The following is a 144,179-nucleotide window of genomic DNA, read 5'->3' as shown; positions in this document are numbered from 1 at the left end:
AAAAAAAAATAGGTATATTGTGCTGTTTGCTGTTTGATATTGCACTTCAGCAAAGGAGCACCACCAGCTGACAGTAATCAGGCAAGGAAGAGCAATTAGGCAGAAATTGCCCAGATTGTGCCTGAGCTTAATGAAGGTAGAAAGGTGAAGATCACTTGTAGTTTGGTCAGCACATCAGCAATGTACAGTACAAAATGTACAACTTAGAAAGTAGGAAGTATTAGAGAGCTCCACATACTAAGAGATCACTTTTAAATCTAAAAAGAGATCACTTGTTACTCAGGAGAATGGGAGACCAGTTTAAGCATTGGGGACTCCCAGTGCCTCGTTTGCCATATATCAATCAGTGGATTAAGTGACATACAATGAAGAAATGTACTGTGATCTTTAAGATTATGGAAAACAGGTGGGTTTAGAGGAATATGATTGCTCTAAAGAAAAATAACTCAGGAAGCAAGTCCAGGGAATAGGGACATTGTAAGGAAGTGATATAGCAAGATGAAAGTTTTCTTTAAAAAATGATTAAAACTACATGATCTGAGGGTTGCCAGGGGGAGGGGGTAGGGAGAGGGTGGTTAGGTTATGGACATTGGGGAGGGTATGTGCTATGGTGAGTGCTGGGAAGTGTGTAAGCCTGATGAGTCACAGACCTGTACCCCTGGGGCTAATAATACATTATATTTTAATAAAAAATTAAAAAATTTTAAAAAAAGGTACGTGAGAAAATATGGCATAAAAAGATAGGTGACCGCAAAACTTTGCCACTTAAACAGAACTTAGAGGTAAATCATCTCAGTTGCCAAATGAAGTGACATAGTGGATCAGAAGGAGTGTTTGGAAATCACAGGCAAAGATTTTCAGCAGATTTGACATTTGGTAACTGTGAGACCACAGGCCTGTTATTTAAAATTTCCAGCTTTCGGTTTTCTTACCTTTACAATGGAGATAATACACCAAACTCATGAGATGATATTTAAGCCAGCTAATGCTATGCCTGGCACATAGGAAGTGGTCAAAATGTTGGCTCTTCTCTTCACTCTCTTGGCTCATAAAATAATAAATGGTCTGCTAACAGATTTATTCTTTTCAAGTCAAAATAATAAAGTTCAAGCTAGAGGAAATAGAGGAATTTGGAAAAACATAAAGTAAAAAAATGTATAAGATTCTGCCTGTCTGTTAAGGAGCATTTAACTTTTTAATGTCTTCAAATAATTTCCATTTGCTTTTCACAGTTTTTTTAATTATAGAAAGTATTTTTGTGATTACATATTTTATATATTATATACTTAAAATTTTTCCAATAATAGAACCACATTGCTTCAATTAGCATTTAAATTAATTTTTTATAAACTCATTGCACTGAAATAGTTTTTCTCTACCTCTTGCTTTTATTTACCTACTCCATTTTCTTCTTTTGTATAATATGTTTAATCTTTCTCTGATACTGTGATTTCTAAAAAGAAGTATATATTCTGTATCTCTCCCCTTTCCTAGCAGAGTTCCTAAAACCCTTGGAATTTCCTAAGGGATCACAGTGATAAAGATGTCTTAATATTCACAACAAACTCCTTATAATCATACCTGAGTTTATGTTAATGAGGTTATTCTTCAAAAGAACTTAATGATGGGGGCTTATTATCAAGGGAACCAACCATGTGATTGGAAAGTTGGAAATGTAAGTCTCACCCCTGTGATCTCAAGGAAGAAGAGCTGGAAGTTGAATCGATTGCCAGTGGTCAATGACTTAATCACTCGTGCCTCTCAAATATAGCCTCCATAAAAGCCCAAAAGGACAGGATTTGCAAATCTTATGGGTTAGTGAACGCATGGAGGTTCAGGGAGAGAGATTTGCTCAGGCAGCTTAAGAGCTCTGCATTCTTTTCTCCATAAGTTGCCCCATGAATTCTTCCATCTGGGTATTCCTGAGTAATATGCTTTCATAATAAATAAGAAATGTAGTAAGTAAAATTGTTTCTTTGAGTTCTAAAAGGCTGTTCTAGCAAATTTATCAAACCTACAGAAGGAGTCCTTGGCAACTCCAATCAGTAGCCAGTGGGTCAGAAACACAGGTGACAGTTTGGACTTGTGATGGGTGTCTGAAATTGGGGAGTGATATCCAGTGGGTCCAAGGCCTTAACCTGTGGGATCTGTTGCTGTCTTCGGGTAGAAAGCATCAGAATTGAGTCAAATTATAGGCTACCTGACTAGTGTCACAGATTTGCTCAGTGTGGGTAAAAAAATCATAGGAATGGGTGTGAGAATTAGACCTTCTCATTGTCTCTTCTCTTGACTCTTATATCATCATTGCTTTCTACAATTATTTGTAACACTTTCATTCATATGATCCTCAGAATTTTGATCTATCGTTTCTATTTCCCTTAGTATGTACATGCAACAGAGTAGAAATTAAGAAATATTAGCTTTTATCATTGTTATTGTCTTTATTTTTTTTTCAGTTTCTCTCTATATTAGTTATCTATTGCTGCATAACGGATTACCCCCAAACTTAGCTGAAAGCAACAATTACATGTTATCTCACATCCTCTGTGAGTAAAAGATGCTGAAATGTCATAATGTGACGCCTCTGGCTAATGGCCTCTCATAAGATTGCAATTAAGCTGCCATGTCAGCTGAACTGTGGTCTCATCTGAAGGTGCAGTTAGAGGTAGGAGAATCTTCTTCCAAACTTGCACATGTAATTTATGGAAGACCTTCTCCCTTTGTCACAGGGACCTCAGGGCTGCCTTGCTGTATGGCAGTTGCCTTCCTTCAGGGCAGAGTCCGAGAAAGAGCACGAGTGGGCACCCAAGACAGAATCTGTACTCTTTTCATAATCTAATCTTGGAAGTGTCATCCTACAATATCTTCCATATTCTATCTGGAGAAAAGATTCAGTAGTTCAGCCCACGCTTAAAGAGACAGGATTACACCAGGGCGTGGATATCAATCGGAAGTAATAGTGTTAGGAGCTATCTTAGAGGCTGTCTTTTATCTTAAGTTTCCTTTTGATATTCACAGCCTTCCTTAATTGAGGCCTTCAGCGTCATTTTAAACTCACCAGGCCTCGGGATTGCATTCTTAACTCTCTTTGAGCCACCCTCTTCACTGGCAAAATATTTACATTTTAGAAGTTAGGTCAGTTTGAATATTTCTCCCGTGAGGAGGAGAGAAGTTTCTATTACCTTCTGAATTAAAATTTAAAGCCCTATGACAGAATTCAAGATCTTTGAAAAATCTACCCCTTGCTTTTCTAGCTTCATGTCACGATCAGTGTCTCATCATCTCTGCCTCAGACATGGTCCTGGGGAGCAAGAATGAGCACAGAACTTGAGGCTGGCTCATGATATTGCCTTATACTTTCCTGTGTTCAAATTGAACAGTTACAAACATATAGGTATAAAAATCCCGATATTCTTCAGATGAAATCTTACCAGATAATTCCTCAAATCTTGGTAAGTGAGTCTACTTTAAACATGCAGAAGTCACTTCCCTGGACATAGGTGTCATTTCAGAAAGCCCTACAAAGTCAAACCTTCAAAACAGCAGATGCGACTTTAAAAATGTCCTCGATATTTTCTCAAATGTCCTAAATCTTTCCTCACACAAAAAGTACTTTCTTTGATGTAACTATTGAGCATACCGTATGCCCTAGGATCACTGCTTTTGACTAATTATAAAAGGAATCATGGAAACACTGGCCCCACGTCACGCAACCAGCGAGTGACGGACCCGGAACCACAAATCAAGTGATATATTCAGACCCTCTCCACTCTACAGCACTGCGTCCTGTATGTTGTTACAATCTGCATCTTATGGAAAACACTCCAGGATTTGGGTAGATGCTTCATTTTTTTCCTCAGACAGTTTATTTCTCTTTAAATCAGTTTAGAAACAAAAAACAATCATAAGTATTCCAGTTTGATGCCAACTATCTTTTCAATTAGTTTTCAACTTCCCAGTTGATAAGTTCAGTTTTTTTCTAATTTGGCTTGTGGGAGGGAAATCATATGTATTCCATTTGTTTCTATATTAATAATGAAATTCCCATTTGTGAAATATGTTTAAAATAAAGAGTGTCTAAAATTATAAAGGTCTGAAATTAACTATCAGTTTAACATATAGCATTCTGAGTTTAGCAATTAATTTAGCATACAATACATTTGTAACGAGAACAAAAGAATTTTTTTTTAAAGAGGCATTTAATCCTGCTCATGTCTATACATGGAGAAAAAGAAGCAGATTGAATAATGAATACATTCACACTATAAATTTTAAAATCCATGGTGAATAATCCCTGTAAAATTGTTTTTCTCTCATAGAAGAGTCACAGAGCATCGTAAATGTTTTCACTGGATGGTAGTGTGCTGAAAAGTTGTCTGTTGTTTTGTTTTGTATTTTAATTTATGATTGTTTCCATTCTCCATCAGTATTTTCAGATAATGCTATTGGAAGGGGATTTCATTGCTTGTACCAACATATGGCTGCCTTTCCAAACAGAACTGGAGAAATTTTTTAAAAATGATCTATGCTTCTTCCTGCTGCAAATAATGTCCTTTTGCCAATCTTTACTAGAGTAAAAGGTGTGAGTGTGGGTGTGCATATGAATAACTAGAAGCAAAGCTATAGGTAAATCAGCATATGCTGATGCTGTTTTAAAAAAAAAAAAAAGAATATGTTATTTTCTTTTTCTACTGGATAAGCCAGAGAAGAATTGCTATCAACATAAAGATGGTTAAAATGTAATGACATGCAGAGTTATCTCAGGGGGAGTACAGCCAGTCTTATCTGTCTATCTCCAGGGGAGTATATGTAAACTAAGCATAAATATTTTTATGTGTGGCAGATTTTTAAAGCTAATTGTTAGTAAACCATGGCTCCACAAAAAACCTCTAAGGGGCAATAAACTGCTCCAGTATTAAGAGCATTGTAAAATAAAATTTGGCTTGTGTATATAATATATTCAAAGGGAATTGATGGAAAATATTGTACCAATAGCATGAAGTATTTAGTTTGGTATGAAAAGATTTTAAATACACATTATAAGACCAAAAACTTGGAAGAAAAAATGCCCAACTAAGAATGAAAATCGAATAATGGCCATCTTTACTAGAGGGGAAAATGACACTTACTTTCACTTTGCCAATTAATAAAATAAACATATGTGTGTGTGTGTGTATGTTTTTAGGAATAATGAGGACAAGATCTCAGTTAGCTGAACAGGATTAAGATTAATTTTAAATGTAATGGGGAAAGGATTTTCAGATACCCAGATCATGCAATCTCTCATCTCATAAATCACCAAAAAGAATAAACCTACATTTTCATGGGTTGTCTTTTTGCTGTCAAACAGCTACTCAGAAAAAAAAAAAATATAAGCATAAACCTCATTTCAATTATTTTTTAATAAAGATTTTGAAAATTAAACAATGCTAAATGTCACATAAAGAAAAATGTATTATAACTACAGCATTTACTGGATGATACACACATGCCTCAGTGATGTATTTCAAGATTATTGTTCAGTATAGTTCATTAGATAGAGCACATCATAGATTCATGGAAATAAATCATGTTAGTCATGACTATTAAAATTAACTGAATTTAGATAGCAAGGACTTTCTCATTTTTGTCTCCCTGTCTTTTATAAATTTGAATTCTATGTAATATTCTACACTTCTAAAGTATGGACAATTTATTGTGGTTTTATGACTCTTATTGAATTTTCCTCTGGGTTTAAGATTTTAAAAAAGTCCCCTGCAGTTGAATACTGAAATTCAGGTGTCTAATATTTGTAATAGCTTATATTAATACATTGTTTAAATACATATTATCAAATTTACAGTTGGAAATAAAATTAATGCAGTGACTACAACAATAACAACAACAAAAAATCTAGTTGTTTTGTAGAAAGTCCTTTGCTAAAGGGTTCAGGGGTGGAATATGAAATTTAATGAGTGTAAATGTCAAGTCATATGTGTTCAGGGAAAGCACCAAGCTAAGTTCAATTTAAATGGCAATGAATTAGTTAACGGGGGTGAAGAGATAAGGATAAATAACTAGATCCAACATCCGAATTCTCAATGCATTATACAGGAACCAAGAAAGCTAATAAGAGGCTGACTTTTACCAAGAGCAATATTTTATCCAAGAATATTGTGCTCTCTTGTTTCATGGGAATTAGACCAAATCTGGGATATATGGTGAAGTTTTGCTGCTTCATTTTTTTTCAGAAATATATAATGATGTTTAAAAGTTTTTTGTAGACACATTAATTTTTACACATAAAAACTCAGTATTTCTCAAAAATGCAAATAATTCATTTGATAAGAATTTAGTATGTAAATTGACCTAAGACAAAAAAAAAATGTTTTAAAAAGTTTTATTAAAGAGATTTCTAAAAACATGAAACCAGGTATTTTGGTGTTAATAGTTGAAAGGTATTTAACTTCAGTTTCTTATAGGCTGTTTTGGAATGTTGTATGCCTACCTTTTGGCCAAATAAAAGCAAAATTTAATGTCTTTGAATGGGCCTGTAACATTGATTATCTATCAGAAATGTAATACTCTACATATATATATATATATACACATAAGCATGTGTGTATATATATATATAAAATATATATAACTAATTAATGTAGTACCAAAGTTTCAATAGGCTTTTATAGTGATATTCTTTCTTGTTTTCTATCTCCTGTAATATGAACAAATGAATCTTGTTTTTATCTTGTTTACTGTTCTTTCTCAGACTTCTAGAACAGTGCCTGACACAGCTGCTTAATAACTATTTGTTGAATGAATGATGAATGATTGAATAAATGAATGGGGTCCTGCTTCCTTCCATATTGCCCAGGTATTGATAGATAGTCTAGATTTTTTTTTTTAATTTGAACAGAGAAGGTTTACTATAAAAATGATTAATAATTTATAGGAGATTAGCTAAGAAGGAATAAAAGAATACGCTAAAGAAAACTCTGGGGCTGAGGGAGACTAGGCAAGGAAGGAACAACCTTCCAAGAAAGTGAATCCTCTCCAAAGTTAAAATTCAGACTTATAGAAGAGAGTGTGTTTGTAGCCCTGTGGTTGAGGAATAGTTGACTAGGTTGTCCGATAGCAGAGTTGGTGGGCAATTCCTGGGCAAAGGCTGTCTGGGATGCCAGAGAAGTGCTCTGGGGAGCTGCCTGCTGGCGGTGATGCCAAACTAACTAGGAAGCCATAACCAGGAGGTCAAACAGGAAGCAAGCTGGGGAGGCTCTGAGTTTAGATTTCCCTTGTGATGGACTTTCATTAGTAACCAAGTGTGCAGTTATTCAAAGCATGGAAGAGAAGTATGCTACGGGTATTCTGTCCATCTAGGAAGCTAGAAATTAGACTGGGGTTAGAGTTTAGGTACCAGCATTTGATTCCTTTTTACTGTGTTCCAAAAGAACCTCAGTTATCTGGCCTCGGTTTTCTTGTCTGTACTTACAGTTCTTTAAAGGATTAAATGAGATAACCTATGCAAATGTCTAATATAGTATCCGCCCATAATAGACCTTCAATTTTATTATTTTTCCCTAGCCCCCTTGAAAAGTCTATTCACAGTTTAAACCAGTAATCAGGATATCCTTTCAGGATATCACTTCATGCCCCCATACCCTGCTTAGTAGCAAAACAAAAACAAAAACAAAAAAGTTCTAATTCTAGAATAATCCCATTCTTTCTTTACCATCTATGGAAAATGTGAGACAAGTAGCTAAACAGAAAACAAGAAGCTTCCAAGATCTCTGTGACTGAGCACTCATTACTATTTCTACTTCTTAACTTTTCAAAGCACTCAATGCCTATAGTCTAATTTGATCTGAAAACCCATTCTTACTGGAATCAAAGAGGCTGAATTATTGTTCTCATCTGAAACATGAAGAAACCCCTAGAACCCTAGAACAGTGAATGACACATCACAACTTGTTAGTAACCATGAAAAAAAGAGTCAGTGTCATTCTGATAGCTGACTCCATCACTTTGCACAATTATTATGTAATGAAGTAGTATTTTTATTTTACTTTAAATTCAATTAATTAACATATACTGTATCATTAGTTTCAGAGCTAGAGTTCAGTTCTTCATTGTTGCATTTAACACGCAGTGCTCATTACATCATGTGCCCCCCTTAATGCCTGTCACCCAGTTTTTCCATTCCACCCCCAGCCTCCCCTCCAGCAACCCTCAGTTTGTTTCCTATAGTTGAAAAGTCTCTTATGGTTTGTCTCCTTCTCTGATTTCATCTTATTTCATTTTCCCCTCCACTCCCCTGTGATCCTCTGTCAGAGATTTTTAATTTTTGCTATGTTTTTCTAGATATCTACCTACTTGCTTTCCTCTGGTACTAGGACTTGTTAAAAATTACATATGTAAGGAAGTCCAACCTATAAAATAAAGCCAAACTGAACTATTGTAGTCAAGGTAGGAGTGTGGATACAGTGACCAATTCACTGGATTTCCACTTCTCATCTCCAAAAAGGGGCCCCGTAGGTGAGAGGAAGTATCTTGCAGCTTTAAAGAATACCATTTCCTTTCACATAATAAAGCTTGCTAAAATGCTGTAAAACAAATAAAAAAGAGTACCTGCCAACTTCTGTGGCCCCTTGTCTTATCTGGCTTTCCTCTGTTTGAAATCTGTACTTTGCAATAAAGCAAACTGTCCATTGATGTCGGTGTATTGGTAAAGATTACTAATTTTTTATATTACCTTGGGCAAACCAAAATTAGATCTGCCTTCCTGTTGCTAGAGATGCTGAATGCACACTTATGAGAACAGCCATGTCTCAGACACAATATAGAATGGACAAATAATTTAAACCTCTTTTCATGCCAGAATTGCTATATAACTGTTTTTGGCCTATGATGGTATTAATTACAAGTTATTATTTTTTAACTCTTACTGTTACCTGTCTTATTACTTCCTGACTCTTTCTGCTTGCTTTCTAACTCCCCAAACCAAAACCTTATTCTCTGAATGGAACACATTTTTTTTTTTTTTTTAAATGAGTCTCAGTCCTTAAGTGGTTAAGCTGCACCTCTGGGATCTCACAGCACAGTATCAGTCATCTTATGTCAAGAAAAAAATAATGTCTAATATTTGACAGAAATAAATTACTTCATATGGGACAGCTACATTTGGTCTGATACTTGTTGTCAGCTTTCACTGGAAGACGAGGCACTAAGAAATAGATTTCATCAAATTCTGAGATGGGAGGAAATGAAATCTTAGCAAAGAAAACAAGTTATGCCTCTGAAATGAATTGTATGAGCGGGAAGATATATCAGGTGAAAAGTGAATGTTAAAATCATTTACCAACAGATGACATAAAACATTTTGGACAGATATTTAAGGGTAGAAAGCCCTGATATTACCAGTCTATAAAATATTCATGTATTCAAGAAAACTAAATGATCTCTAGATTTGGGAATTGCTTGTAAACATTTTCTGGTTTTAGCAGTATTTATTTTTTTCTTCATGATACTCCTACTTTTTTTTCCCATGAGCTGCCTATTTGATATGGGATTTTTTTTAAAAAAGGTTAGTAGTGTAAATTTAATCCCTTAGCTTGAATGTATCTACAGTAACTTCTCAGCGCTTGCTCACCCGCATCACTGCAGGTTTAAATAAATGGACCATATGTACTGTCTTGCATCAGTAAAAAATGAAACATCATATTTGTCAAAAGAGGAGTAGAGGACCAGATAGCTTAGGGGATTAAAGGTGGGCAATGGAACCTTTCAACTCTAAGTCACTTCTTGCCATCTGTTTGTGGTAGGTTAACTTGACAGTAATCATTACTATCTAAAGGCCGCTGAGTTGTCTCCTACTTGTCAAAGACATGGCAGTCTTCATCTAGCTCTTGTTAGACAGATGTCCATATTACACAAAACCAGTCCTGATTAGCAGCCAGTGAATTTAGCCCCTTAGGGCAATATGAAACTTTTCTAGATTCGCCAACAAGGAGAAAAAAATGCTGTTTTGGGTGCTATCCACAGACAAAATGCCTCCGACATTTTGTCTTTGTCTTGTCCAAGGAAGATCATTTGGAGGTGAATATTCTGCTCTGTTAAGTCTATTTATTTATTTATTTTTTAATTTTATTTATTTGACAGAGATCACAAGTATGCAAAGAGGCAGCAGAGAGAGGAGGAAGCAGGCTCCCCGCTGAGCAGAGAGCCCGATGTGGGGCTCGATCCCAGGACCCTGGGATCATGACCTGAGCTGAAGGCAGAGGCTTTAACCCACTGAGCCACTCAGGCGCCCCTCTGTCAAGTCTATTTAAAATAGCTGACTTCCCAAAGTTAAAAGACCCTAAAAATGCAGTTTGCAAAATTTAAATAGATGGATGTATGTGAGTATTAATTACACCAAAAAACACAGTGGATTGGGGAAAAAATATATTCCTTGCACTCTCTCATTTCCAACCTTATATTTTTTTTTTTAAGGATTTTATGTATTCATTTGACAGACAGAGATCACAAGTAGGCAGAGAGGGCAGAGAGGCAGGCAGGCAGAGAGAGGAGGGGAAGCAGGTTCCTCGCCGAGCAGAGATCCCGACGTGGGGCTCGATCCCAGGACCCCGGGATCATGACCCGAGCCGAAGGCAGAGGCCTCAACCCACCGAGCCACCCAGGCACCCCTCCAACCTTAAACTTTAAGAAGAAAATATTACATAAATTTAAAAATGTTTAATGAATAACGTATATACAGAAAAGTCTGAAAATGATAAAAAATTTTCACAAAGTTAACATGTGTTAAAAAGTATCTTCATTAATACACATACTGTGATCAGCATCCTCAGGAAACTTTCCTTGTGATCCCACTTATCTCAGTTCCTACCTTCTCCCAAGAGTATCCTACATCTCTTTTCCATTACTGTTGATTTTTTGAGTGATCATTAATACAATTTATTTCTTGAACAGTTTTGTCTGAGTTTAGGGCTAAAAACTTACTTGATTACAACTAACAAAATAAGCATGTGAGATATGCACATTTGAAGATAAGATTTATAACCTTGAGATTTGGATTACCTCTGGCCAAAGTTTATTAAAGTTTACACATGTATTTACAGTGGTTTCATGTAATATTTGTCTGCAGATGAATGTGCCGAAAAGGGAGGGGGACATTGAATGCAAGGCCTCAGACCGTAAAAAAAAGTTGCACAGAAACATGATGAAAGAAAGTGAAGTACAATTAGCCCTGCATTAATGGTGGTATTTTACTTCTAACCCTTAATTACCTTATATTTTAAGGTGGAACATTTTAACTCTTCTGGGTTTTAGTTACTCCAAATATAAATGGCAATGCTAACAACTTGTTAAAGTCACTTCTTACTAAGATCTATGATTCTAGGAAGATAGTTAAAAAAAAAAATTTTTTTCCCCCACTTTTTGCTGTCTTATCACCATCTCTACTACAAAGTTGGAGGATTGGTCTCTTTTTATCTTTACATAAGTAGAGGTGGGAGATGGGGACTTCTCATGATACCTGTTTCGAGCTGGGGAATACCAGATGTGGGGATGAATCTCTCTTTATGTCAAGGTCACAGCTGAAATGTCTATTTTAGCCTATCTCAAGCCATGAGGCAATGCTAACTTTGTCGTTCTTAGCAAATATCTTTGAGAGGTAGGATACAGACTTAATCTTTCACATTATACAGATAAGAAATGAAATCACTGAGCACTCAAGTGATTTATGAAGCAGCAGGTAAACGTTAGAAGAGGAAAAAAGGAAATATGGTCTCTGGTCTCTTCTTTCAGAATTCTTTTCAAGGGCTTCCTGCTGCTCTTGGACCACATAGGCACTTTCGATAGCCACCGGAATGAATATTGCAGAAACTGTATTCTGTAAAAGGTAGAATGTGAAAAGACAAAGGGGCTCTTTCTTATTAAGCCCTTGACCTCTGGTGTTCAGTTTTCCCAATATTAAGTGCATGGACAAACAGCTTAATGGCAGAAATGTCACTGCCAGAACTTTAAAGAGGTTAATCAATACTGAGCCTCAATCAAAATTTTACCATTATGTTTCCAAACACTGGAGTCCTCATGGAGACTTTTACATATTCACTGAAATGTTTTTAGAACATAGAGGTCGGGCTTTTTAAATTGTTCAAGTGTTGCCAACCATCAGCAGTTCCCTGTAGATTATAAACAAGGAACAGAGCCACTGTCCTCCTATTTGATACTTGTTTTCCCAGAAGAGAGCTGGAGCTGCTGGCTGAAATGTCAGAATAAAACAAGACTTGCCTATTTTTAGCTTCAGCTCATACAGTTTCCTTCCTCTTTAATCATATATCAAGATTTTTAGACCAGCCACCTTTTGAGAGGCCTCGAGTTAAGGAGAGCTGAACTCAGTAAATATGGAAGATACTTTAATACAAATTATTGCAGTATATAGTAACATATGTTTTTAAATAATTATTATTATAGAAACATGCGGTTTTGTTGTTACTCTTTAGGATTTTGTTTTTTACTATCTTGACCAGTGTGTGTGAATAGATCCTTGCTCACAAAATTGAGCATAATGTAAAGGGTTCCACAAGAAATTAAAGAGAAAAAAAATAGAAAAATGTAAGAGTTTATTGTCCTAAACAGAAGCTGCATCTCAGGCAATATCCTTGCCTCCTCCGTCCCATCACATGACCAGAGAATATGTAAGAAAAGGGAGTATAATCAATTTCTAGATCCAAAGAAGAACATGTTGGGTAGTAGAGAGTAAGAATCGGAGATGTTTCAATTGCGTTGAAATATCAAGCGATCCAGTGGGAGTAAATAAGCTTACAGCAGTAATTAAATCGTAGTAATATCTCTTATGTGGGTAGATAATGATTTGGTGAAAATTTAAGTATAGGTGACAGATTCACCTAGAGGCATGAAAACATTAGATACTTCATCCATTCACTCAACAAATACTTATCAATGCCTACTATGTGCTAACATCTTCTCTAGATCCTAGGAATAGAGAGAGCAAATGGTTGTGGAAATTGTATTTTAGTGGGGGAAAATAAATAATGACCAAATAAATGTATAGATCAGACAAGTGCTAACTCCTGTGAGGGTTAAGGACAGATAACAGAAGTGATTTTAGCTCAGAAAGCATAATTGTGGAAGTCTTGTTTGATAATTGTCCAGTGTTGAGCAAAGGACCTAAACGAAGTCCAGGAGTGAGCCATGTAGATATATCGGGGAAAGGAATGTTTCAGGCACTGGAATGGAACATGTGAAGTCATTGAAATGGAAATATACTTGATGGATTTCAGGAAGAATCCAGAGGGCAGTAGTTACAGTGAGTATTCAGGATGGAGGTAGGAGGGAGCCGGAATAAACAGTACCTTAGAGGTTATGAAAAGCATTTTGGGTTTTATTTAGAGATGAGAAGGTTTTAAACTATTTTAAAGTCTCAAGGAAGGAAATTTGTAATCAGATTTGCCTTTTGAAAAGATTTTTCTGCTTGTTCTATGTGACTAGATTGTTGGATTCCCCAGATATAAAGCAGAGAGACCAGCAAGGACATAAATGTATCAGTCTAGGCAACAGATGCTGGTGGTTTTTTGACTAGGTGAAAGTAGTGGGAATAATTAGATGAAGCTTGATTCTAGATATATGTATAGAAGGAGATCTATCTGAAGATGACAAATTGCATGTGAGGTGTGAGAAGGAAGAATCAAGAATGATGCCGAGGCTTTAGGCACAAAGTAGTAGTAGGATGGACTTGCTATTTATATTTACCCAGTTAAAAGAGAGTGTAAAAAAAAAAAAAAAAATGGATTTGGGGACCATGGGAGGGGCAGGGTTCATGGGAAGTAGGATTTCAAGTTTGAACAACTTAAATTCGAGATCCTATTAGACATCCAAGTAGAGATATAAAATCAGTGGCTAGATATATGAATTGAGTTCACAGAACAAGTCACGGCTAGTTTTGTAAATCGATGAGTCATCAATCTATAGATGGGCTTAAAGCCATGGATTTGAGTGAGTTCACCTAAAAAATAAGCAAGACGGTAGTCTGAATGAAGTTATTTATTAATAAATCCATAAATAGTAGGTTATCTTTAAGCCCTTTGATTCCTTGAAATCTAATAAAAATGGTCTTAACAATCAACTGGAGATATATTTATAATATATTTGAGGCTTAAGGTCTTGGAAATCATTTCTTTGGTTTATCAAACTTCAGACAATGAGTTATAGCACCATTATCTGGACTTTACAAGAGATCTGCTTAGAGCATTTTTCACTTAGTCTTGTGTACAGAAATAGAACATTGTCTTCCGTCCGTTGTTCTTAACCCCATTTCAGTTGTGTGACATTCTTTCATCCATCCTCAAAAGATTGCTTATCGGATAGTGCACTGCCTTTACAGTGAAATACTGATTAGTTTGTGGGAGTATTTTCTAGAGTTGATAAATCAATGTACAACATTCCATTTTAAAAGAAAGTTAACTGTCTAAGCCAGTGTTTTTCAAAGCACATTCCAAATAACATTAATTTCCAAGGATTTAAATATGGAAAATGTTAAGTTAAAGAGGTTTCTATACTGTGTGACTTCTCAGAGCCTTTAATAAATTAATGTGCCTTGAGTCTGCAGAAAATAAGAGAAGCTGTAAGTAATATTTGTCATCTCCAATTGGTCTTTGAATCTTTTTTTAAAGTACAGGTCTTAGGTCTAGTGTCATAAGGAATAAGATTGTTCAGTGGCCAAAGTGCATAACATTAAACTGTTAAGTATTCATTGATTTTGGACTATAAAAGTGACAAATAGCTTCATAAGCACTACCAAATGACAGATGCTATGCTTTATATAAATTATTTCTTTTATACATATAAGGTACATACCAAAATTATTCCCATGTTAAAGATGCAGGAACAAAACTGGAAGAAGTAAAGCAGCTCTCCCAAGGCCACAGAGCTAGCTGACGGAAGTGATACAGTTTAAACCTAGATCCTTTAAGTTCAGAACCAGGTCACCCAGTCACTGGTTCTCAGATTATGGTCCCTGGATCAGAAATATTAGTATCGTCTGGGAAGTTATAAGAAATGCAAATTCAGTCCCAGGAATCAGCAACTGTGGAGGTGGAGTTCAGTACTTTGTATTTTAGCAAACCTTCCATAGTAAGTCGAATACTGTAGTATAAGAACACCTACCTTAAATCATTGTAATAATTGGGAATAATAGTATGTATAGTAGAGAATCCTAAGGTCACTGGGTTAAAGGAAATAATCACCTATTTGTTCGAAATTAGAGATCTCAGCTTTTTTTTTTTTTTTAAGATTTTATTTATTTATTTGACAGGCAGAGAGGCAGACGGTGGGGGGTGGGGGCGCGGAAGCAGGCTCCCTGCTAAGCAGAGAGCCCGATGTGGGGCTTGATACCAAGACCCTAGGATCATGACCTGAGCCAAAGGCAGAGGCTTTAACCCACTGAGCCACCCAGGCACCCTCAGCTTTTATTATAAATCAGAAACACTCATGGAATTTTTTTTACTTATTTTATTTAGACTAAATTAGTTAACATACAGTGTGTCATTAGTTTCAGATATAGAGTTCAGTCATTCCCACTCATGGAATTCTTAAAACCCGGAGACAATCCTCTAACACCTGAAATCCTTAGGTGAGGCAAAAGTTACAGGTGATTTTAATGCATTATCAGAACTGAAAGAAGTATAGAAATTGATGGGGGCCAGTCACTTGCTATTCTATATCAGTGCTTCCCAAAATCTGATGTGTTTGGGAATACAAGGGAATATTATGAAAATTGGATCAACCCACTAATTCTGGGTGGTTGCCTAAAATCCTATATTTCCATCAAGCTTCATGCTGATACCCATACTGTGTCTGAAGACACACATATTGAGTAGCAAGGATTTAATTTCTCCTTATAATTTCTTATTTTCTCCACCATTACTTTATATTTAATGACTGTAAAATTAAAAGCTTGAATTTATTTAGAAAATAAATAATTCCTCTAGAGGAATTAAATTAAATTAGAGAAATAAAAAATTCCTCTAAATAATTCCTTTATTTAGAGGAATTCTAAGTACTCCAGGCACAATAAGTTAGCATTTTAGTTATTGTTTCTCCCTGTTACATGATTGCTGACCAACCATCTGTCTGCCTAGGACAGGTTTAGGAAGTGGGTAAAGGATGTTCAGTGCTAGACAGGGCAAATCCCAAACTGGGATGATATTCTCATCCTGCAAATGTATGTACTTCCAACTGTTAAGGAGGCATCCTATCCTAACCTAGAAGTACATTCTAGTTCAATGACTACCCCTAGTGTTGCACTGTATATAGGAAGATATGGGAGAGAATTGGATTTACAGAACCAATTTACCCAGCAGTCTTGGGATGACCTTACATCTGTCTAGTGTTCACAGACTAACTTGTTGTAAGTAGAGACACAATCTGAACTCAAACCACCTGGCTTTCAAGCCCTCCGTCTTAACTACAGTCATAGGCCATCTCCTCCTCTAATGCCTCAAAGTGAATTTTCTCTAAAGTCAGATGAATATGGTTCGAATGTGTTAATAATTGACCTTTATCTTTTCTATTAATTTTTGCCTCATCCTTTAAAGATTGTATCTTGGAAGTTGCTGTATATATTTTTAAACAAATAGAGGAAATATTTGGTATATATGGGTGCACAAAATACTCCTGTTATGCATGATCCAGAAAGTATAGAAACCACCACCATCAGTGAACCATCTCCTCCCCTCCCCTCCCCTCCGCTCCCATTCTCTCTCTCTCCCCCTCTCTTTCTCTCTTATGTACATATATGTGTGTTTGTGTGTCTGTCACAATCCATCCTACTTCTAAGGCTCTTCTTTATGAACTTCATTCATTGGCTTTACCTAAATTCTATAAGTTGCTCATGTGGCAAGCTGATAAATGAGCATACCTTAATATCAAATATGAAGTATTGGAAATAGAATTAGTTCAAGGGAGTTCTAGGCTATTTTAAGATATTTAGTACAAAGTTGTTTAATATTCTGATATCCTATCTCTATCAGCTCTTAAGATGTTCCTAAGAATTTTAGTGACACGAATGAGTTTAAAATCCTATGCATAGAATCAAGATTTGAAATGACCCCAATAGGAAGCAAAACCCTTGAAATATAAATATTTCAAAATGTATACATTTTAATATATATTTAATATATGCTATAAACATTTTAGAAAAATAATTTAAATTGTAATTCCTTAAATAATTCTTCAAAATCCACATTCTATTTATTGCTGCAGAAATTTTCTACTAACCCATCAATGCATTATTTGATATATTTGAAAAAAACACATTGTAAATTTAAGCAAGCTAAAATATTAATTGAGAGTATCCTAAAATGGACTTTCAATTAAGTTCTCTCTTTTTTTCTGTGCAGATGATAAAAATTACATTATTCAGTATGACTATTTTTTAAAGTTCCTTTAAACATCCATCACTTAACCAAATAACAGGACAGTTCCACTAGAATAATTTTCAATGCTGGGTTAAAATGCTTTTCTAGAAAATTAGGGTCTTTCTATTCAACAGCAGTGAAAACAACAACAGTACTTGAGTACTTAAAAGGCTCTGTGCTGTGTATTTTGCATGGATTTTCTTAATTACTATTCACAACAGAGCAATGGTCCATTCTATCTGACCATGTTCTCCTTGACACACTTGCTGGTCTTGGCCTTTGTGGCACCCCTACTCCCTTATTTTCCTCTCTTCTAAAAGCAACATCTTAATGTCTTTTACAGACTCCTCTTCCTTCCTCTACCCAAAATTCTAATTCAAGAATTTCTATGCCTTAATTCCATGTGGTGGATTGAACAGTCCCACGAAAATTATTTGTCCAGTGCCTAACCTTTTGTACCTGCAAACATGAACTTCTTTGGAAATGGGGTCTTTGCAGATGTATTTAAGTTAAGAATTTCAGGTTGGTATTGTCTTGGAACTAGGATGGATGCTAAATTCAATAACTATTGTCCCTATATGAGAATGGAGAGGGAGACTTAAGATAGTGAGACGATCACACAAAGACAGATGCAGAGATTAAAGTTATGCTGTCAGAAGCCAGTGAATGTCAGAAGCCACCAGAAGCTAGATGGGGCAAGGAAGGACTCACCTCTGGAGCCTTCAGAGAGAGCATGACCCTGCCAACACCTTCGCTTTTGCCTTCTGGCCTTTGAAATTGTAAGAGAATAGATGTCTGTTTTAAGCTGCCCAGTTTGTGGTAACTGGTTATGAGAACTTTGAAAACTAATAAATATACCCCTTGCCTCTACTTTTCTTTCTTCATTCTGTCTCCAGCTTCTCTGACCTTACATACCAAGTATATGAGGCAGAATCAGAAGTTCTACTTATTATATAAACCTTTCCCATGTGCTTTAGATGTCTATCTACTTTGTGTCTCTACTTAGCTGTCTTCTTAGCACTCAAAATTGATATGTCTCTGAAAGCTCTTAATTACTAAGCCTCCCAAAAAGAAAAGCCGGTTTTATTCTCAGTCTTATTTATGTCTCTTTGTCATGAACCTCTTCCCAAGTGTCTAGAGAAAACTAGAATCATTCTTCATTTTCTTTTGTCTTAACTGCCCCTACCCCTGTTTCTAATTTGTCAACACTCTTATGATTTATAACTTAGAAACATTTCTCAAATCAATTCATTTTTCCTGATCTCCATTTTTTTACACATATTTTTGTTTTTACTGCATCTTCCTTTCCTTATTGATTTTCCTAGTTTCTTTTCTTTCTTAGGAAGCTCTTTCATATACAGAAATCAAAGAAATCATTTAAAAATACAAATTAGATAATATCATTACTCTGTTTAAAATCATAAAATGACTTTCTTTTGTACTTACTAGAAAACCCATAGTTTTTGTCATTGCCTATGAGATCCTATATGACAAGGGCCTTGCTTATTTTGTACTTTTATTTTTACCACCCTATCTAGGTAAGACTGCTTGAATCTGCTAGTTTTTCCATAGCATTTATCACAATATGCATTGACACACTCACATTTACTTATTTTTTACTCACTGAACTATAAGCTCATGAGAGTTAACATGTGTCATTTTTATTCACCAACAAATTCCTGGAATCTAGGACAGTGCCTAGCACTCTGTAGTAATTTTGAATAGATGAAATAATCAAAAAGATCTACATACCCTTGATATATCATTTGTTAGTTTCTCATAAAGACTGTTTAATTACAGAACTGTAACAGATAGTGCTCCTGATGGCTGCCTACCTATATCATTAATCTGTATTTTTTATTAGTATTTGATACTTACTGAACACTTACGTTGTCCCGGGTATTGTGCTAAGCTCTTTGTCTGTATAATATCATTTAATCTGTACAATAACCCAGTGAGGTAGATAGTTGAATCACTTCCTTCTACAAATGAGAATTGTTATGCTTAGAGAAATAAAGTGGTTTGCCCAAGACAGCACATCTCTTACAGGCAAAGTCAGGTCTGTGGCAGACAGACAGAGTCCACACTCAGTGTGACTGTGTCATTTTCCAAGAAGCTACTTCAAGACAACAGTGGTCCTTTGAAAGCTCTTTTTTTAATCATTGATTTTCCTACCAACCAAAGAAAAACTATATTCAAAATTAGACAACAAGACAAAATCCTGATATTATTAGAGCATTTCCCTGGGAAGTCTTAGGGTTGGGAGTTGATGGCTTTCTTTCCTTGGAACTGTTTTAAAGGAAATTCTTACTTGCAAAATATATTATCATGATTATCCTTTAAATACAGGGGCATTCACAGATTTTGTTAGATGGACATGTCAACATAAGTTTTCAAAAATAGATACAAATAAAATGCTTCAGGTGTCAATGACCAAAGCAGAAATGGCAAGGTTTGGATTCAGCCAAATTCCTTAATTGCCATTAAGTCCCAAGTTGATTTTTGTTACATAGCTCTGTTGACATATTTACTCGATTCACGTGTGATAGTTAATTTTATGTGTCAACTTGGGTAGACTATGGCACCCAGTTGTTTGGTCAAACACAAGTCTAGGTGTTTCTTTGAATGTTTTTAAATATGATTAACATTTAAATCAGTACAGTTTGTGTAAAGGAGATTACCGTCCATAGTGAGGGTGAGCCCCATCCCATCAGTTGAAGGTCTTAAGAGAAAAAAATTGAGGTCCCCCTGAAGAAGAAGGAATTCTTTATCCAAAAACCTTTCAACTCGAGACTGCAACCTCCCTCCAGTCTTCTCTGGTTCTCAGGCCTCCTAGCCTGCCCTACACATTTCAGACTTGCAAGCTTCAACAATGATATAAACCAGTTCCTTAAAATAAGTCTTTCTCTCTATATATCTATACATCCTGTTGGTTCTGTTTCTCTGGAGAACCCTAACAGACCATGTAACACACATGTGAAGGGAAAGCTTCTAATAGTTTTACTTCTCTTTTTATTTTATTTGTTAAAACAGTCACAAAGGTGCAGTGAGTTTTCAGAAGAAGAGAAATAGAATTCACCTCTTGATAGGGAATGTCAAGGTTCTGGGAAAGCATAGCAACTCCCAAACTGGTGATTTTGCCAAGGTCATTTTTGTAAAATACAACCTGACACATGCCTGATTTGTGATATCCCCCTCTGTTATTAAACCAAATACTTCAATCTTATTTTTTCTTTTCAAGGAAAATTCTACCTCCTCTATGAAGGCTTCATTGATCAGCACTTTACCTCATTGATGTCATTTATCATCAAAGCTATTTGGCATTTACATACATCCTATACATTGGGCTCTGTAATCAGAGGTCATAGTAAAAAAAAGAGGGGGAGGTCTGGAATTAGGCAGGGTTCAAACCCACCTCTACTACTGAGATGATAAATTAATGAATTTCTCCAAGCCTCAGTTTTCTTGTCTATGAAATGGTGACGTGATAGTACCATTGTATGGTACTGTTATAAAATACAAAGGAGGGTACATTAATAAAGAATTTTGGGGGAGCACCTGGATGGCTCAGTTAATTGTCTTCCCTCACCTTGGGTCATGCTCCCACGGTCCTGGGATAGAGTCCCACGTTTGGCTCCCTGCTCAAAGAGGAGCCTGCTTCTCCCTTTCCCTCTGCCGCTTTCCCTACTTGTTAATTCTCTCTCTCTTAAGTAAATAAATAAAATCTTTAGGAAAAAAAAGAGTTTTTTGTAATTGTACCTAACATTTGTTGTTTACTTGCACCATATGAGGTTAGCAGCTCTATTCATTATGTGATTCAAACTGCATAGCAACAGAGGTCATTGTTATCCCTATTTGATAGGTGAGAACCTTGAAATCCTAAGTTCATAAGTTACGGTTTGTTATTTTTTTCACCAGATCATGATGTCTCACTCTTTTTATTCTCACTATTATGCCTACTTTTGTATCTTACCCATTATTGCTAAATAAGACATATTAAATAAATTAATATTCAAATTTTTTTTAGCTTTACTGAGGTATAATTGAGGAAAAAATGTAAGATAATTAAAGTATACATTGTGATGATTTGATACATTGTGAAAACATCCCCACTATCTAATTAATATGTTCATCACTTCATACATTTATATACATATACATAAAAATATGATAAATATTTATATTTTCTTTCCATGAGAATGTTTAAATTCCACTCTCCTAGAAAAGTTCAGTTATAGAGTGGCTCAGTTGGTTAAGCATCTGCCTTCAGCTCAGGTCATGATCCCAGGATCTAGGATCCAGCCTCACATTGGGCTCTCTGCTCAGCAGGGAATCTGCTTCTCCCTCTCCTTCTGCCTGTGACTCCCTGTTGTGCATGCCCTCTCACTCTGTCAAATAAATACATAAAATCTTTTAAAAATTTCAGTTATATAATACAATGTTAACAACTATAAAACTATGTTTTATATCAGATCTTTAAAATGTACTCATCTCGTATCTGAATGTTTGTACACTCTTACCAACCTCCTCTTATTTCCCCACCCTGACAACAACTTTTCTACTCACTGTTTCTATGATGTTTTCTTTTCTTTTCCTTTCCTTTCTGTTCTTTTCCACTTTTTTCTTGTTTTTTTTCTTTTTTCTAAGATTTCACATATGAGTAATGCCATGTAGCATTTGCCTTTTTTGTCTGGCTTATTTCACTTAGCATAATGTCTCAAGATCCATCCATGTTGTTGCAAATGGCAGGATTTCTTCTTTTTCGTGGATGAATAATATTCCAGTGTGTGTGTATCAATGTGTGTGCATGTGTGTGTATTTCACACTTTCTTTATCAATTCATCTATTGATGGAAGCTTAGATTATTTCCATAACTTTGCCATTGTGAATTATGCTGCAGTGAACATGGGTGTGCAGATAGCTCTTTGATATACTGCTTTCATTCTCTTTGGATAAATACTCAGAAGTGAGAGTGTTGAATCAATGACAGTTCTAGTTTTAATTTTTTTGAGAACTCTCCATATCATTTTCCTTTTGACTGTGCCAATTTACATTCCCACCAACATTACACAGGTGTTTGCTTTTTTTCACACTCATTCTAACACTAATTATCTCTTGTCTTTCTGAGGCTAGCCATTCTAACAGGTGTGAGGTGATATCTCATTATGATTTTGATTTGTATTTCCCTAATAATTAGTGATGTTGTGGATCTTTTCATGTACCTGGTGGCCATTTGTATGTCTTTGGGAAAATGTCTATTAGCTTCCTGTGCCAAATTTTAAATTAGATTATTTGGGCTTTTATGCTGTTGAATAGTATGTGGTATTTCAAATCTTATTAATCACAAATTGCAATTCATATCAATCATAAAGTGACACAAAGTGTGTTTTTTGTATTTCAGATTCTAGTAGATGATTTAGAGGGTTTTTTTTTCAAATTTTTTGTTTAAATTTTTGTTAGTTAGCATATAATGTAATTTTGGTCTCAGGAGTAGAATTTAGTTACTCATCACTTACATATAGTATCCAGTGCTCAACACAACATGTGCCATTCTTAATGCCCATCACCTATTTAGCCCATCCCCCACCCACCACCCTTCCATCAACCCTCAGTTTGTTCTCTGTAGTTAGGAGTCTTCTCTTATGGTTTTCAATGCAAATGCAGCCACTCTGGAAAACATTATTGAGGTTCCTCAAAATATTAAAAATAGAGCTACCCTACAACCCAGCAATTGTACTACTAGGTATTTATCCAAAGAATATAAAAATACTATTTTGAAAGGGCATATGCACCCCAAAGCTTCTAGCAACATTGTCAACAATAGCCAAATTATAGAAAGAGCCCATATGTCTGTCAGCTGATAAATAGATAACAAAGATATGGTGTACACACACACACACACACACACATACACACACACACACACAGGAATATTACTCAGCCATCAAAAAGATTTAGAGATATTTTAATAGAAATCTTATTGATCTTAAGACTTGATAAAGTCAGTAAAATGAAAATAACTTAGCAATTATAGGCATGTCTGGTGTCACCTTTCACTCCAGACTTGTCAGTTAGTAATACATGATATCTTAGTGTTATTATTGGAATTATAAATTTTGCTATTAAATTTTCTGGGTTTTTATGAACTAATACTTTTACAGCAGATAGATCTATTATACACTCTAGCTATTGTTCTATATTTAAATTAAATGGCACAGTATGTGGTACAAACAGTGTGTTAATGGGGAGTTTTAAGCAGTTATCTCAAATTTCACTTGCTCTGCTGAACTGGATCCTGAAACTTTGAAGAAGACTGGATAAGGTGTCAGTACCCCGGGATACTAGAAAGAATTTTGACTCTGAATTGACTTGAAGTCTTTCAACATAGCTGAACTATGTTGTATGTGAAATGTGTAAGTTACACAATGTCTAAGGATCTTCAAAGTTTTAAAGTTTAAAATTATAGATAAATAATGTTGACTACAGTCTAAGGCAAATCCTCAGGTTTTTTTTGGTTTTGTTTTGTTTTGTTTTGCTTTGTTTTGTTTTTTGTTTTTTGTTCGGTCAACATAGTGTTTCCAAATACATGAAATCATCCTTTGTTTGATGCATACAACAGTGAAACTTACTAAAACAAAATCATAAACACAGTCCATCCTAAAAAATAATGAGAAGACTGACAAAATTGTACCAAAAATTAGACTCAAAGCACCAATTAATTAGAATAGATCACTTAGCTCTCCTGCTATAGAAAGAATATGTCTTGGCCAGGTTAATGCTAGACCCATTTACTCATTAACATTAACATTTTTGTCCCTGCATTAATATGAGTTTGAGTCCCCAATTCTGAACAAACCATAGTCTTTGCTTTCTTATTTCCTTTCTTTCTAAGAAAAAAAAAAAATAGATCCATCATAACATGGTATATAATGTCATAATATTGAACTTCAGGGATATAGACTTTTTTTTAACATATTAAAATGTGGGTGTAGGAAATGTACTAGTAGAGTTGCATTGCTAGTTTAGAGCTGTAGAATATAAATTAAAATTATTTCCCCAATTCAGTTAAGTGAAATAATAGTAGAAAAGTAGTAGTATGGATGTCTTCTAATAATATAGCAGGCTAGATAATCAGAGAAGTCATTTTACAATAAACATCTAGATCTTTCTTGGGAATGGAAGTGACAGCATGTGTTATTAATGAATTGCTGGGCTAGCACAAGATAACAGATACCTTTATGGGCTGTCTCTACCAAACATGTAAAAAATATTATACATCTCAAACCAGGTTTGTGAGGATATGATAGATTTAATCTAAGGCAAAATGCCTAAAACAGTGCTCATTTCAGGAAACTAACTCTTTTTCAAAAGAATTTTATTATTGAGGTATAGTTGACATACAATGTTATATAAGCTTCAGGTGCACAATATAGTGACTTAACAGTTTTATACATGTGTAATGCTCACCATAATAAATGTAATTACCATCTGTTGTAATTACAGTATTATTGACAAAATCTCATGTGCTGTTTTTTCATTTTTAATTTCATTACTTATTTGTTTAATAATGGAAGTTTGCACCTTTTAATTCCGTTCACTTATTTTGCCCTTTCCTCAACTCCCCTCCCCTTTGACAAGCACTAGTTTGTTCTCTGTATTTATGAGTCCATTTCTGTTGTTTATTTGTTCATTTGATTTGGGTTTTCTTGTTGTTTGTTGTTGTTGTTGTTGTTGTTTAGACTTCAGAGAACTAACTCTTTGTCCTGTGACAAGGTGGGGCAGTTGAAATTGAGACTATTTTTTTTAAGTGATATATAAGGTCAAAAGCAGGCCACCCCAAAGTGGGCCATTTGGTATGAAGACTATTTTGATTTATAAAGCAGTCAAAATCCAGGAAAGACTCAGGAAAGCTTCCTTACCTCTCCCTCAACTTTCAAAAGTGAATTTAGATAGAGGACCTGCTCCAGGAAGAGAACTATCACCATTAGATATCTATATTATGATAGGAACTAGGTATGGTAGATAGGGAGGAACCTAATAAGACCTATCTAATCAAAGTCCTCTCCTATTCTTTATGCAAATATTGGTTTACCAACCTTTACTCTTTTTTCATTCTGAGGATTGTAGTCCTTCCCTTTGAAGTTACAGACCCCTGCTCCTTTCTCCCTGAGTTCAAGATAACACATATACCTCATTTTGCTTTACTGTCTTTGGAATAACTGTGTTTATGTGGATTCTGCATACATATGCTATTAAATTTGATTTTCTCCTGTCTCATGTCAATGTTCTTCTCAGTCTGGCTAGAGGGGCCTTGAAGGGGACAGGAATTCTTGCTCCCTGACAGTAGGTACTCTAAAAGTACACTCAAGGGATACCAAGAAAACCGTACTCATTGACTTCTAGCAGAAGTAAACACAGAGAAGGGAGGAAGGAGGAAGGAAAGAATAAACATAAACTCAGTGACTTAAAACAGCAGATATTTATTATCTCTTAGTTCTGGAAGCTGGAAGTCTAAAATCAAAGTGTCAATAGAACTGTGCTTTCTCTGAAAGCTCTAGAAGAGATTTCTTTCTTTGTGTCTTCTAGCTTCTGGTATGTCCAAGATTTTTTGGCTTGTGGCTGTGTATCTGCAGTCTCTGCCTCTGCAGTCACATTGCCTCCTCCTCTTCTGTCAAGCCTCCCCTGTGTGTGTCTATTCTAAAATAATTGTCATTAGATTTAGGACTCATCTAGGTAATTCAGGAATATCTCATCTCAAGACACTTAATTCTGTCTGCAAAGACTCTCTTTCCAAACAAAGACAAATTCACAGTTTCTGGGAATTAGAATGTGGACATATTACTTTGTTGCCACCATTCACTGTGGCATCATTGTATGTAAATTTATTTTAAAGAAAAGTTCATATGAATTGGTTAAGAAAATGAAAGAGAATGCAAGTTGGTGCAGCCACTTTGGAGAACAGTGTGGAAATTCCTTAAGAAATTAAAAATAGAGCTTCCCTATGACCCTGCAATTGCACTACTGGGTATTTACCCCAAAGATACAGATGTGGTGAAAAGAAGGGCCATCTGTACCCCAATGTTTATAGCAGCAATGGCCACAGTTGCCAAACTGTGGAAGGAACCAAGATGCCCTTCAACAGACGAATAGATAAGGAAGATGTGGTCCACATACACTATGGAGTATTATGCCTCCATCAGAAAGGATGAATACCCAGCTTTTGTATCAACATGGACGGGACTGGAAGAAATTATGCTGAGTGAAATAAGTCAAGCAGAGAGAGTCAATTATCATACGGTTTCACTTATTTGTGGAGCATAACAAATAACATGGAGGACATGGGGAGATGGAGAGAAGGGAGTTCAGGGAAATTGGAAGGGGAGATGAACCATGAGAGACTTTGGACTCTGAAAAACAATCTGAGGGTTCTGAAGGGGCGGGGGATGAGAGTTTGGGGGAGCCAAGTGGTGGGTATTAAGGAGGGCACGTATTGCATGGAGCACTGGGTGTGGTGCATAAACAATGAATTCTGTTACACTGAAAAGAAATAAATAATTTTAAAAAAAGGAAAAAAAATAAAGTCTTTAAAAGAAAAAAAAAGAAAATGAAAGAGATTATAAACACATTCTTATTCTCATATTTTCCCTCAAATGCCTATGTTATCAAGTTGAGATTTTTGGGCCAGTTTTATGACCAGGCTTGTTGAAATATGTAAGATATAATGGAAAAGAGAAAGTAGAAGTTTAATAGTGTCTTAGTAGCTGTCACAAACACTGCAGTTGCCCACCCAATTGCCATTTTTACTTCCATTTTGTTCACAGAGCTTCAATCTTGCTCAGGATAGCAATGTACCCCATACAGTGGATTGAATGATAATTAGGACAAGCCAGATATGACCATCCCTTTGTTGATAATTCACTTTCCAACTGCTCTCTCAATTCAGGTCACCCAATGACATAGTTACGACTAATAGAACATAAATAGCAGGTTTTTTCAATGTGGGAAAAAAAAATTTCCTCTCTGGTAAAAGGAAAATCCTATTCTTTTTGTTTCTTCTTCTGTGTTCAGTTCATAGGAGTGAAGACATGATGCAAGGGTTGTGATATCTATAATGTGACTCAGACCTAAGCCCAGCATAAAAATCCATTGGCAACAGAGCAGGACATTGTTACACAAATACCATAATTGCCTTTTTCAGACTTCTTCAAAGTGAGATAATTTAATGTCTGTATTAGTAGAACAAGTATTAGATTTTCTGTTACTTGAAAACTAAATGTCTATCTAAAATTACAAGTGATGACTTTTCCAATGATCTTCACTTCTCCATATTTTTTGTCTACATGGAACATCAAATACCTTCATGGTCTTTTGTTATCCACACTCACTTTAACAAGGTCAGAGACTAGAGTATGAATCTGTTATTCTAGATTATTTTCAGTAGTTACTATTATCTATTAGATGAGGGAAATGGTTTGTTAGGGTCCTTCTTTATACTTCTTACTCTCCTTTAAATAGTTGTAAAATACTGACTTGTTATTGTTTTAACTGTGAAAAGAAAATTAAATCCATAGGAATTAAAGTTTTATTTTTTGTTTTTCGTCTTTTTATATTTTCTAAGTATAATACTGCTATTTGATCCATACTCTCCTTTTTTGATTCATGAGACAATGCTTAAGAGCTGTCACATTATCATATGTACCTGACATATTTTCCTGGCAAATACAATGTTGACAGAAGCAATTGACACCTAACATCTAAAATATAAACCTCTCTTCAGATTATTGACTTACGACTCTGAGAAGAACAGCCTTCAATAGCACTGACGATCACAACCTTGCTCTTTAAAAAGTATCTCTCTAAATGCCAGAACTTGCTCCTGTAGAGGTTTTGGGAGGTTCACCTGATGTTGATAACGTAGTTCAGACACAGAAGGCTGTGCATCTCATGATCCACAAAGGACCTTTCCTGGTGTTATCTGTGCATTTATAGTTTTCACTAAAATTAATCAAAAACATCTGTGATTCCATTTTTGGTCACTCTTTATTTGCTTCAGAGTGTTACCGAAACTCATCATCATGTCATTTAAAAAGTTATGGTGAGTTAGAGAATACTGTTCTGTATTCCCAAGCAATTATGTCTCACCTGGAGACAGTAAACAGCTTCACACAGAGAGGTAGCAGATTAGTAATGATTAATTCACAATCAATACAAATGCCAATGGACTCAAGACTGATACTTTTTACTTAAATATTGCTTAAACTACAGTCAATTTTTTAGAACATTTTAAATGTGTAAGATTCATCTGGTCTAGTCTCAAGAATTTAAAAATTAACAACTTTGTAGAACTCTAAAAAAGAGGCTTATTGTGTCTAACAAGCAATAAGTTTCATATATAATAAATTCAGATATGGTGCAGTTGAAGATATATTTCAAATGTCCTATAAAATGACTCTTTGCACATATACATATTTACATATTTATGTATAAATATGAAATTACAAAATGTATTTTAAGTACATCCCATCATTTCTCAAAGCTTATGTCCTTGAAAGCCTGGCATTAAATTTAGGGGATCATGTGAATGTACATTGTGCATGTTTAAGTGAAGAGATTTCATCTATTTAAAAAGAGAAAATTTCTTATTCTATTTATTTTTAGGGATCGTCTCCTTAGAGAATATTCCCAGGCTGAGAAACTGTTTTAATTCTGTTATTGCAAAAAAGCTATCTTCACAATTATTTATAGACCAATAAATTACCAACATCCAGGCAAAGAGTCCAAAATAGGCTTTAGAATTCAAATTCTACTTCTTTATTTGATAACTGCATCTCTAATATACACACACATACACATACACACATATCATTCAGAAAAATGATTTGACATTCCTGAGCTTCAGGTTCTTCATAAGTGATATGTAGGACATTGATATCACCTCTATCTATTAGGAATCCTTCAGGTGTAAGTGGCATATTCACATGCAACTCAATTCAGAATTTATGCTATGTCCTGGGAGCTGTCCTTATCCCAACTTCCTTTAGGTAAGCTCCCTTTTTCTGCCTGGCTGTAGGAGAATTCCCAATTGCTTCCAGGATAGCAAACTTTCAGACTCTCATGTGATAGGAAAAGAGGAAGAGTCTTGGTTGCAAACTTCCATCCAAAATTATGTCCCCCTGGCTGTGATTAAGTCACAAGCTCATTCTCAAGAGAATTTATAGAGCCAAGTGATTAAGCTGATGTAAAGTCAACTCCAGAAGAAGCACTTGGGAAAAGGAGATAGTGCTCTGAAGGAACTCTGAAGAGTTGTTAGAAGGAAAATATTAACAGACGCTGGTCAGAAAAACCAATAGATGTTTACTACAATTATTTAGACTGGTTCTTGTGAGGCTTAAATATCCTAAGTTAACAGGATGCCTACCTGTTGCCAGGAAATGGCAAGTATAATCAAGTTTATAGTTATTAACAATATTTTGACACTATTTATGACTTCTGAAGTCATTTTATATCTGTTATCATAATTCAGCACTCACAACCCAAAATTATTTTTGAGTTATCCTTGAAGGTTTATTGTTTCCAAATGTTTGCCGCTCAGGGTGGCTGTGCTACCAGCCGAAGGTTGTATGGTTAACTGACTGGAGGGTCTAGACTTACACCAAGTCTTGCAACTCCATCAGACCATAGGTGCCTAGTCAGGCATCCTATGGCTATGATAACCTGTGTTTTATCTCAGGGGTTTGTGAAGCTTTTACTACATGTTGCATATCTGTGAGATAAAAAATGGCCCAAAGGACAATGTGGACATTTTCTTCCATATAAAGCAATACTATTCATCTCAATTCAGCAGTTCCTCCTTATTTAATCTATAAAATTGCTTTTAACTTGTGCTTACTCCCCTTCCGCATGAGGAGCCAGATGTGACACAAATGAAAAACCTGTGTTTGCTAAACTCTATTTGATGTCACTTGGGAGAAGTGAAGTCCAGGACAGTCCAAGTGAGAAAATATGAAACAGAATTTCAGAAGCAGTAAATTAGAATGAGTAAGCATAGTAAGAGTAAGGGTAAAGATCAAAAGTCCTAAATATTTATAAAATCTTTTTAATCAGTAATCCAGTAGGAATTCCATTTAATATAATAACAGTGAATCTAGCTACAAAAATATCTACCTAGGCTTCACCTTTTAAAATAAGTGACTAGAAACAGATCAGAAGTTGCTTCATAACTTTTGCCCTCTGACTCAGGGACTTACTATCAATTCAAATCAGAACACAGACATCTGTGCAGCTATCCTGTGATATATAGCATAAATGTGGTTTTCAAATGCTGGAATTCATCTCAACCCCATTTTCGTACATTCCTTTTTTGAAATACAGTAACAGGACAGAAAGCCTCCCAAGGACAGGTAGGGTAAAGGGTACATAGTGAGTGTAGCACATTGCTTCTGAGGAGCTTTAGGTCCCATAATTAAAGAATTCAGCCATGGAAAGAGACAGGAAGAGTCTAGTAATAGTATAAGCTTCTAGCATTTTGTTGATTGTAGGACCAGAGAGTAGTGATGGGAGAAACCCCAACCTCAGTGTGGTACAGCTGTATTAGACATTGGAATTTGACGTGTCAAATTGCCCTCCAAATGCACATCTGTAAAATGTGTTAAAAGTTGTTTACCTGGAACTTTTAGCAAAACTGAGGGCAAACCCACTCTTTTGCTGATGAATGGGAAGGCTGGTAATTTCACCTCATTTGTCTCTTCCTTTCTTAACCAGCACCCTTACTACTCTAATATCAGGCTTCTTTTATCCTGATACAGTTTCTACCTTGACTGATCTCAGCTAGTCCCATGACTAGCTAATGACCCCCAACTCTTAGTTGGAAATTAGTTCCCACACAATCTTCTGCTATAAATTCAAAACATATATCCATTCATCTGTCAATGGACATCTGGGCTTTTTCCATAGTTTGGCTATTGTGGACATTGCTGCTATACACATTGGGGTACAGATGCCCCTTTCAGATCACTATGTTTGCGTTATTTGGGTAAATATGTAGTAGTGCAATTACTGGGTCATAGGATAGCTCTATCTTCAACTTTTGGAGGAAATTCCATACTATTATTCAGAGTGGCTGTACCAGCTTGCACTCCCACCAGCAGTGTAAGAGGATTCCCTTTTCTCTACATCCTCATCAAAATCTGTCATTTTCTGACTTTTAATTTTAGCCATTCCAACTAAGGTGGTATCACATTGTGGTTTTGATTTGTATTTCCCTGATGACAAGTGATGTGGAACATTTTCCCATGTGTCTGTTGGTAATTTGTGTGTCTTCTTTGGAGAAATGTCATTTCATGTCTTCTGCCCATTTCTTCACTGGATTTTTTGTTTTTTGGGTGTTGAGTTTGGTAAATTCTTTATAGATTCTGGATACTAACCCATTATCTGATAAGACATTTACAAATATCTTCTCCCATTCTGCAGGTTGTTTTTTAGTTTTGTTGGCTATTTCCTTTCCTATGCAGAAGCTTTTTACCTTGATGAAGTCCCAATAGTTCATTTTTGCTTTTGTTTCCCTCAGCTTTGAAGACGTGTCTAGCAAGAAGTTGCTGTGGCCGAGGTCAAAGAGGTTTCTGCCTGTGTTCTCCTCTAGGATTTTAATGGATTCCTGTCTTTTTTTTTTAGTTATTTTTTTTTATAAATATATAATGTATTTTTAGCCCCAGAGGTACAGGTCTGTGAATCGCCAGGTTTACACACTTCACAGCACTCACCATAGCACATACCCTCCCCAATGTCCATAACCTGTCCTTTATCTATCCATTTTGAGTCTATTTTTGTATATGGTCTAAGAAAATGGTCCAGTTTCACTCTTCTGCATGTGGCTGTCCAGTTTTCCCAACACCATTTGTTGAAGTGACTGTCCATTTTCCACTGGATATTCTTTACTGCTTTGTCAAAGATTAGTTGAAGGTCCATTTCTGGGTTCTCTCTTCTGTTCCATTGATATGTGTGGCTGTTTTTGTGCCAGAATCACACTGTCTTGATGATTACAGCTTTGTACTATAACTTGAAGTCAAACTTCCACTCTTTGCAGATGACATGTTACTCTATGCTGAAAACCCAATGACTCCTCCCGAAAATTGCTAGAACTCATACAGGAGCTCAGCAAAGTAGCATGGTATAAAATCAATGCACAGAAATCATTTGCATTTCTATAAATTAACAATGAGACAGAAGAAAATTAAGGCATTGATCCCACTTAGAATTCCACCAAAAACCTTAAGATGCCTAGGAATAAACCTAACCAAAGAGGTAAAGGATCTATACTCTGAAAATTATAGAACAGTTATGAATGAAATTGAGGAATACACAAAGAAATGGAAAAACATTCCATGCTCATGGATTGGAAGAACAAATATTGTTAAAATGTCTATGATACCCAGAACAATCTACACATTCAGTGCAATTCTTATCAAAATACCATCAACATTTTTCATAGAGCTCTTCTTTCATAGTTCTAAAGTGTTGCTTCTTTTTGAAGTTTCTGAGGGAGAAGCTATTATTCCATGCTTTTCTCCTAGTTTCTGATGTTTCTAGAAAACCTTTGCATTCCCTGCTTTGTAGCTTTATAATATAATTCTAACTCCTGCCTCTGTCTTCACATGGATTTTAACACAGCTTTCTTTTCTCTGTATCTCTGTGTCACACATCTCCCTCTCTTTTCTTTTGTAAAAACACCAATCATTGGATTTAGAGTCCCGCTAAACCCAGGATAATTTATTTGATTTCCAGACTTTAATTATATGAACAAAGATCTTATTTCCAAATAAGGTCACATTCATAGGTAGTAGGAGTTAAGACTTGGAGGTATCTTTTTGGTAACACTATTCAAGTCACTATAGTCAATAAATAAGTAAAAGTTAAAATACATGATACTTTGAAAATATATTTAAGTACTAACTTAAAATATTTTATTAAATTCATTTTTATAAAATGGTCTAGCAAGTTGGTAATTATATCCTTATAGAATTAACAAAAATAAATGTTATTTGTATGTGCAAGCAACCATATCTTTTAATTATATTTTTTAGATCAGTATTAAATAGCCAATAAATGTTTAACTTTTGATATTCATTGTTCTGGCTTTTGCTTCATATTCTAAAGAATCCCTTTTGCTAAATAGTACTAATAGTGCTAGTACCTTTTGATAGGAAAGGGCTTTTATAAAATGATTTATTGGTGATTGAAAAATAAAATTTTATTTTCTTCAACCTCATTCCATTTGATCTTAATTACAACATTTATGTTGTTTTCCATTATTTAAAGTTAACTATCTTTCTGTGTTTACTTATTTCTTCTCCATGTTGTGGTGCATTCTCTTTTACTTTTTTTTTCAAGTTTGTATTTAACATACAGTGTAATATTGGTTATAGGTGTAGAATTTAATGACTCAACCTTAACACAGTGTTCATCACAAGGGCCCTCCTTAATCCCCATTTCCTCCCCTCTGGTAACCATCAGTTTGACAGCACACAGATGGGTCTGTTTTTTACCCATTCTGACAACCTATGTCTTTTAATTGGAGCATTCAGTCCATTTACATTCAGAGTAATTATTAATAGATATGTATTCATGTGATTTTATTAGTAGTTTTCTTGGTGTTTCTGGAGGTTTTCTACATTCTTTTCTTGTCTTTGTGACTTTGGGTCTTTCCTTACCACTCAGACCTCTTTAATATTTCTTGCTGGGCTGGCTTAATGGTCCTGAACTCCTTTAGGTTTTCTTTGTCTGGGAAGCTCTATCTCTCCTATCCTGAATGATAGCTTCGCTAGGTAGAATATTCTTGGCTTTCCCATTCAGCACACTGAATATATCATGCCACTCTCCTCTGGCTCGCCAGGTTTCTGTTGAGAGACCTGCAAGAAGCCTTTAGGTCTTTCTTTATAAGTTAGGGACTTCTGTCCTTCTGCTTTTAAGATTTTTTTATCATTATATTTTACAAATTTCATTGCAATATGTCTTGGTCTTGGCCTGCTTTTGTGGCTTTTGGTCAGAGTTCTCTCCGCCTCCTGGATGGATGTCTGTTTCCCTCCCCAGATTAAGGAAATTTTCAGTTATGACTTCCTCAGATCAATTTTCTGCCCTCCTTCTCTCTCTTCTTCTGAGAATACTATAATATAAATGTTATTATATTTGATGGAGTCACTGAGTTCCCTTAATCTAGTCTCATGCTCCATATTCTTTCTCTCTTTTGTTCAGCTTCATTATTTTCCATTATTTTGCCTTCTTTGTCACTTATTTGTTCTTCTGTTTCTTCCATCCTTGTGTTTATTTCAAGTCTGTTTTGAATATGAGTTATTGTATTTTTTATATCTGATTGTTTTTTTAATTCTGCAGTAAGGGCCTCTCTGAAGTCTTCCATTCTTTTTTTAAGCCCTGTGTGTGTCCTTATGATTGTTTCTTTTTCCCCATGAGGCATGATACTTGTATCTGTTTCACTTAGATCTCTGGCTGTGACCTTATCTTGTTCTTTCATTTGAGATGCATTCTTCTGTCTTTGCATTTTGTCTAAGTCTCTGTCTTCTTCTGTGTGTTAGAAAAGTCTGTTATGTTTCCCGCTCCTAAGAGTAATAGCTTCATGAAGAAGAGGTTATATAGTATCCAGGGCCTGGGACTTTAAGGAATGTCTCTGATGTGTGCTGTGGGCACTCTGCTGTTGTGGTTGTCTGCTCTATCCTTCAGGTCAGTCATCTGCAGAGCCTCTCCTTGCCTTCAGTGGGCAGTGTTTGGTCCTTGGCCAGAATGCGGCAAGTTTTAACAAGGTGTGCTGTGGTCTGCTTGTTAAGTGAGACCTGATACTATTTCCACTAAAACTGAAGCCCTGCAGAATAGTCTGGTAGGGAGACACAGTGTGGGCAGGGGTTTCTGCTGTTCTTCTGGGGAAGGGGCCTGCTATGCTGGGACTGAAGCAAATTTGACCCAGAAAGGTAGTACTGCCAGAGCACAGGGGTGTGGGACTTGATGTAAACAGGTTAGGCAGCCGTTGTTGGCTCTGCATTGCTTCCTGCAGGTGGCTGTGTGTTTATGCTGAGGGGCAAGGGAGGGAAATGGCACCAGCCAGCTTCTTTGTCCCCAGTGAGAGCTGCCCATGCCCAGTGCTCTCAGGGAAGCATTCCAAGAAGAGTGAATAATTCCCTTATGTGTCCCCAGTGTTTTTCAGATGGCCGTTTTCATGCTGTCTGCTTCTGAATTGTTTGCCTGCATTCTCTCCAGGAGCAGCACAGTGCCCTCTGGGCCCTATCCCATTGAGGCCTGCTGACTTTTAAAACTCCAGGCTTTGGGGACATGGTATGTGTGGGGACCTATGCTGGTCTTCAGGGGTGGTTCTTCCTGCATTTGGATGGATACAGTTTTGACCCAGAAGGTCAGTAGCACCAAAGGGCAGGGATTTGGTACTTGGAGCAAGCAGGGTAGGCAGCCAATGTCAGACCTGAGCTGCCCTTAGGAGGTGGCTCTGCATTTATGATGAGGGGTAAAGAAGGGAAGTGGTGCCCATGCACTCCTTTGTGCCCGGTGAGGTGTATCCCTGAGCTCTGCCTCTCAGAGATGTGCTCCAAGAAGAACAAATAATCTCCTCCCTGTGTGCCCCAGGGACCATGCCATCTGCCCCAGGGTTGTTTGCCTGCCTTATACCTAGAAGTAGGGCAGCACCCTCAGACCTCTATCCCAGCCAAACCCACTGACCTTTAAAACTCCAGTCTTTAAGCCCCACTGTTTGCAAGAACTCATGAAAATCAGTCGCTCTCATTTTCCCAGCCATTGTCTTTGGAGAAATGTTCTTGTGCATTCCCTTGTATGCTTCTTTCTCTCTCTCTCTCTCTCTCCCACTCTCTTTCCCTCTCTCTCTGTCTCTCTCTCTGTGACCATGGTCCCTTCCCTCCATAGCACCTGGGGTCCATTTCTTCTCCAACCACACCTCTGTGGTTTCTACCTTCCCTGACATGGCGTCTTCTCTCCCTCTAGTTGTGGAGCTTGTTCTGTCAGTCCTTAGGTTGATTTCTGAAGTATTTGGAATAATTTGGTGTTTATCCAGTTGTGTTTGAGGGATAGGATAAACCCAGGGTCATCCTACTATGCCAACATCTTAGTTCTCTTACATCTATTTTACTTTAATCCTGACAGTTCTTGCAAGACTTCCCCAGGCAAAATTGGGAAGTCCCTGAAATTATTTATCTTGTTCCCATCGAATCAGTAGAGTATTCCAGAGCTTTGTGCACTCTCAAGCCCTCCACACAACTCTTCTAAAATGAAATACTTTTGGATAAAACATTTATATTTATAAATGATCAGTTTGTTTTAATATTTTAGATTTTATGGTATTTCCATTTTCACAGATTATTGTAAAAGTGAATTAAATATTTCGATACCTACTTGTGGAATTTTAGTGCTTAATGGAAGGAAGAGTGCTTTTGAGTGATCAAAGAACCTAAAAATATACAAAAAGTAGCAACATTTTAAATAAGAAGTTCCATTTAGGTAAAAATTTCTAAAATGATAAATAAAAAACAAAATTATTAAGGGGGAAATTCAAAGATGAACAAGAATAACCAAAGCACATTTGTGGTAGAACTTAGAACTAACTCCTTGCCAATCAGTTAGCATGGGTTCGTCTTCCGCTTCCTCCAAACATGCCCTTCAGCTCTTCTCCTGCAAAGCCCTTGGGTAACATAAATTGATACTAAAACAGATGGAAATAATTTGGTCAGTGGAATCTTGGGCTATTTTGATGTCCTCTTCACATTCACCTTAACTTAGAAGTCATACAATGACCCAGAGTAAAGTGAAGAAACTGTAATAAAATTGTGATACTTTCCAAAGTTATAGTAATTATCTAAATCCTATCCTAGCAGTCCCACTCCATCCTAATATAACACAATAGTCATCCCAATGAAAAAGCAAATAAATAAATAAAAACAGAAAACTTTCTATGATATTTAGATATTTAGAATAGAGGTCTTATTTGCTAGTTCCTGGACATTCCTTTATTATTTTAAACAGACTCTAACCAGAAAGAGACAAAAAGACATTTGTACCTCTCCTACATTTAACCTTATTTATACAGGGTTCAAGGTCTGAAAGCATGATATGCAATGAAGATATTCAAATTTAAATGACTAGCAAGAAAAGAACATAAAAAAAATTTTGTATATGTATGATAATTGAAAACCATCATCCTTGAAAAGCTTCGTAGTAGCAAATGGAGGAAAAAGTTAAATTTAACAGTTTTGCATTTTCCAAGTTCACTGCTACTTTTATTTATTATGACTTTTTATATTAGATATTCATATGATTACTTTAAACTGTTAGACATTCATATAAAATTTTGTCATTCAAATTTCTAGTATAATGATGCAATTCAAAACTTGGCATTGATGACTAGGAGTTTAGAATCAAATTTTGGAAGTAAGGTACAAGACAAAAAGATAGACATACAATAATTACATGACTTTGAATATATGTTTATATATATTCATAGTTATAATATTCTTATAAATTTTATAATTATATAATGTGTTAAGAGAAAAATACTTTCATGCTAGTTTAGGGAATTCATAAGTTTAATCCTAAAATGTTTCTTGAAAGATGTCATGGAATTTTATCTATGTTTCTCTTATTCAATAGAGTATTTTGAATAGGACAGTATGGACTATGGCAATATTTATATGAACAACGTCTTGAAAAATATTACTGGATGTGAAGATATTTGTAATAGTTTCCAAAACACCACAAAATATTGTGAAAGATCAGCAAATTTAAAGGAATTCAAGTAAATTAGAAATATCAACAAGAAACTTAATTACCACTAATATTGGTAGCAATTTACTAATGTATAGCAGGGAATTCTAAATTACTGTGAGAAGATGAACTGTATTACTGTAATAAGGTATATGAATACACCTTATAAAAAAATGATCAAAGCAAAAATATACCTGAATATGACTTGTGAAAAGAATGTAGTTGGTAGAATACTTTGTACCTTCCAGCAAATTTCCACATCAGCCAAATTTGTAGCCATGTAGGACAGAAGAGCAGAAAATTTGGTTTGAGTTCATATAACTTTCAGAAGCAAATTCATTTGAAAGTGTGAAAAATGCCATTTTTCTGCACAGTTGTATTTTGCATGTGGATTGCTGCATGGATCCCATTCACAAGTCTTTTGAACATTAAGTACTCTCTCTGAGTGTAGAGACTGAGATAAACCTCATTAGCAAGTTGTCCAGAGTGAGAAAATACAGTTCCTACCAGTTTCCTGGCTTTTTCTGTCCACTGCCAACAGCAGGAATAGCTAAGCAACTTGAAAATGTTTCACATGGTAAAGATTTTTTAAACAATAATAATGGTACCCAAGCGAGAGTGTGAGATTGTTTCATCAGGGGGTCTTTATTGGTATGATACTTCTTAGTTGCTCAGGGAGAATATCGGTTTCAGTTGTAGGAGCCCAATGGTTTTTAATAATGGTGCATTTCAAAATCACATGAGAAATTTTCTCCAAAATCCGTGTATCCAACCCACATACTTTCAGCATCTGGTTCAACTGGTCTAAGGTAGGGTTGGTCGTTTTTTTAAATGAGCTTAACGATTAAGCTTATTATCATGAGCTGATATGGGTTGCTGTGTAAGAATCCCTGTCCCAGGATGCCCCTTTGTGCTTAGATGGTTACCCGCAGCTGTTGTAAGTTTCCAACTCCTATGAGTTGTTATGTCTCCAGTGTTAAACCAACAGCTGGATATTTTAGATGTCTATCTGATATTTTTATATAGATCTGTAAGTGTCTTTTCACTTTCAATACTATTTAGAAGTATCCTAGGAGAACAGACCTAGGTAATTTTGAATCTTCCACAGTCATTGGTAGAGATCCAATAGTCGTTCTAAAACTTCAAGCATTTGCTCTCTAAATCTTAAAGGGTGCACTTGGCAATTTGTGTTAAGGACAACCTCTTTCTTTGGTCTCATAGGGGCCATTTCAGTGAGCTATTTAAGACATGCTACGTGAGTCAACAAACTATTAATATCTTCTACTGTCCTTGAGGTAACTTCATATATAGGTGAAGTATTTCAGAGGCACAGACTTTAGCTTGGAAGCACTTTACTTGATTTGCCAAGGCAAAAGCTAGCCTTTTTGAGGATATTTTCCAGGAATATTTTGAGGTTGTTAATTTCATTGTTATACATTGTAGTTACTTAAGAGAAACTTACAGTTTCACTCATGATCCAAAAGACAGGCTTGGAGAAGCCTTGGTACGAGAGAGGTGGAGAGAGAGGAAGAAGAGAACAAATGCTTGGTAAAGGATAGAATTAAAAAGGTCTCATTTTTTAAGTATAGACTAGTTTTGAAAACTTATTTCCAAGACTTACATTCCTCTACATGACTTGTTTATAGGTAGATATTCTTTCTAGCTCAACCAAGAATTACAGTACTGATTCAAGCCTCAGATATGATAATATAAACCCTACAGTCCAGTTTTTGTCTAAATTATTTTGCAACTAAAAATGTATTTATTTTTACCATATAACAATTACATGTTTTCACTATTCACATTAAATAATTGTATTTGCTGTGGAGGGTAAAAGAGTTTTTCATTTCAACTCTGCTGAAATTATGATTCAAGTAGGCTAGTCACCGCAAAGGGTCTTGATCAAAGGCCTGCAACCACAAGTGACCTCTCGCATAAAGAATGGCTTACTTTGATTACTATCTAGGGGATAGTCACTGCCAGGAAGTATTGCAAAGCCTTTCTTCATTTATACCTCAAATCCTATGGTGTGCCTTATATAAAACTTTCTGAAATTTTCTCTTCATGTTTCTAATAATTAAAACCTTCTATATTTACCTCTTTCTTCTATATTCTTCATAACAAAAGCCCAAAAGAATCATCTGGCAAACCTAGATCCTTACCAAATGGTTAGTAATCATTGGAAAAAATCAGAAAGAATAAAGCCAGAAACCTTTTTGTAAGGTTACAAGAAAAACCTAATAACACTCATACATTAACATTTTTGTCCCATTATATAATTAACACCTGATTAAAGAGAACAAGAAAAAAAACTGTACATTCATGTACTAGATTCTTGTAGTACAATATACAAAATTCTTCCTTCCCCAATCTTCTCTTCTGTATTCTCTATTTTAATTGTACCACCTTTTTATACTTAATTCAAAATTTTGAATTTTTCTCAATTCTTTACTTGCTGGCTAATCCTGTAAGTACTAAGTAGTCTATATCTCCTTCTCCTCTACATAATCTCAATTTTATTGCCTTGGTTCAAATCCTCATAATGTGGGAAGTAGGCAGAGAAGTGTTACAATCATGCTGCTGGAGTCAGGTGGACTTAAATGTGCATCCTGAATTTACTAACTACTATTTTCATGGGTTTGGGCAAATTACTTCATCTTCCTAGACTTCAACTGATAAATGAAAATAATAAAAACATGTCATTTTTAGAGACATTATAGGGATTACATGAAGTGATACTTAAAGAAATTTAGGACATAGTATACATATTGTAAACACTCCATAAATTACATTTAACTGTTCCATTAAGTAATAGTAATTATTAACTAATAATAACATAAGGGTTATAATAACTATCATTAATCAATGTCACCTGGAATATCATAATGATATTCCTATTTCTATTTTTTATATACCTTTGGTCTTTAGGCTTGCTTGTTTGTATTTCTCATTAGTATCAAAATTATTTTTTTTCTAAAAATCCAAATCACTTGCTTTTTTAATTCCTTAAATATTTCCTATCATTGATTCTCAAATCTGCCCACACATATACACAATATATAAATATTGCTCAGAATACACAGATATACACACACAATTACATGAATAAAATTAAAAATATATTGGCAACCATAACTAGGTTGTTGAAGTATAGAATGGATTTGGGAGTTTACAAATGACATTATTTCCTCCATATTCTCATTGTCCCTACTCTCTGGATCCATCTCTCTCTCTCCCCATCTCTCCATCTCTCTCCCTCTCCCTCTGATCTCTTTTCCTGACCGTCCCCCAACTCTCTCCCTCTCCCTTCTTCCTTCCCTCTGTCTTTCCCCTTCTATCTTCCTCACCCAACTATACAAACCAAAGAATGTCTCAGATGCACTTCCTCATTCTTCCCCTATGGTAGAACATCCTTGTCTTCAGGACACATCAGGTATGTTCCGTTTGGGTTACAGTCGTTCCTGTGCCAATCACTGTGACCAGAAAAATGGCCTAACATGGTTGGCTAGACATAGTACCCACACTGTTGGAAAGAGCAAGATGGAATACTGTTATGAGGAAACTTCTAGAACTACAGGGAGTGTGTAAAGAACAGACCCTTCAAATGAAGGCATTTGCTTCTGTCAGAAGAGGCCAGAAATGGAGAAAAATACAGCAAATTCCACTTTAGCATGTGGCAGATGACATGGTACATACCTTACATATTTCCATTTCTAATTTTCATTACAGCACCTGAAGTGTCAGCTCTTTACTACTTAAAAGACAATTGGTTATGAACAATATAAGAAGGAGGATGAGCCTACTCTAATTTACTAAACAAACAAAACCAACAATACTAACTGATACAGTCGTCACAATAAAAGTGTTAGGAGACTCCAATATGTAACAGTTTCATGACTGAAAGCATCAAGTTGAAGGATGAAGTCCGAAGCCTTTCAGGCTATGTTGCAGGCTGCTATTTGAACATCTTGCCCCCCACCCCCACCTCCTCTTTCCTATCCTGCTTGTAACCCACTCCCCACCCAGCCCTTTACAATACTATACTCTTAGGCTATACATGACTCTGATTTGCAGATGCAGTTTATGTTAACTATTACTGATTTTTTGTAAGTAGTGTAGAGCCTGGCCCATGGGGAATTCTCAGTCATTGTTAGTTAAATTGTTTTGGTGACTAGGAAAAAAATCACAATTCATTACATGGAAGATGGCAACAGATCAAATGAATATTTAGCTGACATGGATATGGGAGGTAAAGGAGAAATCTTGCAGAATGAATAAAGTAAGGTAAAAATTCTGTGGAATGATCAGGCTACAAATTCATTATGCTACTTTTATATTTGTGCTAATAGACAGTATATGAATGGAATCTGAAATGTAAACCTGTTCTTGGGGCAATTCCCCCTCGGGATCCAGGGATTGCTGACAACAGCTGATAATTATTGCCTTTTTAGACCAAGCTATAAAGACTTGAAAATAGAGACAGGACCCTGTAGATTTAAAAGTGTTTTAGCACAACTGTATTAACTATATTTTGGTATACTGCTTCTTTCCATCATGATTACATAATCGTATACAGAAATGCAAATATTATATCAACTTTAAATATTTGTAAATTACAAATAAAGTGAAGATATTCTTTGATTTAAAACACATATGGGGCACTAGATTGAAACCATAAACTCTCCCTACAGTGGTGTGATGCTAAGCCCAAGTATTCCTATTTCAATCTAGAAAAAGAAGAGTTTTTCATTTACGAAGTTTCAGTTATTTACTGTTGATATCAAAAAGTATGCGTTCTCACTACTTTTAGCTTTTATACCAAGATAATTACCCTGGAATGAACTGAAATTTTCATTTAAGCCCAGCTTAAGACTTGGATAATCTTTAAAGTTCCTAATTGAAAATTAATGGCTCTCTCTTTAAAACCTGTGTAGTAGGAGCAGTGGCCATCCCAGTAGTGTCTAATACCCATGGCATAATCTTGTCAACTACTTCATAGATATTAGAATTATAAATAACTTTCCATTTTCAAGTATTTGAAAAGTCCAAGTCATATGGTGTCATTTTGCAAATGAATAATGAGTTGGAACTCCCAAGTTTTGATTTCAAATTCTACTTCTCCCTTTATCAAACTGCATGAAACAAGAGACATAACAGCTCTTCTACTATGTTAGTTTTTCATGTGTAATGTATGGCCAATAACCTAGTAAATACCACAAATCAAGTAATTGATGTTTTATGTCTGTCTGGGGCGCCTGGGGGACTCACTCGTTTGAGCATCTGATTCTTGGTTTCAGCTCAGGTGATGGTCTCAGTTCCCTGAGATTGAGCCCCACGTCAGGCTCTGCACAGGGTGCAGTGTCTGCTTGAGATTCTCTCTCTTGCTCTGTCCCTCCCCCTGCCCGTTCTCTCTCTCACTCTCTTTCTCTGAAAAAAAAAAGGTAAAATCTTTATAAAAAGAAAGATATGTTTTATATGTGCTGAAGTTATACATTAATGCACCTAAAATGTTTAAAAGTTCCACAGAAATACATTCTACCCTTAATCAGTTTTATCTCCTTGAAAAAATTTTCAGCTCTTTCATTGGTGCTTACTGCCAATCCTCTAAATTATTTTTAGAATTTTCAATTTGTGTATAAAGGATCAATATTTTGCTTTATTACTACCATACCTCCCCCTGCCCACCACACAATCACACTTTGACCATCTTCTTTGTCCCAGTATATCCCCATTATATTTATGGTTAGCTCAAAGCCTTTTTCCTTCCTGAAAAGCAGTTTGTTTAATACTGATCTTGATTTTTGCATTGTTGTTGGGTTAATGTGTTCATTTTCTAGGGTTGCGGTAACAAAGTGCCACAGACTGGGAGGCCCAAACACCAGAAATTTGCTTTCTTATAATTGTTGAGTCTGGAGGTGCCTGGATGGCTCAGTTGGTTAAGCTTCCAACTCTTGATTTCAGCTGGAGTCATGATCTCAAAGTCCTGAGATCAAGCCCTGTGTTGGGTTCCACACTCAGCAGGGAGTCTGCCTCTCTCCCTCTGCCCCTCCTCCCCACCCCTGATCACTAACTCTCTCTCTAAAATAAATGAATAAATCTTTAAAAAAAAAATATTGAGGCTAGAAAGCAGATCAAGGTGTCAGCAAGCTTGATTTCTTCAGAGGTCTCTTGGATTGTAGATGGATGTCTTCTCTCTGTCTTCTTACAGTCTTCTCTCTGTACATGTTTGAATCCAAATTTCCTCTTCTTATAAGGATACTAGACATATTAGATAAGTGCCCATCCTAATGACCTTGTTTTAACTTAATCACCACTTTAAATACCCTGTTTTTAAACACAGTAACATTCTGAGACACTAAGGTTTAGGACTTCAACATGAATTTTAGGTGGACAAAATTCAGCCCATTAACAGTTTTCTGTGTAATGCAAAGAAAACTACAAACTTGTCATGGATTATGTAAGTCTCCTCCCCAGATGCTCAGGTGAATTAGCTATTCTGTCCATTTCATCTTCCTCCAAATTTCTCTCATAGATACATACCTCTATATATTCATTATACAGCTACCATGCTAGAATCCCTCCTCAGTACTATCCTAGGGAGTACATTTATTTATTTCCTAGGGGAATGGCTTATTTCCTACAGGCCATGATTTCTTTCTTGATTTACTCTTTCATTTGGGGAGAGCAAAACCTGCAATAACTTCCTTTAAAAAGGTATATGAGAATTAAGGATTTTGAGATTCTGTAGTTCTGAAATGTTTACTTTAACCAGCAAAGTGACTTAAAGTATGGCTCAGTATAAAATTGTAAGTTGAAATAATTGCTCTTCTGAATTAAGACATTGTCCCACTGCCTTCTACTTTTCCAATATTGGAAAGTATGAAACAAATGAATTTTTATTTTGAATTTTAAATTTTTTTTTTGTTTTTCTACACACTTTGAAAGTTCTTAAAAACATTTGAGTCTGGTACTCAAAGAAGGCTAAGAGCCTTACTGAAGAGCATGCCAACCATTATCTTTACTGTGATATGATTAGTCTTCATCAATAATCTAGGGACCTTCCATTTCAGTATTTTGTGGGGTTTTTTTGTTTGTTTTTTTTTTTTTTTTTTAGGTTTTCCTCTTGTGCTAGTCAGATTCCCCAGAGAAACCTTTAAAAAACTTCTCTCTTCTTCTCTGCTTGTCAGGTGAAGGCATGGTTGTTAAAATTCTAAATTTTGGGATGAAGAAGGCTATTTATATTACCATCCAGTATATACATGTGCATTAGCCCTCCTATTTTCAAAAGGATGATAGCACTTTCAGTCAGTACTCTCTTGTCACAGAGATGTCTTGTAGTATCCTTGTAGTTTTCACAAGCCATAACCACTAGTTTTCACAGTTTCCCTAAGATCAGAGTTTTGTGGCTTCTGCCATCTGACCTCCATGTTGGGTGATGTAGAGACCCATCAGGCAGCACCTACACAAGCTCTAATGTTGCAAATTAGGTTTGCTGTGTTCTTTCTGGTTCACAGAAAAGAACTGGGATGATGCCACTGCTTTTCCCAAAATGCATTGAGACGGTAAGTAAATTCTGAGTAAAAATGCCCCAAATTCCCTACCATTTTGAATGTGGCTCTTCCTTGTTTGGGCTTTCATTTGGTTGCTGTGTATCTTTAACTGATTACCAGAACTCCTATCCTGTAAAGTTATTTTAGCCAGTTTCCAGTTGTTTAGTTAATGTATCTGTGAGGAAAATGGTCTGGGTTTTCTTGATCCACTATTTGCTGATGTCTTCTACTTAATTTTTGCCATCCTGTTTGCCCCATGTCTAAAGAATACCACAGTTTGTGGTATAAATCTGGTGTATTTTCAGCTTTTCCTACTTGGTTTAGCAATAGCCTTTTCCTACTTTTATTGCTGTTATTATAATACCTGTTCTATACATGCTGTATGTTTATGTTTATTACATTTCTATTTTATTTGTGACATTTCAGGAAGATTAGATGCTTGTGTTTAATATGCCATTTTTACATGGATGCCTAATAAATAACACATAATTTTTAAAAACATTTTAAAAAACAGTCAGGAGGGGCGCCTGGGTGGCTCAGTGGGTTAAAGCCTCTGCCTTCGGCTCCGGTCAGGATCCCAGGGTCCTGGGATCGAGCCCCACATCGGGCTCTCTGCTCAGCAGGAAGCCTGCTTCCCTTCCTCCCTCTCCCTCTCTCTGTCTCTCTCTCTCTTCCCCCCTGCTTCTCTGCCTACTTGTGTTCTCTATCACATAAATAAAATCTTAAAAAAAAAAAACAAAACAGGATTGTAGCTATAAAAATGGTTTGGGTCTTATTTAAAAGCTAGAAGTACATTGTATTATATTATAAATTGTAGGGATTCCTTCCATATGTATGTCACACTGACATTTGATTCTGCCAATAAATTCAGAAAGAGACCCGTCATCACTGAGGCATTTAGAACTCAACACGTGACTGCCAACCCTTGAGTAAGGGAGCGAGCATGATTGAACCAAGAGAGATGACTGATGGAAGGTAGGGATGGGAGAAGATGAAAATTAGAGAAGATAGAAAAAAAAAGCAAATAGCAAATGATTGAAAATATGAGAAAGAGAGAAAAATGAAAATAAAAGAGTCAGAAGTGGTGCATATAGAGAGATGGAATGGGCATTAATTACTGAAGTCATTTTGTTTGATTTTATTTATTTTATATGGAAGTTTCTGAAAGCAGGGACTGTATTAAAAGTGGGAATTAGCCAACTATAATTGAAATTGCAAAAAATAATATTTTCTAGGAAATGCATATTTTGTCCAATCTCACATAAAGAGGGATGACAACTGACTTCAAGGAGATTTTTAAATGCCTTTTAAAATTTAAAACATTGTGGTTTCTTTAGTTAAATTTCCATATGATAAAGCTAGCCTTATGTAAACTAGAGGCAGAGGATACCATGTTGACATTAAAGCATTTTTTAATGAGATTTAGTCTATATCCTCTAATTATAGTGGTAGTAATTAGAGAATAGTTTTGAAGAAATCCATAAAAACTAGCTACAGTATGTTTATTCAATAATAATTTTTATTTATTAGCACAATAGCAATTATCCAGCTAGGTTAAATTCTGCTAAATATATTGCATCTTGTAAAATTTTGAAAGGGATAGTAATTAGTATTCAGAGAGTGTAAAGTAAGTTAACTCACATTGGTATTACAGTAGTAACTTGATTAGATGGCATGCTACCTATTACCTTAATTATACTGCTTATTGATGTAATGCCAAAATTTCTGCTCTTTTATTAATTGGAATACCTACACCACAATTACTCTATACAATACCTAAAACCGGTATCTTTCCTCATTGGTACAATGCCTCCTGACAGTGTGATAACATGCCTCTGTGAGTTCTGGCAATCTGCCATAAAGGAATGCCTATTTGCAAAAGGAAAAATTGCATCTCTCTGTGTGTCTATGTATACCTTTTTTGCAAAAGCAGAAAATCTTTTATATATTCTTATGCCAAGCTGATACACTCACAGGCTGTTTTGAAATTTGAGCCTAGAAAAAAAAAATACTATTCAACATGGAGGGAACAAATATTTCACATCATGTTTTTTTCAAGTATTTCTTGAAGTGGACCTGGTTTTTCTTGAATGTTAAGTCCCTACCATGTTTGACAGAAACCTTTGTCTGACACATGTACAGTTAATACCTACCCATTATAAACTTTTACCTTTGAATTCCTGTCTTTGGCTGTGTCAAATTTCAGTTAACGAGGAAGTGTTTGCTCTTGCAAGTGTTTTTAGTATTTTTAAACATTTAAGTAAAACATACTGGGTTAGACCCAGGCCCTTCCTTTTTTTCTCCATTGGGGAACTTAGGGAGATTTGCTTTCTAAAATTGGTTTTTGCACGTGAATTATGGTGGGTAGAGCAATAGTAATAGTTATTTTGCAAATATGTGCTGAAAAGAGACAGGGAGGAGGAAGTGGAGCGGAATGAGGAGAGAGACTGAGAAAGAGAGAGTAGCAAATAAAATAATTCACGTAAATAGAATTTGTAAACTTTTTCTGAAACTGGATTCCACTTTTACTGATGCCTTATAGGAAACTGGCTCTGGCAAAGTGTGTATCTTTTTAATTTTTAATTTTTTATTTGTGTTACCTTTTATTATGAAAATGTTCAAACATGAATAAAATTGGAATAATATAATCAGCTCCATAAACATATCACCTTAATTGAATTGCTGCTAAGATTTCACCATATATGTTTCAATTCTTTTTGTCCTAATGTAATCTAAAACAAATCCCAGGCCATCATGATACATTACCCTTACAAACTTATTTTTTTAAAGATTTTATTTATTTATTTGACAGAGAGAGACACAGAGAGAGAGAGAACACAAGCAGGGGGAGTGGGAGAGGGAGAAGCAGGCTTCCCATTGAGCAGGGAGCCCAACGTGGGGCTTGATCCCAGGATTCTGGGATCATGACCTGAGCCAAAGGCAGACACAACTGACTGAGCCACCCGGGTGCCCCACCCTTACAAACTTTTGTATAACTCTTTAAAACAGGAGAAAATTTTGTACATAGTAGTAATTTTTGCTTGCATATACAAAATGTTTTTTAATAACCTCTTCATAGCATTTGACCCTATATTTTCTCCTTCTTAAAGCTCCCACCTTCCTTTTGCCCACTAGATTTTTAAATCTCATTCATATGTTCTTCTCCTCCTACCCTCACCTGTGGACCCACATTTTAATTATGTGATAAATCTGGATTTTATCCTACAACATCTACTCATTTTATACCAGGGATTTATAACTATTGTGGAGAGGAATAAACACATCTTAAAATACGGCAAAAAAAAAAAAATAGTAGGGACTCTTCCCTCCTAAAAACCATATAGGTAAATAATACACAAGCACCCTTGTGCTATATACATTTTCCTTGTGCATATATATTGCTTCAAATATATTTCATTATCTCCATAATGCTGACCTTCAGTCTAATGCTATTTTAAGCTTCGGATCCTAAAAATTCAAATGCCGTATAATCGCCTAAACTTGGGTATTACATAACAATGTCAAATTAAGCATTTCCACAATCTCAACTTTTTATCCTGTTCACCAAAATTGCTCAACTCTGTTTCCTGTCTGAGTGATTGACGCCATCACAAAAGTAGAGGACCAAGACAGAAATAAGGATTCGAATGTTACTTTTCCCTAATCTACATTGTTTTAAACCAATACAGAAACAGTGTCTGCCTTCTAAATATATTTCAGGTCCATACACTACCTTATGTAGGACTGCAGTTGTCTGTATGGAAGACTTCATTTCTCACCTCCTGCATTAGGAACAACTTCTTAGTTGAAGCTCTGGCGGCCATTATATCCACCCACTTACCTGATTCTTGCCAGAGTATTCTTGTTGAAAATCCAAGATGCCCACATCCATTCCATTTTTTAGCCTTCCTTGGTTCTCCAGACACTTCCAAATGAAGTCATATTCATGATCTGGCCCCTGACGTTTTTATAACTGTCCCCTCCCTGAAACCTCCTTGACTGTGTTGGAATATTTAGGGCTTTCAGGTCTTTGAACTTGTTACTTTCTCTGTTTGGAATGCTCTTCTCCTCCCTTCTTGATGAAGCATTTCCCTTCACCACTCAGCTCTGTTGACATCTCCTTTTGGAAACTCTTATCCCTCTAATCAGCATTATGTGTTCTACCACTGTGCTTTCTCAGAACTTAGAACATTCCACTACCATAGTACCTATCACACTGTTTACAATTATTAATTTGTCTTAACTGTCATGATTTGAGACATGTTCAGAGACATGATTTGTTCATATTTATCTCCCTCTATCTGGTAGAGTGAGGGAACATTGTAAGCACTAAGTAAGTAAATAAATACGAATTAATAAGATAATGATAAATACTATGGAAATTCAAGTTAATTGTCAACTCATTGTTAAATCAGCATAGATAGATAATAGTAAAAAGGAAGGGGGGGAGACTTCCAGACTGAAAATTAAGAACTTTGGAAGTGGTTGCCTCATATACATAAGGTTTTAAATAATATTTTTTTAAATTATATATGTAAGACTAGCTGATGGTAGAAAAATTAGAAAACAGAAAAAAGACTTCAAATTATAAAATGGTACCATCAACCACAGATAATAATTTTTAAAATAGACAGACAAATATAACAGATGGATTAAATTCTATATCTAAAGGTCTCCACTCCATCCAGTAGTATTAAATATTCTTCAAATTTGTGATATTTGTTATAGAATATTGTTAAAAAAGAACATAGTTCAGTCAATGTAAACATACTAGAAATTTTCTTAAGCATGATTTACAGAACATAATCATTGAACAAAATTGTACAAGGCATAATAAGATAAAATTCTAAAATTATATATTCTTGTCATTTTTTTAAAGATTTTATTTATTTATTTGACAGAGATCACAAGTAGGCAGAGAGGCAGGCAGAGAGAGAGGGGGAAGCAGGCTCTCCACTGAGCAGAGAGCCCGATGTGGGGCTTGATCCCAGGACCCTGAGATTATGACCCGAGCTGAAGGCAGAGGCTTAACCCACTGAGCCACCCAGGTGTCCCTTGTCATTTTGTCCTTATTAAAAAAGTATTTTTATCACCGAATGCAATTAGAAGTTGTTGTAAAAATAATGTGCATTCCTACTTCCTATACCTCATCTATAAATCCCATTAAACTGCTTTTTTTTAAGGGGAAGAAGAAAAAAGGTAGCTCAGATACTCCCCCCCCAAAAAAAATTATTGTAAATGAACCTGTAGCAGTTTGAATTGTGGCCCCCAAAAGATGTCTACCTGAAATCTCAGTGACCTTATTTGGAATAAGTGTCTTTGTAAGTGCAATTAGAGAAGGATTTCAGGATAAGATCATCCTGGTTTTAAGGCATGCCCTAAATCCAATGACTGATGTCCTTATGAGAGAGAATCAGAGGGAGTTATAAGACACAGAGAGAGAAAAGGGAGAAGGCAGTGCAAAGGCAGAGGCAGAGACTAGATTATGTTGTCACAAGACGAAGAATACCTGTAATCACCAGAAAGCAAAAGAAGCAAGGAGTCTCCCCTAGAGTTCAGTTGGAGTATGGCCCTTCAAGTTCTTTGAATTTATGACATCTTTCCTCCACAACTGTAAGAGAGTAAATTTCTGTTGTTTTAAGCCACCCAATTTGTGGTAATTTCTGAAGGCAGCCACAGGAAACTGATACACATCTGAAAACACTAAGAAGATGGCTGCAATATAAATATTGGCAATATGGGGGCGCCTGGGTGGCTCAGTGGGTTAAAGCCACTGCCTTCAGCTGAGGTCATGATCCCGGCATCCTGGGATCGAGCCCCGCATCAGGCTCTCTGCTCAGCAGGGAGCCTGCTTCCTCCCTTCTCTCTCCGCCTGCCTCTCTGCCTACTTGTGATCTGTCTGTCAAATAAATAAATAAAATCTTTAAAAAAAAATATTGGCAATATGTACAATACATCTCACTCAGAGGAAGAGGACAGCACAGGACATAGGACTAGAAGAGAAAAATGCAACACTGCTTGAAAGCATACTTAAAGCATCTGTTTAGAAATTTAAAATAGTATTTATTTATCTATTTATCATATATTTTATTTATTTATTTATTTATTTGACAGAGAGGGAGGAGGGAGCTGGAGAGGGAGAAGTATGCTGGGATCATGACTTGAGCCAAAGGCAAATCCTTAATGACTGAGCTACCCACATGCCCCCAAAAATAATTTATTAAAATTGATGTGCATTTAAAAGACAAATGAAATTGTTTTGAAATTTTATTGTGAGATATATCTGAGTGTGTGTGTGTATGTGTGTGTGTGTGTGTATTTCCTAACACAAAGAAGTAGTAGTAGTCTTGGTGGGGTTGCTGGGGGAGGAAGGGTCTTTCCCTATGTACAATATTTTCTTAATTTTTTTGATAAAACTGTTGCAAACCAAAATAAGATGTGATTATTCAAATAGTGAACACTAGTGAGGAAGATATGCCATGCTGGAAAAGAAGTTATTGAGAAAAATTGCTTGTACTACTGAAGAGAGAGAAAGCTGCTTAGAATATGTTGTGTGCCAGAGATGAGACTTAAAAATGAAATACACCTTTAAGCATAACTTAAAATAAATAGTTTGTATTCTCGCTGAAGGACTCTAGAGGAATATTACTGTAACAAATTGCTATATTTAATTCTTGGATAGCAGCCAGGTATAGGTCAGACGAAATTTTTCTACTAAAATAACCACTAGCAAGGGAAAAAGAGAAGCTCATGCCTAGAGACACACATACGCACATATCATACTATATGTAACCCAGTGGTCATTATTTTATGGTGCCCAGACAAGGCAACGTGTGACGAAAAGCACCCAGGGACTCTTGACTAGTGAGTGATAATAATATGGTACCTGAGATTACTGAGCTTCTGTAACAGATATTTCCCCATGAAGTATTTACTGCTGTCTTGGGCTATGATACTTTCAAGCATTCAGTAGAGTTCAGCCACCCAGAGCAGCTCATAGAGTATAGTCAGACACGCCATACTGCAGCCCGGGGAACCAAAGGAATCCAACCGGGGTAGGTAACCCTGCTTACTAGCAACTCTCTTCCCATGACATGTAGCAAATCTCTCTCCTGAGGGTTAATGAAATAGATATCAGGGGCTAGTTATTGATTGAAAATGGAAATCAGAGTGATTCAACAGCTGCTTTCCTTTTCATATTTTTCCCACTTAAACCAAAATGATTTTGATTCTGTTCAATTAAATAGTATAGGAACCAATCTTTTGCTGTCACCTATAGTGCTTTTGTTAGATTAATGATTATCAACAGGTAGTAGACCGGTGTGTATTAGAGTAATATTAGGTATTACAAGTAAAAAAAAGTATTAAGCATTAAAATATATCTTTGTGGCATCAATCTCTGTCTTTCTCTAGAAACATATCATTTAGCTGACTAACTGTTGCTGGGTTGTATATAAAACTTACTAACCTCTTAGGAGGAATTTGAAATTCCCAGAATTTATAACCCCAGTGATGGGAAATGATACAAAATGTGGAACTATTGTGGACTATTGTTACTGGGCTTAAACTGCCACCATGTAAGATAAGAAATAGGACAGGCTCCCTGGCTATTCATGAAAGCTACCATATAGTAAGATAGTCATGTTTGTGTATCTCTTGAGTATCAGCTGAGCCCCAGGATTAAATCAAAGTTTGCAAACGAGCAGCCATGGGCTAAGGGAGGCCTGAAGTTGTATTTTGTTTTATCTGCTTTGCTTTTAGTAACTTGCCAACTTCTAAACTGTTCATTTGCATTCATCTCCAAATCCCAAATTCTACTTTCTCATGAACAGATCAGAAGATCTGGCCACGCTAGAACCATATGCCCATGTAAAAATTATTGGCTGAAACTCCATGGTGGCATATACTTTTAGAAAGGGTATATTGGTTTCCACTTCACTATGAGCCCATTCCTTATCATATCACACATGTTGGCTACAATTTACCATCAGACTAGTGTGATCATTCGATCATTTCACTTATTCATTTGACTTATTCATGATCATTTGACTTTTTCATGTTCTCTCTATGGCCTCTAAAACAATCAAATCCCAAGGCCCTGGTTTAGCTTCTTATTTGGTTTAATTTCTTATATACCTCCACAAGGCAGCACTTTTTCAGGCCACAAGAGTGTGTTCAGTTGATTAAATTCCTGAGTCCTAAAGAGTGACTTTAAAGGAGTAACTTATGCTCTCAAGCAAGTCAGACACATTTAATTATAACTCCTAATGTTATCACTCTAGACATGCTAGTAGCTTGTTGATCTCAATAATTCTGTCAATTTGAATTGGAAATGTTAAGCAATTTGAGAAGAAACATGCCTGCTAAAGTGATAATGCCAATCTGATGAATAGTGGATTAAGGAAGAAGGTGTTATTGGTGGTCTTTCTTAGCACAGGCCGTGGGCCCTTCCCATTTGCTCATTAGGCTTCATTTCCACCAAGCTCTTTTCTTATTCTGCTAACATGTCAAGCTCATCCCATGTTACGACATTTGCACTAGATGTTCTTTTCCTGTGAAAACAGCTTTTCCTTTACATCCCTTCTGGATGATTTCTCCTCATCATTGTGTTCTCAGCTCCTATGCTTATTCTGAAGCAACACGTATATGCTCTCAACACTCTGTCCTCCTTGGCTTAATCGCATCATTTTGTTTGCACTTATGAATTTTGGAATATACGTAGTTTAGGTACTTATTTATTTTATTATTTGGTGTTATCTTTCATTAGAATAAAAACTCTATGAAAACAAGTATTACTGTGAAGTGACACTATTAAATATAGGTGAATGTGTGAATGAATGACGTGATGCATTACCACACTGAAGGGGCTCTGTGGTAGAAAAGGGAGAAAGACGACTAAGAATAGGTCCTCTGTTAAAATACTCTAGAGCTATCCATTTGTTAAATCCACAGATCTTTGAACCAGATTAGGCATAAGACCAATTACACATGGGTAGTCTTTGTCACTCAAATTGCTAGTGCTTAAACTGCTTATTAATGGACTCTGATAAGACATGCAGCATGCACCAGAAGGCAAATTCACACACTATTTTCTTACTGAGAAACTCCTTCTATGAAAAAAATGTCAACTGAATACAACAGTGTGCCTAGTGTTGTAATTTATATCCTAGCACTGTCTCATCACATTGCAGACCCGTAAGAGTTTTCAGATCGCCATCTACCCAAGGACAATGCTTTATGTAGCCTTGACTTAGACATATATATATTTTAAAAAAAAAATACCACTTGAATCATGAAATGGATCTCATGAGAGGAAATACCTTCATAATGAGGAAAAGGGTATTTTTCCATGAGAGTAAGTTACTTTATGAAAGTATACTTTCGATGGAGATAAGTCCTTTATTGAAAGGAATGGTAAATTAAAGAAATTGGACAGAAAAAGGGGGTGTGAAGAGGGGGCAGGGAAGAGAATTCACTTAAGAAATATCTAAGAGCATACTCAAAGTAAATAATGAAAGGAATTAGTAATATTCAGAAGGCATATCATGTGACTTCAAAATTTTGTGACTTCAAAAAATAGTATCTGAATAGTAGTTGAGAGCTGAATCTGAAATGTATTTTCCATACATGCTTCTAACAAGGTAATTAGATGAATTATTTTATGTTTCAAGAGTGTCAGAAAAGACCATTTTAATTTTAACTTCATTAGAAAACCAAAATTTATTAGTAAAATTATAATAACGTTCAACACACTATTCTTCTTTGGCCAACTCTTATCACAACTATTTTTATAACAAAATAACTAAGTGTAAGTAAGGCTTGCATAATTCTATCATATTGTTTTTAACTTAGCCATGAGTATCTTACCATTTGAAGATTCTTCAGGGTGGCCTGCTGAAGTGAGAGTGGCCAAAAAATGAAGGTTGGTTAGTTTGTGTGTTTCTCCTTTCCATTTTGTATTTGCTGTGGTCTTCTGGATAACTGTGAAAATCTTTTCAACAGGTAAATAATCTCAGAGGTCAGATAACTAGTAGAGAGGAATTAAGGACTTGGAAAACTATGTAGATAGGACATTTCCAAATACCAGTAATAAATGAATGAGGGTACAATCAAATAGACTTTTTTAAAGTCAATTCCTTTTTGAGAAATAGATTATCTGTCTAGGTGAATTCCCCTTTTACCATAAAAAGCCAACTTCCAGATAGGTCTGATCCATTCATTCACTGGCCACTAAATGGCATTGACGAATTACACTTTCTAATCACCCAGCACTGGCAATGATAAATCTCTTGACTTCTGGCTTTGTAAGGAGATTGGATTTGGTGAAGTAGCTGCTGTCCCAACCGTATCCTTAGAGATGTAAACAATCCAACTCTCTACTACTGAAATAATAGTTTTCTTTCATTCGGAGTGCTGATGAAGCCAAACCCAATGTTTTGATTTCAGAGAAAGTAGATTTAATTATGGCCCCTGAACATACTAGATATGAACATACTAGAACATACCCCAGTTGGCCATCGTTAAAAAAAAAAAAAAAAAAAAAAAAAAAAAAATCTGCATTCCACTGGTTGCAAAGAGTATTAAAAGTACGGATTTCAGGACAAATTCCATTGATTTGTCTAAAACAACTAGTGAACGCCACCCTATGCTACTTTTCTGCTGATATTAGATAAATGTCTTCAACCCTTTGAATCAAGAAGAGAATCCAAGTACAGTAAATTCACACTTGTTCTCCCTTTGCCATCTTTGAATGGCAAATAATGAAATATATATCATTTTCATAGATTTTCTCTTTCATTCCATGTCCTGACCCATGAAAGGGAGAAAAATTATAGAGACCCCGATAAGGCAGAGCAATTCCCTCTTGATTTACATGATGAGATGGAGTCTCAGACAAAACAATTAAAGCAGTACAATTTTCTTCTTGCAGTGGTCAACAAACTGATCCAAGATATTTGGTTTTCAAGTTCTGCTGGTTTTCTGTCTCCTTTGTAGACTGGTCTCACATGTAGTGGCTGAATATGGAATTCAGATCTAGCAGTAGTATGATAAATTGCTATACCACAGAGTCATTATCTTTCTCCACTGGAACTAATGGGTACAAGCCACAGGAACTCAAAATAATACTCAGCCAACCAGTATCATGGTCAAAGTATGCATAGAAAATGTGAATTGCTTTTACTTTACCTTTATAAAATTAAGATACTATAGAACATCCCTGATATTAGTAGGAATTTCAGCATGACTTCAGGATTATGGCAGGGTGCAGTTTTAGAAATTTGTATTTTAGGGGGTGCCTGCGTGGCTTAGTGGGTTAAGCTTCTGCCTTTGGCTCAGGTCGTGATCTCAGGGTCCTGGGATCAAGCCTGCTTTCCCCTCTCTCTCTCTCTGCCTAACTCTCTGCCTACTTGTGATCTCTGTCGTTCTGTCAAATAAATAAATAAAATCTTTTTTTTTTTTAAAGAAATTTGTATTTCAGGATGTAGAATTAAAACAGAAGTATAAGTGTCAATTAATATTTTTTTCTACCTGGCACATTCAAAAAAATGTCTTAAGTTACACATAAGTAAATCTCCACCCCTTAAGTAGTCTTTCACATTTAATACATTCCTATTGTAAAAGCAAAAATAACTTTTGCATTTCTTTCATATTCTTGCATAAATATAGATCTCTTTGTTTTCATTAGAAAAAAATACTCTTTAGATTGTAATTTAGAGAATTAGGGATGTATGTTTTGAGCAATCTTAAGGAAAGATTAGTGGCTAATTAGGTGGTAAATTAAGTAGGCTTTAGACCTGGGTAGCAGCATTGGAAGTCTGGACTACTTTCCCATTACATTATTGTTCTTTAAGAAGAGCAATATAGGTAAATGTGAGAGAGAACATTTTGCTTTGGCTGACTGTTGAACTGCCTCTGTTTCTGAGAAGACATTTATTATGTTTGCCTTTTCTTTTCTCTGAGTGTGGGAATGTGCAAGGGCGAGAGTGTGTTAGCTGTGTAGTTTTGATTTAAAGCACAGTGGATAACAGCAGGCTTGGTTTTATATATGAGTGGCCCCAGCAGGTGATGAATTGTTTTTGACTTTCATCATTTGCCAATAAATAAGAAAAGTGAGAGATTTATCATGTATGTAAAAAACTCTGGCAACATTCTCTATCATGTAAAATAAAATTTAATAAAATAGCATTTTAAAAAATGCATGCACTCACTTGCCTTACTCTTACAGGCTGTAAATTCTGGAACTCAGTTGTCTTTACAAAATGGGGAGTGGGAGTCAGGGAATGGACCTACTTGTCCAGCATCAGGGTAGTGACCTTTTTGCACAGCTGGTGGATTTGCAGCGTTGAGTGACCATCTTTGTGTGTGACTCCCTGTGACCCTTTTATTAAGCATCTAGCTGTGCTCAGTAGCGAAATGGATTTTAATTGCTTCACAGCAGGTTAAGTGATTTAACCTGAAGCAAAGCAATAGTTTTTATTTGAAATTGCCAACATATTCACATTGACTCCCCTCTACCAAAAGAAAGAAAGAAAGAAAGAAAGAAAGAAAGAAAGAAAGGGAAAAGTAAAGGTGGGGGGGAACCACCCTGAAGAGAGAAAAGCATTTCCAAAGCTAGTACTCTACATTTTTTTTGTCTCATCATAAAACAGGAGCACTGAATGATGTGTCAGAGATAAGAAAATGTTAATACTGGAAAGGGCCCTAGCAACCACACAGTTCAGTGTTTAATTTTGCGAATGTAACAATGATTTGTATTTATTTATAGTTGCTCATTGACAATACAGAAGCTTTGAGAGCTATGTGGCAGCAAGTAACTAATTTTGAATGGAAGTAAAGCTTTGTCTAAGATAAACACTAGGCTAATTATTTTGGATTTTTCTCTTTAAATATGCATTGAGCCCCTTCTAGGTACTAGTCCCTGGGATAGATCCCACGGGGTGTGGAGAAACAAACCAGACATGGTATCTGTCTCAAGGAGCTCACAGTCTCATTAATGTCATGCTAAGGACCAAATGTCTGACTGGCACATGGGCAGGAGGAAATCATATTAAATATTAATATGTATCTTATTTTGGATCAATTTGATATTCTTCTAACCTTGAACTTGCAGAGGAATTATCATGTTTTGAAATGGTGTTACTTGAGTTCACATAATTTTTCCATTTTTCCCCTTTGCTTTCTCTTTTCCCAATATTTGTCTGGATGAAGCAAAAGAAACTGCCAAAGACCCGATTGTAAGAAATAGAATTACCTCCCAACTCAGATTCAGGATCATGTGAGGAACTGGGACTATTCTTTCTCCACTGTGTATGTCTATAGAAAATCCTGTCCTTAGTTCAGGTGCTAAGAACATGTTCTCATTTTTTATACTTTACCACCATCTGCTATCCGGTAATTTTTTTGAATATTCTGAGTATAGTTTGGGGAGAATCAGATTAGAATACCAGTCTATACCAATTATAACAGGAAAAAAAATAGCAAAATTTAATTAGAAATAGAGATCATTTCTTTTAAAACTCCAGATACTTGTGAACCCCTCCCACATAACACAATCATAGTCCTACTTCCGAGCTCAGGCTTGAATTCTCCAGAAACACACACCTTGGCAAACCCTACACATAAATTAATCACTGTATGCAATTGTAATGTTTTTGTCTCTCTCCCAGGCCCTTTTCCACTCCTGGCTGATAAGAATCTCTAATGTGATGCTGTAAATGCTCCATTTCTATACTTAGTCTAAATAGGAAATAACATTTGCGTCTATTAGCATCCACAGAAACATTTGTCAACAACAACTTGGAGAATGACATAACTTTTTTAAGTGCACCCATCTGGGAAAGTTTCCAAGTTGGGAGATACCCAAATTGGCAAAGATTCTAAGAAACTCATTCATATGTGCTATACGTGACAACAATTTCTGGACTTCTTTTATATTTCCAGCTATTAGGTTTGGAAGTGCTAGAGATAAGACAAAAAATATACACATACATACAACTATAAAATAAAGTAAAAGTAGATCTATGAGAGTTCTAATAGGATAGCTCTGGTGAACTCGGAGCAAGGGAAAGGTCAAGATCACCCTTTGTGTTTAGTCAACTCATCTCTGAGCCTGGCCCATTTTATTCAAGGACAAAATGAAACTATTATAAAACCATTTGGGGTCTATCTCAAAAACTGATCCTTTTCTATCAAGGACTATCCAGAAATGCCAGTGTTGTCTGCACTAATACAATATAAAAGAACATACATGGGATTTTTCTCTTTTTAAAATGTGAAATCCTTCTGAAGTTTGGTTTTTATTTTCTGTTACTTAACTTACTATTTCAAGCATAGCACTCTACTGATGAACTGTTCAGTAACTTTTTCTCTTCGTTCACAAAACTAATGCCATCTTTGCGTATGTAAGAAAGCCACATGAGTTTTCTAAATTTTTAATTTTGCTTTTAGTAAATGTATACTGGAATGCAAACTTCTTTATTTAATTGGTAAATGTTGACCTTTTTGTGTAATTGATTCTGAGAGTTCTATAACTTAGACCTATATTTATTTGACATATTTGGTAAGTTGTTTAGCAGATGTTTTGAAAAATATGATGCAAGAGTAGAATTTTACTTAGTATTAGAATTAAATGAAATAAAATTCATTCAGTAAAATTGTTAATTATCAAGTGAACTCAAGCCAAATATTTGTCAAGTTGATCATTCAAAATTAATCTGTACAAAGAGAAGTATTTATCCTTAATATCCTTTGCTTCAAAACTTAAGTCAACAGGGTCATTTTACCTAAAATTAGTCAACCTTCTCTTAGAATTTTTATTGAATTGTACCATTCTATGCCTAAATACCAGAAAGTGATATAATCTTTTGCCACCCCAACAACCATTTCTTATTTTAAGCACTTATTCTAATATAACCAGTTTGTAAAGTTATTTTTAAGATAAATTCAACTTTTCTTTCTTGTAATTTATCACTGGTTAATATATTTTAGTATTTTTAATTAAAACATATTAATATTGGGGCACTTGGGTGGCTCAGTGGGTTAAGCCTCTGCCTTCAGCTCGGGTCCTGGTCTCAGGGTCCTAGGATCGAGCCCCATGTCTGGCTCTCTGCTCAGTGGAGAGCCTGTTTCCCCCTCTATCTCTGCCTGCCTCTCTGCCGGCTTGAGATCTCTCTCTCTCTGTCAAATAAATAAAATCTTTAAAAATATATTAATATTGACATCATTAATCTACCAGTTCAGAGCACTGAATTTGGAGCAGAATGTATTGGATCCAATTCCAGATCTGCCACTTAACTAGCAGTGCGATCAAGGCAAGTTGCTTAACGGTAGTTTTCTCTTCTGTAAAATAGAAATAACAGAAACCTCAGAGAGTTACTGTTATCATTAAATGGATGAAGATGTGTAAAGCATTTTGAACAGGGTCAAGTTCAGCTAGATAAGCATTTTCTATCAACACTATTATCATCATCATCTTACCAATGGAGATGTTATAAAAGCAAGCAGTTTTTATAAAATTTGGAATAAATCAAAAAAAAAAGTTTTCTCTCACCTTGAAATAGAATGAATGTATTACATTTGCAAAACTACATAAAATATATGCAAAATATTGTAAAACCTATGATTCCACCAGGTTTCCAGCTTGTAAAATACAGCATTGTCTCCTCTTATAATTTGAAAATAAATTTTCAGTACCTTGGCTGTGTCATAATCTTTTTAAAAATCAAATGGCAGTTACCATCACTTTCTTGTTTGGTGGTTATGGAAAACATAAATAGTCATTTATTTTCATTGGTGAATTATCATCTTGAAAGTTGATTCTGATAAACATAAAGTTAAATGGGATTTCAGATTAAATTTTCTTAATAATACTGCAAAAAATAATTTTTTTCAGTACCTTGGAAGAAGAATAAATGAAAGACAACTCTTCATTCCAATATTTTCTATATCAGTCCAAAATTGTCCACAAATACAAATGCTGAAATATAAGTAACCATTATGAATGGAGTGAATGCTATGTGTGTATATGCCTGTGTGTGTGTGTGTGTGTGTGTGTTCCTTTCTAATCTGAACTACTCAAAATAAGAAATATATATTTATGATCTGAGATGTTTGGTATGTTCTTCCTAACAAATAATTAGGAATATTTGATATAATATTTGATATAATTTCAGAGTTGGTAGTCTAACTACCATAGAGGTAATCAATTCAACTAGTTACTCTGATGGTAAAAACTATACTGAAAAAGGAGTGTTGTTATTTATAGCGTCCATGTAACTAATTTTGGTGTGAAAAATATGTACCATATATTGAACTGTATACCAGCTGGGTGCTGGGTGATCAGAAATGAAAGATGAATAAAATATGCCTACCTATGTTAGGAGGAGGTGCCTATAGTCTACTAGTCATGGGCTTACTCAGTGCAACATTATGTCTTTAATCTGATCTTTCTCGAATATCACTGTTGTTTCCACAGCCTCCCAAATACTTAGCTGGAAAACTAGCTTAAAGTTAGAATCTCCATCTAGAAATTAGGGTTTACAGATCATGACGAAATAGTTGATGTTGCTTTGGAGAAGAAACACACACACACACTGAATCCTGGCTACTGTGTTTAACAAAATGAGTATGGAATTTTTAATGTGAAAGCTTTTCTTAGACAGTTTTGGTACCTACTCAGGTATTTTCACATCCCTGTCACATTTTACTGTTTTTATATTGAAAGGTAGAATACATGTTTATCTTCAAAGTAGAGTAACCAAATGAAATTTACTGGTAATCACCAGGGGAAGATGTGGTGAAAGAAATATAAATAACTAAGAAATGAAATAATAAAGATAAACTATCATTTATCATTTCTGCATAAAAATTTAAATTTCTTCCTATAGTTTTACTCATGAATATATTGAATTTGCTGCTTTTCAACATCAAGTAAGACAATTCAGAATTTGGCAAAAATCATATAATACATTTACTATATTTTAAATTTTTCTACAAAGGACTTAGACAAATTCAATAAGTATTAATAAAAATTTTCTGTATTCTACTAAAAAAATCATACCAAATCTTGTTTATTGTTAATATAGGTTAAATTTTGTTAACTTTTTAAAACAAACTATTAAAACTTATCCTGTCCTTCATATAATCTCATATTGTCATGATAACTAACAGCTTACAAAATTATATAGGACTTCTCATCTAAGGGAACCAAAATTAAAACTGATGATATGGTACAATTTTTTTTTAATTCTGAGACCCTATTTTTATATTTTAAGACTCACCTGGAAAAATCTAAGCACCCAGAGAATAAACAAATATATCTAGATTAATAACAGATGTCTTCATCCAATAGTAACGTAAAACACTAATAGTTCTCTAAACGTTTAAGTTAGAAACAAATTTAGTTAAATTTTTTTAATATTAACATATAATGTATTATTTGCCCCAGGGGTACAGGTCTGTAAATCATCAGGCTTGCACATTTCACAGCATTCATCATAGCGCGCATACCCTCCCCAATTTCAATAACCCAGCCACCCTATCCCTAATCCCCCATCCTCCAGCAAACCTCAGTTTGTTTTGTGAGATTAGGAGTCTCTTATGGTTTGTCTCCAAGATCCCATCTTGTTTAATTTTTTCCCTCCCTAGCCCCCAAACCCCACCCCTGCCCCTCCAATTCCTCATATCAGAGAGATCATATGATAATTGTCTTTCTCTGATTAACTTATTTTGCTTAGCATGATACCCTCTAGCTCCATCCACGTTGTCACAAATGGCAAGATTTCAGTTTTGTTTGTGGGTTTTTTTGATAGCTGTATAGTAATCCATTTTATACACACACACACACACACACACACACACACACACTACATCTTCTTTATCCATTCATCTGTGGATGGACATCTAGGTTCTTTCCATAGTTTGGCTATTGTGGACATTGTTACTATAAGCATTCAGGTGCATATACCCCTTTGGATCACTACATTTTTATCTTTAGGGTAAATACCCAGTAGTGTGATTGCTGGGTCACAATTTCTTGGTAGCTCTATTTTCAAATTTTTGAGGAACATGCATACTGTTCTCCAGAGTGGCAGCACCAGCTTGCATTCCCACCAATACTGTAGGAGGGTTCCCCTTTCTCTGCACCCTCGCCTACATTTGTCTTTTCCTGACTGGTTAATTTTAGCCATTCTGCCTGGTGTGAGGTGGTATCTCACTGTGGTTTTGATTTGTATTTCCCTGAGGCCGAGTGATGTTGAACACTTTTTCATGGTCTGCTGGCCATTAAGATGTCTTCTTTGCAGAAATGTCTGTTCATGTCTTCTGCCCATTTCTTGATTGAATTATTTGTTCTTTGTGTGTTGAGCTGATAGGTTCTTTATAGGTTTTGAGTACTAGCACTTTATCTCATGGGCCATTTGCAAATATCTTCGCCCAATCTGTCAGTTATCTTTTGGTTTTGTTGACTGTTTCCTTTGCTGTGCAAAAGCTTTTGATCTTGATGAAGTTCCATTAGTTCATTTTGCCCTTGCTTCCATTACTTTTGGCGATATTTCTAAGATGCTGCGGCTGAGATCGAAGTGGTTGTTGCCTGTGTTCTCAAGGATTGTGATGGATTCCTGTCTCACATTGAGCTCTTTCATCCATTTAGAGTCTATTTTTGTGTGTGGTGTAAGGAAATGATTCATTTGATTCTTCTGCACGTGGCTGTCCAATTTTCCCAACACCATTTGTTGAAGAGACTGTCTTTTTTCCACTGGACATTCTTTCCTTCTTTGTCAGAGATTAGTTGACAATAGAGTTGAGGGTCCATTTCTGGGCCGTCTGCTCTGTTCTCTTGATCTATGTGTCTGTTTTGTGCCAGTACCATACTGTATTGATTACTATGGTTTTGTAATAGAGCTTGAAATCTAGAATTGAGGTGCCACCAACTTTGGCTTTCCTTTTCCACTTTCCTCTGGCTGTTCAGGGACTTTTATGAATTTTATGAATTTTATGAATTTTATGAATTTTACTTTTATGAATTTTACAACTATTTGTTCCATTTCTTTGAAAAAAAAAAAGATGGCATTTTGATAGGGATTGCATTAAATAAGCATAAGCATTTTCACAGTATTGGTTCCTCCAGTCCATGAGCATGGAACACTTTTCCGTTTCTGTCTTCCTCAGTTTCTTTCACGAGTACTTTATAGTTTTTTTGAGTACAGATTCTTTGCCTCTTTGGTTAGGTTTATTCCTAGGTATCTTATTGTTTTGGGTTGCAACTGTAAATGGAACTGACTCCTTAATCTATCTTTCTTCTGTCTTATTGTTGGTGTATAGAAATGCAACTGATTTCTGTGCATTGATTTTTATATCCTGACACTTTACTGAATTCCTATACAACTTCTAGCAGATTTGGAGTGGAGACTTTTGGGTTTTCCACATAAAGTATCATATCATCTGCAAAGAGTGATAGTTTGACTTCTTTGCTGATTATGATGCATTTTATTTCTTTTTGTTGTCTGATTGCTGAGGCTAGGACTTCTAGTACTATGTTGAATAGCAGTGGTGATAATGGACATCTCTGCCTTGTTCCTGATCTTACCGGAAATGCTCTCACTTTTTCCCCATTGAGAATGATATTTGCTGTGGGTTTTTCATAGATGGCTTTGATGATATTGAGGTATGTACCCTCTATGCCTACACTGTGAAGAGTTTTGACCAAGAAAGGATGCTGTACTTTGTCAAGTGCTTTTTCAGCATCTATTGAGAGTATCATATGGTTCTTGTTCTTTCTTTTATTAATGTATTGTATCACACTGATTAATTTGCAGATGTTGAACCATCCTTGAAGCCCAGGAATAAATCCCACTTGGTTGTGATGAATATCCTTTTAATGTGCTGTTGATCCTATTGGCTAGTATTTTGGTGAGAATTTTTGCATCCGTGTCCATCAATGGTATTGGTCTGTAATTCTCCTTTTTAATGGGGTCTTTGTCTGGTTTTGGGATCAAGGTAATTCTGGCCTCATAAAATGAGCCTGGAAGTTTTGCTCCATTTCTATTTTTTGGAATAGTTTCAGGGGAATAGGTATTAATTCTTCTGTAAACTTTGGTAGAATTCCCCTGGGAAGCCATCTGGCCCGGGGCTCTTGTTTGTTGGGAGATTTTTGATGACTGCTTCAATCTCCTTACTGGTTATGGGTCTGTTCAGGTTTTCTGTTTCTTCCTGGTTCAGTTTTAATAGTTTATATGTCTCTAGGAATGCATCCATTTCTTCCAGGTTGTCAAATTTGGTAGTGTATAGTTGCTCGTAATATGTTCTTATAATTGTTTGTTTTTCTTTGTTGTTGGTTGTGATCTCTCCTCTTTCATTCATGATTTTATTAATGTGGGTCCTTTCTCTTTTCTTTTTGATAAGTCTGGCCAGGGAGTTATCAATCTTGTTAATTCTTTCAAAGAACAGCTCCGAGTTTCATTGATTTGTTCTACTGTTATTTTGGTTTTTATTTCAGTGATCTCTGTTCTGATCTTTCTTATTTCTCTTCTTCTACTGGGTTTAGGCTTTCTTTTCTATTCTTTCTCTAGCCCCTTTAGGTGTAGGGTTAGGTTTTGTATTTGAGAACTTCCTTGTTTCTTGAGAAAGGCTTACATTGCTATGTACTTTCCTCTCAGGACCACCTTTACTGTATCCCAAAGATTTTGAACAATTGTTTTCATTTTAATTTGTTTCCATGAATTTTTTAAATTATTCTTTATAAATTCCTGATTGACCCATTTATTCCTTAGTGGGATGCTCTTTAACCTCCATGTACTTGAGTTCTTTCCAACTTTCTTCTTGTGGTTGAGTTCTAGTTTCTAAGCGTTATGGTCTGAAAATATGTAGGGAATGATCCCAATATTTTGGTACCATTTGAGACCTGATTTATGACCCAGGATGTGACCTATTTTGGAGAATGTTCCATGTGTACTAGAGAAAAATGTGTATTCTGTTGCTTTGGGTTGGAATGTTCTGAATATACCTGTGATGTCCATCTGGTCCAGTGTGCCATTTAAAGCCTTTATTTCCTTATTGATCTATTGCTTAGATGATCTATCCATTTCAGTGAGGGGGGTTAAAGTCCCCTACATTATTGTATTCTTGTCAATGTGTTTCTTTGATTTTGTTATTAATTGGTTTATATAATTGGCTGCTCCCATGTTATGGGCATACATATTTAAAATTGCTCAATCTTATTGTTGGACAGACACTTTAAGTATGATATAGTGTCCTTCCTCATCTTTTATTTTAGTCTTTGGCTTAAAATCTAATTTATCTGATATAAGGATTGCCACCCCAGCTTTCTTTGAATGTCCATTATTATGGTAAATTGTTTTCCACGCCTTCACTTTAAATCTGAAGGTGTCTTTGGGTCTAAAATGAGTTTCTTGTAGACAGCATATTGATGGGTCTCATTTTTTTGTCCATTCTGATACCCTGTGTCTTTTGATTGGGGCATTTAGCCCATTAACATTCAGGGTAACTATTGAAAGATATGAATTTAGTGCCATTGTATTGTCTGTAAGGTGACTGTTTCTGTATATTGTCTCTGTTCCTTTCTGGTCTACTACTTTTAGGCTCTCTCTTTGCTTAGAGGACCCCTTTCAATATTTCCTGTAGAGCTGGTTTGGTTTGCAAATTCTTTTAGTTTTTGTTTTTCCTGGAAGCCTTTCATCTCCTTCTATTTTCAATGACAATCTAGCTGGATATAGTATTCTTGGCTGCATATTATTGTTTAGTGCTCTGAATCTATCATGCCAGTCCTTTCTGGTCTGCCAGGTCTCTGTGGATAGGTCTGCTACCAATCTAATATTTCTACCATTTTATGTTACAAACCTCTTGTCCCAAGCTGCTTTGAGGATTTTCTCTGTGTCAGTGAGACTTTCATGTTTTACTATTAGATGATGGGGTATGGATCTATTTTTATTAATTTCGAGGGGGGTTCTCCATGCCTCCTGGATTTTGATGTTTGTTCCCTTCGCCAAATTAGGGAAATTCTATGCTATAATTTGCTCCAGTATATCTTCTGCTCTCTCTCCCTTTCTACTTCTGGGATCCCACTTATATTAATATTGTTTTGTCTTATGGCATCACTTATCTCTCAAATTCTCTCCTTGAGTTCCAGTATTTTTTTGTCTCTCTTTTGCTCAGCTTCTTTATTCTCCATCATTTGGTCTTCTGTATCACTAATTCTCTCTTCTGCCTCATTTATCCTAGCAGTAAGAACCTATATTTTTTATTACACCTCATTAATAATTTTTTAATTTTGACTTGGTTAGATTTTAGTTCTTTTATTTCTCCAGAAAGGGATTCTCTAGTTTATTCCATGCTTTTTTCAAGCACACCTAGCACCTTGATATAATCATTCTGAACTCTAGTTCTGACATATGACTCATGTCCATCTTGATTAAGTCCCTAGCTGCCATTGGTACTGCCTCTTGTTTTTTTTTTGTTTGTTTGTTTGTTTTTGTTTTTTTTTTTTTTTGTGGTAAGTTTTTCCACCTTGTCATTTTATCCAGATAAGAATAGATGGATGAGAAAACAAAATACTAAATGGGTAATAATGACCCATTGACCCCAGAAAAATATACACTAACCAAATCAGAAGAGACCTGAAACCGGGGGAGAAAAAAGGGGGAAATTGTGTGTGTGTGTGTGTGTGTGTGTGTGTATTAGACTGGTGAATAGAACTGAGCCAAACACTTGATTTTGGGTGTATTTTGGTCTGCTAGGAGAAACTACCTCCCAAAACTTTAAAGGAAGAAAAACTTACATATATACAAAAATTAGGGTATACACAATGAAGGGATGGAATATGACTGTAAAGATGAAAATTTAAAAACCATTCTAAAAAAGGAATTGATAAGATAAGAAGTTGGTTGAAAAAAGAAAAAAAGAGAGGAAAGAATGTGATCTGGTTGGAGACTACAACAAAGCCATGTGCTGGATTTAGGGTATATTTTGATCTATTGGAAGAAATTGTATCTCAAAATTTTAAGAAGAAAAATCCTATATTTACACAAAGAATAAGGTTAAATACAATGAAGGGATAAAATATGACTATAACAATGAAAATTTAAAAATATTTTTAAAAGGTATTGATAAGATAAAATAAAGAACATTAAAATAGGAAAGAGGAAAAACCAAAAAAAAAAAAAAAGTAAGGAAAAAAAAGAAAAAGAAAAGAAAAGAAAAAATTAAAATTTTAAAAACTTAACTTTGAAAAACTGAAGGATCATGGGAAAAGAGCCATGAATTCTATGTGTTGCTTTCCCCTAGCTCTGGAGTTCCACAGTTCTCGTTGATTGGTGAACTTGGTCTAGGCTGGATGTTCTTACTAATCTTCTCTGGTGGAGGAACCTCTTGTAGAGATTCTCAAATGTCTTTGCCCAAAGCAGAATTGCACTGCCCTTGCCATGGGTCAGGCTAAGTAATCAGCTCAGTTTGGATCTTGGGTGCCTTTGTTCCCTGAACATTTTCTGTACAGCTTTTGAGGATGGGAATGAAAATGGTGGTCTCCCAATCTCTGGCCCCATAGGAGCTGAGAGCTCAGGCTGCCATTTCTCAATGCACCTTCAAAGAAAAGCAGTCAACCCCTCCTGTCTTCCTGGTCTCTGGCCACAGTCCAAGCTCACCCAGCCTGTGACTGAGCATTTCTATCTCTGGCGCACAGCCCCGTTTAGTGTCTCCAAACCCAACTGATTCCTGTAGTGCACTCCCAACCATTCTCTTGGGAGAAGGAAGGTTAGTTTCCCAGGATCTGCTGATTGTTGGGTCCTTGCCTGAAGAGCAGTGGCCCAACTGTGCCATGCATCATGATTTAAGATAATCCCAAGCTGAGAGCCTTGACTCCATCTCTGCAGCCAGCTTCCCTGCTACCTGATACCTGGGAACTCTGCCACACTCAGACACCCTGGTCTTTCTGTGACCCTGCAGATACTGAGACCACACAGTCCCCATGAGGGCTCCATCCCCTGCTTAGCCTCTGGAGTGATGACCCTCAGTGGAGCAGACTTCTAAAAGTTCCAATTTTGTACTCTGCTGCTCTCTCACTTGCCGGGAGCTGGCCCCTCCCTCCACAGTCTATCTTTCCGAATGTTGCCTCAGATTCACTTCTCTACACATCCTACCTTCAAGAAAGTGATCAATTTTCTGTTGCTAGTATTTCTGCTCTTCTCTTCTATCTCCTATTGAGTTTGTATGTGTTCAGTATGGTTTGATAACTATCTAGCTGAACTCCTGGGACCTGATGATATTTAGATCTCCTACTCCTCTGCCATCGTCCTCCTCCCTCCTCAAAATTTAGTTAAATTTTTTCATCATCCCCACAACTTTCCAAAATTTTAACATATTTTCAATATTTTAGATATTTTTATCAATTTTATTTTTTCTTGTGTATGTTCCCATTAAGTTGCAGAAATTCCAGCACGTGAAAATGTAATAATGTTAATTATAATGATGATTATGTTAGTGGACTAAAGTAAAAATTATGGATTTCAGGGGCAAAAAACTCACAAATTATTTTCAGTGTTGTACCCAAATTATTCTTGTTAGCCAGGTTATCTTCCTATAAGTATGAATATGAGTTACAGAAAGAGATTTTAGAAGCCATCAAATAGAATCATGAGGAATTTTTTAGAACCAAATGCCTATTATAGGTTAACAGATAGCCCATCTCATTTATTTTGCAGAGCATGGAAATTTGCTCCAGAGAAAGGAAATGACTTGATCAAAGTCACAGGACAAATGAAATATAGAGCCTGAAAGAGAGCTGAACTATCATGACACCCTAGCCAAGAATTATCTTTTATCTACTTGCTTCCATTCATCTTTACGAGTAGACTCTTTCCAAGAATAGTCAGGACTCCTTTTACTTTTCACCACTTCATTCTCAGGGTTTTTTTAAATAGTTTTGGGGACATTTGAGGTGCTTAATAAATAATTATTGAATGAATGTAAGAATTTTTTTAAAAATGAATAACTACATAACCTGGGAGAAAATTCAATTGGTTACAAAGCCACTATCTTTCTACCATATTTGGATGATAACTTTAGTTTGAATTCCTGATTTATGCCTGCAGGGCTTATTAGTAGCCTATAGGTTAAAATTCATTTTATTTAGTATTATAATATTTGATACACTTTCCCTAGTATCACCAAAATTGAATATTCAGTTGTTCTTTTTCTGCTTCTAATTCTATTCTGTCCATTTAAAATTATCCTCTGTGTGACAGTCTTTTTTTCTAGGGCTGCTTCTACTTGGCTTTTACAAATTAAGTTGTAGATTTATCTGAATTTTAATTGATCCTGAATATATTTTTTCCTCAAATAAGGTAACCACTGGTGGAAGAAGTATGTTCTATGGACTATAAGTTGCTGGTGTTTCAGAAAATAATTGGAAATACTTTCCAAGCTTTAAGTTAAAAAAAAAAAATAGAAAGGCTTTACGGATGATGTGGCAGCATATTGGGAGAGAGGGGAGGGAGGAAGAGAACCACCCTTTAGTTTTCAGAGATGCTTGTTCTATTTTTCACTGGCTCTGTTTTATCTACATAACTTGGGTCTTCTGATTCTCTTTCTTTTTTGTGTGGATAATTGCTTTGTTGTTAGTGCTTTGACACTGAGTGACAGTGCTTTTGGGTGGTTGACAGCCAAATCTATTGGCAGACGATAGTCCTCATCCACGGAGAGGTGCTTTCTCTCTGCCTAGTGACAGTAAGAGCTTCTAAGTTGACAGAGGAGGTCTCATCCCTCTCAGAAGAGAGACAAAAGCAAAGTGTGGAGAGTGAGATTTCTGCCAGACTAAAAACATCTATTTAATTTGCTGTAGAGAGAAATACAACAGGCTGTGTCTCTAATGAGTGCACATTAAAACAAATCATTTTATTTATGTGTGTTGTCTATGGAAAATTTTTATCACTTAGGAAGCTATCAAGGTCTTTATATCTTGCCTTTGGAATCACTGCAAACCAAAAATAAATTCTTTTTCTTAGTGGAGTTTATTAAAGGAGACAATCAGGAACAGAGTAGAGAGAGGATTTGAGTGCAATTATATTTCAAATCACTGAATTAAAGCTATGTAAGTAAAAATATTCCTAACAATGGTTAGTAGAATTATGTTCCTAAATTTTGAAAGACAATTTTTTGCCAAGTGATTTGGAAGTTCAGGCCAGAGAATCTGATTTACCATTCATAATTTGCAGTTGAAAATTACACACTTTGACATTAAAAAGCATCTTCTTGTCCTGAGATAGGAGTTAACCATTTAGATTCTAAACCACCATCTGTGCAATAGCATGCAGTTATGAAACCTCGATAAATGAAGACATAGGGAAGGCAATTGCCCATCAGTAGAGAGACTATTTCTTGAAAGATCTTGTTCATCATTCAGTGTCTTTAAGTAGAGTTGTAGGTATTTGTGAATCTCTGGAAATCGTATGTACATTTTTGCTTGCATGTGTAATTTTCTGATCAGCAGATTTGTATTTTCAATGGATTCATAACACACAGTCCATAAACTCAAGGAAAGTGAGAATAACTGCCCTGGTAACAAGATAAATATGCATCTTAACCACCATTTCAACTATTAAATTTTTGTTTGTTATAAATATATATATATATATATATATATATATATATATATATATATCTGTCTGTCTCAGTGTCTAAGAGAGGGAGTGACAAAGGATTAAAACTCAGTAACTTTTTGATTGGCTCAAGGTTGAGTCTTCAAATATTAAAATTTTCAACCTTAAGGTAAAATAGCCCTGTTAGAGAAGCCTGAATAGGAAGTCAGTCATGAGATGACAAGTTTTTTCTCCAAAAGTAGAAAGGCTTTCTAACAGGAGCCTCTAGGAATAGAGTGTTCTGCCCTGAAAGATAATAACTGTAGGTTTTAAGTAATGTTTAGTTTTATTCAGTAACATGAACTACATCTTAGTAGAATTTCTGCCATGTGCCTGGAACTATTTTAGAAAAGTTAAATGCGTTAGTGAACAATCTAAACAAGGTCCTTGTTCTTATGGATGTTACATTCCATTGGTAGAGATTGACAGTAAACAAATAAATTATTAAATAAGTAGTACTGTATTGTACAGCAAAAAGCACTATGTAGGAAACAAAGACAATGCTGTAATAAATAATTTCAAAGAACTCTCGTTTAAATGGTCTGTTCAGGGAGGTCCTTAGGTGGTATCTGTGACAAAATCTGAATGATAAAATGCACCAGTCATTTGACTACCTGGAGATTAACAAGGATCGGCCAAGGATTTTGCAAAAGAGACTTTCTGTGGGAAGGAAACTGAGACAAAATGGCCCTCTAAGGTCCCTTACAACTCAATAGCATAATATTGGATATGATCTCAACTTCTAGATTTCATCATCCATTGGCTCTCTTATGTCTTCTTAGTGAGACAGAATTTATGAATAATTGAGTTGAAATGAATAGATAAATTGGTTTCTTCAAATGAATAGTATCACCTACTGTGAAAATTCAACTGGGAATGATGAATGATGATAATGTTGGTTATCCTAATTGTCAATATACGATCCAGCTGCACTTATCTGATACTTTTAAAATTTGTTTCTTTGTTCTTTTTGTTGCTCCAACTGGCTCTATCACAGCTACTTATCAATATTTCATTCATATTTGTCTCATCAGTGAATTGCTGGAGGTTTGTAAGCCTCCCTTTTGAAATGTTGCCCAAAAACAGAATGTAAATCATACTAATGTGTTCTTTAAATTAAATTAGTATTGGGTCCATGGTCAGGGTTCTGCCATTTGCTGGTGTCTCAGGGTGCTTCTGAGATGGCTCCATGCCTACCAGACCCTGAAGAGAGTAGTGAGAAAAAAAAAAAAAAAAAGAAGAGATTACAATATTTTCAGAGTAAGAATTCTAAAATAAACAACACATATTCTTTATTATTTCAATTAAAGTTTTTCCTAACAACAGATTTTCAGTGTTCTAAGCTTTTTCTAGAAGTCCTATAATATATTGTGTAGTTTTCATTTTTTGTTTGTTCAACTTTTCTTTTCTTTTTTTTTTTTTTTCACATATCTATTCTTATGGTGACTAAAATACCATGCTACATGTGTAGGTCTTAAACATGAGTAGAAAACATTCCCTGCTCACAAATACCCAGCAATCTACTATATGAGGTGAAGGATGGACAATGGCTGAAATCTTGTAATACAGCAAGATGCAAAATATAGGAAGTAGGGAGGCATTATAAGAGAGGTAAAACCAAAACAAAACAATGGATCTCACAGCCTGGTGGCCTGAATGAGACAAGCTTTCATTAATACAATAGCATCTAAACTGGGCTTTTAAAGAAAAACTGCAATTTCAACAGATAAAGATTAAAATAATAATACACAAGTGGAGATATAGGGTATTGGGAGGTCTGAAGGAAATAGTAGTTTTCATATAAAGTTAGATTTCCTATGGAGGAGTAAAGCCAGAAAGTATTCTAATTATGACTATTTTGGTTGTAAGGATCAGAAACATCTAGAAACTGGTTAGAGTAATGCTTTTTATGTAAGGGTAGAATTAGCAACCTTATTGACATCCAGGACAGGAAATGAAATGCAGCTGAACTCATGGGCCCAGAACAGCAAAAGCAGGAGCAATGGAGTCTGTCCCATGCCGTTTCATAACTGATAGGCATGGAACACAAAGGAGAGGTGGGAGTCAAAGATAACACAAAGCTTTTGAGATGGGTGAGGGAATTCAATATCCTGGCAGAGAGAGCACTCAATAAAATTACCTACTCTTAACTGACTGCCTGACAGGCTGAAAGATTTCTTTCAAAAGGAAGAACATCATACAGACTTTTGACATCAGATTTTGATATTTGATCCCAGGTTGTAGGGGTCAACTTTGCAGTCACTTAGTAGGGATTTTAATAGGAAAGACTGCATTGCGTTTCCTGATGAACTGTAAAATTTGGTATTATAATGTTATGTATATATCCGGGTTTACTAAGAACTTCGATGTGTTTTTATATATACATGCATTTTATTCTCATGACACTGAGATTGAGTAGGTAGGCAATTTACACCTGAGGATACCAAGGCTCAATTATTTATCTAAAGTTAAAAGTTTTATTCTATTAGAGAGAAGATATAACCTAAGGGTCTTAGACTGTACATCCTCTGATTTTTTTAGACAATCAAATAGTGCTGGGGTAAAGCACAAATCTCTTCCAATTCAGTGTTGTTTTTCTAATGCTCCTGTGCTTTAAGTGCCTTCCTATTTAGTAATTCACACTCCAGTAATTCTGTGTGAATTATAAAACACACAATTGAACTGTCGCACCAGATAGGACTAAAATCTGATGACAGGAGACATCTCCCTGAGGACTAATATCGATTATTTTAATTCCTTCTACTAGAATTAATGGAACTTAAATGGCATATGTCTTATTATAAAAACCAAACTGAACCCAAACCAAATGAAAACTAAAAATTTTCACTACTCATTAGAAATTCAATTTAGCTCAAGTCTTGTAAAGTAACCCCGTGTCAGATCTTAGGTCGTAAATTGATATGAGAGCATATACCGAAATTTAAATTACATAATAAGCAGAACTGAAGTTCAGCCAGTATAGACAATAGACAGCTTCCATTGTTCTTTGAGTCATCATCCCTCTGGCTTGGTGATGCCTAAGCCTGTCACGTTTTTAATATTTTTAATATATCTTTTAGTTATTAATGATAACTAAGGCATTGTTAGATATAATTTCACACACAAGTATTTTCAAGAAGTAACTATGTTACCAAACTGGCATTAGGTATACTTAATTAAAATTTGTGCTTTGGGAAAACTATTTACTTTGGTTCCCATACACCTGAAACATAGGTAGACTGAAATTTTAAGTTTCTCTTTGAATGCATTCCACTTCTGTCTTCATCTATTCAGAGATACTTTTTAGAAATTAATTTCACAGGGCGCCTGGGTGGCTCAGTGGGTTAAGCCTCTGCCTTCGGCTCAGGTCATGATCCCAGGGTCCTGGGATCGAGCCCCACATCGGGCTCTCTGCTCAGCAGGGACCCTGCTTCTCCCTCTCTATCTACCTGCCTCTCTACCTACTTCTGCCTACTTGTGATTTCTCTCCCTCTGTCAAATAAATAAATAAATAATCTTAAAAAAAAAAAAAAGAAATTAATTTCACTAGAATCTCAGAGGCAAAACTGGTTATATGAGTTGCCAGGAAAATAACCAGAAAAACTGTGCTTATGAAAGCATTATTTATTTTTAAAAAAAGAAAGAAAAAGAAAAATCTCAGAAGAAATGGATTATAAAAAATAATACAATTTGCAAAGAAATACAAACACCCATTAATAGTATGATACAAATCTAATATGTTGACATTGAAAGAAAGATTGTGTATGCGTGCACATATATGTGTGGATTTATATGTGTGCATTTAAAATACCAAATTACAGAAGATTATATTTAGAAAATCCCTTATTAAACACTGTGTGTACCCACACATGTGCTCACACACACATACAAAAAGGTACAAGAATATTTAATATTTTATTAGTGTTCCATCATATGAATAGATTTGGTCAAAATTTGGGGACTTTCCCCCCTTTTTGCACTTTTCTAGTTCCTAAATATTTTATACAGATTGTATGAGAATAATTAAAGTTATATTTAAAACAAGAACAATGTAATTTTTTTCTTTAATTATTTAAGATGATCTTCAAATCTGATTCCTTTGCCTCCTGGTGAGCATCTCTTTGCCCAACCAAATTCTATCATCCTTGTGCTATATCCCTTCTATATCCCTGCTATATCTGCTATATCCCTTCTTTCCCTGTTCACTACCCTTAATTTCAATTTTACCCTCATTGATACATGGATATGGAAACTAATATCATCATTTACTAAGGTGCAAGTATCTGTACTATGTGAGTTCAATTTCAGGTAATTTATATCAAGATTTTAAATTATTATCATCACCATCATCATCATCATTATTATTATTCCCAAAAGCAACTGCCTTTTTGAACCAGTGAATGAGCCTAGAATGCACAAATCACCCACTTAATAAATATTTATGGAATTGATTTTTATGATAACAACTTCTTTATGATAACTTGTTCAAAATTCTGTTTCAACTCTTCAGTACTTCATCTGATTCAATATTTTCTATTCTCTTTTGAAAATGTAAGGACTTGTTATTACCTCCAATTCCAATGTTCCTTTCACTTCATTTTTATCATTCTCAGAGTCTTACAACCTGTGTAGTTGCTGTCTAAATGTAAGTCAGCAAATTTAATCTTTGTATGTTTAGGAAGCAGCCTCAGTAGAGATTTTTCCCAGTAAATGAAAATACAGTAGTCAGAGGTTGGAAAATATTATCTTTAGGTAGATAAATGTGAAAGTTATGATTTTGCTTCAGTTTCATCAATTTTGCAGTACCTAGTACATTGTTGGGGTTATATAAATATTAAATCCTAATCATATTGACAATACCTAAATAAGAGAATCCTTTCCAGATAGGTTATGTAAATAATGATTCATTAGAGCAAATGAAATAAATTTGAATGTAAATTTTATAGACTCATTGAACTGTTTGCTGGAGATTAGTGTTCTGCTGAACCCATCCTCAGAGCCATGTATGTCTGTCTGTATGCATACATTCATGTACATATATATATATGTTTGCAGTACATACATCCATGTGTATATGTGTATGCATATATATGCATATGTTTGCTATCATTTTTTTTTATTTGACCTCTAATTTGCTATGTTTCTCTCATCATTCCTCATGTGCCTTAACGATTTCAAGTTCCTTCTTCCCCTTCAATCCCCTCTGGAAACTCTGTTTTGTTTTTGTTTTTGTTTTTTTCCCTCAGATGTCCCTTTAATTGCATCTTCACAGCAATCATGAAAATACCACGTGGAGGTTTGTGAAAGATTTATTGGTAAAGATCAGATTGCAGGAAACTCCTGTACAAGGTTCAGTCCCTACAAAGTAATGATGTTATTTAAGAGCACTGAATCTCTTCATACCCATCACTTTGACATATGCCACATTCCACTTGGTTGCAGCTTCCTAAAAGGGACTGCTACAAGCAATGTCACTGTCGTTGTGGGCACATTTATAAGTGACAGGACAATTCCTGTGCAAAGCCCCTAGGTCCTAAATGAAATTATTTTGAGGACTTTAGCAAATACCAAGCTATTTGCAGCATGAAGCCCTGTTTCTATAAAATCTTCCAAGTTCCCTAGCATTCTTAAATAGGATTTGGGCAGAATGCAGACAGATGAGGTTAAATGAAAAGCTTAAATTTACTCCTTGTACTTTGTAGTGGTTTTAATTTATCAAAGATGTATTTATAAAATACTTTGAAAGGCAAATCTATAAAATTCTAATTAGAAAAAAGTCAAAGAAACAGAAAAAGAGACAAAGGAATATGACCGCAAGTGACAAAAGAAAATAACATTTAGAAAGCAATTCTGAATTTCATTAATGATAAGAGACATAGAAAACACCTACCCAAATAAGTGAATAAACAAGATACTATTTCCCACCCATCAGATAGGTAACCATTTTAAAGTTTGAAAATATCAAGTATTGGCCACTGCCAATGTGGGAGAGTGCCACAGAGAGTATGCAGTCACTTTGCATACTCTCTGCTGTGGGAGAGTGCATTGGAATAACCACTTTAGAGAAAAGTTTGACATTATCAGTAAAATTGAATATGTATGTAACCAGAAATTTCACTCCCATGTTTATCCTCTAAAGAAATATTTACACAACTTTACAAGAGGGAGATGAACAGGTATGTTTATCATAACATGGTTTAAAATAGCAGAAAGAGAAAGCACATAAATGTCCATAATTTACATAATGGGCAAGTTAGTGTGTGTGTGTGCGCGCGCGCGCACGCATTTTAATGGGAAAGTATATCTGTTAACAGGAATGGGATAGACAAGGAAACACACATATTGAAAATTTCAAAACCACAGTTTTGATTAAAAACAGGTTGTACACATATAGGTAGATTCTAGAATTATAATGCTTTTATAAAGCAAACTAGATAATTATATTTTAGAACATAAATTATGTAAAATGTTACAAAACATACACACAGAATAGATCTATCACTATATGATAATTTATAAAAATGGACTCCACAACATCAATGATAATAATGACCTCTGTTGGAAGGGCACAGGAGGATATGACTTATCTCGATATTATTTTATTTTTTTAATAAAAACCTGAAGCTAACAGAAAAATGCTAGCAATGTCAGTTCTAGGTATTGAGTACAAGAATTTTTATTATGTTAATTTCTGTTCTTTTATTAAAACATTCTCAATACCAAAGGAAACTCCATAACAGTAAATTCTTACTGTTTTCAATGTGCTATACTAACTGACAATTTGAGCAAATATTTTCTCTTTAGCAGTGAGGTGTCATGGTTTTATTTTTAATGCCATTTCAGAAAACAAAAAAGTTTTTTTCCCCATAAAGTTATGTTTATTCAGTGTGATTTTAAGTAAGACATTTAATTCTTCTCCTGTTATTGTGAGACACTAATTTGCAGATTCTTTGATTTCAAATGTCTTACATAATTTACCTACACAAGATTATAGTTTAATTTTAATTGCATTTAAGACATAAGTTTTCCTAAAGCAACACTCAATATGCACCATCAGTTATCTTAGAGAAAGAAACACAGAAAATATATTAATTATAGGTCATGACCCAGCAAATTACGAATTTCCAACCAGAAGTAAATTATTGCCACTAATTAGCTTTCTTGTTTGCCAGACTGGGTTAAAGTCTTCATTGCATTAGTCATTTCATAAATCACTTTCTCAACGTGCAAATCTGGAAGAAATGAGAATTTGAAAATATGCTAACAGCTTACTGATATTCAGGCAATGGAGTTTTATTGGACAGTTTCTTCCATTGTCAGGAATATTTGATCAGTTCAATGTGAAGTATCTGGAAGAGAAGATACCTTATTTTCTTTACTAATATAGGTTGTTTAGATGTCATTTATTATTTGTCCCTCTAGCCAATTAAGGCTTGGACAGACTGTCTATATTAAGTAAAAAAGAGTGTGCTTTTTAAATTATTATTTTTAACTGTCTTATTGTTTAAATTTGTATTTTAATTATTGAAGTATAGTTGACATACAGTGCTATAGTAGTTTCAGGTGTACAACATAGTGATTCAACAATTCTGTACATTACACAAGGCTCACTGTCATATGTCTAGTTAGCATCTGTCACGATACAACGTTATTTCAATATTATTGACTATATTCCCTATGCTGTGCTTTCATCCCTGTGACTTATTTATTTTATAATGGGAAATTTGTACCTCTTGCATAATGGCTATTATTAAAAAGACAAGAAATAACAAATGCTGTTGCAGATGTGGAGAAAAGGGAACCCTGTGCACTGTTCATGGTAATGTAAATTGTTGCAGACACTGTGGAACACAGAATGGAGGTTCCTCAAGAAATTAAAAACCGAAATACCATGCAGTTCAGTAATTCCACTACTGGGCATTTATCCAGAGAAAACAAAAACTCTAATTTGAAAAGACATATACACCCTTCTGTTTATTTCAATTATTTACAATAACCAAGATATGAAAGAGTGCAGTGTTTTGAATGTTTTCCAGTTTCATAAACTTTTCACGGAATTGTGATATTAGTGGGATGGGTTTACTTTAAACCCTCCCTAATTTAAACTAGTGATTTCAAATTCTCAATACAACTGCTATGAATAATAGAAAATGATCTAATCTCTTTGCTATTCTGTCATTTTTCCAATCTTTTCCAAAATTCTGTCTACCCTGCCTTCAAAACATCTGCCCCTGTTCTTATTTCCATTGGTTCCCACTTTCTGATGTTTCAGCTAAATAATCTAACAATAAAATAGTACTAATAAGTTAATAACTATTAATGAATATAATGGGCAAATGTGCTTACTCATTCACATTCGCAGAATAACATATTTGAGATGTGCATGATTATCTTTTTTTCCTGAAGTAATGTCTTAACCATCTTTCCACTTAAATAGAAGCAACATGAAAGTGGGATATTATGTCTCTTTGGTTGACTGATATGTCCCTAACACTGGTATAGTGCATGGAAGATAACAGATGTTCTTCAGAGATAAAGAATATAATAACAGCAAAATATTTCAAGAAGAGAGAAAGGGTGGGAGAGATTTTTGAAAAAGCCTGTTTTTCCCCTGCTTCTCACTTTTGGGCACAAGGAATGCCCCAAGGCTGGGTATGGAGTTGATTTCATCAGCATTTTGATGGCAACCAGACCATTTAGAAATCAAATCAGCATACTTTGCACTCTAGGAAAGGGAAAATGCTATTTTGCTGATTAGCTATTTTCCCTGAGGAATCACACTTTTCGGGAAGCTTTGTCTCTCTTGTTTGATTCCTAAGATAAAGGTTAGTTCAACACTAGCATGAAATGAGGTGTATTTTGGTAGTTAGGAAAACTTCAGGAAACTAAAACCAGGTCAGTCCCTTGGCAAAAGTAGGGTGAGATCTTGTCTTTAGCACTGGCAGTCATTTCAGCCCTCACCCTCTCCCTCAGACCCTATCCTCCCCCAGTCAGATATCTAAAAAATCTCTTTCAAGGCCTTAGTGTTCTCATGGCCCTTCAGAATATTACAGTTTTTGATGAACTATTTTCCCCTCAAATAAACCATAAACGTTGAGCAGCAGCTTAAAAGGTTATGCAGCACTGGGAAGATGGAGTTTCCTTTATCAGTAAGAAGGTGGCAGAATACTTTGTATGTTTTGCTCCCCCATTTCATCAACACTTTTCTAAGGTCCCCAGAAGCTTCCAGGCCACCTCATCAAAAGACTTCTTTTCCATCCACACTTTACCTGCCCCTTCTAAAATGTTTTATGTAGTTAAAGATGACCTCTGAGGTACTGCACTCTACTGATTTTCCTCCTGCCTCTTTGACTTCATTTTATGCCACCTTTTCTGTCTCTGTCTTCTTACCTAACCTCAAGATGTTGGGACTATTCAGTGCTCTCTCAGGTCTGTATATTCTATTTCTCTCTACCACCACTGCCCCCACCCTGATCTTTTCATCTTTCCCTGTGACTTTAAAAAAAATGTAAGTGCATTCGATCCCTATATTTCCCTCCCTAGCCAGCTTTCTCTTCTGAGCTGTGGAACTTCATATCAGTTTGCTCTCTTTGACAGTTCTCTTAGATTTCAACTGAGGTATCACAAAGAATAACAGCTTCACAACTGCACTCATTCTCCCTTCCACCCCCCAAAAACCTGCTCCTCTTCTCCCTCTGATTTTTATGACATAAATGTGGAAGTCAACCTTCATGTTTGCCTCTCCCATGTATGTAGTATCTGGCGTATATCATAACCTCAACAAATGTATGTGTTGAATGAATAAGTGAAAAAGGAGCCTACATGGTCATTTGAAGTCATACTATTCAGCAATTTCAGTTCCACCATTATACATTTAACCGGGTATTCTTCTTATACTTTTGATTTAGTGGGAAATGCAAAAGTTCAAGTGTGTTTTAAGCTAATAATGTCAACCTTCCTTGGTAGAGTACTATACTTAAACCGTTTAATTTTATCCTAAATAACCTTGAGGGACAGGTATTGTTTTTCTCTTTCCTAGATGATGAAGATAAGACTTGGAGAATTTATGTAAGTCTCTAAAACGTACCTAGCCGGTAATCGGCAGAGCTATAATAGGAATGGAGATTTTTTTTTTTTTAACATATGATTTCAGGCCATTGTAGGATTATCTATTTTTTTCATTACATAAAATGAGGTCAATGGGAGATTAGCCTCAGTTTCTTCATCCATAGAATAAGGGTAATAATATCTACCTCAATGCAATAATTAAATGAGATAATGCATGTAAAGCACTTAGTTACAGTGATTGGGCCATGGTAAGCCCTTGTGATGGGCTAGAATTTATTAATGTGAGATTTTAAATCTCTTCTTTTATGAAATGCAAAGCAATTAAAGGCTTTTGAGCAAGATAGTGATACAATGAAAGCCACTATATGGGAAGATTAATCTGTCACTTGTGGGAAGGTTATATTAAAGTAGAGAGAAACTAGAGACAAAGTGAATAGTTTGAAGACTGTCCTAATAGCACAAGCACCAAGGGCTGCCTGCTTAAACTAAAGTGGTGGCTGTGGGGGAGGGGGGGGTCCCATCAGGCTAGGATGAGCCTGTAGGGTTGCATCACAAGAAGGGGAGTGCCACAGTGGGGAATCTCTGGGCTCAAGCAGAGCCAGCAAGGGAATCCAGAAGGAACCCTTCAAAAGAAAGTGTAGTGTCAAAGTTGTAATGGAGGAAAAGGCACTGCCTGTCATGCCAGAAGGCAGGAAAGCATGGAAACCCATGGTTGTCGCCCATCTTAGACCAAATCTGGTCTATGGAAGTGTTTGGGCAGTGCTATTATTTTCTATCTAAATTAGTTGTCATTATTTATTTAAGAATTCTAGATTTCTGGGCTCCCTGATGAATTAGAAGCTGTAGTGGCTCAAAATCCACATTCGCATGTGACAGTAATCTCCATTAGCCACCATTAGCTTCAAATAGCAGAGACCCTACCAATGCCAGTTGTGTTATGCCATGCCTGCTTCACTCATCCACAGGCTCTGCCTGACTTTGGAACTGCTCTATAAATAAAGGACCAAAAGCCAGGGTGAATATCAGGGATGTTAATTTGCAAGAGCCCAAATAGTTCAAAAAAAAAAAAAAAAGTTTCAGATACAAGCACTTTACAGTGAGAGAATTCTTACCCTTGTTTAAACAAAATAGAACTGAATTTCTTGACTCATGTTGGAAACATGATATAGTTGGAAGTCTATACTGGGTTAAATAGCATTAATCAATATACAAAGTAAGGATGAAATGGAGAGATGTTAAAAAGGATTAATTATGGTGGTTTTCTGAGTATCAGAATTCCAGGCAAGAAGATTAATAGTCCTTCTGAAATTTTTAAAAATCACTTTAAAATAGGCAAGCCTTATATTTATTTGATTTAGTTTCATGCCTGAAAAAACTCAGAGAAGCTAAAATACCAAGTGCTATGGTTTAAAAATTAAGCTTCCTGGAATAAGAATTAAACATCAGGGATCAGCCACATGTACTTGGTATGCTACCAAGAAAGAACTGTTAATAAACTTGTCGCTCAATAGAAGTGTAAGAATTTGATATTTTAGAAAAATTGTTAACGTACTATTTTAAATTTCTTTTTCGAAATCCCTCACCAAACAATAACAAAACTCACAGAGCATTATGGCTGCTCAGCGAAGTAATAACCACTTGGATTAGATTCTCTGCTTCAGCAGAATCTAGGTACATGTACAAGAGTGATATATAGTGAGGCCAGAGATACTGTAGAATGTCTTCACAGCAGACTGAACATTGGAATTGACACTAAACCTTGTGTCAAGATACACACAAAGACTTCCAGACACAGAGCGCACCTGAGGTTATAATCTGTCAAGATTAACAAAGAGTGAATACCTGCTAAAGCAAATAGACTGTGATATAATTGTCATCTCCAAACCGGTGAAAGAAGATTTTTCTTCCCAATTAACATTCAAATGCATGAGACTGAAATCCATTTACTCATTTTCTGATAATTTATGCAGCAATGTACAGAAGGAATAGGCATGGTTACATGGCACGTTTATACAATACTTTTCATCCCTAAGGATCCTAAAGCTCTTTACAATTATAGCTAATGTTTGTTAAAGTACTTTTAAGGGGGAGAGCGCCACAGACGTTCTAAATATTATGATTATAAAAAGCTTGATACAGTATATATAGGAGCACTTCACTCTCACAAAATTGGTGCCAGTTCTGGTGTAGGAAATGGAATTCCTTCATGAGACTGATGAGCCAATGTTTATACAACCTTTTCGTCAAGTGGTTTAAAGTCAATCTCTTCTCTACTGTAACTACCTTGGAAATCACATGTAAGTTGGTCTAAAATTAATTATTTTCAGAATTTTAAGGGAACGAATATCCTTACTAGGGAAAAATATTTGGGGGGTCATAAACAGTCATTTTTTCCAAATGACAAAATTATAGCACAGAAAAAATAATATAGTAAGACCCTTCAGCTCAGGGACAGCAGAGAATATGTTTCATTATTTTGCCAGCTCCTGCCCAGAACCACTTTTTCATACATGAACATGTGAATCAAAAAATCAAGAGAATGACCATACCAGACTTCTCAATTTCCCTCTCGCAGCCTGGACAGATGTCCTAAATTCTACCGATCAGACTAGCTTACCTGGACTTTGATCAGAAAGCCAATGTCATAAAGAAATAGAGATTACATAGAAATCCAATCTGGCATAAATAGCATTAACTATGGTGTCCTTACCCAGTTTTTGGAGGCAGCAGGACCCAAGGTCAAGCACAGCTGGAGTGAAGTATGGAGTCTATGCCCATTGGTGTTGACAATGGAGTTATCACAGGACCATTCCCACAGTGTGATCTGTAGATTTTTTTTCCCCCTAGCAACATGACCTCCAAGCTGGGATCTCCAGCCCAAAGGGAGATTGTATGAGCTATTTTCTGTCTTGTAATAAACTACTTTTATGCCCAAATTGTCATACTGGCTCTCTGTTGCTTATGATCCAAATCCCTAATTGATCAATACACTGACGATGCTTTAATCCATTTAAACCAGTAGTTCGGTAAGTAAATATTTTGTGATCTAGTAAACTAATTGTTATATACGATTTTACTTTTTTTTCCTTGTTTCTATCCTAGCAAACAAGTTTAGATATGAAAACTCTGTATACTTGTCTAGACAGGATTTTTGTTTTGTTTTGATCTGGTTTGGTTCTCAGCGTGTGCGTGTGTGTGTCTTTGCGTGTGCCCAGGCACACAGTCATTTGACCTTCCTCTGGATCTAGTAGACTTATTGCTAAAACTAGGAACCTTTCCCTACAGCTGCCTGAGCAAAATAGAAATTAAGGCACTTAACATTGTACTAATCTATATGTAATTTTGTCTATAAGAGATTGCATATTACTTCTTAAAAGACAATCCAATAAATGATTCATTTCAGAAAGCATGTATAAGCTTATAAGTAGAATGGGAAACAAACAAACAAACAAATATTTCTAATATCATGGGAGTGACTACTTTGAGCTAAGAATTAAATTATCAGAGACAAATTCACATTACTTTCAAAGAGTCTCAGGTCTCCCACAACTTAAATGGAGGTAAAAAGGTTATGTGCTGAAAACCAAGACAGTTCAAAAGTGGTTCTGGTTGTTTTAAAGACACTGGTGTAAATGATGCTCAAGATGAGCTCTTCCAAAATTGCTTTGTGAAATGCCAGTAAAAAAATTCAAATTTCTAAATTAATAGGTGATCTTACATATTATGAGATTATAATTACATATGTATAGTTAATACACTAAATATTTGAGTGTACACACACTGAATCAGTATGCTGTGAAAATTTAAATAGGCATGTTCTTTTGCTCATTATTTCTTCTTAATTTTTTTAAAAGGATAGTTTTATGTCATGTCTAATAATCTAGACATTGGTACAGACAAACTTAGGTCCATCATAGTTGTGCTGAGGACTAATTGTGTGACATGGACAAATTATGGCACCTTTTCTAGTCTCCTTTTACCAACTGAAAGGAGCAATTAGAATACTTGCCCCCAAAGACTTGTTAAGAAGACCGAGCACATAGAGCATTTAGCATAGTGCCTGGTACATAGTAAGAATGTGAAATTGTCAGCTCTTGCAGTGATCGCTATTATTATTGTTGTTGTTATTATCTTGCCATAGAAATAGTCACACAAGTGTTGATGTTACATAAATGTCCATCAATAGACAAAGCATTAAATAATTGGTTTCATCCATTCTTTGGAATAAAAGCAAACCATTTAAGAAATGAGTTATCTCTGTGTGCACTGACAGTGATAAAGGGCCAATACGTGTCACTATTGATTATTATAAAAAGGACACTGCGGAACAATATGTATCTTAATCCCACTCTTAAACATGTATCTATATAGATATCTGTTTGTATGTGTTTACAGATGAGTCTGAACAGTTGTATATCCTTTAACATTAGTTACCTCTGGGGAGAAAGAATGTGAGCAGGATCAGATAAAGAAAGTATTTAACTTTTATTTTAGATCTTTCTTCTCTCCCTGTGCCACTGTATATGCCTTTGTTTACAACAAACATGTGTTCCTTTTATAATAAATAATTAAAAATTGGTAAGCTTTTGTTTCCTTTTTATTCAACAGTACCCTCCAAAATTTCACACCAGTAATAGTGCCAATTTTTACCCATAAATTATGCATATGTGCAAGCATATTTCTTCTTTATATGATCAGAATCCTGTAATATTAACAGGACTTAGTCATGTAGAAGAAACATACTCCCATATCTCTCTGTTGGCATTTCTCCAGCTGACCATTTATGGAAAGTTTATGACTCTACTATGTACTATTCCTTCTAAAGCCATGATCTTAGACAACCTTTCCTTTGAAAAGACACTCCTGCCTTGCCTGGGTTGGTTTCATTTTTCTTCTTTTACCTGAGATGAATAATCAACCCCTCATTTTCTCTCAGAATCTATAGGCAATGGACTGATGCAGATAAGGTGTTTGCTCCACAGATGTTTCTTGCATGTCAATGCTGTGAACAAAATTGCCTCACCTGCAGCACAATCCACTGTGTCTCTTGGATACTTGGTCAAATTGAATTGAAGCCTTCTGTCCATTTTAGTTCATTTATTTTATGCAGAAAAATGTGAGCACAATGTAGTATTGTCCTTTGTCTACCAGTTACAGTTTGAAGTCACAAAACCAGGGAGCCTGTAAGCAATGGGCTAATAACACATGCTACTCCATAAAGATTCAGGTGATAGATGCCTGGAATTTGAAGTAACTGGACAGCTGTCTGAACAGACTATTTCATTAAATGTGAAGGGATGCCATTTCTAACTATGATGATAATTAGAGTAGATGAAATGCATAAATCAGTGGAGGGGTTTTTTATAGCGTTCGTTTGGGGGGACAATTTTACCCACCTTATGGGCTCAATCCATTGAATTAGGATCCAATGAATGTTGCTATAATTGAAAGGATGTGATATTCTTGTTTCAAATGTTGCATGATATGTTTTCTTTTTTTTTTTTTTTTAAAGATTTATTTATTTATTTATTTGACAGAGATCACAAGTAGGCAGAGAGGAAGGCAGAGAGAGGGGGGGAAGCAGGCTCCCCGCAGAGCAGAGAGCCCGATGTGGGGCTCGATCCCAGGACCCTGGGATCATGACCTGAGCCGAAGGCAGAGGATTTAACCCACTGAGCCACCCAGGCGCCCCGCATGATATGTTTTCTTATATCTAAATTAATACAGTAACCCACAATGCAGGAAGAATGGTCTGGTGCAATCAAGGGTTTGAATTTTAAAAAATGCCTGATAATATCATTATTGGCATTATTATATTTGTTGCTATTGTTATTATTATTTTAGCCAGGCTATTTCTTTAATACAAAGCTATTTCTTTCACATTTTCCAATATCCCACAGACTTATAATGTCCGTTTTTCAGTTATCTATTTCTGTATAACAAATGTTCCAAAGCTTAAAACCTTAAAACAACTACCATTTATTATCTCTCATTATTTTGTGTTGTTTGGAATCAGTTAGGCTGATCTTAGTTGGGGTTTCTTGTTATTGAAGGTTGATGGTAAATAGGGCTTAGACTTATCTGGAAGCCTTCTGAGAAGGCTGGGCCTCATTCCCTCTTTATACAGCCTAAAGTGTTCTCTTTTCCATGTTACCTTTCTATGTGCTTCCTTCATGTGGTCTTTCCATGTGCAATCTCCACCTTATAGTGGAGATTACATGGCACCTTGAGGCTCCCCAGAGTAAGATTTCCATGAGGGAAGAAATAGAGAGCTGCCTTAAAGCCTAGGTGGGTACAAGCACAGGTTGAATTTACTGTATTCTGTTGATTAACCCTAGTTCCAGGGCCAGCCTGGATTCAGTGAACACAGGAGGTATATAAAACCATGTAATGGTGGGAGGCTTAATGCTTTAGGGACCATCTTTTAAAGTCACTTAGCACAATCTTTTTTCATGGAAGGGGACGTAATAATGGTATGACGGCCTGTCCATTGTCTCTGTCTCAAATCCTCAATTACCCCTGGACTCTAAATACTTTGCTAATCAAAACAATGCTTTACTTTTAGGGCCACTAATTTGATATCACTATAAACTAGTACTTAGTAGCATCGCAATACAGTTTAAATCAATTGGAAGTCCTACTGCTACTTCTTCACTCCTATGTATTTTCTACTTTGTCCTCACTACCAAAGTTTAGATTGCTTTATACACTAGATTGTAATAGTTACTAGTACAGACTGAAAAAGACATGGATGTAAGTTCAGATTCCAGTTGCACCACCCATTAGACATATACTTTTTGCTATGTCAATTAGCATTTTAAAATATTATTGTCTATAAAATGGATTTTTATAATACTGCTTTATTAATTGAGATAATGTATAGGAAATGATTTTCCTAGGGCTCAAGAATTATTAAGCACTCAATAAATGATACCTGATAATTTCTTTTTCCACTGTATGCCTACAGTACCTTCTAACAATCCCACTTTCTCTAGGCTCACCTACTTATAATTTATAGTGATATCAAATTAGTGGCCCTAAAAAATGATGCAAGATCGTATCACTTTTACTCTAATTTACTTACTCTTTCCCCACAGTCTACTCCAAATTCTCTTAACCTCCAAATTCTCTTAATCGATTCAACTAGTATTTCTCAAACCTTACAGGGTGTGTACTTTCATATTTCCCTTTTTGTTCTTTTGTTTTTCTCTCTGCCGCCTTCATGCCCTCTGCTCCAGGTAAAGGAAGTTGAAATGATTTGGTCCCTGAGAATTTTCAGAAATACTATGTACAAGAATCTCCTTAAGTAGTTTGTTGTAAACACACACTCAGATGCTTACATAAGTCATATAGCAGAGTAGGCTAATCAACCACTTGTAACAAATAGATCTCAAAATATTGGAGACTTAACACAATGACATTTTTTTAAACCTCTGAACAGTTCAGAGCGGGTATTCAGCAATATCCTAGGCATTGGACAATAGGGACTATGGACCAGCTCTGAAAGTGGCTCATACCACTTCTAGTCACATTCCACCAGAGAGCACTAAGCCATATTGCCCAAGTACAAAGAAAACTGAGAAATATAAGCTAGCGTTAGGTCCACAGAAGGGGACCGTCCGTTTTGATGCACAGTTAGCAGTTTCTGACTGATCATTCACATTAAATAAGTGATACAACCTGGTTGTTAAGAAAATAGGAAGTAGTGAGATCAGGGACATACTAGAAAATTGTTGATCCAACTACCCAGGATAATATTAGCAGAGCCAGCTTTTGCCATGGATGAATGATGTCAACTTCTACCAGATCTTTAATTTTTAAAAGAAAATAACACCATTTTTTTGGTACCTGAAATCTCCATTTAAAAATATCAGTAGCTAATTCAGTATTAAAAAAAAAAAAAAAAAAGGTGGGCCTAATAACCCATGCACCAGCTGAATCTTGCCAGAAGGTCACTGGTAGACAAAGTCTGCTTTAAATGTTGACTGTTGAATTTTCAGAAGCACATACTTTATTGTTCCTGAAAGTTTGATTTATGTCAGAGATTCAAGGACAAATTATGAGAGATTTGGGCATTACAAATGTGACTCTGAAGAACTTCTCTATTTTAGGAAATAAACTTGAATTTTTTATATTCCCACTTGCTATTTATTTACTTGATATTCATTATTTATATTCATTTAAATACATTCTCTGGTCATAAGGTAGAATTTAACTTTCCTATCTTCTCTGGAGTTACATGTGGTCATGTGACTTGTTTAACCAATGAAATGTGACAAAAAGTGACTTGTCACTTGCAAGAAGTAGTCTAAGAGCCGTGCTGTGCTTTGCTTGTTTCTCTCACTCTTCTTCATGGTGACTGGCAAAAATCCAGATAATGGCTGTTTTGTCAGCCTGGCACCTAGTGTGGCAATGATACATAGCAGAGCTCTCAGCAACCCACAACAGAAGTAAAACGTGACTGAAGAAGAGAATGTATTAAATCATCAAGATTTGGGAGTTGTTTGTTTGCACAGCACTATCTGATCTCTCCTGATTAATTTCCTTGTTAATGGCCATATGCCAGCAACTGTTAATTTTTTGGCAGAGGAATTATAAGGATTTGGATTAGACAGTACAAGTCTTAGCTTGAAGTCCCTTGAAGGGAGAACTAATAAGCTATATGAACCTAAGGCACATTACTCAATCTCTCTGACCCTCAGTTTTGTCATTTGTAAATTGAAGAACCCCAGTGGTACTTTACTGGATTTTTAAAGGTATTTCTCGTGTAAAACTCACCTGAAATGAAGTGTGTGCCCTTCTCGAATGATGTATACATGCTTACTAATCGACTAACTGACATTGAAGCCCACACTAAGCTATAGTAATGATTTTTGTTATATTTATAATCAGAATGTATAGACATGCTTAAAATTATTAGGTATGCATATTTGTGTATTTAGAATGGGTTCAATTCGATGTAGTTTATAAGCAAAGACATGTAAATTCAAAAAGACTAAGTGACTTCATCAAAATCACAAAAATTATTTAGTGGAAAAATCTAGAACCTAAACCTAGTGATTTCTGAACATATGTTCTTTCTCTATTACCATATTTGCAATCTAAATTAGATTTCCTGCAGAAAGCTTTATTTATTTTATTTATGTCTGATTTTTTGCCCTGCCAACATATACAGTGCAATTAGGGTAGTTCTCGAAGACTGGAGGTCACTTAACACCACCCACTGAGAGAAATATGGAAGAACACTTGGAGAATTTGCCTTGCTTTGAAAAAAAAAAAAAAAAAAAAACAGAGCATTTCAATATGTCTTTTCATGGAAGAAAAAAATGAGAGAAGCAAGTTCAAGATGAGAAATTACTAGCCAGTAAGCATATTGTGATAAATCAGCCATAACATGATTATAGCAACTTCCTTGGGAAAGAGATCAATGTTGAATCAGACTTAGAGCAGAGGGATCAAATCAAGGTCAAAGGTACTTCTCCAACTTGAAATTGGATAATTATTACTATTATTATTGTCAGTTGTTATACTATATTTCTGATAGAAATACATGGTACCCCATACTGCTTTTTTTTAACTGGCTGGACAAGTCAATCTGTTTATCACAAGGAAATAAATTCAAGTATATTAATCTAAATACCAAGTGAATTAATGTAGTTAGTATAAAACTACTTGTGAGTCCCTTGAGATTTTTTTTAAATAAGCAGAAAAAAGAAATGCAAAAGAGCAATTTTGAAAGAAGAAATTGCATGCATTCCCTTTGTTTTGAAAATTGGACCATAAGTCTTGCTTTAATAGAGAGTGTACCAGGTTGGCAACCTGCAAAGATGGATTTGAATGTCTGCTTTGTCACTTTAGCATGCACCTTGCTACCCAGACACCAGGAAGCATCAGAGAAGCCTGCCACCATTTAGTCAGTTAGCAAGTTTCCTTGTTAGGCTGCTTTAATAGCCCTGAAATCTACCCTCTCCATTCTGTTTCCACTGACTGCATCTGGTCTTCAGCCTTCCTTGCCTTCAATTCTGCACTAGCCTCTCTCTCCTCCCTTCCTTCAGCTTCGCGCGTTCCTAGTACACTCCCTTTAAGGGATCTTCCTGAAATGCAAATGTAATCATCACACCCATGTTCTTTAAATCATTACTAAATCATTTAGTAGCTCCCTCTCGTAGATAATTTATTGTCCAAAGATTAGGACTATCTGTCTTCTCCTTGCCAAACATCAGTCAAACTGATTATCAAACAAATTCATCATTTATTATCTACATAATACCTAGTAATAAACCTTTATTGCCCTTATTTGGACTCTTAGCCCTCTGCTGGTGAAGTATCTTTCTTTCTATTTTTTAAGTCCATCTTGGATTTTGGGTGGAGCATGGGAACAGAGGTTCCTTAGAGACCAGCCTCTGTGAGTGCAGCCTGATCACTACTGCCCCAGGGAAGTGTATGAGCCCTCTTTTACACCATCATAAAATGTTTCTGTTTCTTTTTGAAGTGCTGAGAGGAGCTTCTTGTATGCTTCCATATAAATGTCAGAAGATATAAGCATAATTTCACAGGAGTGTGTGTGCATGTGTAGTATTTCTAGAGCATGGTAAACATTCCATTCTCAAAAATAAGTTATATCAGTTATAATGATGAAAGGAAACAAATCTTATGTATGCAAGTGGAATGCCCAGACCTGTGATTCTCTGCTCCAGTAACACTATTAACAGGTTATAAATCCCATTCTCTTAATTACTCAAAAGCCTTGATCCACACGGGAAGGATTTTCTTCTGTCTCTTGATCAGCCCAAGTGCAGGTATAACACAAACTCAAGGGAGGTAATGCCCTAAGGGCATTCATCAACCAGTGGAATAAGAAAGCCACTAGAGGAGTGACCCAACCCTCCATTCTTTGGCAGGACATCAATGCAATCTACATGTGATTCAGAGGACTTCCAGTGGGACTGAGTGCCATTTTTCCATAAGGGTACCTAGTTCAGTAGTGGCGGTTCTAGTGTTTTTTTTTCTCTTGTGCCTCTCTCACTGCGATCACCTGCCTGATAAGCTAGCAGAACCCAAAGTCTTGTCTCTGGTTCTTTTTTTCAGGAGAACCCAGACTAAGGACACCATACTATCAGTTATCTTTTCTAAATAGCTGGTTATTGATTCTGTAGTCAGGTATATAAGATATTTCCACTTAATGAAATCTTAGATACTCTGCAATAAAAAATGCCAGGGTAGTTAATATGAAAAATAATTTCAGGAAATTTACTTAAATGGTATTTAATTAATGTTTGATATCATCTTAATTTGCTCTTTGAATAATTTTAGCATAGGACTACGTGCATATACTAATTATTCATATGTATTATTTTATTTTTATTATGAATTTTCCCTAAATTCAAAAATTGTTTGGAATAAGAGAACCCTCTACTGTGAAGAGGTTATAGAGCTTGGGGTATAGGGCTACATAGCTGTATTTATGCATCATGGAGATGAATAACAATAGGCAGGTAAAGATTTTCTGTTACCTGGATACAAGAGGTTTTGATTTTATCACCATGCAAGTTTCTACTCTACTTCTGAAAATAGCCACACTTCTTTATCGTAATGGTTTGCTCTCCAGCATTAAAAAGAAAGGGCATTTTGCCATCTCTGCAGAGAGAAAGGTGTGTAGATTTATATGATCCATAGGTTAAAATAATATATACCCCTCCTTCAAGACATAAAATAATTCTAGTGCAATGTTATCTGTTTCTTATATAGGGCACATTTTATGCCATAAAGGCTAAATATCAACATATGTAAATTAAGTCTAGGTTAACTAGGTTTAGTTCAATTTTCCTGAAATAATCATTCTTTGTTCTTATTTATATGCACGGGTACAACATTTTTTAAAAACTGAGAACACTTCAATGTCTGTGATTCAGTTACAAATCCCTGAAAGTCTTATCTTATTCATTAGGATAATGAAGCAAGACAAATGAGCACTTGCTTCTGCTCCTAGTGTGTGAATTTCTGCTGGGTAAAAGTAGCAAATACAGATTTCATTTACTAAGCTACACATACAGTTCCTGAGGGTATGGCCACCAAGGGAAGACAAGAAGTATAAATGTTTTGACTTATTTGCTAGTCTGTGATAATTATTTAGTTGTCTTCCTTCTCTTGTATTTAAAATATTATTATCTTGATTTATGTCTTTATGTATATGTGTGTGTATTCAATTCAACAAATGTATTGATAGCTACTGTTTGAAAGTTCATTAAAAGGTGCTAGAGGGCATACAAAGGTAAATAAATTGCAAATCTTCTTCTCAAGAAGCTTAGAAATTAATGAATAACTATTAATATCCTCATGTCCGTTCAGGCCAGATTCACCACCAAATATGAGTTCAGGTTAGGTTAATTTTTACCTAAACATAAATTACAAGAACGTTCAGTTTTAGCCCAGCCCGAACTCACATTTGGAGGCAACCCTGGTCTTATCTGACATGAAACTATTTATAGTTTTTATCTTTTATTATATGACTGTTCACATATTTGCTGAAGAAATATTAATGTGTTTGGTCATGAGATGCTCCTCCTAACCCTGCCAGGGTATTATAAAATACACAAAAATAGGAGCCTAATTACCTTTCTTAAAATCTAAAAATTTCTGATTTCTGAAATACATCTGGCCCCAAAGATTTTTGGATCCAGGACTAATACTTAAAAGATCTGGACTGCTGTGTTTGGTTGTAGGACCAAGTGGGTGGGACCTTCTAGCCAGCCCACATTTTCCTCTTCTGGAGCTCTGTTGGCCTGGAGAATGCCATCTTTTACAAATTTGCTCAAAGAAATTCTTTTCTGACCAAGAGCTCCCTGGAATGGGCAGCCTGGGCTAAGAGGAGATCTTTTTTTTTTTTTTTTTAATATGTTTTATGAAGATTATTGAAGCTTTATATGGGATTAAAGTTGAAGTGAGTATGGTCACAAACCTGATAGGGGCAGATGTACAAAAGAGTCAAACAAGAATAAATGAAGAATGCTCCTGTAATAAAATATTCTTTGGAAGTGTCCATCTAATGGCATTGGCTAATAGGCAGTTGGGAAAAAAAGTGAGAGCAAGGGTTATCATGGTAGAAAATTTTGCTTAGTGATTTAGAAAACTTCTGTATCCAGTAATCATTACCTATGTGAAGTCTTTGTTGGGGAAAAAACAGGAAATGGGTAGAAATAGCAGGGTGGGATCAGATGATAAAAGGATTTGCATACTAAAAATGTCCTACTCTTGAATATTGTGAACAAAACAATGTGATTGTAGTCTTTGCTTCCAGCCCACATATCTAATCCAAAGAAAATTTGGCCTACCAATAAACTCTATTTTTATACTTCTCAGTTCAGATTGTAACTATTGACTTCTTTACTAATTGACTGTCAACATGGTGTATATTTGTCCTTGGGACTTGAGAGTGTAACCACTAACAGATTCCCAGTGATCTTTTTTTTAAAACCCTCTATCAGTCTTTCCTTATTTCTTCCCCCAGTCCCTGGCAACCACTTTTCTACTCTCTATTTCTATGGTTTTAATCTTTTTTAATTTATTTATTTTAATTCATGTGTTAGTGATACCATGCAGAATTTATCTTTCAATGTCTGGATTATTTTAATTAGCATATTCTCTCCAGGTTCATCTATACTCTTGCAAATGAAAGGATTTCTTTCTTTTTTAGGGCTGAATAAGACTTTTCTGTCTGTCTGTATTGCTTTCCTTTTTCCTCTTTTTTCTCTTTTTTTTTCTTTTTTTTTGAGTTGACATATAACATTGTGTAAATTTAAGATGTATAAAATGTTGATTTGATATGCTTATATATTGGTATATGATTACCACTGTAGTTCTACCTAACACCTCTATCACATCACCTAGTTATCATTTTTTTTAAAGATTTTATTTATTTATTTGACAGATGGAGATCACAAGTAGGCAGAGAAGCAGGCAGAGAGAGAGGAGGAAGCAGGCTCCCTGCCGAGCAGAGAGCCCCATGTGGGGCTCGATCCCAGGACCCTGAGATCATGACCCGAGTTGAAGGCAGAGGCTTAACCCACTGAGCCACCCAGGTGCCCCCCTAGTTATCATTTTTCACACTATGTTTTCTTGATCTAGTCATCTGTTGACAGACACATTTTTTTCATGCCTCAACTATTCTGAGTAATGCTGCAGTAAACATGGTAGTACAGATAACTCAAGAAAATGGTTTCATTTCCTTTGGATATCTACGTGGAAATGGGTTTGCTGAATCATGTGCTAGTTCTATTTTTAGGCTCTTCTAGACAGCATCATTGTGATGTCCATTCCAATAAATATTTGACCATGTGTAGGGAGGCTGCAGCACCTGCTACAGTATCTTTAGAGCTTGTGAATCCTACCATCACCTTATCTTCTGGGGTGTGCATTATTCATTCGTCCTACATTATCTCATTTACTCTTTAGGACAACAGTATGAACTGGACACTATTGTTAATCCCATTTTACAGATTCAAAGATTGATATTTAGACAGTAATTTGCTCATGGCAACATCATAGTAGGTTGTGATGGCAGTAATCTAATACAGGTTGATATCACTCTAAAGCTAGTAACTCTTACTACTACACTAAACAAGAATAGTAGACTGGAAATATGGTAAATACGGTAAATCTGAATTCTGTTGCTAACTATCCCACCTCCCAACTGCAGTCATTGCCCCTTCAGTTGCAGAATTTTTGTTTTGAAAACAACAGCCCTAGGGTGCCTATGTGGCTCGGTCAATCTTTGGCTCAGGTCAGGATCCCAGGGTCCTGGGATGGAGCCTCATGTAGAGCTCCCTGCTGAGCTCCCCCAGCTTGTGTTCCCTTCCTCTCTATCCCTCTCAAATATGTAAATAATATCTTAAAGAACAAAAACCCCAATAAAAACGAAAACAAAGTTGTAGAAAATGGTTTCAAAAGTTTTTTGTTTGTTTTGAGTTTTGTTTTTGTTTTTGGTATTTTGTGATGAGAACCCAGCTCTTGTCATCCCATTTCTAACTGGGATTCCCAGCTTGGCTTCTTCACCTCTTAATAATATGGATAAGTCTATTAAATTCCCTGGCCTCTGACTCTTCATCTTTCCAGGAAGAGATTGAAATAGTGACATTTGATGCTTCTAGTTCTCTGAGTGTACAAGTCTCTCCCCAAGACCATTACTTGAAGAGCTTAGGACAGGTTGGTTTGAAGCTCTTATGCACACTTTGCTCTCGTTTTTTTTTTCACATCTTAACACCTTTGGCAATTTCCCCTGTACTTCTTATTTGAAAGTGTTAGCTCTGTTCTTTGTTGCAGAATTTTTCTTTCTCTGCACTACCCTAGTTTTGCCATCAAAGTATTTGAATACATGCAAAATGTAGTTATGTAATATTTATATATTTTTTATTTCTGAGACCTAAATTTAACTTGTGTTCTGATATCAATTTGATTTCCTATGTTTTTCATTATTGCTTTCAAAATTTCGATCATATTCATTCATTCACTCTACTTACTTAAAATATATTGAGCTGCTACATTGTTTCAGGAGCTCTCTGAAGTACTCAAAATATAAAGGTGTATAAATCATGATCTTTAGAAGTTAATAGCTTAATAAGTTATATAAATTAACAATTGCTAAGACAAATAGTTTTTAGTACAATATGTATAGAACACTAACAGCATGGGAAGTGGTATTTTTTTAACTCTCCTTCAGTGGATCTTGTATGGCATCATGGAGCTGATACCTGAAATACACCTAGAAAGGTGACTAAGAGAATCTTGGTAAATACAGACAGAAAGGGCTTCCCAAGCAGACAAAGTATTATGTTCTTTGTACCGTTGTGCTATATAATTACAGGCACCCCCAGTTTTTCTCATTACAGTTATAGGAAGACAATTCAAAATAGTGAATCAACTTGTGCTTTTCACATTTCTCATAAACATTAACTATAGAGATCATGCTGAAATGACCACCATTTGTAAGCCATTCAGTTAATTCATGGTCTCTTAAATTTTATATGTTGTGGAAACTAAATAAGAAATGGATGGTATGTTTGGTTATATAAATGCAATGAAATACTGTCTATAAAATGAATTCCCATTTTTAAAACAACTATACCACCAATAAAAAAATCTCTACTCTAATACCTTATCCACGCCTCTCAGTTGAAAGTAACAGATGTGTGCTCTGGGTGATTATTTGACTTATTAAAATAAGCCTGTCTATCTCAAAGAATTTTTATGAAAAATGTAGAACTGAAGTAAGTTCAAGATCGAACTTTTAGTAGCAACCACAAATTCCACCATAGAATTGTGCAGTTGAGAAAACTACTTGCTGTTGCCATCAGTCATAGCCATTCTAATTGCAGCTTGTATTATTTCCATTTTGGTTCCTGAAATTTAACTTTATGAAACTGATATGACCATAATTAATGTCACTGTGGCTTTTGGTTAACCATCCCCACTACCTATAATAACCACCTTCTTCGTGTTCCTCAGTCCCTGAATTCATTCTGGAGAAACCAGATTAATTACTCACTTTTTATTTTAATCCATCTCAACATCTCCTAGACAGAGAAAAGTACTTCCGTGTTTATTCAACACGTGCTTATTTAACACTTGGTATGGATCATGCAAGCACTAATTTTGGTGACCAAAAGAACCCATTTGATTTATCATACCTGTTCTCATTTAAACACATATCCGAAAAGATCTGGACAAAGTACAGTGGTTGGTCAAAGACATGAGAAATTTTCCTATAGATAGTCAAGATAAGCTTTAGAGAAGAGATTCTTCTCAAGGAAGAAAATCTCCATAAAAAGGAGATTCTTTAAGATAAGTAAGAAATTGTCAGCCTAGCAAAGGGAAAGAAAGTATTATATGCAAGGACAATGAAGCCGGAAGGGTAATATTATGATCAGGAGTCTAGAAGGTTCATTTTGTGACTCTCAATTTTAACATTTACTAGTTGTGTCTTAAACATTTTAGTATTTTATTCTCCAATAGTTTGTGAAAGAATATTAAAATAATTTTGTGAATATGAATATCCTAATGTTCATTTTAAAAAGGAAAAATATCCCTTTGATAATCCCAACATAATATATATGTATATTTTATTAATGGAATTGAAATTTGTTTTTCTACATAAGTTTCTGTAATGTAAAATAGCTCACTAACGATTGGTATAAAGAAGAATGTGGACTTTTTTTTTCAGCTTAAGGAATAATTGACAAATGAATTGTAATCTATTTAAAGTGTACGACATGATGGTTTGATATGCATCTACCTTGTGAAAGGATCCCCAGCACATCTACAACCCCACATATTTAGCTTTTTGTATGTGTGTGAACACCTAAGTTCCACTCTCTTAGCAAATTTCAATTATACATTATAGCATTTTCAACCAAAATCACCATGTTTCACAATAGATCGTGAAACCTTATTCATCTTATAGCTGTAAGTTTGTCACCTTTACCAGCTTCTCCCTATTTTCCCTATCTCCAAGCCCTGAGTAACAACCATTCTATTATCTATTTTCATTATCTGTTTCTATGAGTTTGCTTATTTATTTTTGTAGATTACACATCTAAGAGATATCATGCAGTATTTATCTTCTCTTCCTGGCTTATTTCACTTAAGGAATGCTGTCATCTTTTTGTGGAAGCCACAGTATTCCATAAACAATTTTTCTGACAAATTACTGATTTTTACCACCATGTAGCAGCACCTAAAATGCAAAGTATACATACAAAGCTGAATGAAGCAAGAGGAATTGAATATTGTCCATATGCCCATATCTTCTGGTAGTCCACTTTAGCTGTAGGGTCATTCTTAGAGGTGTTATCACACTTCGCATGCCTTTGTGCACTTTTACCTTACCTTCATAATTAGCATTTTCAACCCTTCATATCTCTCTTTCATCAAATCACTTCTATCTTTTTATTATTTATTTTTTAAAGATTTTATTTATTTGACAGAGATCACAAGTAGGCAGAGAGGCAGGTGGGGGTGTGGGGTGCTGAGCCGAGAGCCCGATGCGGGGCTCAATCCCAGGACCCTGACATCATGACCTGAGCTGAAGGCAGAGGCTTAACCCACTGAGTCACTCAGGCACCCCTATCTTTTTATTTTTAAAATAAATTTCTTTACTTGTAATAGTATTTATTTACATTTAGGGATTTAAATTAAACACAGCCTTTTAAAAGTATAATATTTAAAATAAATTTTATTATTTTTCTTGGTTGTCTAATTATATTTTAAAAGCCCCCCCAACCCCATTTTCCCCTATGCTTGACAAATTTAACGTGTGATTTTTTAAGACTATCAGACTTTTCTGGAGTTTTAATGCTTCATATTTTTTAAAATAAATTATCCTTAGAAAGGAAAGCCAATTAAATAATTCATGATATAGTTTCAACAGAATCATGTGAAAGAAAAAAAGCTTCTCCCCCCCCCATTTAGTCAATAATCCATGAAAAAAAAAATTAAGAACATTCACTTGCCTTCATTCTCCAAACGATCAAGTTAAGCTATTGTTCAAACAAATGCCATCAGATCTTTTCTCCCCCAGTAAGACTGTAACTAGTGACAAACACTAGAGTACAAAAACAAATAAATGTTACAAGAGTGAGTTGTAGTGTAGCCCATCAATTTGTTTTGGTAATTGACAAATCTAATGCTATAAATTTCTGGCACCATTCAAATTCAGCTGTTGTTCTTATGTTACATTTTCTCCTCTGCTGTCTGTTGTTTTTTGTCTTTCTAACTAGATTGAAAACTACTTAAGGGAAGAGTTTTTATGTCTACATTTCTTAATACCTAACAAAGTGTCAGGCAGAGTATAGGTACCCAATAAGTGTTTTCTAATTGACTCATAATATTTGGGTTATTGATGAGCTGCATTAAATTTTGTGGAAAAAAAATCTTGAAAAGTGTTGACTTTAAACATTTGAATTATAAATAGAAATTAGGGGTGTCTTGGTGGCTCAGATGGTTAAGCGTCTGCCTTCCACTCAGGTCATGATCCCAGGGTCTTGGGACTGAGAACCACATTGGGCTCCCAGCTTAGCGGGGAGTCTGCTTCTCCCTCTCCCTCACATCTTCCCCTGCTTGTGCTCTCTCTGTCTGTCTCTCTCTCAAACGAATAAAATCTTTTAAAAAATAGAAATCAAAGAGAAGTAACATGGCAAATCATTTACTCCTACATAACATATTTTGTAGGTATCTCTTTGGAAAGGTAGAGAGAATATTTACCAAGTACCTACTATATGAAATGCTCTCTAACATTGTATTATAAAACAAGATTTTCTTAAAAGGCATAGTAAATTATCCCATATTATACAAAAACTAATAATATTATAAGAAAATTTTAATGGTATAGGCATAATCTGAAATACCCTCTCTATCTCAACTACTTCAGTTGAGCAATTCTAATAAATAGTGGATTTGAACTTCAAGAGATGTTTTGTGGGGTTTTTTTTAGAGGATATGAATTTTCTAATTTGTTTCTATTTTGGTACACCCAAAACCCTGCTAAGATTGAGAATTCCAAAGAAATACAGAAGAGTATTATTTCTTCTCTGTGTTGAATATATGCGTATGTTTGTTGTTTGATAGACAAATGATAGCTTCTGAGTTACATTTCTCCTTGGTTAGAAAGCTTTTTTACTATCAAGTTTCTTGGTAGAAGTAAAGAATAGTCTTCCTTGGTGGCTGTATATTTTCATCAAACCAAAAATGTCAGCTTCAGAACATAATTATAACATAACGTAGGCCATAATAGCAATTAGGGCTTCTGTAGATGATTAAATTGCTGAAAACACAGATATTGACATGTTACATCATTATTTTCAGAGCTCAAAAGTGAACTGTCATTCCCCACACCTTTCCTAATCTTCTACTTAGTTACATTTATTATCTTTACTAAAGCAAAAATAAGAAAATTGTATATCATTCACATTATATATATAAATATTATAACATTATATGTAAATACATATTAAATATATGTGCATACATATTCACATATACATGTGTATACATATACACACACACAAACACACAAAGCAAGTGTGTGTGTGGCTCAGGCATGATGTTGTTATTTCTCCATCCTCATTTCTAAACAATACCTTAAGAAATGCAGTCATATTTATTTTGGATTGCATCTATATAAAGGGATAAATCCTACTGAGAATATACCTAGACTTGGTAATATGAGGTTTTACCAATAATCTCAAGACATATTTGAAATCTTGTGATATCTTTTGTTAAAAGCTTTGAAAAGAGAGGTGTTTTTTGTTTGGGGGGAGGTTTTTGATGGATTTAAGTTTGTTTCTTATATAGTAATAAATAAGGAGAGAATTGTTTCACTGAACAACTACAATGTATCATATGGCTAGCCTATCAGTATATGTACTAGAAGAAGGACCCTTACAATCTAGTGATCTATACATAGTAACAGAGAAGAGGAAACAAAATATATTTGGAAATAGACATATCTCCAAATAGTTGTTAGATTGAATTTCATTGAAAGTTTCCTGAAACCATGGATGAAAATTCCCAGCCAGGTAGTAAATGCAGAATTATTATGTTTATAGTAGTAAACCTGAGTGATTTAAAAAGTTAAACCTTTTGCAACTTTATAGTAACAACTGTTAGTAGTGAAATGTGTTAAGCACCCTTTTTCTTGGCATACTGTATGTCTTAGAATGTTCTTAGACTCTCCTAAATTAGAATAACAAAGAAGAGGTGAGTTACTAATATGTTATTTGTTAAGGTTATGGCACTATGATGCTTTAGAATTAACACATAAATGAGTCATTAGTTAAATTCTCTGCTGTTTTCTCATTTTTTATTCTGGTTATAAAGGTTATAAGAAAGAAAAATACAGGGTAGCTTTAAAAAACTTCTTAAATCTTTTTAGCTCAAAAAACTCAAACATCACTCAATCCCAGAATAGAATACATTCAGTAGCAGTCACCAAAGAAGTACAGCATCCATAAATTTGGGTGGTTCTATACACCTCTGTGTCAACTCTAGCTTTCTGCCTGCTCTGTAGATAGATGCCTCAAATTTAAACATTATGGGGAACCTGGGTGGCTCAGTAGGTTAAAGCCTCTGCTTTCAGCTCAGGTCATGATCCCAGGGTCCTGGGATCCAGTCCCGCATCAGGCTCTCTGCTCAGCAGGGAGCCTGCTTCCTCCTCTCTCTCTGCCTGTCTGCCTACTTGTGATCTCTGTCTGTCAAATAAACAAATAAAATCTTAAAAAAAAAAAAAAAAAAAAAAACCGGACTTTCTAAAAAAAAAAAAAAAAAAATTTAAACATTATGTAATTTGGTTTAATTAAGTATTTACTTTTCTTTGGCATTTCACTTTAAAGTTCAAATTATGCCTAATAACCATACATGTTGTATTCTTAGTAGGATTTTGTTCACCATTTTTCTTTCTAAACCATGGAGTCTGGGGCAGGATGAATAAGGGGAAGAAGTAGTGACACTAAATGACTAATGGCAGACGGAACCCAAAGGCAAAGAGGAGGAAAAAAGAACAGTTTGCCTAAAGATACATTTGCTCCCTCACCTGAACTTGCTTTCTGTTGATACCAGTTTTGGAAGATTGGCTGCCTAGTTCAATGTTTTTGAGAGAAGAACGATGTATTAAAAATCAGAAGATTTGAGTACAGGACCTAGTTATAGTCCTATGATGAACTTGACTCCTTAGACTTTGTGTCTTTTTTTTTTTTGTTTTTTTGGTCATCATGAAAGGAAGTGATAAAATCTCTCTCTGTACTTTCTGTGAGGTTAATTAAGAAATATACTTTTATTTTGCAGGTTGTAAACTGGTATTTCTCTTATTAAAATTTTATTTCTTTTCAGTGTTCCAGAATTCATTGTTTATGCACCACACCCAGTGCTCCATGCAATACGTGTCCTCCATAATACCCACCACCAGTTTCACCCAAGCCCCCACCCCCTCCCCTCCAAAACCCTCAGTTTGTTTCTCAGAGTCCACAATCTCTCATGTTTCGTCTCCCCTCTGATTTCCCCCAACTCATCTCTCCCATTGGGAGATGTAAACTGATGTTTCACAAATAGTGTTGGATTACTAGGTGGACTCTCTTTAGCTTACACACCATCTAACATTTTTTTGAATCTTTATTTTCAACATCAAGCATTTTGCATATAGATCTAGACATTCTGCCTCTTATGAAAATGCATAAGTTCTAGAAGGTACTATGCCAAGCTGGGTGGCCCCTGCTTTGGAGGCAGCAAGGTCACCATCCTCACCATGGTGCTCAGTTATTTACATCCACACTTCATTTATTCATGACACTGATAAAGTTTTAGAATATAAGTGAGGTCTGGAGTTGACAACCAAGAAAGAATTCTTAAGATGTGTCTGGTGCAAAAAGGTGATTTTTATTAAAGCCTGGGGACAGGACCCGTGGACAGAAAGAGCTGGCTGCCCTGCGATCCCGAGGAGTGGCTGATTATATACTCAGGAGTTGGGGAGGTGAGGATAAACGGGGTGTCCAGAAGGACTGTCCTGTGCTAATGAAGATTCTCAGAATACTGGAGGCCTGGTTATTGTCAAGCCAAGGCTGTTTTTCCCTCTAATGAGGCACCAACATGTAGACAGTTGGGAGTTTCCTGGTAGAATGTCACACTCCTCCTATCACATGTCCTTGTCAATGAACTTTAGGTTTAGAAGAAATTCAACTTTATTTACATTTCCTTTGGCCTCAGCCTCCCTCAATTTTCCAGAGGGGAGGAGGATGTTAGGCCTTCAGGAACTGAGTTATGGGTCTCTGGAAGTTAAGCTATTGATAAGAAAGCTCCTTCCCTGTAAATCACTAGGACATTTGCAAACGGAGGTTGACTGGAGTCTTGCAGGATTATGATCTCTACAAGTTAACTATTTGTTTTTCCTTTAGGGTAGCCAAGAGTGCTGAGTGCCTGAGGAATGTTATGTATATCCCATGGTGGGGGAGGGGTTGCCGGGTGTCGGCTTCTGCTTTGTCCTCAACTTGCCTTCTGTTACCTCAACAACACCTACATGACCTGATAGATTTTTGAGTTTGTGAGACCTTCTGTAACCTTTACAATTTTTAAAGATACTATATATATATATAAAATATGACAAAGGAGAATGAGAATGGTTTAGTCATACAGAGAAACATGAAATAGGATCATGGGAAGTATTTCCCCCCTTGTTGGTTAGTGCTTTCTTGAATTCGAATGGGGAGTGAAAATGTTTAATAATCCTGACATTCATTCTTTGCATTTCCCACCTAATCTGAAACATACCTATAAGCATCAAAGGCATTCCTGGTAGAGGTTTAGGAATGAAGGGTAGAGTGGAATGCCTACCAGGCAGGTAAATACATAACCTTGTCCTATAACATCCAGGAAAAGAAGTGTCTACAATGTCAAATTTGAATTTTCTTCAAACTAAAAACTAACAGGTGATACTTTTTCATTATTACTAAATTCATTTATATGAAATAATGCCTTTGCAAAATTAAATATTTGATACCAATTTACACTGAACACTCCTGAGAAAAATTGGGCCTGGTTCCTAATCTTAGATCATTAATATTTTTTGAGCAAAACACAAATTTTATTAATTTTCCTAACGGAGAAAATGTGGTATGGTGTTTTCAATTTGTAAATGAACAATATGGCTCTGACATGTTTCCATATTTTTCAAAATAAAATGAAGTCTTTATCCTATTTTTGAGAGATAGTAAATTTTTATGCTTTCTTTTCAATTTTAAATGTTAAATATCAACTGTTATGAAGACTGGCAAAGAACATGTAAAAATAAATAGGAATCAGAGCTGTTCATTTATAGCTTTCTATATTTAAGACAATTTTATCAGATAAACAGAATTTGGTAGAACATAGGAAAAACTTTAAATGCAAATGTTTTATTAAGTGACAAGAAAAAATCAAAATATAAAAAATGCTAATTTTCACACATTTCAGAAATTATCACTATGATATTTTCCTCTCCTCTACTTAAAAATGATTACTTTATTTGGTTAATGTACTAGTTGCAAGAATTTGAGAGTGCTTGTGTATTTTTCCTGAGTACAAAGGTGTGCAAATAGCTGTTAATTTTATTTTTCTGTAGCTGAATTTAATTTTCTCTCAAAGCCCATTCCATATCATGGCAGAATATTTTTTAATTGAAATGAAGCTTATACATAGTGAAATTCAGAGAGCTTAAGTGTATAATTAGATAAATTTTGATAAATTCATCTGTGTAACAGCCATCCCAATCAAGACAGAATATTTCCATTACCCTAGAATGTGGCCTAGTACTTCCTTAAGTCAGTTCTCATCCCCATAGACAATTATTGATCTATTATCACACTTTCTTTTTTTTTTTTTTAAGATTTTATTTTTTTATTTGTCAGAAAGAGAGAGAGCGAGAGAGCGAGCACAGGCAGAGGGAGAAGCAGGATCCCCGCCGAGCAAGGAGCCCGATGCAGGACGCGATCCCAGGACACTGGGATCATGACCTGAGCCGAAGGCAGCTGCTCAACCAACTGGGCCACCCAGGCGTCCCTATTATCACACTTTCTATCCAGTCTTGTTAAAATTTATAGAAATGAAATAATATCACATACAGTATTTGTGTCTGGTTCTGTCACTTACCAAAGTGTTTTGGAAATCTGTCCATGTTCTTGAATGTGTCAGTAGGAAATTTTTCTTCTTGAGGACTGTTGTATGAACATATCACAATTAATTTGTCCATTCTACTGATGATAGATAGCATTGGCATTGAAATAATGTTTTGACTCTTGTGGACCAGACTATTCATATTCTTATTCATGTCTTTCCCAGGGCATATTTGCCCATTTCCTCATTTAGGCAAAATCCTAATAAATCATAGGGTAAACATATTTCTAAGTCTAGAACAAACTGTCCAACAGTTTTCAAAACTGGTTGTACCATTTTACACTTCCACCAGCAGTGTATGAAAGTATTAGCTTATCCATATCTTTACCAAGATTTGTGATGTCAGTCTTCTTAATTTTAGCCATTCAGGTGTGAGTGTTTTAATTTTTATTTATCTGATGGCTAATCATGCTGAGCCCCTTTTCATTGCTTATTGTCTTGAATATATATCATGTATCTTCTTTTGTTGAGGACCTATTTAAGTATTCTGTTCACTGTTTTAACTGAGGCTTTTGTCACTGTTGTTATTCTTTATAGGAATTCTTTATACGACCTAGATAAAAGTTCTTTGCAAGGTACATGTGTATTACAAATATTTATTTCACGTTGGTTGTCTTTTCATTCTCAGTTTTAATGACTTTTTATGGAAGCACATTTTAATTTCAATAAAATCCAGTTCATTTTTTCATTCTTATTATTTTTGTGTTTTCTCTAAGAAATTGTCGCTTACCCCAAACTCATGAAGAAATCATTTTATTTTCCAAGTCACTAAGTGTTCTAAAAAATCTTAATTTTCTTCTAAAATTTTTATCATTTGAGGGGTTCCTGGGTGGCTCAGTTGGTTAGACTTAGGCTCAGGTCATGATCTCAGGGTTGTGAGATAAAGCCCTGCATCTGGGTCCATGCTGAGAGTGGAGACTGCTTAAGATTTTCTCTTTGCCTTTCCCTCTACCCCATCTCCCCTCCCCCCTCTCTCTTAAATAAATAAATAAATAAATAAATAAAATTTACAAAACTAAAAGTTTTATCATTTGAAATTTAAATTTTGGTCCATGAGCCCTGTTTAACTAATTTTTGTCTGTGATTTAAGTAAAGACTGAGGCTTATTGGCCCTATAAATTTACCTATTTATTCCGTTACAATTTGTACAAAATTGTCCTTTTCCCCACTGAATTGCACTGGTACTTTTGTTAAAAATTAATTGAGCATGTAGAAATAACTCTGTTTCTGGACACTCTCATCTGTTTCTTTGGTTTATATGACTATCCTTATATTAACACCACTTTTCTGATTACTGTACCTCTGTGATAATTTCTACAACCATATTTTGTTTTTAATTTTTTGACTCTTTTATTTTGTTTGAACTTTCATATAAATTTTAGAATCAACTTACCAATCTGTCAAGAAAAGTAACTATCAGGCATTTAACTGGAGTTCATTGAATTTATAGATAAATATGATTAAAATGTTAACAATATTGAGTTAATTTATGATAGTGGTATATTTTTCCATTTACTTGGTCTTTTTAAATTTCTCCTAACAACATTTTGTATTTTTAAGGGTACAGGCTTTGTATGTTTTTGTTAAGTATATAATTAGCCATTTAAGTTGTTGATAATATTGCAAATGGTATTGATTCATTTTGTAATCTTATTTTTCATTTATTTACTGGTATTTATAGAACTACAAGTAATGTTGTATATTGATCTTTTACCTTGAGACCATGTTAAATTTGTTCCTTTTGGGTCTTTTAGAATTCCTCAGGATTTTCTGACAAATTTATCATGCTATCTGTAAGTAACCCTAGTTTTATTATTTATTTCTAACATCTGGCTTTTTTTTTCCATACCTTATTACGTGAGCTAGGGCCTCAGTATTGAACAGAAGTAATGAGATAGGACATCCTTGCCTTCTTCTTGATTTTAGGTGGAATTTTTTCTCCTTTATTCTATTAATCTACTAAATTACATGGATTTTTTTTTTTTTCATTGTTAAACAGAACTTGCATTTCTGGGATAAACTCCATTTGGTAATGATGTATTATTTTTAGATATTGCTTGATTCTACATGTTAATATTTTGTTAAGGATTTTTATATCCATGTTCATGAGTGATTTTGGTTTCTAATTTTCTTTACATATAGCATCTTTGTCAGGCATTGGTATCAAGATATGATGACCACATAAAAGCGAATTTGTATAAGATTGCTTTTTTTTTTTTTTTCTTAATTAAGCATTTGGTAAATTCACAATCTAGGTTTCACAAAAGGATTTTTCTTGGTGGCAAGATTTTTTTTTGTTGTTACAAATTCAATTTATCTAAGAGTTACAAGGTATTTTGGGCATTCTGTTTTTTCTTATGTTAATTTTGGTTAAGTTGTTTTTTTCAGTTTCATTTCATCTGGATTATCTAATTTATTGGCACACAGTTGTTTGCATCATATCCTTTTTTAATTTTTATCTCTAGAATCTGTTTTAATAAAACTATTTTATACCTGAGATTGTTATGTTGCATTTTTCTCTTTTCCCTTTGCACAGTCTTAAAAGAGGACCGTTAATTTCTATTTTTTCAAAGAATCAGTATTGGGCTTTCGTAATTTTGTCTGCTTTTTACTTCATTGATTTATCTCTTACATTTATTATTTCCTCCTTTCTACTTAATTAACTTTAATGTTTTCTCTTTTATTATTAAGAAGGAAATTTAGTTCGTAGATTTTAAACCTTTTTCTTTTTAAGAACCTAAAGCTATAAATATTACCCTCAGCAACATTTTAGCTCCATCTCACTAATTTTGGTGTTTTTCATTTTCACTCACTTCAAAATCTTTTCTTGTGACATTTTTATGATTTTCTTTTTTTACCCAAGATGCTTAGAAGTATGTTTTAATTTTCATATATTGAGATAATTTTCTAGACATCTTACTGTTTTTGATTTCTAAATTAATTTTGTTATGGTAATAGACTTCAGTGTTTGAAATTTATTGATGCTTGACTTATGGCATGGTACCTCTTTATTAACTTTTCATGTGCACTTGGTAAGAATCTGTCTCTTAAGTTGTTGGTGCAAGATCTATTAAGTGACTATTAGCTCAAGTTTCCTCATAAGGTTGTTTATGTTTTATATATTTGTACTGATTCTTTTTTTTTTTTTTTTTTCAGATTTTACTTATTTATTTGTCAGAGAGAGAGAGAGAGTACAAGCAGGGGGACCGGGAGACAAAGGGAGTTACAGGCTCCTCTCTAAGCAGAGAGCCCACTTCAGGACTTAATCCCAGGACCCTGGGATCATGACCTGGGCCAAAGTCAGATGCTTAACCTACTGAGCTACCCAGGTGTCCCTGATTCTTCTCTATTTGTATTATCATTTATTGAGACTGAGAGAGGAGTGTTAAAATATCCAACTAGATTGTGGATTTATTTATTTCTACCTTTAATTCCACCTGGGTTTTGTTTTGTTTTGTTTTTAATATATATTTTGAAAACTTGCTATTAGTGAGTACATATATATGATTCTTATGTTCTCCTGATGAATTAGTATTTTTATCACTATGAAATGACTTTCATTATTTCTTGTAACACTCCTAGCTTTGAATATCTGATGTAACATAGGCATCCCAGGATTCTCATGTTTACTATGAAGAGTGTATTTTTTCCCTTTCTTTAACATGCAAACAAATTGAGTCTTTGTGTTTTTTTTTTGTTTTGTTTTGTTTTAAGATTTTATTTATTTATTTGTCAGAGAGAGTGAGCACAGGCAGACAGAGAGGCAGGCAGAGGCAGAGGGAGAAGCAGGTTCCCTGCTGAGCAAGGAGCCCGATGTGGGACTTAATCCCAGAACCCTGGAATCATGACCTGAACTGAAGGCAGCCGCTTAACCAACTGAGCCACCCAGGCGTCCCAGAGTCTTTGTTTTAAAATGTCTGACCCTTCTATGGTTTTAATGTCAAATCCAGTGTGCTTATCCAGGCTTTCTAATTAAATGGATTCCAATCTTGTGTTCCCCTGTGGCAAGCAGCAGCCAAAATACCTGCTTGTATTTCCTAGTTTTCTAGTGTTTTTGCTTTCCACCAGACTTTCTAGAATATTTCCTATTCATATGTAGTTCAGAAAACAGTCAAGTATTTGATAGGAGTTTAAGCTCAGATGAGGAGCTTCCTCTTTTGAGGGTTGTCCTTCTGTGATTTTTCTCCCCTTCAATTTCTAGTCTTTCTAGTACCCTGGATCTCTTTCCTCTGGCACTGAAGTCACTAAAGACTACAGTTTTCTCCTTGAGTTGCTGTAGCATCACACCTCAGGCAATGAAGTTGCCTTTAGGATGTTTAAGTCCATACAGATGGCTCTCACATGGATCCCTTCTTTCGAGAATGATTTAAAAAGTTGGGAAAGACTGTTGTAAGATCTCTTTTACAAGAAATGAACAGAACAGTTCATTTCGTCTGTACAAAATTCTCGTAGCATCAGCAGGTCAGATTATTTGTCTTTCAGGCTGAAGAATCTTTGAATCAAGAATAAAAATATGATTCCTTATAAATATATTCCTAGCATCAGGTTTTTCTTTTCTTTTTTTTTCCCCCCCCTCCCTTAACTGGATTATGTTCATTTGCCAAAATCTCTGGACGTAAGTGATGGCTAATAATCTATTTTTGTTCTGAGGGGAAAAAAAAATCTGAATTCATATGTAGAAGTGTTGTATTAAAACTTACTGTCTTTAAAATGCTGTCTGATAGCAATCATGTCAATTTCGTATTCATTATGTTTACATTTAACTATTAGAATTCATTTTTCCCCTTCCACGTAGATCTAACAACTTTAAAGTCTTCCTGATTGCGGTGGAAGCTTCAGAAGGCCCAGCCAACTTAGAAACATGTAGTTGCCCCTTCACAAAAATTACCCTTTGTATGTGTGTGTTACAAGATTTATTAAGATAGGCTTATTTTTACGGTAAAGAAAAGAAATAACTTCTTGCTCCAAATTGAATAGTGCATTTTTCCCTGCAATTTGGGAACACTTTAACTCATAGCATTTGTTAAACACAAAAACTGGTTTTGAAATGCCCATATGTAGGCTATATTCATGCTTTCCTAACAGATATAAACTGAGAATATCCTGATGATTTCAGTAACCTGTGGCTGTCCCAGTTCTCTTGCTGACAAGGAACTGAAAAATATTCTTTGGATATAGGAGGAACTGACATAATTTGACTGACTTGTATTCACTACCTCCAGGCAAGCACACTTGTAGTCACCTGCCTTGAGGCAGACCTGTGTTTTAGAGAGCAGGAATAGTAGATTTCTCCCTTCCATATATGGAAAATATTTCTTGTAAGCCACAGCAGCAGGGTCCATGCTTTGATTTCCCCCCCCAATATTTTCAAATATTTTTCAAAACCATCTTTCTGAGCACCTACTAGGTGCCAGGCATCTTGTTGGATTTGAAAGATAAAACGATGAATAAGACACATTCCACTCCCTCTCTAATTTATAAGAAGTAGGAGAAATGGATTCAGACATAGCATATAATAGCAATTCTCTTAAATAAACTGCTATACTTAAGCTATGAAAAAAAAATGTTATAGCAGTTCAGAGGTTTTGTCTTAGAAGAACATGGTACTGGGAAAGCTTTCCCAAAGTGTGGATGCATGAACTCTTTCTTAAGAGGTGAGTAGGTTTTGGCAGGTGGAGAAATAGTTTGGTTTCATTATTGGCTTAAGAAATGGTATGAGAAACCATGGATACTTAGTGCTTTTAAGGGACATTGATATCCTTAGAAAAGAATTGGGAAGAAAGGTTAATGACATTACTATCAAAGTCATTGAATGCCATGCTAATGAGCTTAGAATTTCTTCTGCAATCATGGAGAGCAACTAAAGGTTTTTGAATTAATGGAAAATAAGATCAAGGTTATAGTTTTGGAGGTAACAGCACTCTAAAATACTCACTAAAAGGGTGAGAAATTCAACTTGGGGCATCCAGTTGGATGTCTCCAGATAAAAAATGTGACATTTTCAAAGTTTATTCTGTGGCATACAAGTCCCACTAGATTAAAAAGAGATTTCAAATAATTTTTTTTCTTCTCAAAGTTTATGATACACTCTTTAAAATTGAAATATCTGGAGATTTACATTAAATGCATTGTTCCTATGTCTTTAACTTATTGTTTCCTAAGTTTATTTCACCACAGCTCTTAGTGAGGACTTCCCTCCGTTCTGAAGCTGAAGTGAAAATGCCATACTATCCAACACAGTGATAGACCAAGTATTGATTAGTGTTCCATGTGCCACATAGGACAAACTTCCTCAAGATGCATATTATCACTTATTCCTCAGAGTAGCCTTAGTCGTGTATAAAGCACATGCTACTGAATTCCAATATTCAATCCACAAAAAACCCGAGACTTCAAGAAAGGAAATAGTTTACCAGCAGTGCAGGATTAACAAGTGGGACCAGAATGTGAGTGCAATTTTGACTCCAGTTCTCTTAATAGATAGACAATTCTATCTTCTCTTCCTTTAACAAGTGGGACCAGAATGTGAGTGCAATTTTGACTCCAGTTCTCTTAATAGATAGACAATTCTATCTTCTCTTCCTTTTGCCCTATCTTGTGCTCTTCTTAGAAGGAAAAAAAGTAGAAAGAATTTTTTTCCCAGAAAAAAAAAAAAAAGTGATCTGAAACGTTTTCTTTCACTTGGAAAACACTATTAGAAAGCAAAAGATCCTAAATATATTTGTTTTTACCAATTCCTTTGCCATGTTTTTTCATCACCAAAAAAACACTTTGGAACATTTCTTTAACTAGGAAAGGGAATTCGTCTTCTTTATTAACTACTAGCCTATTGTACTGTCATCTTGAAACAGTCCTAATGATAGATATCTCTCTATCTGTTTTCAGTATTGGGATTTCTTAACCTGGTGTTTATTCCTTTACCCCATTCGTATGCTTCCAGGCAAACTTTAGTAGTTCCATGTTCATTGACATAACCATGTGACTATTAGTTTCCAACAGTTTTGACATCCCTAAAATGTTTTCCATAAAATAAGTCTAAAAGCATATAAGCATACTTTTTAACAATTTATTGGGTAAGTTCTCTTTCTGACTGGGAAATTATCATGGAGAAGCAGAGAACCAACAGATTCACAACCATCGTTATCAACCCAGGGAAATGGAAGAGTTCTTAAATGTAATTAAATTCTGAACTCTACTGTTTTCCCATTTATGGTTTACCAGGAATTGTCAGAAAAATGCCATAATAATAGCTGCTAAAATTTATTTTGTGCTTTTCACAACCTTAGGGATAGTGTTAAATCATTTTCATTTCACAGACAATAGTATCTATTGGGAATCAAAGTAAGAGAAGTGACACTTAAGTAAGTATATATTAAGTATATATATATATGTATATATATATATATATATTAAGTAAGTATATATATTAAGTAAGTATATAAGTAAGAATGAGGCAACCAAACCCAAAGAGTTCTGTTTGATGATGTTCTTACTGTCAAGATTTATCAAAGATCCTTCTTTTGTCAGTAAACATATCAGAGATGTTGATGTCTGTGCTACAAGATGATTAAGTTTGGTGGGGCTCAGGGTTCCGTCTTGGAGACATACATGGATGCATCTGGGCAGTTTCCACATTTTACGAGGGCTTGTGCATTTGTCCAGAACTGTGTTCTGCCTGCTCCTTACACTGCTCATCACTTGCCTTGCCCTAGGGGATTTCTGTCAGTAACAGTTAAACCACTGGCAGTTTAAGTATTCCCCATCAACCTGAAGCTATTTTGGGGCATGTTCTTGACACGGTATTGCAGAATTCCCACTAATAATCATTTCTTCTTCCATTAGTTATGACATTTTCTCTCCATGTTACCTATACTCTAACATGCACTCATGCATACACTTATGGTATATAAAGAAAGGACAGTAATTACAGAAGATGAGGCTTTATTTTTTAGACTGAAAATAAGAATGCAAGTTTTCCTTAATTGAAACTGAAGGTCTGACTTAAAAATAACACAACTAAGTTAATAATCTAAATTCCCTGTAAATATTTATTTATTCACCAAAAGCTTGAGTCCCTGCTTTTGCCCTCACCCCACCTCAAGTTCTGAGGGAAAATGCTTGAAACTGAACCTTTCTCCAGTATCTCATACATACTAGCAATTTTTTAAAAAGATTTTATTTATTTATTTGACAGAGAGGAAAATCACAACTAGGCAGAGAGGCAGGCAGAGAGAGAGGGAAGCAGGCTCCCTGCTGAGCAGAGAGCCCAATGCTGGGCTCGATCCCAGGACCCTGGGATCATGACCTGAGCCGAAGGCAGAGGCTCTAACCCACTGAGCCACCCATACGCCCTGCAATTTTTTATTATAAGTAATTTACTAGTTCTTTTTTTTTCTTTTTATTTCAAAAGGAGGAATTTTAGTTATTTAAATAATTTTTAAAAATCTTTTAGGCCCAATATGATCAAAGTGACAATTGTTAACTCAGTGACTCAGTGATCTATTTTTTTGATCATTGTTTATTGAACATAAAAAAGTATACCCTTAGTTATTTGAATTTGTCCAGCACTAGAAATATAAGGAATCATGTCTGAGAAAAATGTGAAACAAGTATAACGCTTGTGTCTTCAGATGTTCATTAGGCTAATCTTATACCTCTAGTTGAGTTATTTAGCATTAGATAAAGGCATATCCCTTCCGTAGTCATACTTTTTCAGGGATGGCAAAGAGGAAAAAAAAACAGTTTATAAAATAGAATTATATGACTTCTTCAGATATGAATCCAATGTTTAAAATACAATTATTTTAGTTGTCCTGTGAAACAAAATAGTCTGTTTTGTGGATAGACTAGCACCAGCTAAGTGTATTGAACAAAAAAAAGAAAATAGTTAGATCTATCTCAGACTCAAGAAAATATAATACCAGAAATGGACTTACAAATAATATCTTGGGGAAAATCACTGCTAATGTTGGTTTACCTAGTCTTTTAATTAGATTGTAATGAGTTTACAAGTTATGAAAATCAAGAGTCACAAAAAATGGCTGACAGAGTTAAACAGTTGATTAATGAAGTGAAAACTCAAGGCGACTATTTTGACTACATATTTGACTCTTTCTAAGGTGACCATTAACAGAAAATATCTGATATAATGGGTTATAGAGATAGACTTCAATTTAATTGTTGAGAACTATAACTTGCTCACTGCTGGTGAAATTGTATGTAATACTTGGCAAAGAAAACTTTTCAAAGCATTCCTTGTTCTGCTTTAGAATCCATTTGAGAACTTTTAAGATCTAATCTCTTAGCAACTTTCAAATACACAGTACAGTATTGTTAACTATAGTCACCATATAAGAATCACTTTTATTGATTTTTATTTATCTCAAATGTTTGTAGAACTCCAAAATCAAATATACAAGTGACAAGTTTTAAGGATAATCTTACTAAATCTTTACCAGACTAGAGATATAATTTTTAAGCTGGGCACTTCTAATTTCAGCAAAACTCTCCCCAAGTTTTCAGAGTATAAGAGCTAATCACGAGTATCCCCTTTTTTTCACCATCCTTCTTATCCCCCTTACCCTTTTACCTCTTTCATATTTTTGACCACTTCATTTCAGCAGAGTCCCACAGAAATAATAGGTTCTGTCACAAGCAATGGGAGGAATATGATGTAATGCTCTGGGTAATTTTGTTAAACCCACTTAGCACCTAATCCACTCAAGTCAAAGCTGGTATTGGAGTTATCACTCACTAGACTGGCTTTGTGCACAGAGCAATTCAATACCCACACATCTTCACAAATTACTGGTACGCATCCTCAGACAGTAGGCTGAGACAGCTGAAAAAAGACACCTCTTCAGCTGCTAATTTTCTATATTTTTATTTCATTCTTAACACCTCTTTGCAGACAATTAGCTTTTCTCCCCTTTTCTTTCTCAGACTATTTTAAATTAGCCCATTTCAGGCTGATGAATGAGCCAAGTTACAGCCCATGAAGGAAGCACTAGCTGAATGCTAAAATGGTGCTCATTGCTAGAATGCAATGCCACATGTTTTATTCTTAGAGGCAAGCCATGGAATATTTACTTTTACACATTCTCAAATCAATTTGTTTGAGTAAATGTGAGATATATACTGCACATTACTGAAGAACTATCTAAAGACCCCATAGGTGACTGGGAAGCTTTCTGGGTACGTTTCTTATTTGAAAAAAAATATATGGTTAGCCTTTTTTAATGGGTCTTATTGCTTTGTACTTTTGCTTTCTTTACTGTGGATTAGAATTCTTATAAAGGTTCACAGTAAAGAGTTAATTAATTTAGAAATTGGATGCAAAGGAAGAAAAGTATATTGATAAACCATTTGTTTACATGCCTCACCAGATACTTTTTTTCTGTCCTATGAGATAACTTCATTTGCTTGACTGGTCACTATTGGTTAAAACCAATACAGGCATGCTATTTCCACTCACTGTTTTAGAATAGTGGTATCTCATGCATCAAGCATAGTGTATAAAGGTGTGCACATATTCAAATATTCTGGATAACTAAAACATACCTTTTTATCAGCAAAGCTAAGCCTTTGGATGGAAATCCTTCTGAAATGTGTCAAACATTACATTTTTTATTATTATTTTAAACAGAATACTAAGATAAGTATCTTTTCTCTCAATGACTCATTGTGTTCTTCCACATTATAGCAAGGCTTTCATAGGTTTTTGAGATCCTTTATTCCTTTCCTAAGTCGTAGGTTGTAGTAGTAGTTCTTCTGTCTTCCTCATTTCCTGTCAGTGGCTATCTCCTAATCTTCTACAGTATTTTAAATACAATAGACTGAACTGCCATTTCTACTTTTCTTTGGAGTACTTTGCGATATGTATTTGCTACTCACCAACAATTTCCGTCTATTTCAGTTCTGTGACCACATGGAGAAGGGATGTGTTACCACTAGTAAAGATATCTATCAAAGTGGGCAATTTGGGGTTATCCATTCTGAAAAAAAGAAAAATATCAAAGATCTCACTCCATAACAGAAACTTCAGAGGTTCTGGGGTATGTACGAGCAATTCTCCTAATTTGAGAAACAAAGGTAAACGTGAAGTCAGTTTTATTTTCAGAAGCCTTCATAGCATACCTTCCTCCTAAGCTGAGACCATAGACTTAAACTTTATTCTAAAGTCCTTGTACAGTAATCTAAGAATTTAACAATATGATGATATATTATAGATGTTAATTTATGATATGAAACTTTTCATTTGCTGATCTCAAAACAAAATAAAAATAATTTCTGATTTGTGTATTTCTCTATTGCCCTATCCTGGGTATCCAAAGTTCTAAAGACATTAAATAATTTTATTTAACAAAAAAGTGGCTTCATGATTATCAGTATTATCACATGTCACACATATGCAAAATCTATACTGTAGAGCGAGGGTCTACATTTTTATTTTCCCCTTAAAGGGCCAAATAGTAAATAATTTTGTCTTTGTGGGACCTGTGCTCTCTGTTGTAACTACTCAAGTCTGTTGTTGTAGCCATAGATAATAATTGTCTAAACTCTGTTTATAGACTCTAAAATTTGAATTTGTATAATTTTTATGTGATACGGAATATTCTTCTTCTTCTTCTTCTTTTTTTTTTATTTTTTTTTTACCTTTTTTTTTTCTCCAATCACTGAGAATACTAACCTTTCTTAGTTCACAGATCATATAAAAATAGTCTATGAGTGGATTTGGCCCACAGGCCAGTTTGTCTACCACTGCAGTACAGTCCTGCTACAGAGGGTTTTAACAGCAGCAGAAATGGCATAACAAACAACCAAGATTTGAGAGGTCTGCACGTAGCATCAGGCTTCCTTTAAAAGGCTGAAAGTTTTGGTAATGATTATTTCTAAATATATTGATAATTTTTTAAAATATTTATTTATTTATTTGAGAGAGAGAGAGAGAGAAAGAGAGATCGTAGGTGGCAAGGGGTGGGGGGGACAGACAGAAATAATATCAGCAGGTTCCCCTGCTGAGCGGGGAGCCCAGTGCAGGTCTTGATCATACCACCATGAGATCATGGCCTGAGCTGAAATCAAGAGTCAGACACTCAATCAATCACCCAGGCATGCCATAAATATATTGATAATTTTAAAATGGAAAATTCCAGGATATTTTACAGAGTTTGTTGCTTATTTGTTTTTTCATCTGAGTAGTTCTTAGACCATAATTTTTCAAACTTTACTGTGCATGGGAATAATACATAGGTATCCTATTAAGAGGCAAACAGGCAAGTCTGTTGTGGAGTCCAAGAGGGTATTTTTAATAGGCTCACAGGTGATGCCAATGTTCTTGGTCCTCCAATCCCCCTTTGAGTATCTAGGGCATAGACAACATTAAAGAAAGTCCAATTTGACCTGATAAGTGGTAATGAGTCTCTGTATGGGAGTTTAAAGGAATGAAGAGTATAGCCCTTGAAAAATGAAAGCGAAAAGTATGGGGAAAAAATTTAATAATGTTTAAATTACAGACATTTCTCATCTGAAGATGTTTTGACTTAGGACTTTTTGACTTACGATTTTGCAAAAGCAAGATGCATTTAGTAGAAACCATGCTTCGAATTTTGAATTTTGATCTTTTCCCTGACTAGTGGTATGCTTTGATAATTTCTCACGAGACTAGTCAGCAGCAGACAGCCACAGCTCCCTGCCAGCCATGCGATTGCGAGTGTAAACAACCAATATACCTATAACCATTCTGTATCTATACAACCGTTCTGTTTTTTACCTTCAATACTTCAGTACAGTATTAAATACATTTTGTGAGATATTCAACACTTTATTACAAAATAGGCTTTGTGCTAGAGGATTTTGCCCAACTAGAGGCTAATGTAAGTGTCCTGAGCACATTTAAGGTAAACTAGGTTAAGCAATGTTTGTTTAATAGGTTAGGTATATTAAATGCATTTTCAACTTAAATGATATTTTGGTCTTTAATGGGTTTATCAGGACATAACCCAATGTAGTCAAGAAAGATCTATATATGAATGGCTTCACCAAATTAAGAATTGTGCTAACAGCCCAGAATACTTAACTTGCTAAACACTAATTATACTAGCTACCACCAAAAACATAGCTTTAATGCAGACCGCCTTCATCCTAACTCTTCAAATATTTTTCAGCTTTTTGGTAGATTACCTAATACTTACCAAAATAATGAGCAAGTAAGTAAAAATTATAAAGAACAAGGACTATTAAAATTGTTATGTATTCTTTAGGCTTGCATGTTGCATTTACTGTGTGCACAAATAAATATGCAAGTATGCATGATGCTTAAGATGCATTTGGTCTGAGGATTGCTAATGTCAAGTTTCAATCCCATGCAAATGAAAGGGGCAGAATGCATAAACCTGTCAAAATGATGATTTTAATGGAAATGTCAAGATACTTCTGAAAGCCAATATAATAATCCCTTTTATGCAGCACAAGGAAGGAGCCTATGATCCTAAAAGAACTAACCTGTCACCCTGCACTATACGTTTCATCCTATTACCATCCTCAGCTCCATTATCTAAATGACCAAGCACTCCTTCAATTCTAGGGCTAAATGATGTCATGACATGACTATCATCATATTTATACCTCATAAAATTAGAAAGGTTATTAAACATAATTTGACCTTTGGCATAGTCTAATAGAATCCTGATTTTTGCTGTTTTCTTTCTTTCCCTCCTTTCCCCCTCTATTCACTCACATCACTCATTTCAGTTCTTTTTTCTTCTTTTCAAATAAATTGTTTCCCACTTACACTGATGTTATGTTTCATGACCAAATCTAGGATTTTATAAAATGCAGTTTTTATTCTAGTGCTTCCTAATTATTCTTCAAAGCTGCCACTCAGGAGAGAAGTTACTTCCATTCAAACCTAAATTCAATGCCAAGTGCATATGCCCTTGAAAATTTTCTAAAGCATCGGGTGATGTGGGGTCTGAGATGTCTTGCTGTTTTGTGGTTACTATTGTCTTTAACTAGCAGGTAATACAGTCTAGAAGGCTATTAGCTATGTTTGTCTGTGTTGGTTCACTCTGATTAAAACTACTCAAAGAACAGGTGCTTCGTGATGGGCTAAGGTCATGCATTTGGTATGTTGGATGATTGAAAAGGAAAGAGTGTTCTTCGGAAACTTCACAGACCCTTATTCTGTATAACAACCTTCCCTCTAGCATTTAAGATTCTTTTAAATAGATTTAACAGAAATAGTTGCATTTTATAAATGCTTCAAAATAAGGGTAATGAGCCGTGTGTGTGTGTGTGTGTGTGTGTGTGTGTGTGTGTGTGTGTTTTCTTTGGAGTTCATTGCTAATTTATCTTGTCCTCAGTGTATGTTTCCTGTTCCAAAGCCTTCTGAACATAGAATCTTATCTTTCAGTCTCCTCTGGTTGTTGGTTAATATTTAGCATTCTCTCTGCTTCCTTATTAAGGTCCCTGATGCCAGTGGCTTCCACATGGAGATACATTGTCACAATTAATTTTCCATTTAAGAAAGTAGTCCTCTTACACTCAACTCACAGCTTCCTATTCTCAATTTGATTTATTATGGCATTTATTTACACTCAGTAGCCATTTATTAACAATATGCTACACGGCAAAAAAACAAAACAAAACAACAACAACAGTCCCTGCTTTCAAGGAATTTTTAGTCTAGTCGGTCTATGGGCAAGAGAATATATAATAAAATATGAGGTGATATTGCAGCTTCTAAATCCATGAATCAATCAATATATATTTATGAAATGAAAACTAGGGACAATCATCAAGCCTTTATTAGACATAGATGTGGATGTGGATATAAATACAGACACAAATAGAATTATTCACTCCAAAGAGATTGAAAACTGGTAGGAGAAAAAATAATAATATAAAGAGAAAAACTTATTACGAGATATTATATGATAACTGTCATATATTCTTATTAGAGGCAGAAAGTCCATAGGAAATTAATCTATCTCTAGTAAGAATTCTATTCATACCTGGTGTTCAATATTGGTAATAACATTTTATTCTTTGTTCCATATTTGCTTGATCACATTTTATGCGTTTTATTTTATGAGTCGACTACAGCGATTACTCTATTTCTTTGGTCTTTCTTTATGTCCTTTCTTTAATTTGCCTCTATTTTTTGTGTAGAGTGATTCAGTTGGTTTGATCAAACTACCACTAAAAATACCTTAGACTTCGTGGTTTAAAAACTAGAAACTTATTTTCTCTCAGTTTTGGAGGCTACAGCCCTGGGTCAAGGTGCCAGCTGATTCGGTTCCTGGTGAGGAACTGTCATTTCACAGCTTTGTAGTTCTAATCAAATAAAAATGGTCTTATCTAGACTAAGAAAATGGCTATCGTTAACAAAAGAACTAGAAACACACTTCATATCAAGATTGTACTATTTATTTCTCTGTGTTTGATCATAGTCTCTATCTGGACTTTAGCTGTAAGAGACATACACAAGCATACACAGACACACACACAGACATACTCCTTGCCAAAGGACTGATTTCTTATATCTAATGTTAATATGCTGAGAAAACAACCACCACAAAAACAACAAGGAATGAGAGCATAAGTACACTGCTTTTTCTGTGAAAAAGTGTGAGTGTTTTAGGTTACCCAGTTAGACTTTCTGCCTCCTCTCTGCTCTGTAATTTAGCAACTGCACTTCTTCCAAATTAGTTGTCCTATTGCACTGTTTTTTTTTTTCCTTTTTTAAATTATTTTAAAATACACATATTTACCATCTTCACCATTTTTGAGTGCTCAGTTCTACGGTATTAAATACATTTACATTGTTGGATACCCATCACCATCACCCATTCCCATGACTTTTTTCATCTTATAAAACTGAAAACCCGTACCTAATTTTTTGTTACATAATAACTCCATATCCTCCCATACCCCAGCTTCTGGCAACCACCATCCTACTTTTTGTCTCTATGATTTTGTCTACCCTAAGTACCTCCTATAAGTGGTGGCATACACTGTTTGTCTTTTTGTGACTCGCTCATTTCACTTAGTTTAATGTTCTCAAGATTCATCCAGGTTATAGTATATTACAAAATTTCTTTCCTTTTCAAGACTGAATAATATTCTGTTTGTGTGTATACCACATTTTGCTTATCCATTCATCCATTGTTGGAAACCTGGGTTATTCCCACATTTTATCCATTGTGAAAAATGCTGCTTGAACCTGGGTATAACATCTCTTCAAGATGTTGCTTTCAATTCTTTTGGATATATATTCAGAAATGGAATCACTCGGGGCACCTGGGTGGCTTAATCAATTAAGCATCTGACTCTTGATCTCAGCTCAGGTCTTTATCTCAGGGTTGTGAGTTCAAACCCTGCATTGGGCTCCACGCTGGGCAAGCAGCCTACTTAAAAAAAAAAAAAAAAAAAAAAAAAAAAAAATGGAATTGCTGGATCCCATGGAAATTCTATTTGACCTCAGCCATAGCAACTTCTTGCTAGACACTTCTTCAGGGGAAACAAAAGCAAAAATTAACTATTGGGGCTTCATCAAGATAAAGTCTTCTGCAGAGCAAAGGAAACAGTCAAGAAAACTAAAAAGCAACCTGTGGAATAGGAGAAGATATTTGCAAATGACATACCAAATAAAAGGCTAGTATCCAAGATCTATAAAGGTCTTATCAAACTCAACACCCAAAAAACAAATAATCCAGTCAAGAAATGGGCAGAAGACATGAACAGACATTTCTCTGAAGAAGACATACAAATGGCCATCAGACACATGAAAAAATGCTCCATATCAGTTGGCATCAGGAAATACAAATCAAAACCACAATGAGATGCTACCTCACACCAGTCAGGATGGCTAAAATTAATAAGAAAAGAAACAACAAATGTTGGTGAGGATGCAGAGAAAGAGGAACCCTCTTATAATGTTGGTGGGAATGCAAGCTGATATAGCCACTCTGGAAAACAGTATGGTATGGAGGTTCCTCAAGAAGTTGAAAATAGAGCTACTCTACAACCCCGCTATTGCACTATTGGGTATTTACCCCAAAGATACAAATGTAGTATCCAAAGGGGCACCTGCATCCCAGTGTTCACAGCTGCAATGTTCACAGTAGCCAAACTGTAGAAAGAGCTGAGATGTCTGTCAACTGATGAATGGATAAAGTAGATGTGATGTGTATGTGTATGTGTATGTATATATATATGTGTGTGTATATATATATGTGTGTATATATATATATCATATATGACAGAATATTACTTAACCACCAGAAAGGATGAATACTTACCATTTACACCAGCATGGATGGAACTGAAGGCTAGTATGCTAAGTGAGATAAGTCAGTCAGAGAAAGACAATTATCATTTGGTTTAATTCATATGTAGAATATAAGAAACAGTGCAGAGGATCATAAGGGAAGGGAGGGAAAACTGAATGGGAAGTCATCAGAGAGGGAGAAAAACCATGAGGGACTCTTATCTCTAGGCAACAAACTGAGGGTTTCTGAGGGGAAGGTTGGTAGGGGGATGAGGTAATTGAGTGGTAGGCATTAAAAAGGGCATGTGATGTGATGAGTACTGGGTGACATATGCAACTGATAAATTACTGAACACTACATTGAAACTAATGATGTATTATATGTTGGCTAATTGAATCTAAATTAAAAATAATAAAATAAAATTTAAAAAATGGAAATACTGGATCACATGGAAATTCTAGTTTTAATTTTCTTAGGGACTTCCATACTTTTTTCTGCAGGGGCTGTACCATTTTATGTTGCCACCAACAGTGTGCAAAGATTCTATTTTCTCTACATCCTCACCAATCCTTGTTGCTTTCTGGTTTTTTTCGTAGTAGCCATCCTAATAGTTGTGAGATGGTTATAGAACTAATTTTTTATCACATTACTCTATTGCTCAAAAACCTCCCATGGCTCCCCATTTCCTTGAAATAAACTACAAATGCATGGCCTGTATATACTGTCAACAGCAAAGCTTTTAGAGTTATATCCTGTTAATGCTATATATAAAGCCCCCTGCAAACTTACTAGTTTCCCCACTATCTCCTAACGTTTATACATGTTTCCTTTTATATGCATGCTATAATTTGCAAGATTTCTTCCAAGTGATATACATTTCCTTTCACCTAGCCCAGTTTTTCTCTAGGAAGCAATATTGGCATTTAGAATAATTTTTCCTTTTGCAGAATTTTCCTGCATCTCAACAAAATGTTAAAAATCCTTTGTCCTTGTTCATTAAGTGCCAGTAGAACTCTTATATTGTAGTAACAACCAAAATGCCTTCACACATTTCCAAACACTGTTAGGACCCTTCTGTTCATAAGTAGTAGAAAATATTAATCAATCTGGCTTAAATAAAAAAGTGAGTGGATTGGCCAATGGAATTGAAAGATTCAGGGGAAAGTTTATAACTTCAGGTATATAGGACTTGCTAGCATCCAAAAGATTTGTTCTCACTCTGTTTAACTGTTCTATAGTCCAGTATACTTACAGATGGACCTTCCTCTATGTTGGCTTCTAGTACTATCAGACCCATGTCCCCATAATCTATGATTCAAATGGAGAAGAGATTGTCCCTTTCCCAGTAACTCAAGCAAAAATTCTACTTATATTTGAAATTGTCTTGGCTGGGGTCATGATCATTTATAAAGGCATGACTATGGACAGAGAAACATAACATTTTTTTGCATGCTTCTCAAACCTAGGGTAGGATATGGGCTACCATTTGGAAAGGGGGTAGTTCACCAAAGAATATAAGGTACTCTTACAAGGAGACAGCATAATGATACTAGATAGCAAAAATAGCAAAATGAAGTTACCTATAAAAATATTTGTTGATTAATTTTAGGCAAAGAGTTTTAATTCTGAGCTGTTCCTCTTAATCTATAAAATGTAAATAATGGCAAGTTTCTTGCAGGTAGATAGCATGAGATATAAAATGGAAGGTATGTAACATAAGACCTGGAACATCTCTGCTTAAAACATGCCTCATTCCCTTTCCATTCCCTTCAAAGATGAATCAGAGATGGTTTTTAAAATAGCCATTGGTAGGCATGAGTACCACCTATCCAGCTTGGAGAACCTTACCTGTCAGACTAGAACTCCACCAGTATACTACACCAACATACACAGCTGCTTATCAGACTTGGTCCTAGTAAAATTCTTCAGGATTACTTCTATCTGCATTCACCTCTTTTTCCTTCTAACACATGGTGGAACTTCTAGTGATTTCTGAACAAAATCTTATATGACCAAAGACTTTTATTATCCCTACCCCTCTGCATTTCATAATTTTTACAATTTTACATACATAATACTTGCATTTAGTCTATAAAACCTGCTTTCGGGGGTGCCTAATGGCTCAGTCAGTTAAGCGACTGCCTTCAGCTTAGGTCATGATCCCACATCATGATCCCAGGGTCATGAGCAGGCTCCTTGCTCAGCAGGGAGCTTGCTTCTCCCTCTTCCTCTGCAGTTCCGCTCCCCCCCACCCCTTGCTTTAGCTCTCTTGCTCTCTCTCTCAAAAAAATAAATAAAATTTTTAAAGGAAAAAAAAAACCACAAAACACTGTTTTTAATCATGTAATTTCTTGTTTTGAGTAATAAAAGACAAATGCCAGTAGGACCTATAGGAACATTGAGTTCATATAATTCTTCCCTAAACAGTGTCAGACACAGAAGATAGCCTGCACTCATTATACCTTGTAAGACAGAAAGGCATTGAGGGGCCCTGGATGAAAGTGGTTGGGTGTGGGCAGCTGCACATACTAATCATATCCACCCCTCAAGGTTACAATGGTCTCGGTGCACACAGATGGAAAACCATTGATGCTAGATAAAGATTGCAGTTTTTAGAGTCAAATTTTCAGCTTTGCAGTAATGAGCTGTGTGATTTTAGATAATTTTCTTCACCTTATTAATCCTCAGTTTCTTCATCTATAAAATAGAAATTATAATTCTTAGTTTTTAGGGAAATACGAGAATCGAAAATCAACCAAAATTCCTGACAAGTAGCCATTCAGAAAATGAATCTTCGTATTTCATGAAGATGATGGTTCTTGTGAAATCTCTGCCACCTTTGTTGGTTGTTTAACTATCAGCCAGATGCTATTCTTGCCACCTCAGTTTATCAAGAAATACTTTGTGTCCATAAGTTCCTATTCTCTGTTTACCTACCATAGTACTTTATAAACATTAAGATTTGAGTAAATGAATGCATGAATGAATAAGTTTGTTAAGCAGACACTTGAAAACGAAAATGGAAATGATTTGAGGAACCTTACGTGGGACAGATAAAGCTGTGGAAAATTTTTTTATAAGCAAGCATAGTTTCTTTTACCTATGGAAAAAAAATCAGATTTTTGTCAGAATTTTTAAAAAAAAGTTATATTTCATATTCAAACATTGTGTTAACTTTAGATAAAACAGATTTTTATTAAAGCCTATTCCATGCTAAATCTTCATAATAGACTCTGATATTTCAGAGAGAAGTTTGAAATAGGAGCCAGAAATGAGGGTTTAAGCCTGCCATTTCAATTCAGCATTTTCAACTTTAAAACAAGGTGGTTGGACTAGGTAGTTTTTCTGATTCCCTTATTCATAGATTCTATGATCCTTGCCAAGATATTGAAAATATTTTTCAATGCATTTCCAAGTGGACATGCTCAGTGGAAAGCAGAATATTCTCTAAATATATCAGGATCAGAACAACTGTTTATGATCCAAACCAAGGCAGGCAAGGGATACTATTCTTTGGAGTTCACATTCTTTTAGAATAAAAGTAAGCAAAAAAACGTAATATTATATAAAGAATATAAGTCAGGGCAATGTGATAAAGCATGAGTGATGAGGGACAAATTACTTGAATGGACCAGAAAAGTCTTTCTGAAGGTAAGTCTGAGCATGCCTGGAAGGAGGAAAAGAAAAGTTGCATGCCCAACCATTCAAAGATTAATGGTGGAAAGAAACCTTGTTAAAAAAAGAACCTACAAATGTCAAGTCCTAGAGGCTGGCTGGGCTTAGCATGACCCAGAGAAGGAGAAGACCATTTGGATTTATAGTAAGGTAAAGGATAGAGGTGGAAAAAAAACTTGGATGAGTTAGATTGTGGCTAGATCATAGAGAATTTCATAGATTGTAGAGCTATTAAGAGTTTAGATTTTAGATTTTATTCTAAGTGCTTTGGGAAGTGATGGTACCATTTCTATGTCATTAAGCCTTGGTTTGTGAAAAATTCACATTTCTTAAAGCAAGATTTTTTTTTTTTTTTTTTTTTTTGTAATGGCGAGGTCCTGAATCAAATAAAAAGAAACTGTTGTAAAAGAATGATTTGGTATTAAAAATCCCTTCCAAGTATCTGCAGCTATTTTATTTGCAAGCTCTAATCAATACTCAAGAACAGGTTATAACGTCGTTTAAACGAGTCAGTTCCTGGCTGGCATAGTCATTGCCAGCATGTTCATGCGTTCCAGTTGTTTTTTAAACTGCATTTTACACTAGGGGAAATTGCACACAGTAAATGTCAAGGATTCACTAGGGGCATTACAGTTTCCGAGGCATGAAGCTAATACATATTTGTCTCATTACTGTCAGCCGATCAACTTTATTCCGTGGATGGCAAGAGCTCGGAGCTCATAGGAGATGTAGTTACAAACGACCTTTGGGAGGTCATAGGGACCACAACTTCTAAAATTCACAATACTGTCATGTCATTAATAAGAAACCAGGGAAATGGTGTTCACAGACTTTTTGATACTTGACTTCCTCATAGAAACAGGTGTGTGTTGGGGGGGTGTCACATTTTTTAGCTCTGATTCATCAAACCTTAAATTGAAGACAACATAGAGCATTTGAGTGGGCAGCTTAACCACTCCTGTGGTTTCCATATTGCCCAGCAATTTTCCTGAGGTAAACATGTTTTGCAGGATCATCAGGCTGTTAATAGTCTTTTGCTTGAATCGTTCCAAAAGACAGAGGGAAAAGAAAATCCTGATTTCTTGGTGAGGGCAATTATGCATTATGGGAATCAGATTTTTTATGTGTCCAATCTATATGGGTTTATTCTTTATATTTTTAATCAGATTTCCTGATTTTTGGAAGAGATCATGTTATGTTCTTAATGTATTTTCATTTTATTTAAAACTACAATTTTCAAAATCATTTTATTTAAAACTACAATTTTCAAAATCTTTTCCCCCACCCCAAGGTATTTAGTGGTGAAAAGCATCTATAGGTAACTTTTTAAAAATTGTGCTAAAACATATTCATAATCATAGGGTATAATATATCACAAACCTTCAATAAATAATCATTACTAAGGAAAATAAATAATGTGAGGGATATCTTCAATTACTTCTGTTTAGTTCTATTCTACCTAAATACAGTACTAAGAGACTCTGTCAATTCTATGCCTTCCTCTTTGGCCATGGCTCTACCACCTATGCAGGGGAGATTCTAGGCAGGGGTATTTGTGGCATTTGCCAATGTTCATGGTATAAATTCTCTACCATGACTGACAACAGGATTCTTGCAAGACTCCTGGAAATTGTACCATTGTAAAATAAGCAGAAGAGATAAATTTGACAGGGTTACTGCTCAAGAAAATCTTGTGGCAAAAGGCAGGCAACTGCAGGGAAGAATGCTCCCACAGGATACACAAAGGGAAGGAAAACTAGTATGACCCTGAGCACAGGCAGAATGACAGTGGTCCCTTGAATGGTAAAGGACTCACTCTGGGCATTGGGTAGGTTTCTTTGTAGCTTCCTGTTTGTGACTCTGAAGAGTTCCCTTTGAGGCAGGAGCTGGGCAGTCTTTCAAAGCTCGCTCCGCTATTGTCTTTCTAAGGGTAAGTGGGTACATTGGCCTCCCATCTCATGCCCCTTCTGTCTTCCTCTGTCACAACCATTTAGCATCTTGTCAGTTGTTGTTTATAGTTAACTTTTTGCCTTGTTCTTTCAGAATAAGACCCTGACTACCCTTATCCAGCCTCCTAAAAAATATCTAAGTTATTGCACATTAAAATATTCAGTCTTTCACAAGTGTTCTCCCTGATACGGACTTAAAGGACTTACTTTTAGAAGCCAAAACCTTATTATTGACCCATCTTTGTCTTTGATTTCCTCTTATGTCAATCTCATTCTTCCCTAAGGCAAAAGATAATTATGACTACATAGGAAAAATGTCCATATAAAGGAAAGAAGGGAAATCAAAGGTCACATCATTTGGTATTCCAAAATAATATCTTGCTACAAGTGAAAAGCTGGTAATTGAAATCTTTCATATATTTTAAATATAATATTTTGGCACACTGCCAGAGAAAAATGAACTTAAATCTTACATAACTAGATATCAAAATAAGGATGCCATTCAGTGAAGATCTCCCTTACCTCAACTGGAACTTAGTTTACTATTGATAGAAAAAGGAGATCTCCTCATGCTATCAGTCATGGTTCCAGGACTCACACCACCATCTCTAATCAAGGTCAACACTACTTCTGAGCCAGGACTCAACCTCAGACTCTTTGTCAACACATTAGCCACTATAATACTTCTTGAATTTGGCACCGGATATGAAAATATTTGGCAAATCTAAATTAACATATGTAAATGTAGTTTTCTTATAGCAAGAAATTTGTCCTCTCTTATTGTTCTTAAGACAGCATTTCATTTTGTGTGCCTTTTTGTGATCCACATCAAAAATCTACAGTAGTAAAAGAAAATGTATATATTCAGATACCTAAGTCTGGATTTCCAAATGGAAGGAATAAACATCCAGTGATCTTGATAGATATTCACAATAAGACAAATAATGGATTTTTTTTAATGTAACTTTATTTTTCCTCAAAACTTGAGTATTCAGAATTATTACCATGTGTTCTCTTTGGGCAGTTCGAAATCTTCTGGGAGAGATCCCTATCTATGAGTCAATAAATTTAATGCTTGCTAATTGACAGTTTTAGCCTGAGAACCAGTGATTGGTGTTAGGATTATAGTATTTAATGGTTTTCAGATAACTGTTGGTTAAATCCATTGTTCTTCAAAAAGTTGTAGCTACTCGAGAACCCAACTTTATATCCACCCCTTCGGCAATATGTATAAGTTAAACATATGAAAGCCAATAAAAGCACTGAAAGGTATTGTATGTATGATTCAATGTGCTTTCACCACTCTGAAATAGAGCCCCCATTTTAATGTTTTTCTCAAATCAGTTTCTTTGATGTTTATTCCTGTGACTAGTAAGTAAGTTATATACAGCCCAAGAAAAGCCATATTCATGTAATCTCTCAATTAATGAATGCAAAAGTGACAAAAACAATGATGATTGGATGTTCACATTTTCCGGAAGTACAATACCTATGATGTCCAACCAAATAACAAACTGTAGTGTGCATAAGTTAAGGAAAAAACCTCAGAGATGTGCCTGCATAATGACTAGAATGTGACTTTAAAAAAGTTTCAGCTGAATAACATTATTTAGATTTTTTTAAAAATTGGGTCTATAGTGGAAAGGAGACAGATAACGGTATGGGAAGATAATTCAGGATGGCTCTTTTAATTTAGCAAAGAGAGCTCTGCTTTCTGCTCCATGGATTCATTCTAGGACCCAAAATGACAGCAATTTTGCCATTTTCAAATGATGACTTCTCAGAGAACTCTAGTATAATTTTGTCATACAGTCAGCAGGAAGTGTGAGTTTAGGGAGGAGTGCTCAGGAGAGGTTTCAGGGGCCAGTCCATTAACCAATATACATCATATTGACTCACATTTCATTGGAGAGAACTTAGTCATACAGCCACACCTAAGTACAAGGAAGGCTGGGAAATATGATATAACTCAAGCCTTATTTCCAGCTAATTAGAAAGAAAGAAAAGACAGATCACGGTTAGCAGTAGCTCTGCCATTGGGTAGTAGAGACCAGATGGAAAATGAGGTACGATCTGCTTAATTTTGTTAACCTAGTGTTTTCCAAACTTAATTCACCATGGAATCTCCTTTTAGAAGACAAATATTAAAACATTTTTTTAAAGAAATGCTAATCTAGAAGAATGATTTTATTCTATATCATTGATTATCATTCCCTTAACACAGTTGCAATTTCTGTTAAAATCTCTGGGCATTGCAGTGTTAAAATCCCTGCATTTGTATATTCTTATCAATGAATGTCACTTTCACCCCTGCAGTTTGGACAGGTTTGGCATTAAATTGTTGGAGGGCTTCACCTGCGTTAGGAATCACTCACTTATTTTCATCCAGAGATTTCATATAACATAGATAGATACTTTTTCTTACTATCCACCAAAAATAACAGCACTGAAAAAAATGACAGAACACGTTTTATGAAGGCATAATATAACCCACTGCTGGGAACATGTCACTCGAGGCAAAAGCATTTAGATCTGCCGGCTGGATGCTCTTCTGATGTTTCTCCTTAAATAACTTCATTATTCAATGAGAAGTGTTTTAATTATTTAAGTGACATAAAAGATGAGGTTGTAGTATTTATATCTGATTGTGTTTACTTGTTTTAAGTCTTTTCTGTCTATTTATATTAGAGTTGTAAGCACTTAACAAACCCTATCTCCACATTTAGAGAAACAAAAGGTTTCTATGTCCTGAAAGTTTCTGTTTTTTTCCCAAAAGGATCCCTGTAATTGCTCTTTTGCTGTCAAATATGGTCGTGGCCTTATTAAAAGAACTCTGTCCCTCATCTTTGCAAAAACATTTACTTTTGTTACTGTTGCTTGTTCATGGTGCACTGATATTTACTGATAATGGATTTTCCCCCACCAGTGTAATGTACTGTCATTAGAGATTGTTCTCATCATGACAATAGATGTAACAGTAATTAATCAACACCATTCTCATTACCTTTATTTAGTGTGCATCATGTATTAGGCAATGGAGAGTTTTACGCACAAAATTTCACAGCAAACCTAAATAGGAATTGTAATCTCTGTGTCATAGATGGAGAAACTGAGGAAATGTTGAATTTAATATTCAAGCAGTATTAAAACAACAGTAGCAACAGTAGAAACACAGTTGAAATGTTTTTGAACGTTCAAATCGGGATTTCTAACAGAAGTCTGATTAACTTCTAGTTATGTGCTTCCTTTTTGCATTATCCTGTGTTCTTTCTAATGCAGAGTTGATAGATTTGAAGACACATCTATCCCCTTCTTTCTGTACACCTACTATCTTTATGTAGATGTTTCGGTTCTTAAAAGTGTAAATTGATCTTAGACTGTGAAGTAGTGAAGCCTTGAATTCAAATTAGCAATTTGTATATGACATGGAAAACATCATAGAGAAGAAAAGAATGAGAATGTTCATTATTACCTCAGTGGCAGATCTGAAAGAGATCAGTATTGTCTTGAGCATTCACAACCACAGAAGAGTGCTAAGCAAGAACATAAACCTTAGGGACAGTGATTAGTAGGTCATTCAGGCTGCACGCCAGGGGCTCCATGTACTTTGCATTCCCTGGAGTAGGAGGGAGCAAAACTCTTCAAAGGAAATGCAGACATCCTATTTACAAGTCATTGGTGGCCCAAAAGGTGTGGCCCGGAATTGTGTCAGGAAAAGCAGAAATAAAGAAAAGAGTAAAAGAGGATAAAGAAAGGTTAACAGAAAGAACACAAGGCTCAATTAAAAACATTAAAATCTGTATGTACTGACCAACAAATACGTAGATAATTAGTTGAGAGAGAAAGGAAAAATAGAATGGAAAAGGGGAGGGGAGGAAATCTAGGAAAGGATAGGATGAAATGCACTTCTATGCTTCCCCTGTCCTTTATTACACACATAAAAATTAGCTGAGTTCCGATCTTACATTTACCAGTTATAATTCTTATACTGCAAGCAGCAAAAAGTGGGTAATGGTTAAGGTAAGAAAAAAATAATAAAGGAAGTGATGAGGGAAGGCTAGAGGGGTATCCGGTATTTCAGCACACGGAAGGAACAACTCTGGACCTATAGTCCATTATGCATCTGGAGCAGAAAGAGCTCTTGGACTCTGGCAAGTGAAGAGTAATGAGCCTCTTCAAGCTGCTGACATTGGGATAAATTTGCTTCAGCCATTTTCTGTCCTGAGCTATTCAATTAAAGATGCAAATACCCTTGAGTGTTTCCTAGGTCCAGCTCCTCCCAGGTCACAAGTTCACCACTTGGTAGGGAATGGGAAGGGGAGGCAATGCACATTAATGGCAGTTTCCACAAAGCCAAACAAAGTAGGGAGGGGTGGCTTCTTAAAGGGAAATCCTGGTGGTGGTAGGAGAAAAAGAGTAAATAGATGCCAGGTAGGCGCTGCCAACTGAGGTCTACCATACCACACAGCTGTGCCAAGTCCAAAGATCTCAGTCTTCCAACAATTCCTGTGAGGGGGATATCAGAAAGAAATTACACTGGACGCTTGTAGAAAATGGCAAGAAAGATTTTATTCAAGACTACTACAGCAGGAGGAAGAGGTTGGAGTCAACTCCACTGAAACAAAAAGCAGAAGTTTTTTTTAAGCACTGAGGTAAGCTAATGGCAAAGTGCTGGAGGACTTTAGGTGGGTGGTTAGGCAGTGTGATTAGGCCATCTGTGTTTGTTAATTGGTGCTCATCAAAGTTGGGTTCCTACCCTTCCACAGAGACTGGAAGGTAGGGGCTCTATCTTATTCAGTTGCATTTCAAAAGAAAAGATCCCAAGTCCTGAGAAAGACATTCCTGTGTAAAGCTTGCTGAGATTGGGAGAAGATTTACATCTAAAAAGGGCAGGGAAGAATTTAAACTTGAATGTTATTTCAAGTAACTACTCTACAGAAAGGGAGGTCAGGGACTTAGAGTCAGAAATAAACTTGTCTAACGTTTAATCAAGCTGAGGGAAATGCTCAAGTGTTCTTGGTCAGTAATCATTCACTCTGTTGATTAAAACCTATCTCTGCTGCTTCCAAGTCCTTCTCCTGCACTTCTCCAATTGTCTTATTGCCCCGTGTGCGGCTGCAACTCACTCTGGTCCTCTCCTCTCAAAACTCCCCAGAGCAGCAGTGATGTGCGATGCTGGTGGACGTGCCTCTCCTGGAAGACCTGCAGGTAAAGGCAGGGAACTGCAGACGACTGGAGGGGAGGGAGCAGCTGAAAATTGAATGTCAGACAGCAGTACTTTCGAAGTTACACGCTCATTACACTTTCCGAGGAACTTCTCAGGGGTTCTCCTAGTTCTCCTAGGTTAGACCCTAGTCTACTATCACATTGTTCAGCACCCACCCGTCCCCCCATCCTTCATTCTCTGGCTTCTTTGAATCCCAAGGCTTCTCTTTCTTGAAGGGTCTCCCCCTCATGCCTCCAGGGAAAAGTAGAAAATTCCCATTGCATTATTATGCAAAGCAAATTGCCCTTTCTTAGTTTCAACCTCTCCAAGTTTGGCTAAGCCTCAGGACTTATCTGTGCATATTTAAATAAGAAGTTTCCTAAACAAAAGGATTTTGGTGCCTGGTTTCCGCATTGAAAGAAGAGCAAACTTCTTTCCTGGTTATATTTCTTTTTCATGCCTCAAATCAAATTCTTCTGCTGGGCTCAAAATCAGAGTACCAGGGCTTTCATCTGAGGATATAAAAGACGAAAGGGGAAGAAAAAGGCAATAGAAATTTTAGTTTTTCCCTTTGCCCCCCCCCCCAAAAAAAAAAAAAAGTGGAGGGCTTATTTATTTATTTATAATTTGAAAGAAGGAAAAAGGGAGAAAGAGAGAAAGAGGGGCAGAGCAAGAAATTCTTCAAACCAAAATGATTACAGTGGACATAAAGCCACTGGAACTGTGGGATTTATAAAATATTAATTCTTTTATTTACCTACATATCTTAATTTTTTGTTTTGTTTTCATAACTAAAAAGAATAGGATGCAAAGATGGAAATGAGGTGCTCAAAAAATGATACACTGTCATTGATAGACAAACAGATATAAATAGAGAATTAATACTTTGCTAGCGTCTAGATCATAAAATGCCTGGGTATTAAACAGCGTGTGAAGATTATTGACTAGCCAAGTGACTGAATAATGACCTAAAAAACATACTATGGGGAATACAGAAGAACTGTTTTATATTACAAAGTGAAAAGATTTAGACCAGAAAACAAAACAGAACAAAACAAAACAAAAGGCTTACACCACAGCAAATATTCCTAACAAAGAACATAGCTAAGATATGAATATAGAAGACCTTACTGGTTACGGTATTACTGACACTAGAAGCACAAAATGTTGCTCATGAGCCATATTTGGTCTGTAGGGATATTTAATTTGCTATGCAATTAATAAAAATTGTTAATTTACACTTTTGATTTAAGAGTACAGCCTTTGTAAAATTAAGATCCACTGTTTTTTCTTTTAATTGGGAAATACAGCCATAGGCTTTTCTTTCAGTAACAACTGGCTAAATACCATTACTCCCAACGTAGACAAGGCAGGTAGCAGTGGCATCAGTGACTCTGAGTGAGGGAGATGTTCAAAGGACAATCTTTTCCTCTCTCTTTCCTCTAGGGAGGTATGTCCTGTGTTTTCTTGGAGTCTCAACCACTGGAGAACTCTAGGTGCCCTGACTCAGGCTTTTCCCTCTGTTTGGCTTCTTACAACATTCCCTAAGCCACTGGCTTTTAGTGGTCTGCCTCTGTTGGGATCACTTGGCAGGAGATTCTTCATGGGCAGCATTCTTTCAAGTTACTAAAGTTGGCTTCCTTCCTCAGAGTCTATGTCTGGTCTTTCTTGTACTATCAGCAGAAGGGCATTTGCTTCATCCTTTCTCCTGGTACCTACTCTTGCTGGCCTTTGGGTGTCTATAGATATTCCTGAGCAACAGAAGAGGTTACATTTTCTCCTCATTGGAAGAAACTGGACTCTTTCCTGGTGAATATGCTCATCCTGTGAGTATTTTTCATAGCACAAATATAGTTACTTGATCAAAGTACCTGTATTTGGTCTCACCTTAACTCTCTAGCTCTTGACCCACAGATTAGCTGGTCTCTTGTTCTTCTGCCAGTCGCTTCAGAGTCCACTGGCTGCAGAAGACACAAAGAGTCAGAGGAATTATGACAATTTCCCCTGTGTATTTGAGTCACAAGAGTCTGGCACAAGCTTCCTAATGAATGAACAAAGACCTGAGTGCAATTCATTTAAGAATACAGGAGGCAAAGAAAAGGCTTGTTTGCAGAAATGATGATCTGTGCCTGGTGAACCACCTAAGCCACTTGTGCGGCTACATAATAATGTACCGCTTCTCTGTTGAGTAAAAAGTTGAGTTGAGCTGGTAGAGAAAAATGTGCCATAGCAAATTGACCATGAATAAAACAAATTTACAAGTTTCTCCTGGGTGTCTGATTATCTAAAAATCTGCCAGGAAATTGAATTGCCTGTCAGCTGCCTAAATTATTTTACTCACTGCTATTGAAATTCTTGGTGGGGTAGGTGTTTTAAAGGAAAAAATAGGAAATGAGTTGGAAATGATTGATCAAACTTGAAAATAACTGTATATAGAGACGCTTCTTTCATGTAACAAGGACACCTTCCATTGCGTTCTTTTGTCATCCATCCAAAGAAGAGAATCAAAGACAGAAGACCCATTTAAATGGTACAACTATTTTACCTGAGGTTTATTGATTTTTTATGTGATACTGAAAATTAAGTATTATAATCAATCTAGGATCTGACTATATTACTCATCTATTCCAAAATTAAGAGTGAAATTAATCCATCAATGAAATAAGAATTAATGAAAAGAGGTGTAGCGTAGAGGGTGTAATAGCTCTAAAGCACACTATATTTGGGTTATATTGTTCAAAATCCACAAACAAGCTTTTTTTCTTCTTCTTCTTGTCCTTCTTCTTTAAATGGTTCCATTACCTTCTTTCATCACCTGACTCTCTTGAGGGCACTATGTCCCTTCATGGTTGCATTTTCTTTCATATGTCTTGTCCCATGCATGAGACAGATGTCCCTCACGTTTTTCAAAACTGCTTTCAGACCAATACTGCTTTCTCACATCACCCTAAAAATTCCAATTTTGAAACTCAGGTAATCAGATTGCATCATCAGCATTTCTTATTAGTGCTGTCAATGACAGAACCCTAGGTCAGTTCCTCCTGTTTTTAAGTGACTTTACCCCATGGTTCAGTGTCACTCTCTCCAGCACTACTCCTATCTTAACTCCTGGTGATAGATGCTCCTTCTAGCACCTTAGGTCCTCATTTTTTAAACTAATCTTCTTCCAAGGTTTGTATCTTCATCTGACTTCAGTTACTCATTCTCAAGTTCAGACCTTGTGACTATGTCCTAGTCATACCTAATCAACACCAATAACTGCTACCTTTTGATAATAACAATTATGTGCACTGGGTTCTTCAACTTCCACCTTCAATCTCCCTCTAGCACTCAGCTCTCTTTAATAACACTAGGACCTCCAATCAATGGATTCTGTCAACTTCTGACTGTTCCTCATCATTTAACGTCATTACCCATCCCCCTTCTCCACATGTAAATGTTATGGTCAATTGTTATAATCAGCCCCTTGCTAATATTGACTTCCATTCCTCTTTCACCTTATACTCAGTTAGTAAAACCAAAATGCTATAAAAGCAAACCTTCCATGTTTGCACCTGTGCAACTTAAATGCAATGAGAAAAACACATGACCCCTCTGACTGGTCTCATTAAATTTCACAAACAAAAATCTCAGTTGAGACTATAATGGTGCCAGACATTTGTAGTTTAACTTCCTAATGTAATGGTTCTCCCATTTTCTTAGTTAGCAATTTCACAGCTTCTCTCTTAAATACTCTAGTATTCCTTTTCCATACTCATTCCCACCTGATGATACTGCTCCTTACTTCTTACTAAAGAATATCTCCACATACTCCCTCTACCTCATCTACTCATCTCCTAGTATTTGTACCCTGTATTCTATCTTGTGCCTGTTACCATAGCTTTATAGGAGGACAATCTCTGATTTGTGTGTTAGATCCTACTGCTGCCTTTCTTATTCTCTGTCTCCTGTTTTATTCATATACCCACATCCAGTTCATCAGGAAACTTTCACATCTCTACCTCCAAAATATATCTAGTATCTCATCATCTCTAATTACCTCCAGGGCTACCATCCTGGCCCTAGACACAACCACCAATATCTCTCATCCGAATTACCGCAGAAGCCTCCTTGCTATTCTTCTTTCTTCTGTTTTTGCTTGTTAACCCATCCACTCCTCTCCCACTATTCTCAAAGTTCATTGCTATTCATGTCACTCCTCTGTTAACACTCTGCAATAGTTTCCTGTTTTGTTTAAATGCTTTCATTGTTAAAATGGCCTCAACGACCGGCTTCATTTTCTGACCTCATCTTCTATGCACCCAACCCCCCTACTTACAACTTATACCTTGGATGCCTCCCTCCCCGGAATACCTTCACCTGGATAGCTCCATGGTAAATCCCCTCCCTTCTTTCAAATCTCTCTTCAAATGTGACTTCTCATTTACCACCTATCCTGATCATTCTCTTTGCCTCACCTGCCAATTGTCTCTGTCTCTCTATTTCTATCGTTTATTATTCTAGTCTATTTTAAAATTTTTTCCATAATATCTGTCACCTTCTAGAGATTCAGATACTTTATTTACTTGTTTAGGTTATTTTTTATCTACTTTTTTAAACTCTAGAATATAAATTCCTCAAGGTTAGGAATCATTATCTGGTTTGCTCACCGATGTGCCCAAAGTGGTCTAAGGCATCACTTGGCATATGGTAGGAGATCAATAAACACATGTTGAATCTATAAACACTTTCTTACTGCTGGCACTCTATAGTGTTGCATGTTCAACTTTTGTTGGTTTGATTTATTTGCATTGTAAACATAAGGATATTCATATTCCTTTACCATTTGGTAAGTTGAGTAGCATTTATTTTTCTTACTACAATTATGCTTTACTTTATATGCCAGTTTACGTTTTCTTAGGTTAAGACGCCTTAATTTTCTCTTGTTCTCTTTTGTTTAAGATTTTTACCTAATATAAAACTTACATTGTCTTGCAATCTCTCATTGTTCCAGGGTTTGTTTGGCCCACCTTATAGACTACCCATATAGAAGGGATCTTTGAGATAATATACTCTAGCTACTTTATGCCTACGTGAGAACATTATGGCACAGAAAGATGAATAATTTTTATTAATTATTAATGATAAAACTCAGGTTCGATTCTCCTGGTTCTATTCTCTTTTCGCTATAAGCCAAGGTAACATACACAAGACTCACTCCATCTTCCTTCTTCCGTGGAAGAATAAGGAGGCATAAGGAGGAGTAAGGCAATGGTTTTGGAGGAAGTGGGTTGTAGAAGTAGGGACTAAAGCACAAATTCAGTCTTTTTTGAATAAGAGGAATTCAAGACAATAAACTCCAGACTACCTTCCTTGATATCATTTCACAATAATGGTGGAAACCAAGCTGAGGCTCAGAGGACAGGGGAGAAACCCGAAGACCTCTCTAATGCTAAAGCATTGTTTTCTAGGTCATATAGGAAAACTTAAGTTATAGGATGCAAGATGTATGATGCCTATCATAGGGCAAAGTATTCTAGGCTACTATATGACTGATACTTTCCCTTAAGCCATCATTAATTGAGCCCTTCCTCTGTGCTAGGTGTTGGTTACCTTAACTTTCTCAATACCTGGGAATTGGATACTACTACTATCCTCATTTTACAGGTGAGAAAAAGGAAATAATAATTTAGTAATTTGTCAGTTGTTACAGACGTAGTAAGTGTGAGCTAAGCATAAATTTGAATACAATCCACTCTGTAACAATGCCCTCCCTACATTCAATAAGGGGGTGTGGTTAAGGCTGCTTAAGTATTTCCACTTTCAAGTTTAATTTCATTTGAGAATTGAGACAGGATCAAACCTACCCATAGGGTGACATGAACACATTGATAAGGAAAAGCTAGAGTAAGTAGGGTTACAAATAAGGTGGGATGATGGTAAAGAAATCTTTATCTTTTAATTCCTCTCAAGCTATACAATTTTGAATTCTTAAGATTATTTTGAATGAGACTCTTCAAGATATGGGGTGAGACCTAAGTGATATTAAAAGTAACACTTTCCACAAATACCATTTGGTGTCTGTGATTTCACTAAGAGAGGCAATACTTAATGTTGCCAATAAATAAATAAATTTTGGAATATCAGAGAACTTTTGAGGGTGACATGTGTCTTATAAAATCATTGTCCTTCGTCACAGAGGGACCCATCTAATGAGAGGTACCGTGTTCCCACCAGAAAAAGCAGTTGGTTGCACATCAAACTGAATGTGGAATGATAGGGTTCGCTGAAAATTTGCCGGCCTGGCAGTGAATTAGTTTTTCCGTGTCCTTAGGGATAGACTGCCCTGTGAGAATTTGAACCTATCAGTTAGCTGTCAAATTTCATTTGACACCTCATCCAAAATTTAAAAGGGGCTGCCATCTGAAGTCAGAGATGTTCTTGGAGGAAAGGAAAAGGCTATTTCTTTATGGGCTAGCAGGATCGAAGCTGCCAAGTGCTTGTACTGAGGGCAGCAAGCTGGCAGCCCTACATGAGCAAACTTCACAGATATTATGGCTTCCTAATGTAAGCAATTCTTTCTCAGACCCTAAACTCATTTTTCCCCTCTCTCTTTTAGACAGAGGGCCCCCGGAGGCACGAAATCCCTCAGGGGACATTTAGCACAAGTGGCAGAAATGCTGCCGGAGTGTCAGTCGACAGAGGTTACAACTTGTAACTCTGCTGTTTCTTAACTGCCGTTGAGTTTTCTACTCTCTCCTTGTCTTCTTCTGGGCATTACTTTTTAGTTTTACCCAGAATATCTTGTATGCCCACCCCATCCCATGAAATGTGAAGTTTTCATGTGTCTTTTTATGGGTGAAATCCGTGGTGAAGTCGTTTCTGCACACCCTATAGAAGTGTTCCTCGCTGGAGAGCCAGACACTCATACTTGGCTGACAGATCACCCCCTGAAGCTGACGTTCTCTAATGCCCCCCATGCCCCACTTTCACCGGATTCCGCTAACTGCTTTAAATGGCTTCTTTGAGTGAGGGCTTCAACAGTTTGGAAACTGCCCTGAGACAAGGACCCCTTGATGGATTCATGATTGACCTCTTGATTATCCATGGCCATTCGAGGAAGATTAAAAGGGCATGGCATGAGAGGAACATTAGCTGCAATCAATCTGCTGCTCCCTTCTCCTTCTTCCTTTCTCCTTCACACAGACTGATTCATCAAAGGACATTTGCAATGCCTCATTTCAGAGATCCTGGCTTCAAAGCCAGGCTTTATTTTACAAAGAGAAAAATACTAAAGTCTCTCGCTAGATCCCTTCAGGGCCAAAGGAAAAAAAAAAAAAAATCATCCTCTAATTGTCACATCTATGCTGGCTCTGGGGGGGAAAAAGTGCATATGTAAGGGCAATCATTTGAAAAGAATAAAGGAAAAACTGCTCACTTTTGTTTTATACCACCTTAATTTCTTTGTTAGTTTCTCTGTGCTAGTCACCTGTACCAAATCTGGACTCTTAGAAAACTACAGAGGGCATATAAAGGTTTTAATTTAAACATTAGCTTCTTAGGTAAATGAGGCTAGGTTCCTGCCTTTGCAATCTAATTCACACAGGGCCAATTTTATTCTTGTTCCATTATTTCATCGAGCTTCTGTGATCATAAGTCTCCCTTTGAAGTTGGTTGGAACTCTGAACACAGATAGATTCCCTGGGTCTTGGAGTAAAATGAGTAATAGATCTGTAACCTCACAGTTCCTAAGGCTTGCTCACTTTCTCTCTCTCTTTCCCTGTGGTCCTCATTCGTGTTCTGGAAATGACTGGAATTTGTATAACTTCTGAAGTTTGATCTGCCACACAACTAGTTAAATGGTAGGAATTTGGGTGAACAATAAAACATATATGTACAAAACAGAAATTAAACTAAAGTTGTTTTTTTTTTTCCTGGTTATCATTAGAGAGAGACAGACAGTGAGACAGAGACAAAAACAGAGTGCGGGAGAGGGAGAGAACATTAAACTGAAACTAAACTTTATTTTCTTTTTCAGGTTATCTTTTAGATAGATTGCAATAAATAGATATCTATACTGTATCTGTCTCTATCTATCCATCTATCTACCGAGAGAGAACCCAAAATAACCATAATAAACCAAATATAACCAAATAACCATATACAGTCCCCTACAATATGTGACACTTTTGAGGAAGTGATTGGTTGAGAGATCACGAAAGCTGAATTTCCACACCAAATATAATCATTCCATCTGTCTGACTGCTGGCCCCCATTTCCTCCCATCTCTGTCTTGGTGAGCAATGCCACAGCTGATGTGATCAGTAGCCACTACTGGAGCCTTGGTCTCCCCAGCCCTACACAAACTAATGAAGCAGCAAGTTCATTATGTGCTCTTATGATAGGAATAAAGATACATCAGGGTCTGGTGAAAAACAAATCATTCACACAAAAGTCTAGAATAGAGTGCCAAATCGTTCCAGTTTACCCAGTTCTGAATGGTTTTTTGGTATGTGGAACCTCAGTGCTAAAACTGCGAGTCTCTGGAAAATAAGGGCAATGGATCACCCTTGTCTGAAAGCTTAGATTGTAGTACCATTTCTTGTGCATCTTCATTACCGACCTCCACTTCTTTTTTCTTTATTGAGTGGATAAGACTGGAACAGAGACTTTAAAATTGGTGGTCAGAGGCCAAATCCAATCCGCAAAGCTGTTTATTTGGGCCACATCATGATGGGTGAGATTCTGCATGTTTATTTTTCTTTTACTGTTGGTGTCTTGAAGGGTAGGAGGGTAATCTAACAATGGGTCCCCATGTGTATCAGGCAACAGGAGTTATCTGACGTCAAAGAGCCTCTACCCATACAATATGGGCAAAATATATATTTTCACTCACTTACATTAGCCATGCAGCTCCTGTAGACGTTGGAACATGCAGCCCCTGGACCA

Source organism: Martes martes (assembly GCF_963455335.1).
Source record: "Martes martes genome assembly, chromosome: 5".
NCBI lineage: Eukaryota > Metazoa > Chordata > Mammalia > Carnivora > Mustelidae > Martes > Martes martes.
The sequence above is the reverse complement of the archived record's forward strand: the minus strand, read 5'-3'. Positions refer to the sequence as shown.